General features: G+C 39.7%; 2 protein-coding genes and 1 long non-coding RNA gene across 5 annotated transcripts in view; 2 read left to right on the top strand and 1 right to left on the bottom strand.

Moving 5' to 3' along the window:
* Nucleotides 1–41,292: 41,292 nt before the first annotated feature.
* Nucleotides 41,293–75,700, top strand: ABCB5 (ATP binding cassette subfamily B member 5). Its single transcript, XM_064675453.1, has 29 exons — nucleotides 41,293–41,420; nucleotides 42,094–42,189; nucleotides 43,169–43,256; nucleotides 43,417–43,465; nucleotides 44,290–44,434; nucleotides 44,875–44,941; nucleotides 45,175–45,366; nucleotides 46,429–46,600; nucleotides 47,547–47,671; nucleotides 50,009–50,183; nucleotides 51,092–51,205; nucleotides 52,068–52,178; nucleotides 54,495–54,620; nucleotides 55,965–56,168; nucleotides 57,016–57,186; nucleotides 59,729–59,890; nucleotides 60,355–60,579; nucleotides 62,580–62,726; nucleotides 63,216–63,320; nucleotides 64,104–64,181; nucleotides 65,235–65,318; nucleotides 67,283–67,486; nucleotides 68,311–68,411; nucleotides 69,606–69,746; nucleotides 70,236–70,392; nucleotides 72,446–72,643; nucleotides 73,544–73,750; nucleotides 74,711–74,857; nucleotides 75,360–75,700. Exons 2-29 carry the CDS (start codon nucleotides 42,141–42,143, stop codon nucleotides 75,555–75,557), a joined length of 3,942 nt encoding a protein of 1,313 aa, XP_064531523.1. The 5' UTR covers nucleotides 41,293–41,420; nucleotides 42,094–42,140; the 3' UTR covers nucleotides 75,558–75,700.
* Nucleotides 75,701–91,004: 15,304 nt separating this feature from the next.
* LOC135424295 (uncharacterized) lies at nucleotides 91,005–107,305 on the top strand. Its single transcript, XR_010435144.1, has 3 exons — nucleotides 91,005–93,181; nucleotides 99,143–99,267; nucleotides 106,459–107,305. It is a non-coding gene; the product is annotated as an uncharacterized LOC135424295 (long non-coding RNA).
* A 28,547-nt stretch (nucleotides 107,306–135,852) lies between these two features.
* The window catches only part of SP8 (Sp8 transcription factor), a 9,422-nt gene continuing 2,622 nt past the window's right edge, over nucleotides 135,853–142,652 (bottom strand). For all 3 annotated transcript variants that reach the window (XM_064675431.1, XM_064675409.1, XM_064675420.1), the window contains exon 2: nucleotides 135,853–142,652. This exon is cut by the window's right edge and continues 1,004 nt beyond it. In XM_064675431.1, coding sequence (XP_064531501.1) covers nucleotides 142,178–142,652 — 475 coding nt within the window. In that variant the 3' untranslated portion in view covers nucleotides 135,853–142,177.

Genomic DNA, 142,652 nt, shown 5'->3' with positions numbered 1-142,652 from the left:
GCTTCTAACATGATCCAGCTTTTGCTCTAGGAATGCGAGACAGAGCTAGAATCAAGTGACAACTGATGTGTACTCAGTCATTACGTAACTTAGTGTCCATGACTTAGCAATAAAATAGAAAAACCAACGAAAAGGTGTACATCGAAATTAGAAAAAAATACGTAAATATCACAAGGATGTTAATCTTTGTTGCTTCTTTCATCAAAGCAAATAACATCATTCCAATAAATAACATCATTCCAATATACGCCTGATGAGGGTCAGTCTGAGAAATTTCCTTTCACAATGCAGTAGTCGTCAGCCTTCAGTGACACACAGAGCAAGCACATGCAACCACTCCTACAAAAAGAAATACCCATTTTCCTTGAAAGCTCTTCAGTAAACATAAACCTAGATATGAATTTCAGGCATATAATTCAAGCGTACAACTTGAGCCAGAGCCATAGACCATCATTTTGCCATTTGATAGTAATCTTGAAACTGAGGTTTTGTTGACAGTTAAGTCTCCTATAGACAGTGATTGTGGCCCTCAGTTGTGTTGCATATCCTGCATGTTGTGGAATGATAGTGATTTGTATAAAGTCTTTATTTCTTTCTTCCTATATCCTGAAATCCATCAATTAAGTCATGCCCATATATCATAAATATCCAGATAATGACAATTAGGGTTTTTGACATTAGTAGCATTTTATTTAGCCAATTTTTATCCATATCTACGAAGTTGTCAGCAAGGGCACAATAGTGCCCTAATTTGTTTCTAATGTAATGCAACTGCTACTTTGTTGCAGATGCCAATGACAAGGAAAAGACTTGCTGCTCAGACTCTTCAAAGGGGAAAGAAATCTAAGTTACAGCCTCTAAAGCCAGAGAAGGAAAGAGATCCTTATTTCAGCCACTTTTTTGACACCAGTCATGTAGGTGCATTTTATTACATAATTTCTCTGCCTACATGATTCCTTTTGTGGTAGGTGCAGAATTTGATCCACTACTCAGAGAGGATGACATTAGGGACAGTTGACTTGAGTGAAGATCTGAATATGCATGATGACAACCAAAAGATGATGATCAGAATTAAGAGTAAAAACTTTGTTTACAGACTGATTTTGATTAGTAAGAAGTTAATCTGAAAAGAGGGTGGTTTCTTTTGCTTTCAGGTCAACTACAAAGACAAGAACCTTGGAAATACATTCCTGATACCCTGGGTTTAAAACCAAACAGTTTAATGTATTGTATGAATTAAATAAATATCTAGTTTTACAACAGCCCAAATGGTGTGACCCTTTGATTAGACCACAGGTGTTGTCACTGTGGTGTAGGGGCTTCTGGCTCCTCATCTTCTGCTTGGGAGTCTTGGAGTGGTCCAGGTTGGATTGGACTGTACAGAATTCAGATTAACTAGACACAGGCTGACAGTCTGATTTATTAGCTCTAAAGAGGCCCCAGCATTATCATCTGGCTCTTCATTCCAGGGAAACTGTGATGGATGGCAGAAAGCAGTATTTTCCTTTTTTTGCAAACCATTCTATCTCCTCAGCACAGAGCGTGGTCTCTGATTATTTTCTTGGCCTTGAACTGCATGATTCATGAAGGATGGTTACTGTTTAATAAAGATGATGTGTATGCAAGCTGATAAAACTAAATGATTAACCACAAAAGCATAGTAATGCCAAGTTATGTCACATATACTTATTGAAATCAGTGCATGTGATGTATTTCTTTCAGTTCTGCAGCTTGCCAAGTCCCCCTTTGGGGGCTCTAAGCCTCATCCTAAGCCTCTTGTTTATGCCTGAGCAATCTGGAGAGCCCAGGACCTGTTTTTGAGTGGGGTTCCTTTGCTGTCAAAACTGCTCACAGGAGAAGCCTTTCCCACAAACCCCCTTCTGACTCTTTAGCCTTTGACCATAGCCTTAACACCTCCATTCTGAAAGCATCACTGAGGCTGTAAGACACATGGTTGAACTGCTGAGGAAACAGGGGATGTTACAGTGGATGGGTTTTTTACGGTATTTATAGACACACTTTTGCTTTACTCTGCTCTAGACAAATCAGGAATTTCAAAGACTTCTACAACTTAAACATGGTGCTCTGTAGGTTATCCTTGTCTTCAGGAATGTTTAAGGTTGGTTTCTGTCCTTGAATCATTGTGCAGCTGCACCCAGGCTCCCACAGAAAAAAAAAAAAACAACCAACAGCTAAAATAAATATTTCCTGTCTTTCTCAGCTTCTTGTACATCTTTCTGTATCTAAACTGAGCTTTAGCCATGCCTTCTTTGAAAATTGCAGACACTGAATCAGAGGGCTTCATCAGGAAACAGCTGGTGAGAAAAGGTTTTTTATTCTTGGACAGACAAGAGCAAATTAAAGTCTGTAGTGCAAAACTAGGCAGAGCATCTCTGAACTTGGTCAGATACAATCCCATTGCTCTGCTCCTTTCCAGTGTTAAAAAGTTATGGCTGTTTCTTGGTGAACTAGCTAGTCCTCAGATACCCACAGAAATTATCCTGCTTTAAGCTTTAAATCACAGCTTTTGCAAGGTGTATGCAACATACAAAACCCAGAGACACATTCCCCTTCCAGTATCCCCATTCTGATGATGATTTTATCATTTGGAAATATTTCTTTCTGTATAATTTCGTGTGTTTGTGTGTCTGCATATTCCATCCAAATTAACTTTCCCTCAACTTCAAGAAGTCCATCTCTGATTGCTAAACAGCCTGTCAGTCTATATATGGACATAGTCTCACATACCTTTTTTGTATATATTTAAAATGAGATTCCTTCCCTAATTTCATATGCATAGCAGGATCTTCCTTTTAAAATTCCTGTATATATCCCAGTTTCTGTTAATGCCTAGGCTGCTGTCATATTGAAACTGTGACTTGACATGTATCCTAGTCTTCTTCTCCTGGATTCTTTGTGCTTTTATCTTTTTTGGCTGCTGCCTAACACATTAAACCTAAAACATGGAAGACATACACGGCAGCTTACACAAGGATTTTTAATTCATAAATAAGTCCTAATCATGATGTTAAAAATAATAAATTAATGTTTCTTTAGTGAGTTTGTTCCTCATGCCTTTGAAAGTAAGATCTTGATTTTTTAAGAGAAAATCATTGGGCCCAAAGAAAGAAAAGATAATATGTCAGATCATTTTGCAAACCCAAATTTCTCAGAGGGAAGATTTATTACCATATGACAGATTGAAGGTCTTTCGTTCCGTATAAAATAAAAACCAAGTAGATTAATTTCCAGGCCAAAAAGCAAACAAACTGTTTTCAACAAGTTTGTCCCAGGTTCAATTCTGTGAAATTGCTGGACTCTTCTGGTTCAGCAGAAGACTATGTTAGGAGTGAACATACTGATCAACTTTGAATATCAAGTCCATAAGGTCCCTTTTATACCAGATATATAACAAATTAGGAACGTTAATGTAATATGGTACATGCCTTCTTTGAAAAAAACCATTCTTTTACAGAACCTGTTTGGCAAGCCAAAATATAAGGAGCTTCATTTATTGTCTTACTGATGTTTCCTCTTGGGTCGCAAAGAATTTATGCTAGCAAATATTGTGGAGTACTCTTACATTTTCTATTTCTCCCCTCTTCATTCACCAAAAAAAAATAGCTTGGATTTGAACTACCTGACCATAATGCAATGTATAATTTATTGTAAATTCCTGTACTAGCCAAGAATTTTGCTTGTCTAATTAGCTGGCTTTTTGTCAAGTGTGTTTATGTACTCAGTTACATTTTTTGTTTGCTTTTTTGTTTGTTTTGTTTGGGGGAGGTTGTTTTGTTTTAGTGGGGAATGAAAATTTAACGAATGGCTGTCAACATCACTTGAAGTGTCTCAAAGGAAAGTGTTCTACAGAGTCTAATTGCTATTATTTAAGCTATTTGATGCATTTGGTGACCTAGTTCCTATGGAATTCAAGTGGTTTTACCTTGCCAAATTTTACTCCCTCAGTCCTTGCCCAGTTCCTTCTGCTTCCCTTGGCCAATGCAGGTACTTGCCAACAAAGTGAAGTCTGCAATGTCCTTTGAGCCAGTGAGATAAGGGAATTATTCTTCAGCAAGCTCTGGCAAAGAAGACGGTATTAGAATTTTGATATGATTACAACACCTGGGTTATTGAAGTTTTATTGGATATAAGATTTACAGTCAATTTATACACAGCTACCTCTGAAGCCACCAGTACAGCATACTTGTAATCTTGCTGATTCTAAGGGACTTTCTTGAAGTACCTTTTTTTTTTATTCAAATATTTTTGAGATCTCCCTTGAAATGATATTTTTCAGATACTTTGCTTCCCACAATGGTGTCTCCCTAGAGGACACTAAAATAGGATGTAATTAAAGTATTCACAAGGAAGGTGAGTGACACTGTCCTCTCCTTACTTGAGGGATATGGAAATAATAGGTGCTCTCACAGGACCAGAACCACTTTCCAACAAGACTCCTTACTTTTTATATCAGTCCTTCGTGAGAATGGGGGAACTGTTGCATGAAGAAATGCTTCCTCTGGTTTTGAATGCAACACATTGAATGCAGGAGCTATGGACCACCAAGCAAACAAGGGGGACACTGAAACCCAGCCACTCTCTTCTGTAAAACTCGTCATGTGTCCCCACGTCACCTTTCCCAGACTGTGGAGTCCAAGCATATGTGCTCATTTATACCAAAGCCTGTCCTTAACCTTGATCACCTTTGTGGCCCTTTTCAGATTCTGTCCTACCACTGGCATCCTCATTTCCTTCATTAAGGATGAGGGAGTAAAGCTATTTTCAAAAATCAAAATGTACATGAACCACCTGTTTACATAGGCATACTGATGTGAGTCTTTTCCTATTCATTTTATAATACTTCTTAATATTTTTATGACATCATTTGATACAGAATTTTCATGTCTTTCTCCTCAACAGATGTCTTATACTGGATTACCATCCTATCCTGTTTACCTCTGAAACCACTAAATAAAGGAAAGATGATCACTCACACCTCCCTTGAATGCAAATGCTAGCAGTTGGGTTTCCCTTTGGTTCAAGCAGAATCTCTCTCTCTCACTTCTTCATAACTTCTGCTTAGTCTGCTTAGTAGCACCATTCCTATGAAGCAGAAATCTCTGCCAGATACCACCCTGATAGTGTTACAGCTCTGCCTTTCTACTTCTCTCTCCAGTTCTGCACAGGCTACAGGAAATGCTTCAGAGAAAGTTCCCACTAAAGCCTTGGTCTCCAGCTTTTTTTTCAGAGCATGAAAGTTCTTTCCTCCAGAATTTCCTACCTTCCCTCTTCTATATGTGAATGATGCTTACCTAAATAGTACCAGCTATAACCCACTGCCTCTGATGTTTACCAGCTTTGCACTTATTAGGGAAGTTGTATTTTTGTCTGTATATCTGAACTCTTTGCTGGATCAGAGCATCTTGCTCCTCTTCCCTTCCTGCTAGACATCCTAATTCCAGAAGGGCAATTGTATTAAGAGAGGGCACATACAATCCAGCTAAGAGACACCTGTTACTGCAGTCATGTTTCCTTTCATTTGCTAATATGACATTGCTGGATATCTCATCTGTAAGCCTAGATCTCAGCAGAAGTAAGTGGCTTTTTTTAAGACTAAATTTTCAGCAATTGAATGTCTCCATTAGCTCACTTCCCTCTGGGCCAGCTACCCTACCCTGATATCCATACACACATATGACAGCTTTCCCACAGAGGAAATATTTATATGTCTTCCTCTCTCCCTGCAGGAAAGGTGCTTCTATTGTTCTTCTTTTCTTTTGCCTTTCTGAACAGCCATAACATCAATTCCTAAAGCAGTCTCTTTGCCCAGCTGCTCCTTCTTTCATTAACCTCCCATAGTGCCACGGCAGCCAGGAGGGCCAACCCTGTCCTGGGGGGCATCAGGCAAAGCATCACCAGCCGGTCGAGGGAGGGGATTGCCCCGCTCTGCTCTGCACTGGGGCGGCCTCACTTTGAATATTGTGTGCAGTTTTGGGAGCCACAATATAAAAAAGGTATTAAGCTATTAGAGAGCATCCAAATGAGAGCAATGAAGATGGTGAAGGGCCTTGAGGGGAAGCTGTATGAGAAGCAGCTGAGGGCATTTGATCTGTTCAACCTGGAGAAGAGGAGACTGAGGGGAGATCTCATTGCAGTTACGACTTCCTCGTGAGGGGAAGAGGTGGGGCAGGCACTGATCTCTTCTCTGTGGTGACCAGTGACAGGACTTGAAGACATGGCATGAAGCTGAGTCAGAGGAGGTTTAGGTTGGGTATCAGAAAAAGGTTTTTCACTCAGAGGGTGGTTGAACACTGGAAAAGGGTCCCCAAGGAAGTGATCACAGCACAAAGTCTGTCTGAGCTCAAGAAGCATTTGGACAATGCTCTCAGGCATGTGGTGTGAATTCTTGGGGTGTCCCATGCAGGGACAGGAGTTGGACTTGATGATCCTGATGGGTCCCTTCTAACTCAGCATATTCTATGATTCTATGATAGCACAAAAACCAGAGAGCCATCAACCTCTTCTGCTCCTATCTGTCTTGGTCTAAAGACAAATACTGTGGCGGGAACTCCAATAAAATGAACCCTCTCCCCTTTTATTCCCCCCCTAATATAAAGAGACAAAAATGCAAAAAGGTGTAAGTGAAAAAATAAGAATTTACTGACAAGGAAATAGCAGCACCACAAAGATACAAAGGAAATGGCTTGAATCAACAATGCAGGAATCATTTTCTAGCTCCTTTTCCCTCCAACCTCCAGTCAAAAACAAGAAACAAAATAGCTGGGGCTCCAGTGCTGGACTATATGGCTCAGGAGAACAAAGGAGACAATATGGTAAACTAGTTTCCACAGTCCTATGCTCTTCCCCCAGCCAGAATACAACAGGGGAAAAAAAACCCAACAGAGCAAAGTGAAAGCCTGCAGAGTTAGTCATTCCAGTCAGGGGCTGTTCTGATGAGAAGCTGACTTGACACAGCTCAGCCTATTACTTGTTTTTAACTTTTTTAACTTCCAGGCAATCCACAACTTCCCACAACAGGGAAAATGCTTATAACATCACAACAATTACCCAGCAAATCTACTACCTCCTGCCTTAGTTTCTGTCCATTCACGATACTTCATAGCACAATCCCTTCAGTGTCTAAACTTGGTTTCCTGAGCATTGATTCTGCAACATTTGCGATCTATTCTTCATATCTTCAGAACTTCTGCAATGTACTTCTGAATGAAGCAAAAACTAAAACCAACTTTAATCTGTGGTTGGATAACTCAGATTCAAACTCGGTAGATCCTAGAGAAAGGGTCTAGAAATCTGAGAAGGTTCTAAGGTTTGGGGGCCAGAGTTAAGGGGTTATATCTGAGTCATATAGAAGATGAAAATTTTGTATATGGGCCATAAACTTTCCTGCTGTAAATGATATCATCTGATAACCAGATCATTTGGTAAGCAAGGCTCTCTGAATTTTTAATTAGATACAACTATGGCAATAGGAAGGATTGTTTCTTTGACAAAAGTTAAAATGACACAGAAAGAAGGGTGCATCTGAAAACGGTTAAAACAAGGATTTTCATGTCCTCTGCTATGGTGACTGTCACCTTAAAAATAGTCTCTTGGCAGGAGTGGTAAATCACTTTTTCAGTCCTAGGCTTTATTCAAAGACTAAAGTTTTAAACTTCAAAATTTTGGCAGAGATTCCTCTAGCTTTTGGCACAGCACAGTCCAAAATGCACTCCTACGTTTGTAGAATCCCAAGAAGTGGAAAAATCAAAAACAAGTAAAGACTACTGGGATAACTCTGAAAGTAAGAGTCAGCACAGAGGAACTCTATTATGATACTTTCCACAGTATGAATCTCTAAGGCTTTTCCACAGGTGGTGAATATTTTGATAAAGGTAGACATCTTGACAGGCTGAAAGAATGGACTGACAGGAGCCTTGTGAAATTCAGCAAGGACAGATGTCATGTCCTGCACTGGGACAGACTAACCCCTTGCACTAATTTAGACCAGGTTTTGCCTGATTGAGGAGCAACTCTGTTGGAAAGGATCTGTGAGACCTGGAGGGTACAAGCTGAATGTCAGACAGCAGGGGGTCCTGGCACCAAAGCATGCCAACAGCATCCTGGGTTCTATTTATAGCAAGTGAAATGATGGAAGGAAGAGATCCCATTTTACTTAACACTCATTAGAGCACATCTAGATACTACATCCACTTTGGGGTCTCAGTACAAGACAGGCATTGAGGACCTTGAACAAGTTCAGCAGAGGGACACAGGGATGGTTAGGGTTGCAGCACTTGTCTGGTGGGAAGAGTCCAAGGAACCTAGGCTTGTTCAGCCCCAAGAGGTGGCTCCAGGGCACCAAAGCCTGCCAGTGTGTATGGGGAGGTGTTTGAGAAGATGGAGTCAGGGTCTTCACCAAGATTTGTGGTGAGATAACAGACTTAAGTTGAAACAGGAGATTGAGACTGCATACAAGGAAAAATATTCACTTGGAGGGTAATTAAGCATTGTAAGAGGTTTCTCAAAGAAGCTGTGGGGTCTCTGTTCGTCAGTGCTTTTGAATCCAGCTGGACAATGTCCTGAGCAAACCGTTCTCATGCAGTGTTGCTCTCCTTTGAGCAGAGGTTGGACTAGAGACCTCTCAAGGTCCCTTCCAACCTGAATTGGTTTGTGAGTCTCTGAGATATGCAGAGCCTGATTAAATCCCAAACATACATTGTTGTTTCCCTCTGTATTATCTTTATAATAAATTACATTTATTTCAAAAGGCTTGCTGAATGCAAGTGATCAGTGGTACTGCTAGCAACAGTTTTCTAAGAGTCTGCTGGGAAGGAAAAGCTGTGACTGTCAAACTCCTTTACAAAGTGGGTAGATACTCTTCATTGAAGAAACAGCTATATAAAGAAACTCCGAACAGTGGCATTTATAGCATACATTGATTTTTGACTGTGAATTCCTTATCTGGCCATGGAAAATTTTGCCATCTGAAGTAAAAAACCATATTCAGCTCCAAGGCATATACAAATCCCTTTAGCTTCAGTGGGAATAGCCTGCACATAGCTGAGGGCATGGTTTGGCCCATGGTCAGTAGCCTTCTAAAAGCATTTTTCCAACTATTTTTTTTTTCCTTGCAATATTCATATGTTTCCTTTCCAAAAATTCTGATGACATTCCTGTTGCTGAAGCTATAGAGTTCAATTTAGTGGGAACATCTTTGAAGTTTAATTAGATTTCTTGAAAAAGACCAGTGGGTAATCTGAAATACAAATTCACAAGATCAGGCCAAAAGTGTCATACAATAATATTAGACCAAATATTATGCAATTGTTCTGCTATTCATGCTCTCTTCCCACTCATGAGTTGGGTTTGAAAAGCTTGTGGAATATATATGACATATCAGAGAAATGCCAAATGTTCCTCATATAGTCCATTCTCACATTTCCTATGGAAAATGTTCCTTCTCACAATCTACCCTTTCCCACATTAAGCTGAAGTTTGTCCATTACACCAGGGTAGTGTCATCCCTGTCCGTGAAATCGCAAGGAAAGCCTCACATGTACATGACATCTGTTCTGACTGCGGCGCCCAAGGTCAGGTACAGACTGCATGCATAGACCAAGCGAGATAAAAGATTATAAAATAGACACAACTGCCATCTATGCCCTTTTTCTAGAAATGCGTAAGTGATAATTATTCACATATGACTATAAAATCTTGAAAATGGAACCGTTCTGAACCAGTTCTGACCTTGTCTGTCTGCCACAGAGTTTGCAGTGGGTGTGATTTAGGTCTGATTTGCCTTTGGGGGCAGGGCACAAAGCCAGGAACGAGGAGGGGAGGGCATGCCCGTGCTTTACTCAGATGGCCCCTCACAAGTACTGGGGAGTGTGGAGAGATGCTATATCCCACCATCTAGCATCTCATCACTTTCCTCATGCCCAACAGGCAAGTGCCTCTGCTTTGCAACAGAGAAGTGAATGCAGCATGAGCTAAAATACAGCAACATCTTGTTCACAAATGCAACATTTTCAGCACAGAAGATCTTGAAATGTATTTAAAAACTCTACATTAAAATTTACCTCCAGTAACTTACTGTCCAACCATATTCTATCTTCAGTGGAATAATGACAGCAAAGCTTGTGTCAACTTGTCCAGACATGATTGTTTCCATGGGCAGACCCGAAACACCACAGTCACCAAATGCAGATGGGCACTGCTGTGTGTGAGGAGCAGGTGCTATAGAGAAAGGCTCTCCTGGCTGAATGGCTGCAAGAAGTTGATGAGGGAGATTATAATGCTTCAAGATGAAATGTTGGTGACATTTTCAGATTTAATAGTGAGGCAGATGAGGAGAGAGCAAGTCATGTCAGTGTTGGTAGCAAGTGCTTGGTTCATGTCTCTTCTTCACTGTCCCACCTGCTCTGCCAGGGACAGGGACCCCAGGGCCACCTCCTCCCAAACCCTCACTTTCCTTGGAGGTTTCTCACTGAGGCACCAACCAGGCATGACCCTGTTAAGATATTAGGAGGCTAGTGTTAATTTCCCTATGGCTTGTTAATTTTTCTATGGCTTGAATGGCCATAGGTCAGTACTAAGACACAGTGAACAGACCAGGAAAATACAGCTGAGTTTTCCATGTAAAAACCTTCGATAGATACAATAGAACCCATAAAATAGGTATGTGTGTTGGTCAAGGTCATATAGAAATGTGGGTTTTTTTCTTTTTTGGTTTGTTTTTCTTCCTCTGGGCATCACTAATATTGCCTAAGCTATTGGGATGCAGCAGTAATATTTTTCTTATTAAACTGTGATCGTAAGAGTAAAACTCTTATAAATTTTTGAGGTGAAAAAAACTGCAGGGATGGCTATAGCTGAGGAATAGACTTCAGGCCTTAACTACTGGATGAAAAAATGGCATTTGGCAGGGGAAAGTGTGATTATGAGAAAGATTAATCCACTGTCAAATATTTTATTTCATTTCAGAATCAAATTGCAGCCTCCGAGCTATTTTGAATATTAAACAGAGGAATATAAGAGAGATTCTATAAACAAGAAAAAATGTAATGCCACTCACAATAACTTTGGGAAGGCTCTCTAATAGTACAGCAGTGAAGGTAGATTGATTTCACAGGGGAAAAAAAAGACAGAAAGACATTTTATGTATGTATATTTTTGTTAATGGTTTTCTTTTTCTGTCAAAAAATGGAGTGATTGACAGTCTAAAGTGAAACTGCAGTAATTTTGATATTTCAAAGGGAAAAAAAAGGCAAACAGATTCCTCAATCTGGTGTTAATTTCCCATTTTACATCATAAAAATGTCAAGAATGAGGCTAAAGAAAAGTAGCACTGTGTTTAACTTAACTTTCACATTTGTGCCTTCTCTGATGTTTTGAGATTGCTTTTTAACTTTTTTAATTAACAAGAAGGGTAGAATTACTAGATTAAGACACAAACTGAATATTTTCTAAAAATATGCATTATTAATTTCATTTGAAAAGCATGCATTTTTATAGTTCCAATAAAATATTCTTTAAAATAAATTCTAAACCACTACATATTCATTTACTCTTCCTTGAAATTCAAGATATAATACAGTATTATATATATATATATTATATATATATATACAGGGATTGGAACTAATAAAACCAGAATTGCAATTAACTTTATAGCATTTAAAGATAAAGTAAACCAGACTTGCTTTCGGTTACTTTATGGGCTATATAGAAACACATCATCAACTTACACTCTTATATTTTTCCCACATTTTCAAGCATGAGCTCAACAGCTACATCTGACAAAGCTTGGTCTCTTTGCAAGTACTCCTGGTAATGGGTCAATATTCCTTGGGCGGGGTCTGCAAGGGCAAGACTTAGACGTGACCAATAAAACACATTTTTATCAGCAGATCATGATGATGGCAAACCACATGGTTGCAGTCCATAATAATTCCTTTCTTTAATGAATATGGGGAAGTTTAAGATCCCACAAGATAAGATTCCACCTCGAGGTAGGATGGCATTGCTTTAATGCCATTTTGAACAGGCTTTAAAGTATATATGTATGGAGTTATTTGGACCTACTGAATCCATAAGCAAAATCTTTTTTCTGTATATGTGTGTGTCTCTGAAATAAAAGCTTTGTGGATAAAAACATTCCATTCTGTATGTTCAGTGCTTATTTCTCATTAAAAAACTTAAAGCAATTGTCAAGAGAACAGAGCACATAGAAATTCATTGATGCCACAACCCCCAAACAGCACCAAATCCATTTGTGGATTAAAATTTATATCTGGTTACAACCATCAGTTTACAGCTCATAGCTTTGAGACCTGATTCATTATTGCACATAGTTTTATAAATGTCATTTAGAGTAACATTAGAATGATGCTTGGATGAATCTGGTTTATTAATGTTATAATAGTTTGTTTTCCTTGACAAAGTTATTATGTGTTGAAAAAGTAACAGTTGAATGTAACTGTCATGGCCATGTGTCCTCTAGAAGAAATGCACTGCAGAGACAAAGGCAGAGGTGTTTAATGCTTTCTTTGCCTCTGTCTTCGACATGATGACAGACCAAGGGAGGCTCAGTGCCCTGAGCTGGAGAACCATGACTATGAGAATGATCAGCTCCCAGTTGATCCTGAAATTGTGCAGGATCTGCTGCTCCAGCTGGATCCCTACGAATCTGTGGGGCCTGATGGGATTCATGCAGAATCCTCAAAGACCTGGCTGAAGGCATCGCAAAACCTCTCTGTCAATTTTTGAGCTGTCTTGGGAATCTGAAGACGTCCCAGCTGACTGGAAGCTGGCAAACGTTGTCCCAGTTTTCAAGAAGGGCAAGAAGGAGGACCCGGAAACTACAGGCCTGTCAGTCTCACTTGAGTGCCTGGTAAAGTTATAGAAAAGATTATTCTAGGAAGTATTGAAAAACACTTCTTCTCTGTAGTGACCAGTGATAGGACCTGAGGGAATGGCCTGAAGTTGTGTCAGGGGACGTTTAGGTTGGATATTAGAAAGAGGTTCTTCACACAAAGGATGGTTGGGTGCTGGAACAGGCTCCCTGGGGAAGTGGTCACAGGACCAAGACTGAGAGAGTTCAAGAAGTGTCAGGCACATGCTGTGACCCTTTGGGATGGTCCTGTCCAGGGCCAGGAGTTGGACTCAATGATTCTTATGGGTCCCTTCAAATTTGGCATATTCTGTGATTCTGTGATTCTACTGCTACCTAAGGAAAGCACTGTAACTATGGACTGAGAATTGGAATATGTTATAAAACAGAAGTGTTGGGCAATATGTTTGGGATACCTACTATTTTTCATGGTGTGTTAATCTTTCATGTGAAGGCTTAAACATGTGATAGCTTTCTGGGAGGTAAATACAGCAGTTCATCAGTGCATCTGTACTGGCACGTTGGTGTCTCTTGGTGTCTCTCCTGTTTTGGTCTGAAGCCATGTTCTCCTTGTTACCCAAATGAAACATGACCAAATGAAACAAACCAAGCAGGCCCACCCAGCCAACCCCCCCAGCAGCTCACTGACCTGTCATGCTTTTCTCGCCACTTTTTGTAGCAGCTGATTTATAAACCAGGAGGGGGATGAGAGCAGCATATCAGAGCTGGGGTGCTGTAGCCAGCAAAGGGCCAGCTCAGGAGGACCTCACAGAGGAATCCCAGCCCCAGCTCCGGATTTGGGCCCTGCAATCAGCATCCTATTCTCACAGCCCCCCTGGCTCAGTGCAGCAGTGTCCACACAAGTGCCTCGGCTGCACTCTCTGTTAGTGTATTACATTCGTCTTTGCCTCTCTTTCTGCATGTTAAACAGTCTGAGGGGAAAGGATTCGGATCCCTACCTCATATGCCTTCTATAGGAAAACAGACTTATGCAGTACAGACTGCTGGTGTGCCAGGACTTCTTGAAGAAAAGGGAGTTTTCCTCTCTGATTATGCTCTGGGTTTGTGTAGGAGTCTTTGGTAATATTAAGTACATGCTTTTTTCAGTTTTATCCAGTGGTTTTATGTCTCAGGGGTACTACTCCTTTCCCCTATCAAGGGGATCCCTCCTCCACACATGAACTGGTCAGCTATTCATACAAATACTGTTTATTCTTCTGGGATTGAATTATGCCTATTAAAGAATTTTCTTTGCTGCGAGAGAGGCGTCCCTGGGATTTGGAACTGGCCATGTGCCATGGTTTCCACATGCAAACCCTTGGAGTTACTCTCAGCCTTTCCACTGTGGCTTTGTGCTTCGACAGCCTTCATGGGTAATGTTACTTATTTATTTTCTCTTTTTTTTTTTTTATGTGTGTCTGAAACTAGGCATCTGATTGTGCCTTTCAGATGTTATAACAAGTAAAAAAAGTTGCGGAATATACAAAACGAGACATGGATCTGATGAGGTCTGAAGTTGCTCTCCATCTACCAGGAGTCTCCCCATCTTTCTGTGATAACCCCAGAACACTCCTCATGTCCGTTTATTCAGTTGGCAGATCAGAGATCAAACCAAGGCATATGCCCTTTGTCAGGCTGGTGTGCCAGCAGGCCAGCAATAGCCAACTTTTGGAAAGGGTAAGGGGACACTGCTGTTTCCAAGTCTTGTGTCCCCAGGTACCATTTTATTCAACCCTAAACTGGGAGAAATTTATGCATTTAAGAACTGTAGGCTGCTCTCATCTTTTAGAAGTTATTAATGGCAAGTGGCCAACTGAAAAATTATGCGATCATGCAAATCTCTCTTTCTCCTGCCTTTTTTTTTCTTAATTGTTGAAAACCACAATAAAAGTTAAATCAGCAGTTCTTAAATTTTTTTTTCTGTACTTGATTTGGGCAAACAATGGTGCCCACCCACTTTGCAGTTCTCACTGGGTTTATATCTCCCCATGAAAAAACAGCCAAAATTGCTGCTGAAAATGTATTTTAGGAGGAGAGGTCCCATATGGGCAGTAGGCTGCCAATAAGGTCTAACAAAAGAACTCTGCTGCTATTACAGTGTATTATTATTGTACTACCAATGTTGAATATCAGCCTTATACGCTTTTTTTTTTTTTAAATACTACCTGTGTAACTAGGAACATATCCCACAGGAGGCAAAAATCATATGTCGTAGCCTTCCATGCTATGAATTATACACGTCTTCCCTACTTTTCCTCAAGGGAGGAAAAAAAGGTGTGGATCCAAAGAATGTCAGCAAGAAAAAACATTAAGTAATTACAATACACCTGACACCATGAGACAGGCCTTTTAATAGAATAAACAATGATATTCTGAAAAAAATCAACTGGGAAATTAGGGATATTTCAATAATTTCAATGTGTAAACCCTTTAATTGCAATTTATTTTTAAAACAATACGTATTTGATCAGGAAGCCTAATTTCCTCTGCTAGGCCTTTATACTTGTACATTTTCAAGCGTTTTACTATGTTTTTCTTTTCGCAAATTTGAAGACACTGGAGCTGCATAAACAGCACACCAAGCAAAGTTCAGTGTTGTAACAATTGCTCATATAGTTGTTTTGGTTTGTTGATCCATTAAAGTAGTTGTGTTTGCAGAACATTGTAAATTGTGCAGTAACAAACTATATTTCCTAGTTGGTGTATGATGCTTTTCCAGCTTGGTTTATTACACTGTAAATAGCTACCTTGCATCTGGGTCAATTTGTTTATTCAATTATATCTGAAGAAAAAAACAACACAGTTTTGCTATAGTTAAATAGAGCAATTGTGCCATCCAGTGGCTAGGTTAACTCATTTCTTTTCCTTCCATATGATCATTTCGTGTGTCTTGTTTCTTACTCAAAATATATGTGATTCTTGTAATTTACAATGTTGGTTCCATTGCTGCATCTTGCTTATATATGTAATAAAAATTTTAATTCTATTCACATTTTTTTTCCTAATATGCTCAAAACCGAAGGCCCAAAAGAGTAAAAAAATGTGCCATATATCCTTCTGGATCAGTTAGAGATAAGTTACAGGTTATTACACATCCTATTGTCAAATATCATGGACTATTGACAACAATGAGTGAAGAAAAACATAGCACTTGACTCAGTTTGTCTACTGGGACCATGAACCATGGCAGAACCTTTAATGAAGTGTTCCCAAAATAACTTTTTGTAATAACAACTGTAACTGAGTTTATATATTGGTTCTTGAAATACCTCTCTGACTGTTGTAAAGACAGTGTCAGAGGGGGCAGACAAAATAATCCTATGGTATGATTACATTCTTAAATGTCTCACTCATTTCTTGACTATTATTTCTAAAGCAAACCTCTGGAGCATAATGTGAGATCTGGGCTTTGTTGCTTGAGTGTATACTGAATAGATTGGGAAATGTGGCCACAAGTCACAACTTGAAAATGTCTCCTCATTTCCAAATCAAAGTCTACTATGATCGCTTCTAAGGAAGAAGGACCTCCCTGATTGCAACATTTCGTTGGTGATCCAAAAGCCTGTTTTGGGGGAAAGCCTCATTGTGCAAATTAATTTACCGTCATCTGTGTGAAGCTTGTTGTTTGGACAAATGCAACACTTGGGTGTGGAGGACCAGGCATAAGCACGTAAGCATGTTTTGTCTCAAACATTGTGACTGCTGTGACAGGAAAATTGTGATTGGAAGAGAGGGTCCCACGGAGGTGTGCCAGCACTGCTCTGAGCCAGCTTCCTTTTTGGCCTTGAGGTTCATGCTCGATGTTCCTGCATCAACTCCTGCTCTCCCCCAACTCACTTCCTGGAGGGCTCCGAAGGCCCGAGTGCACATGTGTGAACAATGTGGCTGCCCATGTGCAATGAAATGGCACAAAAAATCTATTTTACATAAGGTGCGTGCACCAGGAAACCATAAAAGGAAGTGTATCAGTCCCACTCATGCTTTCTCTTTTTCCTCTCTTTCTCTTACTCTCTACCCTAGATCCAGATCATCCACATGGCAGGACTGATGCAGGGCCTAAGAACTGATCTTCTTGCTTCTCTTTCTTTTCCACCTTTATTTCTCTCCTCTCTCACTTTTCCTTGTCAAAGTACGGTTATCGTATTCTACCCCACACTTAATAATGAAGTTTGTTGTGGGAGTTGGGAGCTTGTTGAAGTGTGTTGTAAAAGTTAAGGGCTTGTTAGCCAACACTTTTGAGACTAAATAGTGGACTAGTTGCTGGAGCTAATACAATTACACAATAAAGCAGAAAGGAGTCCCCTGACAAGTGGACGGATGTGTTTGTTCAGCCTGACAAGAATTTATAATGAACATCATGCTCCCTACTGCATGGGTTGTGACAGTGGGAAAGAAAAAAGTAGGCAGAAAGTGCTCAGTGGAGGCAAAAGGCAAGGAAGAGGCTCTGACAGGTATAGTGCTACACAGGTACTACAGTGTAGAAGGGAAACATCCTGATGGACTGCTCTGACACCTTTTCCTGCTCAAGTGGTTTGCCATCACCTTAAAACACTAACCTTGAACAGAGGAGTTGCACATCCCAAAGGCTGTCACTAGAAGAAAAAGTGCATCATTAAAACAGAGTGAAGGCCTCATGCTGTGGGTATGGCTCAAAAAGGGACATCTCACAGTCCTAGCATACAGGGACAGCTTCCTTCTCATACAGGAGCCCTGCACTCTCCTGACCCTGGCAGCATACTCTTTTAACAAATAGACTGTCCATTTTTTTTCACTTGGGTTTAATTGCAGGTTTCCAGCTTTCTGGGCTCTGCATGCAGTCCAGCTATGGAGTCCTTCCGGCAGCAGCATAAAACCATGCTGTAATCCCATGCAAAGCTCTCTACTTCAGGCACAGCAGCCAATCCATCCCCCATTCTGGTGTGTCCTCCCCATCTCCCTTCTCTACAGTGCCAACACAGATGTGAATCCCTATAACTCAGTGTAATCCCCTGAGGATTATGTGTTTCCCAACATATTTTCTTGAACACAAGCAGCAATTGCCCTATGCTAAGGACTTCCAGGGAAATTGCCCTGCCTTTCGGGAACATGAATCACCACACACCAGTGCCATATGTACTCCACCATGATGTGGTATCAGAGACTAGTGAAGATGCTGATAATCCTGTTGCTAGAGACACAGGAAGGCTCTCCCACAAGGAAAACCTTTGATCTAAGCAAAATTGTATCTTGACCTGAAGTTTAGAAGGTGGCTACAGATTTAGAGAGTGTCTTGACTTCTAGAGGGCCAGTCTAAGAGGGATTTAACCGGCAAGAATCCAGCATTTTTGAGGCTTCTTAAACATGAGGCAGCAAAATCACTGGTCACTTTTGAAAATGTTGCTTGAAATACTTTGTTCCTGATGCATATAGCTCAGGTTTACACAACAGCATTTGTTCACACTGTGTCCACACATCTGGAAAGAAGATTCATACTGTTATTTTTATTCTAGATATCACTAGCTCTTCAGAAATGAGATTATATATAATATAATATTTATGCTATGCTTTACAATATAAATTCTATCATATTATATTATTTATAATACATACAAATCTATTCTCAGAAAAGACAGGAATAACAGCTAAATGCAGACCTTTTCTGCCAGTTGTTTGTTGTTGTTTTTTTTTTCTTTTCTAAAATGTTATATAAAGCTAATGTTTAATAAACAGACAAACTAAAAACCAACAACAAAGTCCATCATCAAGATGTCAGGAGGAATGAAGAACCAAGAGCTTCTCAAGCCACATTTTTCTTAGCTCCTCAGTTGCAAAACTCTAAGGAGGCCAAATGACAATTTTGAATCTTTGCGGTGGGGAAAAAAAAAAAGCCTCCTCAAGGGCAAGATCCAGCCTCCCAAGTCAGATAAATAATTCACTGCTCTAGAGCCCTTTGAAGAAGGAAATTGCTGACAGTTGTCACTATTTAACTCCCACTGCACGTGTGTCTGCTGGGCAGACCTCTGCCACCTCTCCTGCATGAATTCCGTTGATCCAATCCAGCTGAAATTAACACCAGGTGTGGGTACAGATTTGTGTAGGAGATCAGCATTGCTGCAATGACCATGGTTCAGATAGAAGGAGAAGAAAAATCCTCAGTTTGAGCCATCCTGAAGGAACACTATTGAATTTCTAGCAAAGAATTTTTACTGGGCAGAGGACCTAAGGTTGTGTGTAGACTGTAATCCTCATATTTGGCACCAAGAGGAAAAAACAATATTAGTGCTTTAACATGGCTAATAGCCTGTCCATGTAGTTAATAATGAGCCAAATGAAGGGAAGTTATGGTAGGGATATTTTTTTCCATTCTCACCACATGTCTAGAAGTTTTGGCACAGCTTTTTGAGTCATATCTCAGTAGCAAGGAGATAAGGCTGTGATTATTAGCTCTCTGACTCCTAACCCTGCCCTGCTGATGCAAAGTTAGAGCAGGGCTGGACCTGCAAACAAGGAGGCAATCACTGGTCTGAACTTTCACTCCACTGGTGTATGTGTGGCTTGAATTATCTCTCTGTATTCAGATTCCTGTGTGCTTGATTTTCATGATTCCCTAATTAAATCACTCCACTCTTTTCCCATTCATTTTTGCCTCCCTAAGCCTGGCTGCCTATGTTAGTTCTTCTCAAGGAGCTCTTGGCTCCGCAGGCATGAACTCATATTACGATAAAGCTAATCTCTGATAGTTTTGATATGCCTGGGCCACCTTCCAGAGCCTGCTTTGTTAATGCACAAAAACAATGCTGAGTTCGGCTCATCCTCTTTGGGACAGTGTATTTGCCTCATTTATGGCCTACAGAATATAACAGCCATGCCTCTGTGACCTCTTATGAGGACACTTTTATTGGCACAGTATTGGTCATTTCCGCTAATCATAAAAAGTAATTTCCATGTTATCAAGTTTGTAAGGAAACTTTGTCAAAGGCAATCATCAGACATGATTCTCTGTCTTCTTCCAGCTATGAGTTCTTCTGCAGCAGTAGTATTTGTGAGCTACTCTGACACAAATTGCTCTCGATAATTAATTTCTCTCATAGTGATCACCACCTGGGGGAGGATGTGAAACCTCTTTTTGTCCCATCTCATTAATCACAAGTAATGAGCATGTGTGCAAATTGCAACTCTGATGTCTAAAGCTTCAGGCCGGGAGTCAGCATCAGAAACAAACTACCAGAAAGCAGCAACAAGTTTACTTTTGGCTGTGCTGTTTTGTGTTCACATCCAGATCTACAGCTACTTGGTAATCTGTGTTTGCTCAGCTCTGGTTCAGATGTGTGCTAGCACATGGTGCTGTGTGGCACATGCAGCTGTGTGAGCTGGATTGCCAGCAGGGAGGAGAGACCCCACGCCCCACAAACTGTGTCACACCACATACAGAAAGTTAAGGCTGTGTCAGGGCAGTGGCAGAGCAACGTGAAAACTAGGCCTTTTTCTGCAGGTGTGCTTAAAGACATTAAAGTGCTTTAATTTGGGTTAGCAAAAAACACTGAGTGCACCAGCACTGAGAATATTCATCACCATGAATGATACAATGTGAAAATGAAGGGCAAAAAGATGAAGGTTTTCTGAGATGAGGTCAACAGAGTAGAAAGAGAGGCTTCTCTTTCTTGCACAAAGGAGCAAGGTTAATACTAATTTTAGCTTACCTTACTGTAGGAATTTCTAAGTCAATTAGTTTTTACCAAGAATCAAGTGAATTAAGATAAATGTAATTAAGCATTGAATGAAAGGCAGACATCTTCTGTCATCACACAGATATGCAGTCTTCTCTCTTGCAATTCCCTTGCAAATCATTGGGAGCTTCTATGCCCTGATAGACATTTCACCCTGATCCTGTAAATTGTAATTGGTCTCAGTACATTTGCTAGACCTGATCATCACACCAGCAGTGAGACGGCAGAGTAAACCTTAAGGGCAGAGCAGAATTAAGGGCTCAGTTTGTCCATGATCTCTTGGACCTGCTGTCATGTCACTAGCACAAATTATATGGGCAGGAACAGGCTGAACAAAATTTTGCTCCGTGCAAATTTTGACTGCAAGTTCTGAGGGAGTTTTTAATTCAAAACTCCTTTTGTAAAATAAAATTGGCACAGAACCACTGCCAGATTTTTCTGAGATAAAATCACTGACTTAGGAACTTGCGGTGACTTAATTGGTTATTCATTTACTTTTTTATTATATTTTAACATGCTCTGTTAATTTCTTTTTAAAAACTAGAACAAAGGCTTTTGCTGAGTGTTATCTGGCAGGATCTGGGAACTGGTGACACCAAATCAAACTCTGCTCCTTAGCAGTCCAGTTGTCTTTTGCTGGAACAATGGAACTGTGTTGCTAAATTGTCTTTACTTCTGTTAAAGTGGCACAAAAATGCTCTAACCTACATCCAGATTTTTCATGTCAGATGCAAAACACAGAGCTGTATAACTTAAATAAATCTGTTAACAGGGCAGAAAAAGAAAGTGCTTAATTTTAAGGAGAGAAAATAAGGAAATTAGGGCAAGACAGCAATGGAGTTTCAAGAGGCAAGATCCAAGAGGAAACACTTGTCTAAGATCAGCTGTAGGCACATGGCTTTGCTGGCAGTGAGTAGATATGTTCCTGCCTGCCTCAGTGTGGATTAAATGCTGAGAGCAAGCAGATGTGGAGTTTATTCTCACATCGTTGCTGCTTCTTATTGCAGATATTTCTACGGTTGAAGGAGGTTTGCTTTGCAGGTTTGGGAGACCTGCTGTACAAGAAGCCTTCCTCTCCTTCCCTGCTGACACTGAATTTATAAGCCCAAAAGAAAAATCCAACCATTCATACCAGACAGTACAGTCTGCTGTGCCTGCCAAAATGCACTTGCAGGTACCAGTGGCAGTGTTGAAAATGTGTCTGCTCCCAAGTATAAGGTGACATTTTCAAATGTTCACCACCCAGAAGCCATTAGTCAATGGTCACTTAAAAACAAACAAACAAACAAACAAAAAAACCAAAACAAAACAACAACAAAAAAAACACCCTCACCTGTTTTCATGAAAAGCTCTTCTTACTCACCAAGTGCTTTATTCAACAATGAATTGACTCTCAACCTTGCTCTCCACAATGAGTGAAAAGGTTTTTGCTAAGTTATTATGGAATGAATGCCAGCAATGGAATTCCTCTCCTTCTTTCCATTTTTTGGCCAGAAGTAGAATTTGCTAAAAGCTTACAAACTGGTTTAACAACCTCAGCCTCTTTCATTAATCACATAGAGAACAGTATCCTCTAATACCTCGACTGCTATCAGCTGGACCACTCTGCAGATACAAGTTCAACAATTTTTTTCTCCAGTACTGTAGGAGACATTAGTATGTGGCCAAAATGTATTATGCCATGGACTTTAGAGTCTTGGACCATTTAAATTATGAAGGAAGACCTTTTTTTTTTTAAAGAATATTCTATATTTTTCTGATCCACTACAATTAATGTCACCATAGGGATTAATCCCTCCTAAATAATATAATTACGGAATTTTACCATGAGCTGTGGTGGAAGCTGGAAAGCACTTGTAATGGGACATCATCAGGTTCCAAATGGAGGCAACGCTTTTCCAAGTCAGTCTTCCTTTACAGAGTTAACTGCACTCAGTGATTCAGAAATACTATAAGCATAATTTCTTCTGACAGTATTTTGGCTTTTCTACTTGCAGTCCCAGCTGGGTCCTTCAATTTTTAGATAAGCAGATACAAAAAATAAACTTTGCTAAGAACAGAGCCAACTTGAGCAAACCTCCAAAACTGCTGGATACTGAGTTTGGAATAAACCCAAATAGATTCTTTTATGTTAACCAGTTCCATTATCTAATATTTGAATAGTACATCACAAGGAAGCCAGCATTTCAGTGAAGGTAACAGCAGTAAATAGTTTACTTTCAGGAAAAGTACTATTTGCTTTAATGTTTCCTGGCCATTGGTTTTGATTTGTTTGGGGTTGGGGGTTTTTTTTCTCCTTTGGATATCAATGTTTTTAATTAGTTTCCTGAAAATGTGCATTATGTCTTCAAGTTCTCTGAATTGGCCATCTCCTCTTAACATGACTTATACAGTGGAGTCTCTTTTCCATGTTTTTTATCTTCTTTCAGGTATTGAATACATAATAAATACAAAGTTAGAAAGCCTCATGATTTTTGCAGTGCCAGTGCAGTCTCACGTGATTAACCTGCCGAGTAGGGCATGAAATAGTAAGAAACAAATGTTCCACGAGACAGGAACTTCACAGAGTAAATGGAGTAAACCATGTTTTAATGGCTTTATATGAATGGTTGGTTCTGCTTTGTTTCCCTGAGGGTAAATGAATATTTTATTTCTGGTTGATATCCTGAAACTGACGAATACACTAATGCTGATTAGTGATAGCAGCTTATGAACAAAAATTAAGTAAACTACATATTTGGGAGAGAAAAAGGCATACATTCCTGCTCTACTTGAAGTCAAATACATGAGTTTCAAGCTTAGCTAAAAAGCTAGACCTTTTTGTTTCATTTACATATCAAGACCACCTCCATTAATGAAGTAAACTGCATCAGGAGGTGATTGAATCTCTGAGTAGCACTGATGTTCATACCTGTCACAGAGCATTCAATAACTACATTACAAATTATAGCTGAAGTCATAGTCTTTCATAGGAAGTTTGGAGCATAAAGATTCACCTGGAAAAGGATCTTGAAGCATGAGAAAGTTTCTGACCAGCAGGGAAGTATTCACCCAAACTCTGCATGATGGAAAGTCAACCTTATATGAAGTCAATTTGTAATCCTGCCCTATTTAGGACAGAATAAGTTTTGGGGAACAGCCTCCTCCACAAAGCAAAACAGGTCTGGGAGATTCAATTCCCATTAGACTTTTTTCCTTCAGACAAAGCTTCATACTGATCCCCTTTGCTTGGCCAGTGTTTGCTTCACAATGTTTGTACAAATCTGCACTTGCTTCAGTTTGACTTGCATTTCTCCATGTATTATGCAAATAAATCAAGGAATGGCAGGTACACTGGAATGAATATATCTTCCTCCTGTAAGATATCAGTGGTCTAATCAAGAAAAGTAATTAATTTTAGAAAGATCTGTATTTTTTCCTGCTTTCCCTTTGCCAAAGTATTTACTGTATTCAAAATTCATGTAACCCTGGAGTAAAAACTGGTTCTAACTGTCTGTGAGACCCGTGCAAACCCTCTCACAGCCTTCAGTTGTCTTCCTCTTCTTTAGGCCTTTCATTATTACATGTTCTGTAAAAAACAAATAGTAAAGGATGCGCTCTTGAATGCCTCTGAAGAGAGATCTGAAATAAAAGTAATAGAATAATTGAAATATATATATATATATTTGAAACTGAATAAAGGAGATCTCAGTGGCTCATAGAAGCTTTTTGAAAACATCTAAATTCTATCAGGTAAAAATAATAAATTTACCTCTGTTGATATTTTATTTTTCAGGAAGCAGCATGCATTTCAGAAATCCTCTGTCTAGAAGCCCTGTAATTTTAAAATTGTTTTGACACAAAAGTAAACCTTACTGCCTTGGAGGTAAGATCCTGCCAACCCAGACATTGGAAATAACAAGGAAATTAGCCATGGGGATAATTGGAGAAAGGAATTAAAAGAATGTAAATGTCTTTTGGAAAACTCCGGCTGGAATGCCATTCTGATAGGAAAAATGTTTTGAGTGTTATACAGCAGATGTCAAATTTGGCTGGAATCTGGTTCAGAGAAGATAGGTCACAAGGACAACTGGGAACCAATCTTTTTTTTTAAGGAGTAGAAGACGTCATTGTGGATCTCTTCTAAGGAAACAAGAAAAAATTCCAACTTTCCTGGACATGGTTTTCTCAGGTCAGAATATGTTGAAGATATGATCATAAAGAAGTAAACAATAATCCTTATCTTTAGAGATAGTAAATTATATGACAATAACTTAACTTCCATGGCAGGTGATTTTATCAGAAATTAATTTACAATTTTCATTACATTTCTATCCAAAAAACACTCATACTCTATCACTAAGGCTGGAAATGTTCCATATTGTATGGAAAATTTTTTTTTTGTATGAAATGGGTGTCAACTTTCCAATATCATGTTTGACCTCCCTGAAAAAAACTTTACTTTGGTAAGAAAAAAAAAAAAACATTTTTCACTGGTAGCTTTGGAGGTTTTGTTTTATTTTTGAGAAAACATACCAATTTCCAAAATTTAAAACCAAAATCTTGATCTCCCCACCTTGCAAAGCATGCTGCTTTTCCTGTTGCTGGACAAGACTATACTTACGACAGCTAAAACTGTGGTCTCTGGTGGACACAAATTTAGAAAAGTGTCTAAAAATTCTTCTTGGAAAGGAAACACTTGAGTTACAGACAAACACCTGTAAGTTTTTTATATCCCTTTGTCACCTTTTGCATCCTTATATCACCTCGTTGTGATGTTAAAGACTCTGTTCTGCTCAGAGTGCTGTATATGTACTTCCCCTGGGCTGACTTACAATAAAGCAAACCCAATACAATGCGAAGATTGTTCTTTACTCTCTCTGTCTGCTGGTATACATTAACCTGGTACTATACAAGATCTACTGAGCTGTACCCAGCAAGGATTGTCTTGTCCACAAAGGCAACCTTACCTTCTCCATAGCAAAACATCTGTGCAGCTTGCCCTGCCCCTCTGCCAGTGATGTTTGTTTGGATTAGTAAGTTAACAGTAGAAAGGGATGTGTCCTACTCATTACAGTGTCTTGCTTTGAGTGATCATGTGCATGGCAAAAAGCAGCTTTTCTACACAGAAAGGTAACCTGAAATGAACCTCACTCCCTCTTTCTGTCACCTTGTGTGACTGTCAGGGCCAGGTTCCTGGTTCATAACCTTTTATCGCTTTGAAAATATTAAACATAAACCGCCCTCTGATAAGCAGTGATAGTGCATTTTGTAAGGCAGTTGTAAAACAGATCAGGCAGTTAAGAAAATTGACTTAAAGTTTCCCCTCTGGTTCAAGGGAATTTCCTGCTCCCAGCATACAAAATCAATCTACAGCGGAGAGAAAAACTAACCAACTGGAGGTGTGAGGTACTATGGCTCTTGAATAATTGCAAACCTAAGTGATGAGAAGTAACAGGAACTGTGTTTTTATTTCAGCATTTCCTGACTCCTCCAACAAACCAGTAGTGCTTCCCCTGTCTATTTATGGTCCCTTTGGTGGACGAAGGCATTTTATGTCTTTCTGATAGTGGTTATATCTGATAGTGGCAGATAACTAGTTATCTGCCTCCCACTGCATAAATTTGTGGTCTATTGCTAGTAACTTTTTACTAGGAATTTTAAGTGTAATTTGATTCTGATAACCATCACATTAAATGGAGATCAGATTTAGTAGCAAAGTTCAGACTGAAAATTGGTCAAACCGGTCACCAGTTATATCTCATCTATAATACCCTGAAGGGCCTTGTGATGAGAAGGACACCATATCCCAGCACTTCACTTGTCTGTTTCAAATTATGTTTTTTACCACAGTCTTCTGGATATTAATGCCTGTTTTTGTAGCAGGAGCTCAGTGCTAGCACTCCACATGTCTTGGCTAGGTTTACTTTACTATGACTAACTTAACTGATCGTCTACTTGGACACTGCTTCCCATTTGTTCGATAAAAAATAAGGGAGACAGAAGGTTTTTTTACTTCAGTAGTTTAAATCCAGTCAATATTGTAAAGCTTGCAAAACCTCTTTAGTCTTAGATGAGAGTCATTACCAAACTCAAAATATTACTAATTTAGGGATGTTAAGTAATAGCAGCTCCAAGAATAAAATTGTTCACACTCTGAGGGGGTCACAGGGGTCACTAAGCATGATCAGAGATGGGAAAGAAACATCTGGATTTTCCTTTGATGCCCAGGGATTTTTTGGTTTGTTCTTCAAGTTCTTATAGAGCCAAGACTGGGACTCTTGACTGCCTTTACTCGCTGGTGGCACACAGCGCAGCAGCAGGGCACCTGTCCTTGGTGACCTTTGAGAGGCACGTGGCAGGGATGAGCACAGCTGAGCCTTGCCAGTAGTGCCTAAGAGGGCTGGTGAGGTCAGTGGTGGAAGAAAGGAGGAGTTATTTGAGGTCAAGGACAGAGGGGAGAAAAAACAGCCCTGGGAATTAGAGGAGGAGGTACCCTGTTTGCCACAGTACCTTTCTATAGGGTTGTTTATTACCGTACAGCACAAAACCAAGGGCACGTCTTTTATAGTGGGAGATAAACAGGAATAGCCTTAGTGCAGCAAATCAAGTTTTTAATTAGATTGCCCTTCACATTTTTATCACGTGTTTCAGCTAGAGCCCAGCCTGCAAATGCTGGCTGCTGCAGTCAGGCTGAGTGCGCTCATACGTGTGCGTGACCCTGCATACTGATAATTCACCAACTTCTTCAGCTTTTTCTCACAGTGTTCCCAGCGGTGTATCCTCAAAGCTTGGGTTGTTACCAAGCTAAGAAACAGCTGCTGGGATATTTTCCTCCCTTTTAAGTAAATTATTCAACATGTGGGAGAGCAAATGAAGGATGGAAGGTGACTTTTTCCTAAAACGCAGTAGTAGCCCCTCCACAGTCTACAGCATACATGATGCTTTACAGAATGTCTGAGCTTTAAAGAAAAGGTGTGTTCTGCTGTAGCCTTCCAGATTTGCCAAGGTTTCTTGACCTGCCAGGTACAGTTCTGGGCTTCCTTAAGAAATGTCAGCAGTTTCTTTCATGCATCATAACATTCAGCAAAATCTGAACAAGTATGACTCACAGTAATAAGTTCTCCTGAAAAATGGGAAAGTTAACCTTGACTTTAACATGTTTGCTAATACAAAAGAAATGGTAGATCCTCTCTTGTGGGCAACTGCTATTCCCAATTAAAAATTTCTATTTCTGAGCTTTAACTCACACAGTTCATCCTCTCTGAAGAAAATAAAATTTTATTGGACTCTTTTTCTTTTGCTGCCTGATGTCTAGTATCAGGTACATATCTGACTTTTCTGTCTGTAGAACCTGGGCATTTCACCCTTTCTTTGTATTCTCACAGCACTTCTGTGGATCAGGAAAGGTTTATTTCATAAATTCCATTGCATAAATAGACAAATATTTAATAACTTCAGTAAAATCCTATTTCTTTTTTAATAAATGGGAGGAGAAAATTTTCTGTCCAAGATCACACAAGTTAGAGGTAGAAGAATTAAAATATCAAACAAATCACAACTTTCTAGACCACCTCATGTCTAACAATAATTTTCTAAAAGATTGAGAGCAAAGTTCCAATAGTTATAAGCCCAAGGCAGTGATATACTTACAGGAATGAGGGATATAACATAAGGAAAGTTTTGTGTGGATTTCAGTTTAGTTCCCCAATTAGCTTTCTTGAATCAAGGTTGAATCAACCACATCGGTGTCTGATTTGCCTCTCTTGTGAACCCTCTGGATTCTGGTGAAAGGACTTCTATTTAGTTTAATTCAGCATATGCACATAAAAGCAAATACTGGTAATGCAATAACACTCCTTAATTTCCATGTTCATGTCTCCTCTGTACCCAAAGTTTAAAATACTATCTTAAAGAAGGGACTTCGAACCTTTATTATGCAATATTTTGGAGAAAGCTTTTGGGGAATAGTATTTTGAAGAGTATAAAAATAATCTAGCCATTTGGAAAATATTTTTTTAAAAAAACATATATGTAAAGCCAATGCCTTTTTGTAGCTATATAAAAATTAATTTGCCCACCAAATAATTTTAAATACATTTTGAAAATTTCCTTGCATGCTGCATTTAGTGCCAGGTGTTTTTCCTGCTGAAGTCCAAAGGAAGAGATTCCTTCTTCACAAGGTGACAACCATCAGGAAATAACCTGAACTCTATTCAATGCCACAGAAATACTGAGGCTGTAATCAGCAGCATTTTAGATATCCTTCATGGTTTCTCCTTCCTACCATTCACCCGTGCAGAATTATAAAGTTACATCATGCTTTACACTGTCACTGTGATACTTAGAAATAAAGAAAAACATGATATATCTCTCTCCTTTGCTCTCTACTCAATTAGTAACTCTTTTTTGGAAGTTACAGTGGTTAATATCATGGTATATTGGTATATGGTATATATGAGGACATTTTATTGAAGACTTCAGTGGCAGCAAATTTTATTCAACACAGTAATATTCCTGGCTTTTTATAAAACAGACCATAAAAGCAGGAGAATTTAATTTTTTTTTTAATTGTGTATTTTAGCTACTCTCTTTTCATATCTCTGACCATTGACACAACAAATCACATGACTTTTCTGCATGTAAATACTCAAATTACTAAGTGCAAGTCCATAATACTTACCAAAGTTACAAGTTTTTTTTTCAATGTTGTTGGTTACCTTGAACTAATATTATTGTCAAAACACTTGTTGGCACATGAAATAAAAATCATCAGAAGGAAACACACACAAGCACAGCTTTTTATAACACCAAGTTTAATCAAGTCAGATGTTCTATTTTTGAAAGAGTGAGCCTTATGTACTGAGTCTCAGACAGCAAGAGGAACACTTATCTGAAGCTCAACCTAATTTTTTAGTCTCCATGGGAATGTCAACTAAAACTACTGTGATTCCTCCAGTGCAACATTTCAAGAGGATGCTAGAGCCAAATGGATTATAGATTTGGTTTATTTAAACAAAGAGCATGCGAACTGAAAGTTTTGACCATCCTTAACCATTTTCTTTACAGACTGTCCTCTAGGGAAAGATGGAATGACATTAACGGAAATGCTGTGATGTATGCTTATATTCAAAGTGGGACACAGTTCTCACATTCAGATACATCATTTTAGGTGTCTACTCTTAAGATATCCAAGTCTCATAACTGTCAATGAAGATCTAGTCTATAGAATGAGATAGAAAACTGGTCAGCTCACCGTGATATAGTTGTCTACATTATTGACTAGACCCCTGTTGGCTATAATGGGAATTTGGACATGCAGTTCATATGCAGACATCAACATATTGTCACATAAATGTAGGTGTCTGAGTCTATCCGCTGGATCCTGTTTCCAGTGTAGGTTGTAGAAGAGCCAAATGCAGACCTGTAATTTTCCCAAGATGATTTCAATCGTTCCTCATTAGCAAGGAGAATTTGCTAATCATCGGGTGTCTAATCTTGCCTGTAAAACTGCTCCATGCTGTTTACCTAACTAGACAGCATTAACTGGACCAAAAGCAGGACTCAAAGTGCCCCACCAGATAACTGGATGTCCCACCAGCATGATTGCATCTCCTCTCTCCTGTGACAGCAGGGCTTGTCTCCTGGCACTGGAGCACCTTTTTCCTCTGGGAGACTCAGAGCTGCACCCATGACCTACATGCAGCAAAGAAGCAATTTAAATGTTGTGCATCCCACTGTATGCTGAGCTGCTGGTGGAGAAGAGCTTTTTGCCCTCACTCTTGATTGTTTTTAGCCCTTCAGTAAATCTTGTCTTTGTTTTGTTCCATGGCTGAACTTTCACGTGCTTTTGGCGAGGGAGGGATTGTTCCCTGCTGGAGTCTGGTTAAGGCTGGATATGTTCATGCCGGGGTTTGGGGCTGGAAAAGGGACAATAATAGCTTTCTTGATTAAAACATACATAAATCTCTGAGTTCTCAGGAAAAAATAACTGAGCTTAGATTCATTTTTATCAGGTTTATAGGTAGGGCAACATTACAGAATGTTGTATTTCATGGTATCACAATACAAATAGCTTGGAGGTGTAAAAATGAATGATAAATGTTCAGATTGTCTTTTTATTGATATTGATAGCATACAACGTAAACAGAGAAAAATAATCCAATGCATTCACAGTGATACTATCTGAAAGTTCCTCCTGATTGCTCTCTTGGACATATGGTAAGAATTTACTTGCAATTCATTAAAAGCTTTTCTGAATGACATCAAAAAGGGAAACACACAGTGCATATTGACTTTAAGGATATTTAGTAATGGGTAGTGCAGCTGGGATCTTCTAATTATTTCCATAAGTATCAGATCATCAGATTGGTACAACTGGGACTTAGTGAATGACATAGACTGCTATGAGGAGGAACAGGAGGAAAAAGTCTTTTTATCCTGTTTCATTGACCTAAAAAAATTTGTATTGATTAATAAATCAAAGCAATATTTGAGTAGCAACTATTTTAAAACTGAATTTCTTCTTTTTCTTTGAGTTTACTTTTGGTGAAACTGATCTCAAATAGTTACTTTTTAGAATGTCTATTTTACTATCATTCTACAATGCAGCTACAGATCTCTTAAAATGAAGTATGGCTTCTCTGCATGTAAGTTATTTTATGAGCCAGTTAATTAACTGATGCACTACCTGAATTTATTCCTGTACTAAGTCATTCATTAGGCAATTATGAGACCATTCAGGAGCTTCAAATAGCTTTTGGTAGTATTGTAGAGATAATTTGACATCCTTTTGAAAAGAATAAAGAAGAATTACAAATACATGGCAGCAGTTACAATTATTTTTCAATGTTCCTACTCCTTCTCTTCTAATCACAGGCACATTAAGGAATATATTTCAAAACCTAGTCTCTGGTGGTCTAATCTTTTTTGGCAGGCTGTTGCTACCTTGAAAAGCCTAATAATTTCCTGAATCTTTAAGAGCTATCCACACATGTTCTTGTGCATACCTTGGAAGCACCAAATCCTCTTTAAAAGGAAATATCCTTCATCAGATCTTTTTGTTAGCCACGTTTATTTAGATCCAACCAGAAGTTCATGTCCTTGTAATACGTTTAGAAAGTAATACAACAGAAGGAAAGTTTGGTGAAAGGAATGACTGTGCAATGATGCATACAGAAATGTACACTTACATAACTAATTTAATATTGCAAACACAGAGCTAAAAGTTCAGCACTGCATGAAAACAGTACAGAGAGTCCTGTTGTAGAGTTTACACCAACATGACAAACCCCAGGATCTGTATTTCACTAGCCCCCTTAGTTAACTAAGCACTCCCCAGTCCACATGAAGGCCTTCCTTCACCTTTGGGAGTGTACATTCTTAAATTCTTAAACATTACACTGGGCAACTTGCTCCTAAACTCTGCTCACCTCTCAAAATGTTGAACGACTGGGTCGGGGACTTACAGGAAAAGGATGTAGTTTTAGCTCCCAGTCTGCAGAGTATGCAGATAACTAAGGTCAGTGAATACTATCACTTCGCAAAGTGGAAGGAGAAAAAAAGTAGAAAAAGGAGATTATAGTGATAACTGAGAGCCTACCTTCTCAAAAGGGAAGGAAATTTAGAAGATGCCAGTATCTTCCTCTTAAGCACTGGAGTTTGACTAAATCAGCTTTGAGACATGGAGTTCTCACCCTGCCTCTCATCACAAGTTATCTATGTGACAGATGGGTGTAGTACTGTGTTCCTCACCCCAGCCCTTTCAGACAGTCTTGTTCTCTCTAAACCAGAACTCAGTGCCATGGTAGCCAGCATCAGAACTAGCCACCAGACACTGCAGTCTGAAATGCAGGAGTCACCAGTTGGCAGAAATCCTACTGCTTTTGACTGAAGTGCCAAAATATTTTCCTCAACAGAGAATACAGCCAAGTACATGTGAATGGTCTGTCATGGAAAAAACCAAACTACTCCAAGGCAAAACAATATCGTGACCACATAATGCAACTTTATGAGCTGAAGCAACATCTTCTCCAACCCAAGAGATTTGAGCCAGGTTTATAATCAGGGTAGTTTATTCTGGTGATCAGTTGTTTGCACATAAGCAGTACAAGGCAGCTGCCTTCAAAAATTTTCCCTGTGTCCTCTGTTCCAAGACAATTTCTCATTAACTCTAGGATACCTTTTACCATTTGTGCACTCAGGGACCATATAACTTGGAGGTGACTATGAAATGTAATGGTAGGAGACAGCTAGGATTTTCAACGCTCAAGGCATGGAAAAAGTTTTGGAACTTCTAAACAAAGTAAAAATATGGGTTTGGAGTGAGGGAAGAGGTGATACCAGCTGCACAGGCAATGCTGCATCTCTCAGAAGAGAGGACAACCATGGTGTGGAGCTGGATGGGGGAGCAGGTAATTTAGGAGAAACTGCTCCAAACTGCATGGCATCAGCACCAGCCCAGTCCTGATATCCTCTCCATCAGGGAGGAAGTGTCCATATATTTTATTTAAATAGAAAGCCCATTTTTATTTGTCTTAAGTGTTTTATTTCAGTTAGGGTTAAATGCCTTATAGATATATTTTCAAACACTTTTCTTCCACCTCTGCTTTTCAACTTTCCTTTTTCTAGATTAAATAGGATCAGTGAAAGGTCACTGTTTGCACATACCTTTGGGAAGAAAAAAACAAATCAAATCTCCATTTTAACCATGCCTTGCCCTGGCAAGAGAAACACTCAACAATGTACTCATTAGAGTCATGAAGTGCATGCTCAGAGAGCAGAGATGTTTATGCTGGTTCCTTTAGATGAAAATGATTGCATTCCCTGACCCTTGAGAGCATATAAACAATTGATCAGAACATTGTTCAGTATTCATGCAACCTGTATGAATAACAACGATTTGAATCAGTCATGTTATTTACATTATATATATGTACAAAATGTTATAGTATTGGAGGGGGGAAGGCTAGAGCAGAAAAAGAAAGAGGTCCTTCCCCTCAAGATTTGGCACTGTGTTGAGGTATACCAATATTTAAAATCATAGAATCATAGAATCATAGAATCATAGAATCATAGAATCATAGTATCAGCTGGGTTGGAAGGGACCTCCAAGATCATCAAGTCCAACCCTTGATCCAACACCGCCACAGTTACTAGACCATGGCACTAAGGGCCACATCCAGCCTCATCTTAAAAACCTCCAGGGACAGAGAATCCACCACTTCCCTGGGCAGCCCATTCCAATGCCTCATTACCCTTTCTGTAAAGAATTTCTTCCTGATATCCAACCTAAACCTCCCCTGGCACAGCTTAAGACTGTGCCCTCTTGTCTTACTGATAGCTGCCTGGGAGAAGAGACCAACCCACACCTGGCTACAACCTCCTTTCAAGTAGTTGTAGAGAATTATGAGGTCTCCCCTGAGCATCCTCTTCTCCAGGCTGAACAACCCCAGTTCCCTCAGCCTCTCCTCACAGGACTTGTGTTCAAGTCCCTTCACCAGCTTTTTGCTCTTCTCTGGACTGCTCCAGCACATCAATTTCCTCAACAAAGTAGTTGTCATTTGATAATTCCTTCTGAAAGTCTGAGATTAAAAAATAAGTAAAATTAAATTCTCTGTGCTGCTCACACCCTGTCCAGCACTGTGCATCACATTCAAAATGTTATTCAGATCAAAGAAAGGAGCTTGGCTACTGCTACCCTTGTAATCAAAACATCTGATATTTTCTTCACATTTTTGTATGTGAACTGTTGGTAATTCACCATCACCTAATTTTTTGATGTGAGATAGGACTGTCTTTGTTCATTCCAGGGTTATATTTGTAAAACAATATGAAATCCTACCAGTGAACAAACCATATCAGTAGCTATGTCTACACTGCTAAAAATATCTAACTCCAGAAGAGGTCCATGGCCTTCATGGTTTCAAGAGCTTTTATCACTTTTGCTCAGAGATAGCCCCTCTGGATGGCCACATTTCTATGGACTACACTTCATCTGAGTTTTCTTGGCATCTCAAGGAGTTACACCCAAAACCCTAAAACATACTGTTTACTTCTTGTCTTTTAACTATCCGTAGTGCTGTGTATGAGTGCAGAGCTGTGTCATAGTGAAGTATTATGAAAAGCAAAAACACAGAGAAATATTTCTATAGACTAAAGTTCAGGATACGTATTGCATGCTCCAGGATATTTAATGACAGTGCAGAAATGAAGACACGAGGAAAATGTTCCAGGACAGAAGAAGGTGGAAAGAATCAAAACTGTTCTATAAAAATTAGTTCTTGGAAGAAAACTCAGAAATAAACCATTATCAAAACCAAATCCCATTTTCATCTGAAAGTGAACTCCAAAAAGAAGCCTGGAAATTAATATATATTCCATGTCAGTGACTCATCCCAGGATACAGAGTAGTTTGTAAAGTCATTCTTGCATTTGTCTATTTTCCCATCTTTCACCAGAAGAAACCTTCACCAAAACTGTTGCCAGCTTTTCCACAGACTCAGCTCATACCTAACCTCATGTCTTTAATCACAATACAAGACATACCACTTTTTATTCCATTTTGCACTTCATTATCTTTTTCACCACAACAGAGAAAATAGAGTTGATGAAGATCTCAGATGACAATTTCATCTTTCCCCAATCTTCAAGGCAAAATCATCTACACTAAATTTTACCTTGTAGGCAATTGCTTGACTTGAAAAGAAAAAAAAGGAAAAAAATTCAACAATTTAGATGCCAACAGTTTCATCAGTAATTTGGTGTAGTGTTTAAATATCCATAGAGTTAATACCATTTTCCTAATATCTGGGGGTTTTGTCTTTCTTAATGTAATTGAGTACCAGAGGAATAAGGAAGACACTGGATTATATTGGTTTTGCAGCAGTCTCTCAGACTTTTCTTAAATGATTTGAACATTTTCCACTACACCAAACCCAATTCCATCTGTCTTTCCTCAGAGGTCATGTCTTTTATAGGCCTTCAATTTTGCTTTCTTCTCTAATTCCTATCACCCACATCTTTCTTGAAACAACCAAAATTAGACACAGCACTTCAGCTGAGGACTTAACAGTGTTACATAGAGAAAACACTACTCCATGTGTTCTACATATGACTCTTCTGTGCTTTTGTGAAATATTATTTTTTTCACTGCAATTTGACACTGTTGGCTTCTGTTCAATTTTCCTTTCAGTATAGTTCCTAGATGCTATTCTGAAGAAAAACTGCCTACAAAGTCTTTCTCAACTTTTACTTATTGAAAGATTATTCCCACACAGGGATCTTGTGCTTCTGCATGAAAGAATGATGTCTTATTTGTGTTTCAAGTCCATAACAAATTTGTATTAATTGCCCTTAGACTGCCTTTCCATGACTAACAACAATCCTATACTTTTCTCTGTTCAGTTATCGATCCTCTCTTTTTTCTAAAGAATCATGAACTTCATAATGTCACTGACATTTTCATGTAGATCTTCTTCCTTGATCTCTCTGTACTTCTTAGGCTGAAATGTAGAAAAGCCCATCTCGAGTTACTTCTCTCACCTCTTGAAAGAAAATTCTGTTTCTGGCACTCTCCAAGAATTTAAGAGGCATTTTTTACCTCTTGTCCGTGTTGTCCACCTAATACTCCTGGTCTGATGGACCAAAACTGCTTGGCTGTCTTTCTACTGATACAGAGGAAAGGCCCCAGAATTAAGAACTTGCTTACATAAGGCAGTTCCTCCACCCTTTTCCCTTCTTTCTCAATGTCTCTCTGAAACAGGTGTATAATGGCATCCAGTCCTCTAAATTATCCCTATAGGGCTTTATCAGTTTTCCTGCTTAGGGTACACAAAGTGTTCAGCAGAATGACTGCCTTCTGTGCTTACTGTGATCTTACTACTTCTACCACTCTATTACTTAGAAGAGAAAAAAAAATGATATTAGCTCTCTTTCATAAAAAAATGAGCCTCATTGACTTGATCTTTTTTTTAAAGGCAAGGAGGATTATAGTAATTCTGCCAAATTCTTCACACTTATCACTTAAGTGTCTCCTAAAACAGACCCACAAACTTCATAGGACAGAATAAGATGCATTTCTCTGTTTTTGTACTTCGAGCAAACGTGTACTGCAGAGAACTTGCAAGAATTTATTGAGGCTAAAATAGTTTTACATGTTGTTCTGGTTAGAAACTGTTATAATTAAATAGCTATCTTTGATGTCACAGTTTAGTTAAAAGAATCATATGTGTTCCTGCTCCCTAATTTCTTGGAAACCACAAATAATGGTTTTGCAACAGCATTAGGACTTCTGGACAACATAGCTCAGTCTTTCTCAGAAAGTTCAAGTATTGGGACATATTTCTTTACCTTATTTTTAATTCTTCCAGCACTTACTTCTACCCAAACCTTCTTCATTCACTGCACCAAATTCCCAATAGCTCTGCAGTTGCCAATGTCATAGCAGCATACCTAAAACACTGGTTTGGTTTGGAGAATTACAACATTTTAGTTAGCTGCCCCCTTTAATGAGCTGTTCCTTTTGTGTCCACCAAAATATGACCCAATCTCCTAACTTCAAGTACTGTGCCATGACTACAGCTACTACTAGTGATTATTAATAACAGTACTGTTGAGCTTGAGTACAATGTGTATGTCCTTGAACTGTTATAGGTATATGGGATTTGGTAACAGCTAATGATGACTAGCCTCCCAAACCTACAACACCAGTTTTCTATTTTTGGGCTGATTTCTGACAAATAAATAAGAAAATGGGGCTTTCTTATATTAAAGTGATTGTGCCAAGTCATTTCAGGTTGAGTCACAGGTAGAACACATGTGCAAAAATCACAAAGCAACTAAGACTAAAGTGCAATACAGAAAGAAAAAGGTCCTTTATAGCAGCTCCACCCTGTGAATTACAACCCAGCTGCATAAAACATGTAGGTGATCAGCTGTAATTAAGGTAACAGGTCAAATACTAGCCCTGACTCCCCACGTGTGGCTTCCAGGTGCAGGCTAGGTGTCTTTCTGATGCTCTTCTGGTCTGTTGCAGAAGTCAAAAAACACCTGTGAAATACAAACTACACCTGCTTTGTATTTGACTCTTATTCTGAGGAAACATTCCAGTAAAGTTGGGTGTCTACTGGTTTTGCATACCATGTATTGCATTCTTTTCAGGGTTAATGCTTTTCTTGGGAAATGAGTTCTCATTTCTAGCTTGCATTACGGGATTTTTATGGTAGGGTGTTTTATTTGATTTTTTTTTTAATAATGTTGTGCTTATGGTTAATACATCTTTAAAGCAGATGTGTTTTTCAATACCGTCAGTTATGGTTTGTGTTAATTAATGATACATGACTGTGTTTAATTTTGCTCTTCCTGTCAGTGACCACTTTTGGACACAGGAACCAAACACATGGAGGCATGGGTGTACATTGGCTGTTTGGAATAGGATACTTTTCAGATGCAGCTAGTATTTTCCAAAGATACAGAAATATTTTTGATAAAAGAAAAAATAGTGTTTTCTCTCCAAATTGCATTATGATATTTTATTATAAGGTGTTCCTCCCAAAATTACAAGGGCATTATTGTAAACTACAATTTTTTATGTTGTTTCTCCAACTTCTTTTATTGATGGAAGTCTTCTCTGTTTAGCACATGTGTTTTAATCCAGAATTTTTGCTTCTGCAAAAATGTCAAAATATGCTAATTTATTTTGTACTGAAGCACAGAATAGTTAGCTGTAATGAGACTACAAGACCACGTTCCTCAGTAGTTTTGATGAAGAATCTTTTTCCAGGAGACAGTTTCTTACTCCTCCTTTTGTTTGTTTTCTATTTTAGTCTGTTCGTTTAGAGTTTGGGTGGGATTTTTTGCCCTTTGAAGATACTCATTAACTTGTATGGAGTACAGCATCACTTCCAAAGGAAGAAATGGAGAGAGGAGAGAAAGAAAAGACAACAAATTTCTTCTCAACATCCCACGATTCTCTTTTCTGTATGATCACTTAGCTGTGCTCATCTCACACACCTTTTTTGGGCAGACTTTTCTATGCAGGGGAACCCTGAGGCTCTTTTCTATCAGGCCTGTGGTGTGCAGAGCAATGGATCTGAATTGTAATTGACACTTCATAGTTACTGTGTGTGAGTAACTGATAATGAAGCTTTGAAAACTGAAAGTGTCTGTGTTTTGAAGGTACAAATCGCTCCCTAAGTGCCAGTGATGCCAACTGAGATGTGTATCTAGCAGTTCTGAAAAGTGGTCTAAGTGACTTTTTTGGTTCATGCTACCTATATTCCTCTACTTCACTATCTGTGTGCTCTCAACCCCACAACAGGCATTTGCTTTCTAGGTGAGATGTCCCTGTGTCTTACATATTTTAAATGCAAAGATAGTTTATTTTGAAAATAACAGTCTATTGCCTTTTTTAACAAAAAACTAAGATGCTATGAGGAGATATTCTCACTCTTCTTGAGATGAACAAGAAATAAAACTGTTGCCTTTGGGGAAAGAAACACTGCATACAGTTCTGAAATTTGGGGCTGGGACAATGAACTACTTTAGCTGTTCTGTCTCTTTTAGAAATCTGTAAATTCATATTCTTCTCAGCAGCAGAAGTCAAAGCCTTTCAGTAATTTTTTGGAACAGAGAACACAGATGTGTATGTGCATAATGTAGGCTTAACACTGAGTCACAGAATCATAGAACCATTTAGGTGTGAAAAAATCTAAGATCATTGAGTTCAACCCAGCACTCTCAAGTCCACCACTAAAGCACATCCCTAAGTGCCACAGCTTAATTCCTTTTAAACGCCTTCAGGGATGGTGACATAACAACTTCCCTGGGCAGCCCGTTCTGATGCTTGGCAATGCCTGTGGTGAAGAAATTTTTCATAACATCCAGACTAAACCTCTTCCAAAGCAACTTGAGGCCACTTCCTTCCATCCTGTCACTTGTTACTCAGGAGAAGAGACTGACCTTCACCTGGCTACAACCTCCTTTCACGTAGTTGTAAAGAGCAGTAAGAGCTCACTTAAGCCTCATTTTCTCCAGGCCAATAAAAATTACATATATATATGTAATATAAGTCAGTAATATAACCCCTGGTAATGCTAATGAGATAAGAAAGCACTAAAAAAGTCATAGGTCTGACATGTAGGAGTTTGACTCTAAGTGAACATGTAGGGTCCCGATGGGCAGGAGACAATGATATCTAATAATGCCTTTTCTTCTGAGGTTCTCCCAGGTCATCACAACCAATGTATAAAATATATTCTCAATCCTGTGCAGAAGGCAGAAAAGGGAAGCTTAAGTTAGGCTGAGGCCTGAACTTGTTACGTCAACTAGTTACTTCAACTGAGTAAATAGTTAAATTATTTGGGACTCGGCTCTGGGATAATGTGAGTGGATGGAAAAACAACCAGGAGTTTATTTTTCATAAACATTAAAGGCATTACTGGAAGCAAATTGTATACTGGAAGCAAATTATATAGACTATAACATGTGCCAGTGGGGAAGATGAAGAACTGTTATTTTTAGGATTGTGCAGAAAATCTAGTTTGGTTACCTGATTTCTTCAGAAGAAAGAAAAAAAAAAAAGCCAATCACCTTCTGAGCTAAACCTAAACAAGAAACAGACTTACTTTTGATAAAATAAAACCCCACACAAATTGCGGGGAAGAGGTGGGAACCAAATGAGCGAAATATGTTGCTTAGCTTCTCTGAAAACAATAATGAATTTGGCTGGCTTTGCTCTTCATGCCATTAAGATGTAGAAAAATGAAAACACTGCTTTTAATAACTTTTCTCAGTTCAAATTCATCGGCATATCTTTATTCTTAGTTGAAATTCACCAGACACAGTGATGCAATTCTGCAAATAAGGAATGACCTTGCAGATGGCTTTTACAAGCCTGAATGTTTCCTTGGACAAGAGACTCATTCAAATAATCCCTCACCTCTGCTTAGCGGCAGAGTTTTCTAAACTAAAATTCTTTCAGTTCAAGTAATGATGAGACTCTGTGTCTGGTTCTGTGCTTCTAAATACAAGAGAGACATGGAGCTCCTGGAGTGGGTCCAGCATAAGGCTATGAAGATGATGAGGGTATTGGAGCATCTCACTTATGAGGAAGGGCTAAGGAAGTTGAGCATGTTTAACCTGGAGAAGAGACGACCAAGAGTGGATCTTATCAATGTCTCTAAGTATCTGACAAGAGGGTGCAAGAGGATGGAGCCAGGCTCTTCTCAGTGGTGCCAACAAGAGGGTGCAAGAGGATGGAGCCAGGCTCTTCTCAGTGGTGCCAAGCAACGGGACATGAAGAAATGGGCAGAAACTGATGCACAGGAAATTCCACTTGAACATGAGGAAGAACTTTACTGTGTGGGTAACCAAGCACTGAAACAGGTTGCCCAGAGAGGTTGTGGAGTCTCCTTCCCTGGAGATATTCAAAATCCATCTGGTTGGATCAAAACTGCTCTAGGAGACTGCTTAAGCAGGGAGGTTGGACTGGCTGAATTCCAGTGGTCTCTTCTAACATTAACCATTCTGCAGGACTCAAGGTGGAAGCGATGCCCCAGTAAGGGGGCTAAGCTGCTCGCCGTGCGCGGTGTGCAGGGCCGGAGGCGGCGGCCGCTTTCCGAGGGACCTGCGGAGGGCGGGAGCCGCCGGGCGGCATCTTCTTAGGGGCTCAGCCCTGCTGCGGCGCCGACCTTCACCTGAAACCCGAGCCGGAGGAGGGAGGGCGGTGCCCGCCGCAATAACACGCGGGCGGGCGGCGGCTGACCCGCCCTGCAGGGACCGGCGCGGCCGTCGGTGGCCGCAGCCACCAGCCCACCCGTGTGTGCGCAGCGTGGGCTGTGAAGGTAAGCTGAAATAACGTGAGGGAGAAAGCACAGTTAGCAGTCGAACAAAAAGGGTGTGATTATTTACTTATTTATTTATTTTTAAAATCCGAAGTCGATTAGGCATTTTGTTATCATTATTACTTTAGCCTTCATCAAATTCATGTGTGGCTTTTCATTTGGGGTTTCGGAGGTTTTTGTTGTTGTTTGGTGCTTTTTAACCAGCATATTTGATAGACGAAGAAGAAAGGTCTAGAGAGACTTGCAGCACCAGTCATTTGCTGCCTCTAAATCTCTCCTAGTACCATATGGCATAATGAGTGCATGTCTTTATCATTGTAATAATGATCATATTATGACTACTCAATTAGTTCTAGTCAAACATAAAGTAACGAGGGAAATCCTCGATTCTGTAATAGATCATCCACAATAATTTCTGTATGACCTCAGGATTTAGCAAAAAAGACTACTAAAGCAGGCTACTGAGCTAGGTCCCCTTGTAAAAGTGTGCACTGTTCCTAATATCTCATTAATAGTAGTTATTTTGTCATGCTGTTACATATTTTATTTTCTTTTTAGTTGTTGTATTTAAATAGAATAAAGTTGAGACCAAGATGTAATGAGTCATGGAAAAATCCACAGAGGTGAACTCTTTAAATATTTACTAATTCTAAATGTTGATTTTTAAATGCAGGTTTTGATTCATGCAACTTCCTCATAAGGATACAACAAAGAAGAACAATGAAGGACCATTTTGTAAATTCCACAGAAAAGGACATCTCTGATGCTGGTAGGCATGAACACTGTATGCGTGTTTGAGGAATATATTCCACAGCTTTGAATCCAAAGATGTACTATAAAGCTTTCCTTAATGTTATAGTGGTTTTGTAGGAGATAACACAATGAGTTTCCACTGAACTAAAGCCACACCTGTAAAGCGTTTCTGCATGAATCATTCCATCAAGTTCAACAAAAGTCATTTATGTGAGTAAAACTATTTAGGAGGGTCCTAGCCTTGTCATGAAAATGCTGCTGAGGTAAGATAAGATGGAAGCACATTGTTGTTTTTAAATGGTTGTCTAAACCAGTCATTATAGACTGACTGACATTAAAAACACTGTGTAGAAAATTCTATTCATAGTGAATCAGCAGTTAAAGTTAAGGTAAATGTAAATTAAATAGGGAGTTGCTGCTGTGAGGAGCCCGTTTTCTCCCCATGTTTTACAGCTGGTTCCCTACTGTGGTTGCTCATCAGTTTCTTTAGATACTTATTACATCTCATTTTATATGAATTTATAATTTTAAGATTCTCAGGGTAGGACTCGTCTTTCGTGTTGGTTTCTGAAGCCTCTAGCACAAAGAAAGTGGAACATGTGGCAACTACTGCAATAGAAAGAAAAAATTATGATTATTACAGGCAAAGACATGTTTCTTTAGTTAACTTCCATCTCTTCTGTGCGGTTATAACCTTCACTCTAAGCAAATCCACTCATTTCATCAGGGCTTCTTCTCATTTGCATTCACTTCTGTAAGCGTTTGAAGAATTAATTAACTCTTTCTTTTGTTTCGCTCTTGGAAATGGAAGTGGAAGCTTTTTTCTGGAGTAAAGAAGAACTGAATAGAAGGGAAGTTTCAAGAAAAATTCACTGGGCTCTTTCAAGGACATGAGGAAAACTCTTTAAATGCAAAAGTCTCAGCAGTGAAAGATGCAGGAAATTGGTGCAATAGTTAGATTATTAAGTTAAAAAAGTCTGCTTTTTCTTTAACAGAATCTGCAAGCAAGGGATATGACAATCCCTCTTTCCAACATGAAGAACATCTTGAACAAAGTGACAAATTAAAGCTCAAGAGAAAAAAGTAGGTATTATTTGAACTCAAGACTTTGGCTACTGGTAAACTTGTTTTATAGGGGCAGGGGAAGGAAGAGTTTATTACAGCTTTACAAAAACAAACAAACAAACAAAAAAAACCCAAAATCAAACCCTTACCTTAATTAGTCTTTTGTCTTTTCCTCTAGGAAAGAAAATGCGAAGTCAGAAAAACGAATGGTTGGCATTTTTGAATTGGTTAGTGTCCAGTTTAATGGCCTGTTTTATTTCTTCTTTTCTTTATTTGTCATTATGAGTTGCTTATGAAGTGCAATTAATAGGCAATGAAAAACCTGAGAAAAAGCCTGAGACCTACTGATTCTAAATCTCTTTAAGTTTTGCACTGTTATGTCAGATTCCCCTCTTGGTGGATTGGTGGCACTGACAGCAGTTCAACCTTAGTGCTATTGGAAGATGAAGCTCACCCCTGCTGAGGCTGTTCTAGGACTGCACAGGCCCTTGCCTTACCTCTAGTTACAAATGGTTTATCCTGTGTCTGAACATCTGATGGATCTGCTCTCTGAGAACCAGGAATATAGTTTTGTACCAGTTTTCTATACAGCAGCTATTCCCAAATAGCTCTTATATGTGGACTTGCTTATTCTGGAACAGAGAAGTTTTATTCTTCTCTGTTTTATTCCATGTCCATTTAAACCTTAATTCTGGTCAATAACTCACTCTTGTTTACATTGTAAAGGCATTATCTTAGTAAATATGTAACCTAATGGAACATGAAATGGTATTGTACAAAGGTCATCATCACTTACAAATATGTAGTTTTTTCTAAATGGAGAATCCATGTTCTGCCAATATTCGCTTAGCAGTCTTACTCAGTACTGGTTTAAAGATGTGTTCAACTACTACAAGATTTTTATATTCTGAGTTTACTTTCAGTTAGAACGTTGTTACTTTGGAACATGTTGGTAGAAACAAAGCTGTTCTGTAGGTGTGCTGTACTGTAGCAAATACAGTCAGGTGCAATGTCACTCTTTTTTTTTCTCTTTTTTTTAATACTCACGTAGTTTTGCTATGCCGACTGGATGGATGTCCTTTTGATGATAGTTGGTTTGATCGCAGCTGCTGCAAATGGTACTGGAATGCCGCTTATGATCATTGTCTTTGGAGAGATGACGAACAGCTTTGTGCTAAGTGGTGTGGAATCAAACGGTAAAAAGTTAAAATTAGAATTCTCTGCATATTGCTTATGTTTTGCTACAGGGGCTAAATGCTTTTTGTCCCCCAGACTATGCACTTGTACATATCTAACAAATAAATAAGATACATTCATCCTCCTGGAAATAATCCAGTCATTTTAATCAATCTTTAATGACAAGGCCCGGACAGAACCAAAGCATTGGATGTGCTCTTCATTAATGAACTTCGACTTCGGTGAGATAGTAAGGACCATGACCAACTTCTGTATCATCAGTTATCAGACATTAATTGTTTAAAAGTAAATGTGTATTTGCCAAATCATTTTGTATTTTGCAAGATCCCACTTGCAAAATACAAAACGTTCCCAAACTGATGACCCCATATTGCCATGAATTTATCTTCTACATATAGCACTTTCACAAACATTACTACTTTTTATTTCCCCTTAACAGATACTTCAGTAAACAGTTCCAGCTGCCCATCAGTTCCAGGTGTGGATATAGAAGGTGACATGACAAAGTAAGAGTCTTTGTAGTCTTCCTGTTAGTAGAGTATCAGAGAATTTTCTTTTACTGTGTTATCTCTTTGAGCAGAACCCAAATGTTTGCCTTCTCAAAAAGATTTCCCAATAATGCATCACAGGCTTCAGTATTTAATTTAGTATGATAAATCAAGACTAGTTGTTGCTTTGTGTTCTAACTTGTCTCGCAAGATACAGTGGGGTCACATGGGCTTTTGTTCCCTTATTCCAGGTTTGCTTACTATTACGTGGGAATTGGCTTTGCTGTGTTGATCCTGAGCACCATCCAAGTATGGACATTTTTGGTTGCTGCTACAAGGCAAACAGCAAGGATCCGGCAGAAGTTCTTTTTTGCAGTGCTCCATCAGGAGATGGCTTGGTTTGATACTACCCAGATCGGAATGCTGAACACCAGACTGACAGAGTGAGGGCTCTGCTCTTTTTTTACACGCACACACACACACCCAAGTATGACATTTAAAAGAAAACTGCCATTTTTCTCTGTGGAATAGCGTACACAGAGTTAAGAAAAAAAAATATCCTTTTCAGCTTCATTTGTGAAGTATCTGTGATACATGCATTGGAAGGGTTTCTGCTGTGAAATGCCTGACACTGGCTTTCTAATGTCCATGAAGTATGTGGCAGTCAGTGCTAGATAAACACCTCTGCTGCCTCCACCTAGTTTACAAACACTGAAAGCTCTGACATTTTACTGAATGAAAATGAGCTTGTACTTGCATCCAGTCAGATCTCAGGCCAGATCTCTGTCCAATCAGTTAGTCTTTGGAGCTTTTCCATAAACTTAAATAGACTTAGGGATAAGTACTGTAAACCTCGAGATGCTATGGGACTGTATGTGTGAGCAGAATTTTTTAAATTTTTTTTTCTGGATTTTAAAGTAGCTTTGGACAGAGCTGTGTCCTGAAAGGTGTAAGAGAAGCTTAAATGAAACCACTCTCAACTCTAGTATTTCTATGTTCTGGAAAGAGAAAATGGAAATTATGAAAAATTGAGGTTATTCCAAATAATTTTCTGATGGAATGGAGGTAACCCTTCATCTGAGTCTGTAGCTAAAACTCAGAACATGAAATGCATCAGAGCTGAACAGAAGAAATCGTTTGGAGATGGTCCTGTTGGATGAGGAGGCTCCTTGACTGTTTACTTGTACTGTTCCATTTGGATGCCTGATAAGGGAACTAGGTCATTTGTGACCCGGTGACAGGGCATAGAAACAGCACAGAATGATGAAAAGTACAGTAAATGAAAATACAGTAAATGAACCCTTTAAAATAGGAGGTTTCTGCTGTGTTTTGGCTACAGAAGAGCCTGATGGTACAGTCCAGTAGCTGTGGTTAGAAATTTGACTGTGCCAGGTAGGAAATGGCAAAGCTACTGACATTAGGCCCCACAGCATGAAAAGGAGGGGGAGGGAGTCGCAATGAAAGGCATTCCAAGCTAACAGATCTTTTTTTATTATTATTTAAAGGGACATCAACACCATCCACGAAGGCATCGGAGACAAGATCTGTATATTTTTACAGTTTTTTAGCACATTTGTGGCAGGGATTATTATAGGATTCATCTATGGGTGGAAGCTCACACTGGTGATTTTGGCAGTCAGCCCTCTTCTTGCTGCATCAGCAGGAATTTGGTCAACCGTAAGTGTGTGTGGATTAATAAACAAATACTAGAAAAACATTACAACTCTTATGCACAGGAAAGGGGGAGAGAATGGAAGAAAAGTAGTATGGTTTCTAAGTTGTGAGGTTGGCCCCACATTTACTTTATGATTTCTGTTCTTTTCGTAGCCTTTCTCTGCGTTCCCAAGCACATACTTGTAAGTCGTGTTCCTTCTGCCTGCATATTCTGTCCTTATGCCATGTTACAGGAGGGTAATGTGCATCAGAGAATCTTCCTTGCGCAGGGATTTCCTCATGCAGAGCATTGGGGAAGCTCAAGCACGTGCCTGTGACCCTCACTTTTCCCTCCCAACACATACTTTTCAAGTTCTTTTAATCTGCACTTACATGTACCATGTCTCTTGCAAATGATTTACCAAGTTGCATGCTGCGTACAGAGTAGATCCTAGGACATATATACAGCTGCTGTAGACTGTAGTGATATAAATCAGCAAAATATCTGGAGAGGGTTTCCTTCCAGATAGGAAAACATTTTCTCATTTTGTGCTGTTGTAGCCACATTAATGGGTATGGCTCATATTCTTAAGTGGCTTATATATGATTCTGTGGGGTTTTATTTTCCTCATTAAAGCATTTCAAATAAGCTAGGAAGAAGAATGTTAGAGGCTGTAAAGCAATTGACTTGCTTACTTCAATGTCTGCTGGCATGCTCCAGAGCAGCTATGGCACACCTCTCTGCTCCTACACACATCCTAGTGGAGCTCATAGGCTGTCTGTCCTCAGCTTGGGAGAAAAGCGGATCAGTCATGAAGCTCATCTGATGCTTGTGTAGCATGCGACTGTAATGAGGATACAATGAAACATTGAGCTGGATTTGGGGGGAACTCAGAGGAGATGACCTCCACTTTCCTAAAATCTCATCCTTTCAGTAGGCTGCAATAACATCTGGTTTTCAACTTTCCAGCTCCTGGCGTCCCTTACTGCTAAAGAGCTGTCTGCTTACGCCAGAGCAGGAGCTGTGGCAGAAGAAATTTTGACAGCTATCAGGACTGTTGTGGCTTTCAATGGACAGCAGAAGGCATTAGAAAAGTAAGATTTTAACTAATAATTATATTTAAAATATGGAAAAGGAATTTGGGTTGTGAGGATTTGGTTTATTTGGGTGGGTATTTTTATTTTTTTGGGAGAGGCAAAGGAATAACATTCTCCTTAGAATAATTTTGTCTTTGTCAATGGACAAATGACCTGAAAACAAAGATGTGTAAGTAGACCTAGTCAGTGAATACAGGCTACTTTGTGCTATCATTTCAGCATAGATAAGAATTTCTCCTCTGATTGAGATCTGGAGTTCAACTTAATGTGGAAGTGGTGGAAGGGCTGTCTTCACCTAGTAGTCTGACATAGCAGAGCGATGATCAGTTGCTTATCTTATAGTGCACGGGTGCTCTCTTCTGATATTTGAACTTATATTTAAGCTACACTGGATAACAACCTTAAGTAAAATCACATTATTGATTTTTACTACTTTCATGATTTGCAAATACCACTTGTAGTTGATCAGTGTTGGCCCTAGTCATATGTAAAAGGTGAGGTGGTTGTGGCTGCCCATGAACTTGTTCACATATATATCAGATAACTCAACAAGCATAAACAATAACAATCAGTATACAAATAAAGGGCATCATTGATTCCATGCAGCTGGGAGAGGCAACCCAGAAGACCTGATTCGTGAAACTCTTGTATCTTTTTAAACTCTTAAGTTTACCTTGGTCTTGTGCAAAATTTCTAAAGTGATGTCAGCCCTAGCTCAGTGTCCTACAGCCTTTATTTGTCTGCTTCTAAGGACTGAGGTCTGTATCCTGCTTACTGGGAATTGTCCTTAAGATGCCACACTTTCTGCTTACACAGTAAAGGCAAAAAAACCCCTTAAGATGATCTAGATCAGTTGTCCCCCCTCCTCTCCATCTTCTGCAATTACCAGTGTCTGAAAATCTAATGGTAGGAGCTGCTCCAGACTACTTCGTCTAAAGACAAAATAGCTGATACCTGAGTAACTCCATGACAGTAAGGCCTTTCCTTTATGTGGTTGACTGGTCAGCCTGTTCCAAAACTCTACCTCCATTTAATGTAAAAACAAACAAACAAAAAAGCAAACAGAAAACCCCCACCAAATCGAAAAACCCCATGGTGGCTCTACTAGGAACAGACAAACTCCTATCAGGGACTGACTAGGGCATTTTGCAGATATGGGTTTGTGACTCCTATGCTACTCTTGAATGCTGGTCTCAGAGATGGAAAAGCATCCTTTTGCTGCACAGTGCCTCTACTGACCACAAATGCTTACTCTTGCAAGGGACCTTCAGTCATCTTCTCTTTGTGGCAGTGACTTGGCTTTTCCTCTGTAGCTGAGTGATCACATGTATTTGTCACACTGCTTAAACCCAGTACCCACTTCCCTGGAAGACCTATGATGCTGCTGACTCAAAAGTAGGGCTTGGTTTGAAGAGCACAACCAAGTCAGAACATTTAAATGTATTTGGCTAAGAAATGCAGCATTGATGACGTGAGAAATTTACATGAACAAAATTAATGCAGTTTTTAAAGATTGCTTCTCAGCTGACTGAATTGCATGTCTTCCTAGTACAGGAATATATTGTATAGAAAATACATATTGGGGGAAAAAAGTGCAAGCTGCTGAGCATGTCACTGGAAGTAAAAAAATACACAATTCCTAGGTTACACTTTCCATAATGAGCTTGAGTAAATGAAAACTACTAACTGTAAACTATAGATTAACGAATTTGAAGTATCCTTAGAAGAAATCATTCTCACATTGAACTTGTCAGTCTTTATACTGATCTTCTGTGTCCTCTTGTTTCCTGTTTTGCCGTATTAATCAGTAAATTAACCTAAGGGAAAGATACTTGACTTCCCAGAATGGCTAGTAAGAGAACAACTCTGGTATCAGAGGGAGCTCTCTCTCATTTACCTCCTTCCCTAGTGCCTGGGGTTGTTGGGGGGGTTTATTTTTATTTTGCCTTTTTAAAACATGGAAGACTAAACCTTACCTCTGGTAGATAACACTGATAAAACTTTGTCAAGGTTTTCTTTCAGAATTAATGGAAACAAGTGGTTCAAGACAGGTATTGTGTTTTCCGTCATGATAACAAAGTCATGATGCTCAATTGTTTTCTTAATCTGTCTTCCATAACACATAAGTATGCCAATGTTGCCAGCATGCGTCAGAGTAGATTTATTCAGATGAATTATATCCCTAATAGTCCTCTGTCAAAAAAAAAATAATCTGTATTCTCTTTGAGATTTTAGTTTTATTACATAAATCTTTTTAATTAAGAAAAGGGCACTGGGAAATAGCAATCAGAATGGCATGTAGTACCTGTCAAATTTTTCCTTATCCACTTTCAGATACAATGCTAACTTAGAGACGGCTAAACGTGTTGGAGTGAAAAAATCCATTACCACCAACACATGTCTAGGTGTTTCACAGTTTGTTATCTTTGGGTCCTATGCACTTGCATTTTGGTATGGAACCAAGCTCATTGCTGAGGATGAACATTATGACATTGGCCGTCTCTTAATTGTAAGTACATCAATGCAGCTTTGAAAAATGTTTTGTAACTTCAGGAAAATAGTTATACAAGTGGTGTATCTATTTTCCACCTCGTGCTTGCTAAATTAGCTGTTACAGACTAACTTGGTATAAAAGAACTGGAAGGTATTCATCTTGCCTAGCTTTTGATATAACAAGCTTGAACAGGACACCTTGTATTCCCACTCTAATCAATGCAGAGGCAAAAGTATCTGCACTTTTCTCACTTGTCTTGGACTCCATTTGTAGAGTAGGATGAACATCCAAGAGCTGGTGGTTAAGAAGTGAAGACAAGTAATCTGGATTGCCAACAAATTTCTACCTAAACAGAGATGAAGTGGATCTCACTGGTGTGCTAAATGCGTACGGAGAAGTTCTGAAGATCTCATTTAGCCACAATGTCTTCTGTGCATTTTGTTGTTGTTTACTTACGTGTTTTTAACAGTACCTTACCAATATGTCTTATGTCTGTAATGGTTTGGGGATATTTAGCTATCTTATCATCATCACAAGTTTGGCTACATGCTTAACTTTCACACTCTCCTCAGTATGCTTCCTCACAGCATGTTAAGTGAATTGTGTGTTAAGAAAATCTGGATTAAATTTTGTGAACCTCTTAACTTTGGGAACATCTGAAAAACAACAGAGAAAGATATTTGTACATAATAGAAAATGCAATAACATTAAAAAGAAAAGTGATTCATGCCACAAAGGCATGTGTCAGTAGTTATAATTTACTCCAGGAGAATGGAGTGTACATACAAGCAACTGTGAAATACACCTTTCACTTTTGTATTTAATTTTTCTGAAAAGGGTTAAATGCCAAAGTCTTTTGAGTGCACATGTGGGCACTGGTGACTTTGTAAGCATTAAGTGTGATGCTCACTCTATCTCCACAGGTGTTCTTCTCTGTGCTTGTTGGAGCTTTCTCCCTGGGCCAGGCAGCTCCCAACCTGGAGAGTGTGGCTAAGGCACGTGGAGCTGCCTATGAAGTATATAAGATTATCAATAAGGTAAATATCTAAGTAAGTAGAATACAAGGCTTTCAACCACACTTAATTTCCCCTTCCTCTCTTTTTTTTATCTCTTGAGATATAACAAAAGCACTCTAAAGCCCCCAAACCATAAATTCGATAGATGCCTACCACAGAAACCCATAATAGTTCATATGAAGGACACAACCTCTTTATTTGTTGTAATGAATGCTGGGAAACCTAGCGTGTTTATCTGAGATATATGGTTGAGGTCTTTCTCTAGTGTTAGACTTTCAGATCCAGAGGGAAAATGGTAAGGCACTGTACTAATTTTTAAAAAATGCATATGTGCAGAATTGCAGCTGAGCTGTGGTTTATTGTGGAAGGAGTTGGTGAGGAGGGGATTAGTATTGCTATTGAAAGTTACAATATTAATAATCTGTGATGCTGATGTTGGTATGAAAAAGTTTTCCACATTATCTTGGTCTTGCTGTGCTATGCAGCAATTGCATGTCTGTATATGTAAAATATTTTAAGCAAGTAGGACTAAAAAGTTCATGGAGAAATGGCTACACCGTTCTTCTTGATGTGAGTATAAAATCTTCCTGTACAGATTACTGAGGGCCATTTTTTGGCTGCAAGATAATGCAGTTAAGTTCTGCAATTACAGATTTTCTCCTGTGGACTTGGTTGCATTTGAAAATCTTCTATATTTGTCAAAGTAGAATTCACAGTTACATGTTCCCCTGTAATCAGCGTCTACCGAGTAAAATGCAGCAACTCTGCAATGATATACTGCAGTGTAAACCAGCAGCTGAGAGAGTAAACAACAATGTAGCTAGCAGAAATAAAAGTTCCAAAAGTGACATAACAGTAATAGATTTTAAAAACCTCTTTCCAGAAACGGCTCATAGACAGCAGTTCTAAGGAGGGCTACAAACCAGACAAACTCATAGGAGAAATTGAATTCAGAAACATCCATTTCAGTTACCCAGCGAGACCTGATGTTAAAGTAAGTGTTTGGTTTAGATTGCTGTACTGAAATTCTTCAACTTGTATCCATATTTTTGTCTAATCTTGTTGTTCTAGAATGCCAAATGCGTTCCTGTTTGGGGGGTGGACATTATTTTTCCCTCAATAGTGCACAAAGCTCTAGATCTACTGTCACTGTCTATCTGTTCACAATTCTCTTCTGGAGGAAAAATTTAAGAATATGTATTGCTCCTAGTCTGAATTTCTGTGAACAAGCACTCTGATAAATCAAAAAAGATTTTTCAAAATTAAAACTTCCAGACTTTAAACAGTTAAGTCAGGAAGTGGCTTTTTCCAGTTCCTTGGTCATTCAGAGTTGCTATGATATCCCATGTGAAAAATTATCTGTGAGGTAGACTTTACAACAATATGTTATCAAATGGATTGAAACGTATCATCCTAAATATACATTTGGAAGTCAAAAGTTATATTGGGCAGATGTTAAAATTGCTGTTCGATAAACTGTTGTCCCTGTTCTTTGCCAGTTCAATTTCCTTTAGTGACCTATGTACATCATCTCATGGTGATCAATTACTTTTTTGGTGACACAATTAGTATGACCTCTTTGCCATATTCAACAGTTTATAATCTTTTGAACACCTTGATAAAGATAAAAGAAAAAGGAATTTGCTGCTGTTGTTGCTTGATGAAGAAAGAGATTGGAATAGAGCTTTCAAATGCCAACAATTAAAAGCTCGATGTGCTGATTTAGTGGTGAGAATGGGGAGCTTCATATCACTGTGGGTATTTCTTTAGATGGCTCTTCCTACCTCAGTCATCTGAGGTCTGTCCCACTGAGTATCAAGTGTGTTTCCAGGACACTGGGGTAGCTGAAGGGCAGACTCAGAGCTGGCCTTCCTTTCCTAACTGTGAGTTGGTGCAATGCATCTTCTGTCCCTCTTAGGTTTGGGAAGAATTCTTACTTCCCTCCCATTTGGCATGCAGACCCATAACGTAGCTTATCAGCCTGAACAGCATTTTTAGGAAGAATATGAAGACTCTGCTCTGTCACTTCATATTTCTGATCTAAGTCAGCCACTCTCCATACTAAGAGCATCAATGTTATTTAATATATCCAAAAGGAATCAGCAAAGGTGTGCAGAAGTTATCCACAATCTCTCAAGGAATTGATGCAATACAGTATAATCTCCCCTGTCCACATTAAACTAAATCAAAGAGATCTAAGGAGTCTAGATATTGCTAGTTTTAATCTTGGCAACACCTTGTCTGATGAGTTAGAAATAGTCTATTATGTGGTTGTGACTATTTGCATCTGGAGATACTATGGTATCCAGAATATGGTTCTTCCTTGATAATGCAGGCACCAGGATATCAGCTTCTTGGAGATACAAACCCTGCTGGATGTAAGACAGGGAAAGGAGAGGAATATTGCAACTGTTTTAATCTCTCATTGCAAAAACATTTGTAGGCAAAATTATAAATCAGCCTGGTATAAACAAGAGGAGTTCCCATAGCAGCCAAATATTTTGGCAGCTACACAGCATTACTCGTATATGACATGGACATCTTTTGAGGTAAAATGTTCTTTAATGTGAAAATAGCAACAAAGATACCGTTAATCTGTAACTACTCCCCAGGTTGCTGAGTCTGTTAACAATAAGGAATGAGATTTACTAAGGGCTTTCCAGCAGTTACCTGGTCAAAACAGCCATTTATATTCTAAAAATAGAAGAAGGCAAGTTTGTTTCTCAGCCATCATGTTTAGCACCTGAAAAATATTTTTCTGTGATATTCATAATTGAGTGTTATGCCATTGGCTAAGCACTGGAAAATGAAGGACAGCAGGAAAATGGAAGATCCCAAGCCTGCTATCAGATCACACAAACTGAAGAAAATGAGCTATCAAGTTTAGAGTATTGTGGCTAACTCTGTATTTGTTGATTTCAGTGTGCTGGGGAATTTTCCCAGGAACTGGAATGCAAGGCAACTCTTAAAATGTTTCTTGGCATGAACTTGACCTGTTCCAGTTATCAATCTTCTCAAATAATTCACAGGCTTGGTTTGGTAGCCAGAAGGATGCAGGGTTCCCAAAAGACAGATTGCATTTAGCCATCCTGTTTCAAAGGCTAATACACTTCACAAGCATAGATGCAGCCTTTTTCCTATCAGTGCTTCAAAATATTCTCAGGGGCAATTAACTTATTAATATTGCCATACCTTTAGACTGTGGCCCTTACTACTGCCTTGATTATTACTGAAGTTATCTTGACAAATTATTCTTTAACCAAACTTGTCAAACTAAGATGTGTTTGTTTGTTTGTTTGTTTATTCCTAGATCCTCAAAGGTCTAAACTTGAAAGTTCAAACTGGGAAGACCATTGCTTTAGTTGGTTCCAGTGGCTGTGGAAAAAGCACTACTGTTCAGTTGCTGCAGAGATTCTATGATCCTGACCAGGGAGAAGTGAGTGTCTGTTTGTGAACTGTGAAAACTGAGAGCTATTAGGACAAGCATGAGTTTCCCATATTGACTGAACCTCGTTTTCTGTTTGTGCTGAATTTGAGCATATGTCTGCATCATCTGTATTTCCACAATTTAAATTTCAAATGAAATATCTTCTCCGGTTGGCTTAACTTTGTTATACTGCTCATTCTTACAGTACTATGCCACAAAACAGCAAATACCACAAGTCTTTTAATATATGCAAGATCTGAATTTAAAATAATTTTTATCAACAGTTGACTTCTAAAATTCTGTACGCTTTTTTAAGCAAAGCATAATCTAACAACGTTCTGCTGTATTTTGCTTCCTTTTCATTGCATGTTAACTAAAACCTGGAGAGAATTTTCCTATTTTAAATGGTTGTTTGCTTGGCTAGTTTTTTTTCCTCTATCTGCTAACCCACAGCAAAAGTTTCCATCGTTACGCTTTGTATGTATATTTTATCACTGAACACTAAATCCAGTCAGTAAATGGTAAATACTTGTCATAAGAAATTTCCAAAGAAAAAAGAAAAAGGGGAAAATAAATCATATATTTTTAAGGAAAATGTAGGTTTTATTCTAGATATTTGAGGAATGCTACTTAGTTGCTACTGCTAGTTAAAAGTAGGTAAACATTTTAAATATTAAACATTGAACTATCAGTGCATAATGTACCAGGGCGACTGTTATCGACATGTTTCTTAGTGTTTCTGTGGCTGTTCATTCCTGCCCCCATGCCTGATTTTGCTGTGCCAATGTTCATATGACCACATTGCAAATTATCTAGGTTAAAAATAGCTTTCCCTTTCTTTTTAGTCAGCTTGGATTATTTCTTTGGTCTGATGTAAAGCACAGCCACAGAGGCGATTCTGTAGCCACAACTGTGAGGACAACAAACTGACACAGGGGCATGAGAACCGGGTAAAAAGTATGCAAAGAAGCTGGAAAAGTCTTAAGCCAGCTCAGATAGGATGGTTATTGGGGGAAAACAAACAGACCAAAAAACAAACAAAAAAACCCCAAAAAACCCAAACAAACAAAAAACCCCAAACAAACAAACAAACCCACCACAACAACCAAAAAAAACCACCAAAAACCCCAATATCTTCTCTGTTTATGCTGCTACTCACCATTTCCCGGCTTGTACAGTGGATAGAAAAACTGCAGTTGTAGCTTCTCCCCCAACATAGGTTTCTACTAAAGAAAACATTTTTTTCTTTCTTGACCTTGTAGCTGATACTCAAGTCAAGTAATGGTAATTAGTTGCTTAATTAGGAACACAATGCATTTCCTCAACTTCTTTAACATACTCTTTTCCTCTTAGATTACCTTAGATGGTCAGGATATTCGGTCACTTAATGTAAAGTGGCTACGAGAAAATATTGGAATTGTGAGTCAGGAGCCTGTTTTGTTTGCAACCACAATAGCTGAGAACATTCGCTACGGCCGAGAAGACATTTCTGATGCTGAAATTGAGCGAGCAGCCAAGGAAGCCAATGCTTTTGACTTTATATCTAGACTACCTGATGTAAGTTCATTAACTTATTTTGAGTGTAAGAATGGAAGGTCCATTTAGGCTGGTGTCCTGTTTCTGAGAAGGACAGCATGGAAATTTATGATACACTACAACTTCTCAAAATACTCTTATAGCCTCCAGCAGCTTTCAGTTTAGGGAGTTTTTCAACTAGATATTGTACCTTTGGTTGCTCTCAAAGGACTTCTGCTGAAGTCTGGGAAAAAATGTCGATGCCTTAACTGAGGAGAAAGAGAGCTTCTCAGCTATATTGCCATCCTTAATCATCTCATGAGGCATGGGAAGAGTTGGGCTTTTAAAGAGAAGATCCAGAAATCCAAAATCCTTTGTCAGAAGCCTGTCTGTACATTGAATAGCAAATTGGTGGAGTGACTGGACTTTGAGACTTACCACTTTAGAGTAAGTGACACAGTCAGTAAGAACCAAGCAATGGCTCCAAGTGGGATGTCTCAGGTTCAGGAGGCAACTTTATAGGTCCTGGTTTGTCCCTATCATTCCAACCCTTTTGGAAAGGTAGGCAGTTCTCAGTAAATACAGAGATGTCTTTTCCAGGCTCACCTGGAGAAAGCCCAGGGTTTGGACCACTCTCTGAGTGAGCAAGAAAGATCATGTTTTTAAAGAACCATAAGTTCAAAATTAAGCACCTAAGTGTGCAGTGGGGGTAGGAGGGTTTGGCTAAGGGCTAGCTGGATGGATAGAGTTCTGTGTTTGCTCTGCTGATGCTCAAGTCACATGGATCAAGCTGCCTCCTGTCTAGAAGCTGAGTATTTACATTGCACAGAGGAGTGAGAATTTCATTTGAGATGTCCCACAACTTCTGTTTTGTTCTCTCCTTTCTCAGAAATTTAACACCATGGTAGGGGAAAGAGGGGCTCAGCTGAGTGGAGGACAGAAGCAGCGAATAGCTATTGCTCGTGCCCTAGCAAGAAATCCCAAGATTCTTCTTCTGGATGAAGCTACGTCTGCGTTAGATACTCAGAGTGAATCCATAGTACAAGCAGCTCTTGATAAGGTAGGACTCTTGTTACTGAAACTACCAGCTGCCTTGAAAAGGTGCAAGAGCACTTAAGAAAAATCAATGTTTGATTTTCAGTGCAGGTTTCCACTGGAACTGAGGACACTGGAAAATAAAATTTGGATGGACAATCAATTTCAGTGTTTTAACAGGGAGTTTGAACTATCAAAAATTTACATGGGAATCATGTTTGCTTTTTAGGATTTTTGGCTTTGCATTATTACTAATTACAAAGACGCTTAGACATGTGGAACTGTCTGTGGACCTCCCCTCTCTTTCTCAAATAATAGTTGTTCATTTACTGGTCAAATATTGATGGCATCTTATCAAGGCAAGGTATGAGGACTGAATAGCCTTTTTCAGGTAGATATATAGAAATTTATATATGATATTCCTAGTATTTGTTCTTCATTGAATAGTTGCTTCATAATTTTCACACAGCACTTGGGATTTAGCCATTTTCTTTCTTTTCAGAGACAGTGCAAACCACAGGACAAAAGCAGAGCCAGTTACAAATACTTGAGTCTCTGCCCCACACCTCTTTTTTATCAGCCCCATAGCTCTAGGGTGGGTGCTGCTGAGAGACAGAGAGAGCTGTCAGAGCTTGTACCCATGTCTCTGATAAGCACACAATACCTTCTGCACAGCCTTCTTTCATCAGCAGTTTCCAACAACATGTAGTGCAACCTACTGACTGAAAAAGAACTTCACGATTGGGCTCTAGTGTTTTTTCTTTTGTTAATATTTATTTTAATGTACTTTTAAAAACTCAGTGAAAAATCCTGCTTTTCATTACAGTAGTTATGCAGAGAGATACAAATTACTAGTATGGCTCAAGGGAAATACAGAATTTGCCATCTTCATTGCCAGTCAGTTTAAATCTCAAGTAAAATGCAGCTGTTTGTTATATTCGCATGATTCTACTGATATTAATATTGAGGTAACATATAGATGCAAAAATTATATATAATTTTTATATTCATGATATAATTGCTGCAGAATTTAACACTAAACTGATTGATGCTTCAGACATAATTTAGCTTTCTTCTGCATGTTTTTTAATTTCATGATCAAATACTTACTTTTTCTAGAAGCTCATTGCTTCATTTAGTGCATAACAAAGAGGGAGGTCATTTAATTAAGTGGACTGTTCTGTACAGAATTCCTCATCCTTCAGCATGTTCCCAGAATACACCAAAATGAGCCTTGAATTATAACTTAATTATCTTTTCACAGCTTTTTGATATCCATCAGTGTAGTCCCCAAATGGAATTTCCAGATTTCAACATCCCCGAGTGGAAAAAATGATGCTAATATTGTTCATTATTTTTACAGCTGAAGAGCAGAGATATTAACCTCATGAGTGCTCACACTTTCTGGGCGGTCATGTACACCTGTTTGTAGTCTGCTCTTTTTCAGATAACTCTGAATCTTTTAAAGCATTTTGCTTGTTCTGATCACAGCTCCCGGCTGCAGTGGTGAAGGCTCTAGGCTTTAGGGCACAGGCATGAAAACTGCACTGCAGACCTCTTGTGACAGGCTTTCAGTGACTTGCATCAAATCCATGACAACTTGATGGCAGGCATAGGGGAAGAATTCAAATATCTGTGGAAGCATTCATCCACTACAGCTGCCTTCATCTTCTTCATGCCTCTGTTCCTGTGCCCATATGATGTAGCAAGTAACTTCCAGCAGGCCCCTGGACCACAGAGCATGCTTGTTGCATGAGGTCCCCTTGGATTTCTCCTCCTGCCTCCATGCCACCATCTGCTCCAGGCATCAGGGACGAGGGAAGCTGACCTCTACAGCAGTTGCAACCTGGCACGTGCTACTTTGCTGCATGAGGACTGTGTGTGCCACTGGTCTGCTGGAGAGGGGTGGAACATGTAACCTCCTGACTGGGATTCAGCAGCTCTTTCTACCAAATCCCAACAGGATTATTGTCAAACTATCTTATTTCAAAAGACTGGGAAAGTGCTTTATGGAGTAGCTCAAACCCATTTCTGACCCCAGTTGTGCTCCACTCCTCTGCACTTTGCTGCTAAGCCTTGTCAGAAATCATGCTGTTGTTGTACTTCCAAAAATATGCATGGGCAGTATATAAAGAAAATATCCATTCTTTATATACTTGCTATCCTAGCTTTATTTTCAGAAAGATCTAACTATTCTTACTGCATTTCCCCCTCATCCTTACATACACATGGAAACACTTTATGAGCACTTTAGCTCAAACAGTTCAAGTTTCATAAAAAGTCAAATAACCTTAGAGTCTTTAATACCTGTATTGCCTGTCTAAAAAGATTAATGTGGCTTTCTCTACCTAAATTAGTCAAATGAAGGTGTCCTTAGACTGTTAAACAAGGGACATGAAACCAGGAAGAAAAATTCTTCGCTTTTAGAAAAGAAAATTATTATTGAAACTTTGATTTTTATTTTATATTACAAATCACGAAAATAACTTTGTTTTATTTCTGTGCTGTTTTCTTGCGCATTTGTACATTGATTTTTTTTTTTTAATTTTTTTTTGTATTTCTGTAAGGCTCGGGCTGGACGTACCACCATTGTGATCGCTCACAGACTGTCTACCATCAGGACTGCTGACACTATTGCTGGTTTTGAGAAAGGCGTCGTGGTTGAACAAGGAACACACAGTGAACTCATGTTGCAAAAGGGAGTCTACTATTCTCTTGTAATGCAGCAGGTAAGGGCAAATTTATTTATTTTCTTCCTCCATTTCACAAAGCTGTCAAATGATGGTAGGTGGAGCCATTTCCTCTCTCTACTTCCTGCACGTTGTCCAGCTGGCGGCTGCTCAGTCACTCCAGTCTGGGCACAGACAGAGAATTGCAATTCTTGGGGGTTTTACCAATGAGTGTTTCACACTTACATAACCCAATATGTCAAAAACATAAGTGAGTTGAAGGCACAGACTACGTAATTATGTACTTAACCACAGAGGTGTTAGATTCCAGGTGGATTCCATAGATTGTTAAAGGAAAAGAGGAACAAAAAAATGAGGATCGAATAGTCTACTCTTGCAGACTGAAATAATGTATCCTATAGGCAACACACAATTAAAACAGCAGTATTCATGAGCAAAAAAATTTACTTTTCCTTTTTTCTGCTCAAAATGCCTTATAATTGCACATCCTGAATTCTCACTAGGGTTATAGCAATGATGTTCAAGATGATGGCACATCAGAAGATAGTGAAGGCACAGAGGCTGTAGAATATGAGGAAAACATAAATCTTGTGGAAGACCTGACTCTTCAAGATCACTTTGAAGAATCTGTGATCTCTGGCAGAGGCAGCATTCGAAGAAGATCCAGCAGATATAAGAGCACATCTAAGAAGTCCTTTGAAAAAAGGAAGGAAAAAAAGGAGCTGGAGGTTGGTATTAGAATTTCAGTTTAGAATTTTAATGATAACATAAACAAAAAACTAAAACACAACAAAACCAAAAAGCACATAACTTTGACTACTTTTAAATAGCTGGCTGCCATGTAACCTTCACTCTGGTGCTATTACAGTCAGTACACACCAGACTTGAGTATTTGTCCTAGGAATCTGGGGACAAGCACTTGTGTCTTACCAAAAATCTTCCTTTTAACACTACTGAGTTAGTGTGGAACTGGAAAAAACTTGTGCTATTGATTTGTCACGCTTCATACAATTAACTGTGTTATTTCACTATTATTGATGTTTCAGTTCTATCTAATTAAAACTAGTTGTGAGATTTCATTTGCAGGATTCTTTGCTTCCTGGTACACGCAGTTGCAAATATTGGTGAATAATGCTATCCCTGGGGTGTGCATACCAAAATTCAAGGGACTTTGGAGTATCATACTACATTTATGTCAAACTTTAAAAAAGAATCAAAACTCTAATATTTTGAGCAACATTTTAAATAAAAGATCCGTTATTCTCTCTTAGTATATGCTCCAGTTCTAGAGGGTTTTTTCCAGATAAACAGTTTAGTTGACAAATGCCATATATAAATAAAAGACATACAGGAAATTCAGGTTTTAGAAACAGAACTTTGTTTTGTCAAAGTTGAGTAAAACTTGCTCATGGCATCGATAAGAGCTGATTTCTAATAGATTCTGGATCAGACTTATGGTAAGCAGCTCAATAAACTTGATTTTAATTTTTTTCTATTTTGTATTACTCGAACTACAGCTTTTTTTTTTCATGAAATGCATTGGAAGAGTTGTTTGCTGTATTTTGGTGGGTTTGGAGTTTTTTTAGTTTTTTACCTGATTTCAGGACTCTTGAAGTGAAGAAATAAAATCTAAATTCCAAAGTAAAACCATGAATCCTTTTAAACCTATGGAAGTTAAGATCTCATCTGTAATATATCATCTGATTATTTAAAATATTTATGGAAGCTTTAGTATGATCTTTATCTATACATATTCCTTCTCACTAAAATATAGCTTCCAGCTAATACATATTTCAAGTAGAAGGAAGGAGCTGGATCCATTCCTATTATCACATAAAAAGTTATGCAACCTCAAAAGATACTTTTTGGCTCTGTATTAATACTGCTTAAGACCTCAGAGGAAGTAGTGGGTGTCTATGCTCAAGACTTCAATATTTATCACATTCAGAAAAAATTAAGAAGTCAAGCATCCAGCCATTGTAATTATTTCAAAAAGATCAGCCCACTTTTATAGTTGAGGGTTAGCCACCCTCATTCAGCATCTGAAACACGAGATAAAATAACCAGGAAGCAAGAGCAACTTGCTTGTAATCCTGACTAATATTTTGTCTCCTTTCTGATGCTTTCACTTTTTGCTTTTCCAGAATTCCCCCTGTGGAGGCATAGGCACTTGAATAAATTTGTAAAGCAGGACAGGACATTTTTTGCACTTTCAAAGCAAATACAGGCTGACTCTTACATATGCCTCTTTCATGCTTTTGGTAATGATGCATAGGCAATAGTTTGCAAAAAAGAAAAATGACCTCTCTACCCAATTGTACCACTGCCAGCCCACTAACATTTAGCTGAACTGGAGAGATCTCTTCTGTGCTCTGAACAGTGAGACTTTTAGTTCTTTATAATGATTGCAGTGCTAGTTGCCATTCGTGATGACCAGTCCTATTTGACTTTCAATTAACTGTCCTGGCCCTTCTCCCCTCACGACTTAGCCTTCTGTTTTTTGCCTCCAAATTTTTACAGTGCAGTTGACATTCTAGGATATGAAACAGCAAAGCAGCAGATCTCCAGCATGTTTGCTTGGTCTGAGTGCACAAAGAGGGCTTTCAGCTGCTTCCCAAGACAGTTCACTGCTCAAAACCTAATGAGCACCCACTTTCTGGGGAATTTTATGTTCTGCAACTTTCCAAGGAAAACCTGAAGTTTTTTACTGATTCTTTTCTTCTTTTAGGAAGAAAATCTCCCTGATGTGCCTTACTTAAGAATCCTGGCTCTGAACAAACCTGAGTGGCTCTATGTACTGCTGGGAGTGATTGCTGCTGCTGTCATAGGTGGGGTCCATCCTGCATTTGCTGTTATATTTGGAAAAATCATTGGGGTAAGTTTTTTGGCTGTTGTTTTTTCAGGTTTTTTTGGGGGTTTTAGGGTGTTTCAGGTTTGGGGTTTTTTTGTTTTTCTTTGGTTTTTGTTTTTTTTGGCAAATGGACATTGCAATCCTGAGCTTCCCTCATGCTCAACCACTCAGCCAGTTCTTCCTCTGTAAGTCTCTGGATGGGCTTAACTTGTATAAATGAATCCATTGCAAAATGTTAAAGGGTTCCTCTAGAGGCACAGCGTGGTGGAACTGCATCTGAGGAGAGGAGGAACGTTGATGGAGCTGAGGTAACAAATTAGTGCGATGTAGGTTAAATGGAAATCTGGACTTTGTCCTGGTCCTTAAACAGAAAGTTGACTGCAAACTGATTTCGAGATCCAGAATACTTGCTAAGAGGAATGAAAGTAGACAAGCTTCTTGAGATGACGTTTATGTAACTGACACTCGTCTATGTACTCATTTTTGTGGTTTGTTTTTATTTTTCTTGCATAGGCTTTTCAAGAAAGAGATCCAGTAAAGAGGAATAAAAATACTTTGGTCCTTTCTTTGATGTTTCTTTTACTTGGAGTGATTATTTTAGCGGCATACATAATCCAAGTAAGTGTCACTACACCGAAATGTTAAAAGTTCTTAATTCCCCATGAGGCTGCAGATATAACTCATGTCAATGCAGTCTGAGAAGCAAAAAAGCAATCAGAGCTTAAAAAATATACAGAAGTGCCAGTTCTCTCTGAGATATGTCGGGTTTATGGTTATGTTTACTTAAAGATATATGTCTGTATTTGCTGTTGGTTTAAATAAGCCACTGAAGGCAATGTGAATTCAGCATGATTGAAATCAAAGTTGAGGATCTGCCCTTAAAAGTCAAAGTTAATACTGACATTTCTCACTGCCAGTCTATAGGTTCTTGCCAAAGTAAGTATAAAATAGACTCCTTCCATACCAGGCAGTGCTTTCCATACCATCAAGTAAACTCCATTTGCTGTCCTCTTACGACTCCTTTACAGATTTCAGGAAATACTTTGTGCCCATTGATGTCCATATCATAAAATCCATGGTATGACTTCTGTGAGAGAATGTCTCTGGTTGCAGTCAAGAGTAGGGAGGTCAGTGACTGGATTGGGTTGATTTATCTTGTATTGCTGGTGGGGCATAGGAATAAGGTATTACAATGAAGCTCCTGCCTTCCTTGACATGTTGCTCTCTTTCTGTGGGAAAACAGAGTTTTATGTTCCAGGAATGTGAAGGATGCTTTTCCTAGGACAAATGTATATTCACAGGAGGTTGTAGGAGACTTTTTGGTGTAATTGCTTTTGTTGTGCAGATTTATTAACAGAGTTACTGCACCAGATGAGAAAATATTACTCTTTGCTCCCCCAGGGATTCATGTTTGGGAAGTCTGGAGAAATGCTAACAATGAGACTGCGCTCTTTGTCCTTCAAAGCATTACTTCAGCAGGTATGAATTACGCAGCTAGGGTTTAAAGAGAACTAGGTGTCCTTTGAAGACTGTTATAAGGTCCACGTGTAGTCTGGAGAAAAGAAAACAAAAGCCTGTCTCTTCTACCACTAGCTTGGGAAAAAGTACGACTCTCCTGGAAATGTCCTAATCCATGTGCAATTCAGTTGAATGCTGCTACTGCAAGTAGTTTAATTTTGAAGGAGTGTCATTGCAAACATGCATATTTCTGGCATGCTAATATGCACACAGTATGCAGCTGTCTGTGTGTGCAAGGATGACCAAAAAAGTTTAACTTCCCTTTGCTTGGGTGGTCGTGATACAAGTATATAATATATAGATGTAAGTCTAATCCATTTAATTATTTATATTTAGATCTACATAATGCAATCTATAGCAAATAAAAAATCTATTAATTTTTACTGGAAAAAAAATCAAATTTCCCTATTACCCATGAGAAGAATGAAGTTATTTATGTTAAACCCTTCCTGTTAGATTGTGCAGTTTTGCTATTTGAGAATCACAGAATTCTCATTCTGTAATAATCATGTGAATATGTAACCTGGCACTCCACACACCCACTGGGGACAAGAACCTGTGTGTTCGTAGAAAAATCTGAAAGGGACTAGAAGACAATAAATTGGTGAGGAAAAAACCACCTGCTGTAGCCTTTGGAGGTAAAAGGGTCTCATTTTCTTTCAGTATGTACAAATCCTTTTGGGTCCCTTCCAACTCAGGATATTCTATGAATCTATAGTTGATGGAATAGATAATTCATAAGAAGAGAATATTTAACGTCTTCAGGCCCAAGGAACGTCTGAGTAAAAGGGATTTATAATAAAAGTTTCTAAATGGGCACACTGGAAAAAAACATCACAGCCAATAACACTTCGATTGTGAACAATTAGATGTTCTCAAAAGAATGCTGCTTTTTAAGCTTTTTCTTTTAGTTCACTTGGAAATGCTGACTACAGAGAAAGAATATTCAGTTAGTCATCATGACTTGTACTTTCATGTAATTTTTGAAACAAAACTAAGTGTCTTTTCTTACAGGATATTGGATGGTATGATGATCAGAAAAATGCTGTTGGTGTTCTGCTAACTCGCCTTGCTACAGATGCTTCCCAGGTCAAAGGGGTATGTTGATTCTTTTTTTAAGGTATTTTTTTCCTTAGAAATATTAATTGTGATTGGCAAGGGACACAGGATTATTTCAGAACACAAGGTAGTAAATCTACCCTACAGACTGGCAGATGGATTTACACTGTGTGCTGCAAACATATGGGAAGGGATTTCCCAGCTGATAATTTATGAGAACTATCAAAAATCCAGCAGATGTTCATGTACCTTTCATGTCCCCCCCCACAAGTCTTTAAGCTAAGTATGTAATAACTGTAGACCATTTCACCATGCAAAGTGAAATCTGCATATGTGCTTGGGCCACAGTCATTGGACCCCAGGTTTTTACACTTTATGATGGGTGTCACCTGAATGCCATAAAGAGGTTTGCACCTGCAGACGATGCAAACCCTTACTGACCTCAATGAAGAGAATTCTTCTTCCCATCCCCACAAAATGTGCTTCACAAAAAACAGACCAAACAGTAAGAAATACCCTGGCATGAATGAAGAACACGAGGGAAGGGCAATGGTCAAGGAAGCGAATGACTAAAGGCACTGATATGGGAGAGCTGGACACTGGGAGGAGAATATGGCAAATTCTGTACAATTCCTCCAGCTGCTCACCTCATCAGCAGAGCCTGACAATCTGCCAAACATCTCTGTGTATCCCCTTCTCTTTTGGGGTTGGGGACAGGATAGTGGAAATCACTGCAGGACTTGAGGGGTAAAGTTTACTAGTTTATTTTAAGATGTCTTTTTTTATTTTCTTTCCCTTACAATTTGTACCTTAAAAAAATCCTTTAATCCCTACATTTTTCAGTCTCCAGAGACTTTTGTTTCTCTCTTGTCATCCTTCATTATGGGCTTGCAGTGAGAAAAGAGTCTTTGACAAAATTTAGTAATTTTTATCTTTTAAAAGTTTGGTTTTTTTCAGTGGCACTGAACTATATCACTCTGTCAGGGCAGTTGAAAGGAGGGGGGTGCACATGGTCCCCTACTACAGAAAGCACCAAAGGGCATGTACAGCTGTTGTTTTCTCTGGAGTGCTATATGGTGTCACTAAGTCAGTACCATGCCTCATGCTGCACTGGCTGAAGTTTCCAAATCCATCTTTATGTGCAACTCCTAGAACATATGGCAACAATTCACCCTGGCATTAGTTTAGTTATTACTATTTTAAATTTTATTGAACAAGAAAAACCTTTTCAGGGCAGGAAAGTCTTTGGCAAAAGCAAGGATTCCTTTCTCTTCCCACCCAAGGATTTTTGGTTTTTTTCCATCATGCCAAATTTTGGAAGATGAACTATTTCCACAGGGCTGTTTGCAGAACTTTTTTCTGCAAATCAGAGCCCACCCAGATGCTGGATGCTAATCATCTCTCATCTTAAAAAGTTTTTGATGAAAAGGTTACATGGGCTGGGAGGAGATGGGAGTTCTTCAGTAGTAGTTAATCTTTCCTACTCATTATCCCACAGAGATAAAGCATTTCTGCAGTGGCCAAATTCAGATCTATTTCTTTTTCTCTGAGAACCGAAAGTGCAGCAGTTGAGAACTTGGGGATGAGTATTTTCCACCACCATTAGTGTGGTGGGTCAATGGATGGCTGTTGTTAAAATCAAACCCCTGTTGCCTAATGCTGGAGACCCAGCCACCAACTTGTCTTACTGTGTCAGTGGTCACAGTGTCCCATGCCTTGCATAGTACATGAAGTCCCAGATACATAATTCATTAAACTGCTGTCATGACCAACTCTCTAAACTACTTTAACATCCCTTGAAGGCCTGAATGCTGGCAGGTATGAAGAATGTCTAGGAATGCTTACATAAGTAGGTGCATAATGTCCATGCACGCTACCACACACAGTTTCATTTTCCAGTGGAACCTTTGGCCTTGGCTATAAACCAATTTGAAGTGATGGTATAAGTAACAAAAGGAAAAATCTAATGACAAATATTTGGGGGGTTTCTGGGGTTTTCTTAGGCAACCGGAAGCCGACTTGCACTGATGACTATGGCTGTTTTTACCCTTGTGACTGCCATCATTATTGCGTTTGTTTATGGCTGGCAGCTAACTTTGCTTATCCTGGCCTGCATTCCTTACATTATTGTTACAAATGCTGTGAGTGCTAAGTCCATGTCTGGTCATGCCGCAAAAGATCAAAAAGCTTTGGAAGAGGCCGGAAGAGTAAGTTCCTCAATTTTAACTACAGGGTTATGGTGTGAGATCACTTTTAAGGACAATATTGTAGTTATATTATAGCTGACTCAATTGTCCAAGATAAATGAAGGGGAAAGAGGGGACAGGGCAGGGTGGGGGTCGAGGGGAATGTTTATACATCCTCAAGAAAAGCAAAACATAGATAACACTAACCATCTGTAAATTAGGCAATAGAAATGCATTTTAAAGCCTCCACAGTGGATTTCTGGGTAGTGACAGCTGTAGCAGTAGAATCCTCAGCACTGGTGTGCCTTGTGCCTGGGGTGAGCAGTGTAGCTCTGCACTGCTCTGCTGCAACCAGAAGCATTGCAAATTTGGTACCTTTTTATTCTATCATAGAGGCAAACCATTAATGCACTCAAGAGTTTCAGAGTACTGTCTTCATTCACCTGATAGAGCTTTTCCAGAAGACAGAAGTAGTCCATGCAAAAGAGCAAGCTGTAGCCAGATGATGTTGGTTCTTATTTTATTAAATTTGGTTTAATTCATCAGGGCTACAATCCATGAGTTAGAGCAGATGCTGCTGAATGCTTCCTGCATGCTGGTCCAAGGTTCTGAACTCAAATATATTGTTGGCTTCAGCCCCCACCATGTCTCACAGCTATGGGGGGGAATAATTTCATTGCTTGGGGCTTTCCTTCACCTGGGAATAGACATCAACCTCCTCCCTTAAGCAAGCACATTCTGATCTAAAATAATAAATGCTAGAGAAGAGATCAAGTGTTTAGGAGATATGTTGTAAATTGCAGTTGTAAGGGATTACGTCATATTTGTTTTATCTCCCCATTTAGATTTCAACAGAATCGGTTGAAAACATAAGAACTGTAGCTTCACTGACCAGGGAAGAAGCATTTTATGAAAAATATGTTACTAGTTTGAATGGTCCATATAGGTGAGGCTCTTTTTTGTTTAATGATTCTTTCTTAGTACACTTTACACTGAATATATGTTCCAGAATATTGTGTTTGCATGTGTATGCCTACAATATAGGACATGTGGTCACTCCATTTCAGTATATTGAAATGGATACATTGATACTACTTAAGTCAGGAACTGACATTTCCACCACACACTTTATAATATAAATCAGTTTTATTTCCCTCATATGACTTTGAAATCTTGAAATGAACTTCATATGTTTCCCTAGTTCGACCTGCTACATCCCACTGACTTGTCTTCACTGAAATGAATTGAATCACCAGGGATGTAAGATTTTTCTAGCTCCATTTTACTTAAACAAAATAGCCCAAAATCCACTTGTTTCTTTACTCCTCCAAATAACTAATGTAATGAAAGGTATTGAAAAAAATGTATTTCTATCTGTTCTGAGCCAAAATGGTGTTAAAATTCAATGTCTGGTGAACTGGTAATAGCCCAGATTTGGCCAGGATGCTAGGCTGAGCTGTCACAGGTCTCTGATTTACAGCTCAGACTAGAAAGATTTCCTCTTCCTCAGAGAGCATCCTAAACAATGAGGGCAGAGAGTGCTCCAGACTCCGATTCAGTGCGTGTTCAACTAGTAACACAAAATGAATCTTCTCCAGAAGGATGGATTGAAAAAGAGTGGCTTAGTCTGAATCCCTGTGGAGACACCCAGCAATATGACCCCTCTCTGAATCAGGATGAGAGGTCTTTCTGCTCAGATGGGATGACCTGGCAGAAGTCTGCAGGTGGCTCTTAGGCTGAGCTGGAGCCTGCTTGTTTCCTTAATAAAATGGATCATATGGGGTAGTTATTAATTTATTTTAACTGTTTTAGTGACCTGCCCTGCTATAAAAACAAAGGGAGGGGATTCAAATTAACAAAGCTGAGGATCAAGGATCTCATTGCTTTCTATCCTAAGGGCAGTTCTGTGTCATGAAGAGGGGAGCACTTAGGGTCTGGCAGAGGTTGTTGTGTTTGAGCACAAAGCTAAAATGTTTGAACACATGCGTGTGAACACATATATGTGTTCTGGGCTGATTTGTTGTGTTTTCAGGGGGTGAGCTGTATTGCTTGAAAACTTTAATCCAGAAGTCTGGGTATCCCCCAGTGTCTGCTGTTTCTCTTTTATGAGTTATTTATGGAAAGTGTCTTTCTTTATCAGATACTCTCTGAAAAAAGCCCCTTTCTATGGATTTAGCTATGGAATAGCTCAAAGCGCAGAGTACTTTATTAATGCTGCAGTCTTCAGATTTGGAGCATGGCTCATTGCTAATTGTCTGACCAACTTTGAAAATGTATTTATGTGAGTATACTTTATAAAATGTAAAAAACCCAAAATCAGTACATGGGATAGTGATTTCAATGCATGCAAATTATTTTATCAAATTACAGAGGTAAGAGGGCATAGAGATTCAGAAATTCAGTCTGGCTGAGAGTGTTCTTTGTGCATAAAGGCTGTTTTGGGGAAAGGTGAATATTTGGGCAGTGAAACAGCAAGAGTGAGCAGCAAGCTCAGCATACCTACTCTGGTGAAGCCTTTGGCCTTCGATGTTCCTTTGAGGCAGGGGGCATTACACAGAGCAGTGACGTGATACCACTGTTCGTCTATAAAGTAGCTGTGGGAACAAATAGAACTACCTAATACTGGATGACATTCTAAGGGGTGAGGAACTCCAGAAATGTCATAACCTAAAGATGCTAAAAACTTTATCCTGAACATTTGTTTTACACATGAGGAAATGAATACATTGTTCTCCCTGAAATTAATTGCGCTTTTTCTTTTGCCTTTTAGAGTCTTTTCTTCTGTCCTGTTTGCAGCTATGAATGTTGGTCAGTCTGCTTCTCTGGCACCAGACTATGGCAAAGCTAAAATGTCAGCCAAAAAAATCTTTCAACTTTTGGACAGAAAACCTGTAATTGACAGTTACAGTGAAGAAGGTGAAAAATTGGTAAGCATTGGGGGTATTTTGGCTTGGGGTTTTGGGGGATTTGGAGATTTTTTTGGATTTGGTGGGGGAGGTGTTTCGGGGGAGTCTTTTTTTCAGAAAAGATGTAACAAACTTAATTAATGTTTTATTTTCTACAACTGTATTCATAGCTTCATAGTTTTTAGGGTGTCACAAAGGGTGACAAAGTTAGGGTGACCTAATAGTGGCCTTCTAGTACCTGAAAGGAGCCTACAAGAAAGATGGGAAGAGATTTTTTTACAAGAATGAAAGGACAAGGGATAATGGCTTCAAACTGAGAGAGAGGAGGTTTAAATTAGATACTAGGAAAAAATTCTTACTGTGAGCGTGGTGAGGCACTGGAACAGGTTGCCCAGAGAAGTTGTAGATGCCCTATCCTTGGAGATGTTCGAGGCCAGGCTGAGCAAGCTGTTCTTGTGAAAGGTGTCCATGTCCATGGCAGGGGGATTGGAAGTAGGTGATTTTTAAGGTCCTTTCCAACCCAATCTGTTTTGTGATTCTATGAAAAGACAGATGTTATATAAGATAGTGGTATTTACTCATTATTTCTGAGTTTCAGTAAAAAAGTGTGTAGCCTATAAGGTAGTTTTTCTCTAAATAAGCAAAAAAATACTTTTCATTCTACCGACATCTTAAATGGTTTCAGGAAAACACTGATAAATGTCAATTCCAATAAAAGTTGTGTTGTCTTTGTAAGAGTTTATAGGAGAAATAAAATACAAATGCATTATTCTACTTTGTAAATGAGAGACTAGTTCCTTTAGAGACAGAACAGTTTTGCCAGAATCCATCCTATTCAAATGGTGAAAACTCCTACAAGTAAAAATGTGCTCTTGTGAAGTCAAAGTGAACTTAATGAATAATTTGTTTTGCTATAAAGTTGGGTAGGGAATGACACAACAAGGAAAAACCAACAATAATGACAAGTAAAAAAACCAAAGCATACTCAAAAAGTTCCCAAAAAGCCTCACCTTCAAACCAAAATTGTCATTAGGGAGGCTGACCTCAGCACTTGTCAAATTTCTGCATGAAATGCTTTCAATTTACATGTTCTGGAAGATTTATATTTGCACATCCAGGTTCATCTAAGTTTAAAATTAACTTCCCAGGTAGGTTTTAGATGGTAGCCTCTACTTAGGAAGCCATAATCCAGTTTCTGTAACTTTAAGCTTATATACAGGATTTTCAGCCTTTAAAATTCTCAGCACATTCACATACCTTCTTGAAACAAGGTTCTCTGGCACAAACACTGAAAGACTTGGCAGAAGGTCTCCAATAAAATGAAGCTTAAGTGAAAGCATTTCTAGTATAGACCGGACTTGAATAGCAGTGATGCCTGTGACGTCAGCAAAGCAAAGCTTTGAGCCTGTTAAATTAGGTCATCACTTGCTGTGAGAGCATTGTACCAGTGATGCTGCAAGTATGTACATAGGACTGGCTCATACCTCAAAGAACAGAAGCAATAGCCTTAGCTTGTGCCCCCTTTCTTTCACTTGTCCTTAAATATCAGCCTGAGATAGTTAACAACTATCACATCTTTTTAAAGCACAACTTGTCCTTCATGCCCATGAATTACCTACCAGAGAATTTAGCTCTGCTGTCTTAATCTCTGATTTTGACCTTGTGTTACATTCACTCAAATTGTGCTACCTTTGCAGTGTGATATCAGAAAAGCAAATGATATAGTTTATATAACAAATGGAAGAGCCTCAACTATATGTGTTAGAAATGAAAAATACAAATGTTGTTTATTTGTCTATCGATACTCTTTTCAAAGGTGAAGTGAAAAATAGGTACAAGACATGCAGAAAACTCTTTCTTCATAAGGATCTAGTGACTTAGGTCTGCAGATCATCGTATAACTAGTACTATGTTCAGTTCAATATGCAATTTTAAAAGAACTTCAAAAGCTCTTTTGAAAAAACTCTCCCAAACTTTCTCAGTTCTCTCACTTTAATAATCAAGTCTTACCAAGTGTTATAGTTAAAGCTAGTAAACACTAATATGAGCATGTGAACTCTCTCCTGCTTTTCAGAGCCATTTTGAAGGCAACATTGAATTCAGAAACATCCATTTTGTATATCCAACAAGGCCAGAAGTTCAAGTTTTGCAAGGACTCAGTGTGAAGGTTAACAAAGGACAGACTCTCGCATTAGTAGGAAGCAGCGGCTGTGGAAAAAGCACATCCATTCAGCTCTTGGAGAGATTTTATGACCCTGTGGAAGGACAAGTGGTAAAAATAGACTTGTGTGGCTATTAATAACAATTAAATCTACAGGAGTCTTTATCTTCCAAGGTTTCATAGGCATTCAACAATCCTGGCAGTATCTCTGTTAGGATGCCTTTTTAGAGGTGTACATTACTGAGTCTGTGGCTCCAGTGCAGCTGTAGGCAAACCCAGAACCCCTGTCATTGCCTGCCTTGTGTATTTGCCCACATGTAGCAGCTCCAGCACCCATATTGGCACAGTGTGCAGGCTCAGGGCACAGATCTTATCAGGGAAAGCAATGACGATGATCATGTGAGACTCCATTACCTCCCCAAAGCTGCTCACACCCTGGTCACACAGAGGCATAACATTTATGTCTCTTGCTTGTCAGTGTTTGAATTTTCTTGCTGATATGAATTCACAAATTAGGGGCATAGATACATGCTTCAGATAACACAAATGTAATCTCATATAGATGTTACTATGTCACCATCAGAAAGTGACAATGGGCATTTTGATGCAATCCCTGTTAATGGGCATAGAAAGTCTAAAGAAGCCTCCTTGGAGGTTGTAAGATTAAGGTAAAGGCCTTCAGCTGAGAATATTATTGTTGTGTTCAGCTTCTTAAGGGGCAGGCTTTCCTGTGAGCTTCCTGGTGGTCAGTAGGGCTGGAAGGACTGCAATAACAGCCTGTGATCTGCATGTTGTTTCCGTCTGCTGCAAAATTAAAAACTAATGAAAGGAAATATTTCATCTATTCTGCTGGTTCTTTTCCTCTTTGCATGCAAAAAACTGACTTGATTTCATCTGGGAATCCAACATGTAATGGGCTTCCTCTTACCATTCATGTTTCCTGTTTACAGTGTGTATCTGTAGATGAGCTCTGTAGCCAGCTTGGCATCATGTTTCTGTTGCTTTTTCTAGCTAGCAGATGGATTTGATACCAGATCACTGCATTTACAATGGCTGAGGTCCAGACTGGGCCTGGTGTCACAGGAGCCCGTTTTGTTTGACTGCAGCATTGCCGAAAACATTAGTTATGGAGACAACAGTAGGGTGGTTAGTCAGGAGGAAATTGAAGAAGCAGCTAAGGCAGCAAATATTCATGCCTTCATTGAAAAACTGCCAGAGGTAAGAGACAGTGATCTTCTCTTCACGGTGTGATAACCAGATTTTTTGAATGATATGGAGAAATATATGTAGTGCTCACTTACATAGATAAATTAACAATGCACACTTTGTTTCCCTTAATAAGAAAAAGTATATAATTTATGTTTTAAAATGTCAGTGTCTTTCAAGCTTAAAACCCTTTTTAGTTTGTTCAAAAAAAAAAAAGCCTATATTTCCAGAATGTAGTGGTAGACAAAGCAGAATATTTGGGGGGGGACCATAATTTTTTTTTATATATTTTTCCTTTGACAGCAGAAACTTCTCAAGTTACTCTGAGAAAGAAATCTTATTTTTCTAAAATAATTTAGTAAAATGAAGTGGTCTATTTCTAATTGAAGGGACATGCACAGGAGCATTTCTTGATAAATTCAAAGGGGCAATAAATCAGAAGTGAATGACATGACATTTGACCTTCATGCCTGCCAAGAATTTGGCTCTAACAAGGAAAAATGCTTTGATAGTTTGTTTTTACTGTAGCTCTGTGTATCTGAAAATGATGTAATCATGCTGAAAAAATATTTTGTCTTCATTGTGACTAATGATGTTTAGGATTCTTTATTCACAAGCAATGCAAGATCAAGTTCTTCATGTATATAGTAAGCATTAAATCTCCAGTTACTCTTATTATAATATGCTCTGTGGACACCTCAGTACTGTATCACTGCTAGTACCATTCAAGATATATGCCACTTTTTGGAGGAATAAATTTTCAGACTGTGTATAAATGTGTGTGGCTGTATATATAACTGCTCATACTAGAGATGTTTATAAAGTCCTAGCTTTATTAAAACCACTTGCACTAACCCTTTCTTTCAAGATGGAAATAACTAATAACTTATAGCCAAGCATAAAATTTTACTTTTCTAATCTTCCTTCTGTAAGAGTATTCACAGGTGATCTTTTCTATTTTTCAACATGCAGAAATATAATACCCGGGTGGGTGATAAAGGAACACAGCTTTCTGGAGGTCAGAAACAAAGAATAGCAATTGCTCGTGCTCTGGTTCGTAATCCTGCTGTTCTACTTCTGGATGAAGCTACCTCTGCTCTTGACACAGAAAGTGAAAAGGTGAGTAATGATTATTTTGTAAAATATTTGTCTATGCACATGGCTAGCTGATTTCTGTGGAATGAAATTAATGCAAACACGTTACAAATGCTCAATTGTGAAACAACAGGGCAGATGTGCCATGGTAGCTTTTCCACCTGAAAGTTGTGAACTACACTGGGAAGTTGTGCACATCTACTAAATAAAGTAGAAAAAACACCACGTGGAGCTGATTCTCCTCAGTTATCTTTCTATTAGCTGTATTTGATGGTAAATATTGAATTTGTGTTCTAAGTGATGCTAGATGACCGAGAACCCACTTCTCTGTGTCTCATGCTTGTTTGATCAGGCTCACTGGCCCTAGTGAGAAACCCCGTTGAGTTAGGGTCTCCTGTGTGCGCTGACTTGTGTATCTGTGGGAGATATGTTCAAGTGATAACACAGAGTGAGAATCAAATGTAGTTCCCATGACAAGTTAAGACTTTCCAGATGCTAACAGCATTCTCATGATATCTGTATGCAGATTGTCCAGAAAGCTCTGGATAATGCCCGGCAAGGTCGAACCTGCATCGTCATTGCTCATCGCCTGTCAACCGTGCAGACAGCAGACATCATTGTGGTGATCCAGAACGGCAGGGTGGTTGAGCAGGGCACCCACAGCCAGTTACTAGCAAAGGAAGGACACTACTATGCCCTTGTAAATGCACAAGTCTCTAATTAGTGCTACTTACAGAGGTTTTTAATTTATTTTTTTTTTTATGGGAAGACATGTAAAGCTGTGCAGAGGATTAACATTGGCTGTGCCTGTGCTGATGGAGCAGGGACTGTGTGTTGCAGCCTGGTTGTTGCATCCAGTGCAGACCTTGATCCACGCACCCAGGGGGATGAGCAGTGCGTGCTCACAGAAGGTTCACAGGGCAGTCCTAGGGGCTGAATGTGCTGAGCAGCTTGGGGTGTCATGAGATTTGGAAGGAGCCAGATCTGAATTAGTCTCACCCACACCACAGCTGAGGTGGGCACCCTGCTCTCGCTGTCCCCCCAAACCCTGGCCCATGCCAGCTGCCATGGACCAAGGCAATATCAGTGTGATACTGATTAAACAGCAAGCTGATGCTTGTGCTTGCCCTTTTCTTCACCAGCCACATACAGTTATGAAGTCATCTGAAGTTAAAGGTGACTGTCAATTCTTACTGACAATTGAGATTCCAAATAAAAGCATTTGTATTAAATTTAAAGAGAGGGTAGTGGATATGTGGGTTGGTGGGTTTTTTTCTTGCTTTAGGCCACATTTCTGGTATTACTGTACTTCACACATTTCTCAGAGATTCAATATTGTATTTCAGACAATAATTGTAATAGTTACAAGCTTTCCATATCAAGATAAACTGATATAAAAGATACCATTGTTTTGCTGAGTATTTTTCAAATGCTGACTCAACAAAGTTTAACTGTTCTTTGCATCCATTAGGATAATTTCAGAAGTCTGAAAAAGCTAAGATAGCTTCTTTCGGAGTGGACTCATGTCAGCCATACAAATAACTTTTCTTAAAAAAAAAAAAAGTGGTTTTCAATCTGCGATCTTTTATTTTGAATACACATGGTACTTAGGGACATGATTTAGGGGTTTTTACACTGTCAGGTTAAGAGTTGGACTTGGCAATGTAAAGGGTCTCTGACAATCTAAATGATTCTATGAATAAAGATTGTTTGAGGTGTTGGCAAAACCTGTTTACTCATGTGCTTTAATAATTGGTTATTCCTCAGGGTACTGCAATACATCCTTTAACAGTTGAAGAATATATACTGTGTTGTCAGAGTGACTCAGCAGCTGGGATTTTTTGGCTGGTTAAACCCAATTGCAGCATTTTAATTTTCCAAGGCTTTGCACGTGGCTTTGGGTTAGGATTTATGGCCTGGAGCAACCTGCAGTACTTTATAATTTCCAGATTGCAGCAAACAAAACTTACAGTAATTGCTATCTCCTTTCTTCATTTCTATTATTTTCCAGCATCGGGGTCTGTGAGGGGAATAAAACACTCAAAAGAAAAAAAAATTCTGATCTCAGGTCTGCCAAAATAAATATAGTTGCTCTCCCTCACAGTTTTTCTCAGGGACTGTTTCAAGAGGAGTTTTCATTCATTCAGGCACCCCTCTCATGTGATTTCTTCAATTTCTTGTGATAGGCAGATACTACAGAACTGCTGCCCTTATAACATTCCCAATTACCTAACGTGGGCTCCAATTAAATCCCTTTTCCCTGTTTTGTTTCTGCACTGGAGTTGAAATTACAAGCAGTAGATTTTGATTCTCAGTTTTGAAAATAAAAAAGGGAAGTAACTTCAGCATACGCTGTATCCACTGCTTTCCTTAGCAGTGGGTGATTTTTGCCCAGTTCCCTCTCTCAGGCCACCTGCTGCAGCAGTGCCAAGTGGACAGGTGTCTGTGGTGGTCCTGCACCAGGGAGATGGTTCCCTTTCATGGTACCAAAATTGCTCCCTGGTCATGGTGACCTCCAGGCAGAGTAAGAACTATCAAACCAGTTTAGAGCTCTTAGGCACCTTGAGGATCTGTGGATTGTTCTAGGATCCCTATGGATCAGGCTGGATGTTACTCATGGAGGTTGAGGCCCAGTAAGATCCTCAGAGTGGGGAGCTGTTTCCATTGTGTATTACTGGGAAGCGCCAAAAGAATGGAAAGTGGTAATGAGAAGGAGAATTGAGCGAAAATCACCCAGGAACACACTTGTCATGTGATGGTCATGTGTTGTCCACGTGCTGGGCCCACCTGTGGCAGCAGGGGCAAGGAGATGGGCATCTGCCCTGGCCCCACACCAGGGAGAGAGTTCTCTCTCATGGTGCCAAAGATATTACCTGCTCATGGTGACCCTGAGGCAGAATGAGAACTTTTAGAGAAATAAAGTAATTTTGTACTTTTTTGGGTAGATGTATATATGAATAACAAATCTTTGTAATATTGCAATTCATTATGGTCTGTCACGGTAACAAGTAAGATGAAGTAAAAAAGAAATAAATTTAAATATATAAATAGGGGAGATAAAAGTCAGTAGGCTCTGTAACACAATGAGTCCTCTAATGTCAGGGGCTAGTTAATAGAGCATCTCTGTGGAAAATACTGTGTTCACATCCATGCAGATAATGGAGACAAATCCAAAACATGCTTCCTTCCCCCCTGGTTGGAATTATTTGCTGGCTCTGGGGCAAGAGGAGTGAGGAAATATGCACTATTTGACCTGGAATGCTGGAAGAGCTGCAGTATGGTCAGCCTAGAAAAATAAGTTCTGTGAACTGTGTTTCCCCCTGTTTGCCATTTCAGAGGTCAGCATTACCTACCATGGGAAAAAAAAGTGACTACACTTGCATCCCTTTTGGCACGTTCATCTCACTTGCTTAAACAGAGCATTCTCATGCTGCAATAGCAGGACAACCTCAGTGTCTGGACAGCTCTGTTATGTTAAAGATTGTTCCTCATGGAAGGGCAGGTATGGGTTTTGGCTGGAGCCAGAAGGAGCATGATGGAAGGAGTGTGTGTGCACTGCTGTGGGCTGCAGCAGTCATGTGGGGAGAGAGCTGTGCTGCAGAAATGTCCTGTGCTCGGATGTGATTAAGAAGCGGAAATAGAAAACACAACTGAAGTAAATGGTGTTGATTTACCAAAGTTCACAAGTGAGGTGTTATGTAACATACAAACGTATTTTACTGATTTATCTCAATACAAACAATACTAAAAGCCATTCATATCACAGTCCTGTTTAAAAGACCAGCTGCCAACCTGAGAAAAATACCAGACAGAAACAAGTCCTGCCCAACACAACAGTGTGAACAAGGAAACAGCAAAATCCCCAATACCTGCCCTGACAGAAAAGCTTATGAGGACACATTTTAAAAGCAGAGGATTTGTTGGCCCCACCAAGTAAACACTCAGTTGTTTTCTTCCAAATGCCTCATGAATGCCTTTTCTGAAGTCTTCACTCTCTTTTCTGGGATGTCATATTTTAATAATTCCATAGGAGTCTTAGATCAGTGCTGAAATTAAGCAAATGTCTGAGCTAAGTGCTTCTTGTCTGATCACGAACAAGGTTTTTGGTGTTCCTTGGCAAGGACGGGCTAATGTGTTCTCTTCACCCCTATCCTTGTGGTAGGCATTTTAGAGGTAAGGTCCACAGCGACACCAGCAGTGACCCACCATATTGTGGGCACACTTGGAGAACTCCAGCCCCGGCTCGTGCAGGATTAGGGGAGGCTTTTAACTCTGACGCCTGGGGTATATGGCAGCACAGAACAAATATTTTGGCAAAAGCATGTGATTATAAACATGTCCTGGTTCCAGTCAGGACAGGGGGAATTTTCGCAGTAGCCAGGAAGGGGCATGGCCAGAATCCAGAGGTTATCCTATACCACTTCATGTCATTGATGGGGGTGGGGGACGGGAGTCTCTTCTGAAGAGAAGGGGTTCCTACCAGTCAAGTAAACATTAAAGGGGGAATGCACCACCACATCCTGGTTCCGAGCCAGAGGGAGTGGTTGGGTGGCACTGATTCAGAACCAGAGGGAGTGGTCATGGTGGTGTGACTGCAGGGAGTCAGGTCGGGCTCTTCAGTGAGCATTTTGCACATGAATCCCTCTCTCTTTTGTACACCTTTGTTATTACTATTGCTGCTGTTGCTGTTTGTTTTCTTATCTCATTGCTGTTTTCAGTAAATTGTTCTCATCTCAATCCATGATCTTCATCTTTTGTGCCTCTAATTCTGCCCTCCAGCTGGCCACAGGGGGAGGGGAAAGAGGAGGGAGAGCAAGCGAGCAGCAGCGTGGTTTGGAGAGTCTCAGTGGGAGCACTAAATTGGAAAGTACCGTTTCTAAACCATGACAAAACATTTTATCAATTTACTGTTTTCCAAACAACATTATTCCTAATTTGCCAATAAGTATTTTGAACTAGAGAAGGGCTGTTTAGTTTTAATTTGAATTTGTATAGTATTAATAACAAAGCATTTAAAAAATCTTTGATAAAAAAGAAGTATTCTGGATTAAGAAAGCATCTATTATTGACCAAATCTAGCCTCTCTCAACAGGAGAAGAATTTCACTGATTCTTCCACTAAAAATGCTACCTAATGTGCACTTATTATTGTGAAGGAAACACATCAGCCCATACTTGTCAAGGAACACCAAAGGCCTTGTTCATGACTAGACAAGAAGAACTTAGCCCAGACACTTGCTTTAAATTTACCAAAGTAAATAGTTGCCCTCCTTCAGAGTCTTAACTACTTCAATTTCTTAACCACTGAAATTAATCACTTCACTCTATTGTAGCTGGAACATAGCTGTTAAATTTGATTGAAACTGCCATTGTTACACTAGTTACAATGTTAGTTATGAATACAGACTGAAGCCCTGGAGATCGGGTAAGTAGTTGAACTGGAGTGCAGAGGACCCAATTGTCTTTATGGCCTTAAAGAGTTAATTGTCTGTTTTTATGTGCAATGAAGTGCACCAGTCCCCATGGGTGTCGATGTTTCCCACATCGTGGAAAACATATGCTATTTCAGTTTGAAATACCTATCGGCAATTCATGAATAATGCTGTAAACTAAGATAATGCTTATCATCCCATTTTTTTCCAAAATATCTATTTAGCTCTGCAATCTATAAAATTTCAATTTATGGTAATCTAAAGCCTGCAAAGTACGCATCCTAATAAAGAGGGTATTTAATAATGCTGTCTCTATGGCAAGTAGGAAAACTTTCATTAAAATTGCAATTCACAATCCTTGTACTTTTAGTAATTATCTTCTTCTTTTGAAAAGAGGGGAGAAAAGAACAATTGGAGTTTTTTTGGGTCATCTGAAATGCCAGTACATCAATGTGTACCTGGATTAGATTTATGAGTTTCATTAAAATTTAAAGAGTTTGCAAAATTCCACGAAACAATCTACGGCAGACAATACCTACTCAGTCCTCTTTTGGCTACCATCACCGCACATTGTACTGCTGAATTTTCACTTATGAGTTTGCAAGTGGCAATTTTAATGGTTGGTGATTTCACCTAATTCGTAAGGGAAGTGTTCAGAAAATATGTGGGATTGTTCAGGTCTGCTCACCTGACATTGCTGGAGGGTTGGGAGTGAAACTGTTCTGCTGGACTGTGGCTGTTCTAGGAAAATGGCTGCACTGTAACACCAATTAAAAAATCTAGCCAGGTCTTGTTCTGCTAGATCCTACCATATGAATATCAGTAGGACAGATGATAATCACTAGCTGGAGTGGAGTTTGAATTTCAAAGGTTTAAATGTATTCTCTGGATGAGGCTTATGTCTCCCTTTCCATGAAGAAGCATTTTGTCATAGCAATGCTCCAGCTCTGCCTGCATTTAGGGCTCACCTACTGCCTGCTACCATGGGCACTCTGCCCAGGGAACTTGTCTTTTTTAAGGAGAAACAAACAGCCTACCTAAAGGGGACCTACAAGAAAGCAGAGAGGGACTTTTTACAAGGACTGCAGTGATAGGACAAAGGTTGATGACTTTGAGCTGAAAGAGAATAGATTCAGACGAGATACTAGGGAGAAAATTACTGTGAGGGTGGTGAGGCACTGGCATGGATTGCCCAGAGAAGTTGTGATGCCCCATCCCTGGAAGTGTTCAAGGCCAGGTTGGATGGGGCTTTGGGCAACCTGGTCTGTGGAAGGTGTCTCTGCCCATGGTAGGGAGATTGAGACTAGGTGATCTTTCAGGTCCCTTCCAACCCTAACTATTCTGTGATTCCATGAAGAGCAGAAGAGTTCATACAGTTTACCTGGAGATGTGGTTGTGTCTTTCTGAAGCAGAAAATATAGTGGCAGCTTTTCCAAGGTATTTCCAAGCTCTTCTGTTTGAAAATGGACTTGTATAATACTGGAGAAATGTGGCTTGGCAGTCACTACAACTGTATCCAAACTGTAAATGAACTGGACAAGACAGTGGATGAAAGTCAGTACATTACTTGACCTCTTTCTGTGTATCCATGCTGCTGTATGTAGGACAAACTAAACTTCAGTAACACACATCTTCTCCATGTCTGACACATTAAGGTGTTTCTAAGATAATCAACACAGTAAAGAAGAGAAACAGTTAGGCAACAAGGTCACAAACAGCATATATGTAGTTTCTTCTTGTAAAATGTGCTTGAGGAGCTTATTTTGTTAAGTCCTGATCCCTAGCTACTTGTAAAGGACTTGTAGTTTTCCATGCAAAGGTAGAATAATCCAGTTGCCTTGCTATTCTTTATCACCATCCAGCTGCCCTATAACAAGCCTCACTGCAGATTGTCCATTGCCCTGACATTTTCCAGGGTTATAGCTCTCCCTGACTGTTCTCTTCCAGTTGCCTGGACTGCTTTTCCTCCTCAAACACCTTCCCTAGCACACACAGCAGATGCGGCACCACGTGATCTGATGCAAAACGGCTGACAGAGATGAGAAGGAAAGTGCCAAAAGCAATAGCAATGCAAAAGGATTACTTCCTAAAATTATCAAAAATTTCTCAGCAGAAGACTGGTCATTGCACTCAGTAAATTAATCATTTACACTGGATTGCTTCCATCTGCCTCTGTGCTGTGCTTTGTCATCCAGACTGCAGGCAGCTCCTATCTACCCAAGACCCTAACAGTTATCTCACTTCAGCATTTATTTCCTACCTGGCTCATCAACAGTTATGTCCAGAAACTGTTTTCTGAAGCATGTCTTTCCATCTGGAAATAATAATTTGCTGTGCCCTTAGGGAAGCGCACACATCCTCTGGAATTATCCCCAGCCTTCCCAGTGACATCAGTATCACATGCTCCAAAGCAAACTCACTAACCCTTCCTGTAATTCTCCTGAAGATGCCAATCTTTGCTGAATGCGTTCACAGAAAGATGTTTTAAAGTCATGTTAGCTCAACAAACAGATTTTGTGGACTTCTCTGAGTTGACCAATATATTTTTCCTTGCACTGCTGTTTCCATAGGAGTAACATTCTCGTTTCTTTCTAATCCTTATGAACGTCATCTGTTACTACCGCCCTCTCTCTCCTACCTTGTCCAAAGCAAAACCACCTTGCAGTCAATCACCCTTTTGTTGTGGTCCTTGAGGTTTGAAAGAATGACCTGAATACGGCTATTTTTGTGGAAATTATTGTTCAAGTTCACCCAGGATTACAAAAATATATCCTCAGTTGGTCCACCACAGACAGCATTCCTGGAAAATGCACATGGTATTCTACCAAGAGAGAAACAAGGGGGAAAGAAGAACTGCTGTGGGACACTTACCACTTAACTGCAGACATTTGGGTCTAAAGCAATCAATCAGATTGCCTTTAAAATGCTCTAGGACACAACTCATCTGTTTCCAAATGTCTGTCAGAGCAGAAAGTGGACTACACCAGGGAAGAGCTTATTTCTTTACCATAAATTTAAATAAGAAGTCTCAGTTTCCAGTCGGATTATACATTTACATTAGGTGAAAGGAGTTCCACTCTGAATATTTGATCTTTTTTTATAGAGATTGCTAGGTTAATTTATCAGTCCTGCAAACGATTTTTGGAGATCCTGACTGGAAAGGCACTGGGGAGCCCACCCTTGCAGGCAAGGAGTTCTCAAGAAAGAAGAAGAGCCTATGAAGCAAAGGAGGGTGAAGTTTCTTCGTCTAGGTATTAGCAGTGCAAGTTATGGAGTGAAGGAAAAACATTAAGGAAACAGGAAATATTTATCCTGAATGTGCAAAAGAGAAAAGAAAGGTACAGATTGCATCCAAAATGGCTTACAATAATGAGTGAATTAGGAGAATCCGGTGGTTTTTTTCACTCTTGGATGGTCATGAGGGGAATTTTAAACTAAGAGTTAATATCTTCAGGAATCAAAATAAATTATATCTCTGACATTCCCATACAATGCCTGTTTTTTGTGACATCACACTAAAAATGGTAAGTAGAGTTCCCATTTTCACATCTGTTATTCATATGAACATACACCTGGCAATGCAGTGTGTGTGTTGCTTCAGAGGAAACTCAACCAAACAACTATCACTTTATGTAACACTAATATTCTTGGTTATAAAACCACTACATGTGTTTTATTTACTGTAAATGAAGTGTATATCAGCAACACTGACTATGAAAACAAAATTTTAATGGGTTACTTTTATGATGCTAGAGCAATGTGAAGAGATATCTGTAATGTGACTTACTTCTTAATATTCAGTAACATAGTTTTAGTTGGAATAAATAGGATTCCCAATAAAGACTTAAATGTAAGACTTAAATGTCTATTTTCTTCAATTTCTTATTTCACATGTACTTTGAGATCTGGAACAACTTTTTCCATGTATTTATGCCAATTCTTCTGGGACTCCTCCAGTGTTATGTTTTAATGCATTCTTTCTTTTTTTTTTTTTTTTTTTTAATTTAGGGTATATCTTAGTGCCTTGCTGTAATTATTTTACACTCATAAACTTAGATGTACTGTGTGACAGTGTATTTTGATTCTGATAAATTTTTCTGCATCCACCACCAATATTTAATCTTTGCATCACTTCTTAACTGTTTCTCACAAATTAACACAGTTACAGATGTGCTTTTTCTCAGAGGAAAATGTCTAATCTGCCTCATTTATAGAACAGAGGAGAGCATAAATGTTGAATATATAAATGAGGGCATACTTAAATGGATATATACTTATATATTTATAAAATATATATTAGTGTATGTTTAGATACATTAGAGATTGCTTCATTATAAGAAGCTTAGAAAGAATCTAAACAAAAAATTGGATGAATCGTGAGAAAATTCCATTTGCTTTCAGCATTTTAGTTCCATTTTGCAAAAGTAGCTTTTTCTTCTGACATTCATCATGATGCAATTTCTCTTTTCAGCTTAGTCGGACACTTAAGCCCTCACTTGACTCACAGACTGCACATGTCCACATGATGTCAGTTACTCATACATATTTATTCTGTTTGTCAGTAGATAAACCTTTGTTCGGTTTTATGTCTAGGCCTTCTAGCCATACCTCCAGCGAAATCCATTAAACTCCTTGCACTTGAAAAGCTCAGAGAGCTCAGGCTATGAAAGCAGCAGCAGGTCTGTCTGGACCCCACAAGCTGCCCCCCGGCTTCCGTAAGAGATGATGTTACGAAAAGCTACACAACTCAAACCAGCTTCTCTGAAAATGCTTACAGCAAAGTTAAACCTTTCCTCATCTCACTGCTTTACCAGAGGCTTCCTTTCTTCCACAAAGTATAGTTTCTCTTTGAAGGCTTCAGATCTTCATTCTGCCCCAGCCATCCCACAGTTGCACATCATTCTCAGAAAAACAGAGGCAGTAGTGCCCCAATGCTGCTCAGGACTCCAGTCAGTATTAGGAAGTGCTCAGCACTGAAGGAGCCCAGAAGTGCCACCCACCACAGGCCAACACCCCCACAATGAGTGTCCTTGAAAACTATCTCAAGCCAGCAGCAGCATGGCTTATCCCACCCTAGACGTTATCACATATTTACTGCCAAGCATCAGTCAAGAGCTGTGTTATGTGGTGACATTTAAATGCATTTCACTGAAGTTCGTCTTTTGCCACGACATTTTTTAGCTTCTTTTCATCTTTATGGGGAGTATAGTACATCTAAAACTGCATTTTATCCTCTTTCCTGTTAAATACACTCAAAAATAATACCACCAGCAGTGACATATTCACGTAAACATTCACACGTGTTTATATTAAACTTTGCTAACATGTCATATTTAAGCTGAGTCTCATATTTTTAATTAAAAAACCCAAAAGGAAAAGAAAACAAGCTGTTATGATCAGTTTCTTTAACACTAGAGAGATGCTTCTGCCTGAATTACGGTGCAAAGAGACCATATACCAAAATAAATAGTACATATTTTATTTAACAGTAAATGTAAGGTAGAGAGAGATAGAAAAAATAGGAAAAAGAGAGAAAGGGGGAGAGAAAAAGAGTGACAGAAAGACAGATTAAGTAGAAAAAGTATTACCACTTCATGGATTCTGACAGCGTCCCATGGATCCTCTTCATGTGGTCTTCTCAGTGATGAGAGTCCCACTCTTGTCAAAGTGATGGTTGAAGTCTGGATCTGTTGAAGGAAGCCCAGGGTAGTGAGGAAAAAAGCCAGTGGTGGTGAAGGAAGTCCCATGTGGTGAAGGAAGAAGTCTGTTTTGTGAGAGAAGTCTGCATGATGAAGGAAGAAGCTCGTGTGTGTGTGAAAAGAAGAACATGTGACGAGTGAAGTCTGTGCCGTGAGGGAAGAAGCCCAAGTGTGGCTTTCATTGGGTTTGGGCTAGGTGAGAACACCCCTGGTACCACCCCGTGGGGTGGGGAGTCTTACAGTAGGTGATGTAATACTGGATTATGGGATATTTCATGAGTCTTTGACACCTTCTGTAGGAAATAAATAAGATGCTTTTATTACAAGCAGGAGTTTTCATGGCTGCCTCGTGCTGGGGCACTTGGGAGCCATTTTATTTAAAGGATTGGAGAACTAATTTGTGGTCAAGGACTAGTGGACTACTTGTGGTTCTACTTGAAGTTGCTTATTGCCGCTGCCTACTTGCTGCTACATACAGTTCTGCTTGGGGTTGCCTGTTGCTCTGCTTATAGTTCTGCCTGCTTACTGCTATTTATTGTTACTTACTGTTCTGTTTGCTTACTGTTACAGTGCCAAGGTAAACCGGGAAGAATGTAAGGTGGTGAGACCAGCCTGGGCTCACTGCCAGGGAACCATGCGGCCAGGGGCAGGGAAACAACCTGACAGATGGATGAGGACAACCAATGGACTGCACCAGAAAGCAAAGATTGCCTTTTAAGGAAGAAAAGAGCGAGGCCTGGCATAGGAGGAATGAGGAAGTGGTTATGCTAATCAAAGGGTCTTAAAAGGGCTCATCCCTCCCATCCAGATGTGCTCTCGAACCAGTTCGTGCATCCAGCACACTGTTAATCAAGTTCTTCTTTTCACTGTATTTGGTCATCTTCTAAATTTTAACTAGAGATATTTCTCACACTTCTAAGATGTTACAGATACACACAGTGTCCACTATGACCCATGAGGGGAGATGAATATCTTCAGGCTATGCGTGAATTGTCCTCGATGGGTCCCTGCAGGGGAGTTATCACAGGTGAGTCATTTGTGTAAGGACAAAGAAACACTACCCCGCCTCGAAGGATTTGCCTCTTTCCTTATCTTGTTCAACACCCAGCTTGTAGCCTGAGCTGTCTGGTGTGCACACCCTCAGCACCTGGGCAACTACTTTACACATTGTCAGCTTGCACTTTTATTGTCTGAGCCATTAGCGTTCCAGTCTTTCACACTTGTGGATACATTCTTCTCCTGGGATATCTGAACAATAGTACCACCTTTATCTTGCCTCAAGTTCCCCTCACAGTCCAATTTAGTAGGGGCAGGCTTCTGTAAGACCCAAGCTACAAGCCCACCAAAGGGTTTTACTTTAAAAATAAACAAGGTTCCAGCAATATCCACCCTCTGGATTATTAGAAGAGCCTTCAGTTCTTTTAACATCTAAAGAGAGAGTGCAAGAAGAAAAGCTGCACACATTTTCTCAGGGGGTACTTTTACTGGTAAACTTCAGAAAATAAGGGAACTTGGCAAAAGTTTAAAGGGCAACATACAACCAAAATAAAGCATTCCACAAAGCATTGACTTAGCACATGCTAACACATAGAATTTAGCAAAATCCAGTCCATCCGGTCCTAAATTACTCAAAATATTAAGAGATTAGGAGAAGAAGTAAAGAAAGAGAGAGAAAATAAAAAAAATTATAGCTGCCACCAGAGTTCTGTGAGAGTTCAGCTTCCATGTGTCCAGGTGGCAGGGTTTGAACAAAGACTGAAAGCACATGTTGCTGCTTTTATTTGCTTTGGCCCCCCTATGGTCACACCCCCTGCACCCAGGCAGGACTTCAGGTGTGCTAGCCAATCTGAGGCTGGATTAGGGGCTCTGAGGTGTGGTTGGGCAGTGCTCTGGGTGTCCAGTGACTGACAGCTGTCCTGGGGATGCCCCAGGACACTTGAAGGGTCTGGGGTTTGGGATAGGGCATTACCTAACCTCTGCGAAATTCGACCTGTCCCTCCTCCTCCCCCATTCCCCACCTTGAGTTGGTCCGAGCCAATAATTCATAGAATAATCCAGTGTCTCACAGCTTTGGTGAGCAGTTGCTTCTTTACACAGTTTGCTGCAGTGGACAAAAGTCCTTCAGTGATTTTAACAATATTTAAGCCATATATCATTTCAGTGTCTCACACAGGCTTTGATAATTTTTTTTAATGTTGTTAATACAACAGGTTCTGTTATTTGATTTATAAGTGATTTATAAATACCAGTACACTGTTAAAAACTATCTATTGCATTATATATATATATATATATTTTAGCCCAGTAATTCTGTTTTCCCCAAAATTTGATGAAATTTCCTTCACCTCCACTATTTCTTCTCATATTGCCCCAGATTTTAGCCAATGTCTCAGTTGCAGATGCTGCAATGGAGAAAGAAACTAGGGTACCCTGGTGTTTCCATCCTTCACTAAAACTAGCAAGACCTCACTTAGTGAGACCATATTACTTGAAATAATGTTTCCCTGGAAAGAGAGGCATACAAAAAGTGGCTTGCTGTCTTTCATTTATTGAGGGGGAGAGATAAAAATGTTTGGATCAACTGTTAGAACTAGAAAGGTTTGGGAACTTTCAATATTGAGATGCAGTTACTGCATGTAACCCTAGTTTGATGGCAAGTCAAAGTCAGATGGGGCTTTACTCTAATTGTTACCATATTTATTATTTGGACAATTGCCTCTAAAACATGCCAGCCTCTTTCTGGTGAGACAAGGAGAATCCCATTCCCAAATGAGATCAGTCTAGCAAAAAATAAAACAGGAAAAACCCCCAAACCTTTAAACACTTGAAGTACATGGTTAGCTGAATATACACAAGCAAAAATGTCTCCAAATCTTTATTCAGGACTCTGCACTATTTTAACCTTCAAAAAACTTGGCAACCATTAAAGGTTGAACTGAGTGATAGTCAGATGTGGGTGTTTTCTGGAAATATTTCATGAGGCTCAAGGCGTAAATTCTGTTCTACAAGGACATTAGCCATCTGTCTTTCATGTGGCCTTCCTTCTTTAAGCTCATCACATTCTCTTGTCCTATCTTGCTCCAGAATAAATGGCAAACCTGTCAAGAGAGGGGGAGGTATTTCCCAAAGTTGTTTATGAAATGACTAGCACCTCCAGCTTCAGTCCTGCCTGAACACTTTCAAGCCCATGAAATACAATAATGTCTCAAACACATGAAAAGGGTAAGCAAACTCCAGAATTGGTGAGTAATGCTACAAAAAACTACCGAAAAGCAGAGAAGTTCTGTTTGGTATGGCTGCTTTCTAGGTGATTAGTAGTAGAGATTTAAAAAGGTCCTACTTTTCTAAGAAGCCTCATTGCACTCAGTTAACAAGATGGGATTTTCTTCATCCAGCAGCAGCCAGGATAAGCAATCTACCCATCCAGTTCCAAGTTTTGAAGTAAGAGGGTCTGCCATACCACACCAAAGCTTTGAGGAGACTACAGTCTGTGTCTGCAGGAGCAGTTACTTTGTTAGATACACTGGGATCAGTGCCAGGATGTGGATCAGAAGGTTTACAAAACTCACTCAGTGTCTTACCTGACATCATTAATTCTCCCATGGTAATTTCTTCACTAACAAATTGCAATTGCAAAGACATTGCAAAGACCTTCTCTCCCAAACTGTTTTGGGGGAAGCCAGAGTGAAAATGCAACTACTAAAAAATCATTGCATCTAAGACAAATATTTTGAATATTTTGTTCAAGTGAAAACGGAAAGATTTATTTCTGGTTTTAAAATTCTTGATTTAAAAAAATTTATGCAAGTAAAATGTGCTGGTTATTCTCTGCAGCACATTACATAGAGCCATCTCACCCCCTGAGTGAGACTGCTCTGTCCCCAGGTGTGCCTGTCTCATCGAGGGAATAGGGCTTGGCTTAATAACGTGGACTGGGGCCACAACATCTAAAACTGGCAGCGGGAAGAGCTTGTGCAATTTGCAGAGCCCTTCTTGTCAGGCAGAGCCACAGAGCACCTCGCACCCTGATGATCACCCTACCTACACTTACCAAGTTGCTCAGGCAGGATGGGAAAGAAAGTTTTATGGAAAGTGGATGGACATAGATGTGTGGAAGAGGAAAGGGAGGACAATGACAGGAAGCCACAGCTTCTGGTCCCCTGTGCTTTGTCTGGTGCTGCCCTGACCTCTGGCCGTGACAGCTCACAGCCACTGCCCATCCTCAACATGCCTCTCCCAGTGCTTGCCGATTTTGTCATGATGAGGATGTGTGTGCCACTCTGCACCTGCCCAGCACAGCCAGCACCTGCACCCTCCCACGGAATCCTTTGCAGTGCTCTCTCAAATGGGACACCCCTTCCAGTCCCTTCTCCCACAGGAGACCACTGCGGTCCAGGGCTACTGGCAGTACCCTGTGTGGGCCTTCTAAGCAAGCCTTGCCCTTCTGATGCTCTCTCTTATGGGACAAATTGGGTCTGGAGGAGGAAAAGTGTCACCTATGTTTCCATCCCTATTTGATTTGATTACCTATCTTAACATTTTTACTATTAAAAAAAAAATACAAAAGAACCACCCAACTTCCAAGTATTAAAAAAAAGCCACCTTTCCTCTTTCTTTAATATAGGCTTATATTAAAGAAACTCTCAGTGTTTTTTAATGCTTCAATAAAAAGTCATATATTTTTAAGTCGCCATAAATTAATATGCTTTTAGCCAAAATAGGTCTTGAGTAATGTTTTCATGAGAAATTCTCTGGATCCCCAATGCAGGAAATGTCTGAGATTCCTAAAGAAGATCAGTATTAGCAGAGCAAGGTGATGATAGTCTGCATCTCCAACTTTTGTTATTGGGATGACAAAGGTTTCAAGGCAGCTTAAGTCTGAGGTATTCTGGCTTTTGATGTAAGTTTAGTAGCTCACATGCTCCAAGAATTAAATTCTAATAATTTGCCAGAAGGGTTTTTTATTTAGGGCAGAGAAAAGAGGAATTGGAAATAACAGCCCTGACTTAATTCCTCATATATTTTTCCTTTTTTTTTTTTTTTTATTTTTAAGTTTATACCTTACAAGTTGCATATATGATATGATATGATATGATGATATGACATGATAGGGGGAGGAGAGAAAATTACAATAAAAAAAGTACAGGAGAACAAAACCTTCTCTCCCCTTGGACATTTCCGTATAATTTACAAAGCAAATTCCTCAGGTCAGAGTCTCATCCATGGGGATTTTCCACTTTCCCACTCCTGAGGAGCACAGAGGCAATTGCACATCAGTACACACTGACCCCCACAGAGAACAGAACTGTCAGATAAGATTGCTTTCATTCCCCTCAAGCTCCCACAAAGGTACTCAGCGCACAGACCAGTGTTTGTATTACACTGTGAAGGGAAAGATTCCAGCCAAAAGAAGCTGGCAGCCATGGCTTTTTAATGAACCGTGTGCTGACAGGCCTGGTTGTGAGCTGTTACAGATGTGCACTGGATAGTCTAATGAGATGCAGGAAATTCAAGAGGCAAAAAAACCTCTTCAGATTTTCTGGTGATGGTGGTAGGATCAAAACCTCTTATCTTTTATCTGGCATCGCCAAGCAAGGGGTTATGCTTACTGTCCTTAATAAAAACATTACCATTTGGGGTAGAGGCACTGGTGCATGTTGATTGCCATAACAGGGAATAAAAGAGGGGATGAGTCACTAGCCAAGAATGAAAACACAGGCAGGGCAGGATCCTGCAGTGGCACATTAATTATAGTAACATTTTCTGTGATTCCCCTGCTACGTAACCACAGATGCCAGAGCACGAGTGGGGGCTGCAGTGAAAGGAGATGGCCAGGAAGAATGATCTGGCAAGGAAGGGAAAACAAACCCTTAATGAGGAAACAAAAACTCCAGAAAAATTCTCCTTGCTGCAGAGTGGAGTTTCCAGCTGATGCATCTGGTGTGGAAGAGGCACCTTTTCTCAGTGCTTTAGCAGAGGAGTGCTCTGGTATTTCTCTTAGAGCATGAGTCAGATGCAGGGGTTGCCAAAAAGCCATGCCAAGTCCTGTTCTCAGTTACATATGCCCACAACAATATGGCACATGAGCAGATAGTATCTCAGCACCAACTTGACATTGAAGCAGCTGTGGGCTGCTCTGTGCAGTTCTGCGGCTTCTCCATTTCACCTCTGTGCTCTCTCTGAAGTCTGATTAGCAACTGGATTGCAGATGGTATTACAAATTGTCAAGCCTGCAAATTCAACCAGATCAATGGTAAAGGTCTGTTTTTAGTGTTATTTGACAGACAAAACTTATTTATAACTATGTAACTGATGAAGCACTAGACAGCAGATGCCCCAGTTTACTTGCTCTTTTTTCATATGAACAGGCTTAGATATAAAAAAAAGCATAGACAAGAATCCATGAAATGAAACAGGACACATATACAGACCTTCTCCGTTTGCCAGAACTGTAAAGCTACATAAGATATGCAACACTGACATCTATTGGTACGCAAACTGTGTACTGATCCCTGTTTGTTTATTCTGTGGCAATATTTTTAGCTGTGTTCGCAATGCCTGAGGGTGTGTGCCGTGCTGTTGCGATAGCACACTGCCATCCTGGGGCACAGCTTTGTAAGCTGGCAGGGCTGCCCAGTAAAGAGCTTCTGGGATAACTTGCCATTAGGACACAGAAATTTAGTCTCAACTATGAATGGCCTATTCTCTTTGCACAATATGAACTGTGGCGACTCCATGCTTCTGCAATCCCTGCTCACAGTGTACCCCCTCTTTTTGGTGTGTATTTTTCAGACACACCTGTGTAAACATTTGTAGCAAAAATATTTTCCTGTGACGTTGCATTGTGGGGGGAAACAGACTTTAAGAATTTCTTCTCTCTTGAAAACCCAGTGGATCCAAGGATCAGAAAGTTAGAAGCAAACTGCTAGTAAAACTACTCCCTCTCTTTGGCTGTAAAGTCCTTGAGGCTCTGTGTAAGTCCAGCCCTAGGGAACTATAGTGATCTTCAACCTCCAGATTTCCCAGCCCATGAAGCAATTGCCAATTTAAGAAAGTTCTGGGTTAGTGTTTTTAGATTACCTGATTTGCCACACCCATACGTTTAAATGTGACAAAATTTACACCACAGGAGTAACTTTTCTGAGGAAGAGTCACAGGGACTTTTGCAGTCAGCTCCTGTGCTCCATCTATTTGTCAATAAGCCTATGTGCTGAGAGGGTAAGTGAGATTTTTGTCAAGGTAATAGTTAACATGTGGGCATTAGAGACTTACTGTTTCTCCTTGCCTGACTGTGGACAATAAGCAGGCAGTTTTATTCCCTTCCTTACTTACTATTACATTGTTCTCTCAGCTTTTCTGTTTTAGAGTGGCGTGTTTTAAGTGTTTGGAGGTTTGTTTCTAACTGAAGCTGCCTGCTTACTGAGGAGCCAAAATCATGATTCTAGTTGAGTATGTGGTTTAATAACTACTATTAACTCCTGATGATTTATTATTTTTTCCATAATTATACCTAAACTGCATAGTTCAATGCAAGAGGATAAACCGAGTTCCTGGAATTAGTGTGCTTGAGTATTTCAGGAGCATTGTTAAGTTAAATCTCCTATTTTTTTTAGGTTTATTGTGATTTTTTAAGACTTCTTAAATTATTTTCTGATTATTTCAGTTCCAAGTAATTTACCTAGCACCATGTGTCTTTGAAGAGATGGAGGGAGAAGCTTAAAGAATTATGTACTTTAACCAAGAGACATTGGTTTGCTTTCCTTTTGCCAGCAGAGAAGCCTAGGAAAAACAAGAAGAGATCCTGTATAATTGATTTCAAAATGGATATTAATTTCTATTTTACATGTTTCTTGAAATAAAGTGTTGCCAAATTTTATTAAATGAATGAGTTCTAGGTTTCTCACATCTAAGTGAGCTGTCTGTAAAGAAACCTAAGCTGAGTAAGATTGCACATCATGAACTTCATGAAATCTTGTGTAACAAAAGCTGAGAAGGAAGGAACTGTGAGAAGACTGGATTTCCATTGTAGACTTAGTCATTGCTGTTGCCCAAGAAGTGGTAACTGATGCATTTACTGCTAATGACTAATAAAATAGAGCACAAGCAGAGACAAATGCTGCCTTTAGAAGAGAGTAGCTTTCCCATGTAGCAATGCAAGAAACCCCCACTGAGCAGTCAGGTCAGGAAACCTGTAGCATCAGAGCTATCCTGGATGAACAGTTTTATGCATACAGGACACAATAATGCCCCCGGGTGAAAATTTTTTCCCTCTTACCATGAGTAATCATCCTGCTAGGTGTCATCTCACTAAGGAGTCCCTAGAACCAGAGCTGAAGGCAAAGGATAGCAAATTCCAGACATTTTCACAAAGCTTCATTCCCTTCTTCCTTTTCTTATTGAAATTAAAATATTGCTTTTATTCGAGTGTTTTCAACAGATCTCGTAACTGGTTGTATTTGTGAATCCAGACATGTGGGTTTAAAAAATACCTCCAAGCTAGAGGCCCTTGATTCTAATTGTAAACTGAATCACTGTTTTAGGAGCTACAATGACACATATGTATTAGATGATCCACCATCATAAAGAAAACAGAAGAAACCAGAGTCAGCAGCATACCTTGTCAATGACCTACACTTCTTTATAAAATGTCCATTAAACAGCAATGCTTTCTTCATCAGTTACACAGATAATCTTGTCCTTCAAAAGTCTCTGCAACTGTCTGGCTGCAAAGACAATATACTGGGGTTCAGAAAAACGCTTCTCGTTTCCTCCTTGCCCTCTTTCTCACACATATCCTTACTTGATAAAGCTGTCCAGCACAGTGCTGCTTGCAAAACCATCAACAAAACCATCCAGTCACCAGCATAAGGATTAGGGAGACCAGGCAGTGAAATATGAACATATAGACAAATGTGAGAAGGAAAAAAACGCACAGAATAAAAGGGTAGTCCAACAGCTTTTCTACTTTGCTCTAAATTTAATTTTATTTTTTTTTCTGGGGGTATCAAAACTACTGCTCATAGAAAGACAGAATTTTTTGAGTTGGAAGGGACCCACGAGGATCATCAAGTTCAACTCTGAATGGCCCATCCAGAGATCAAACCCCCAAGCTTGTTTTTACTAGTTTGAGCTTGGACATGGGAAGAAGTCCTTATCTGTGGTTTTGTCCCTAAAATGAAGTTCTGGCAGATATTGACACGTGACACTGGTTGCTTGAAGATGGACATTATTGCAAAGAGAGATGAACATGCAGCTTTTTGTAATTTTTTGATTCTTTAGTTTTTTCCAATATGTTCGCAAATAATGTTGTTTTATAGGATTGAGACAGAGGGTCCCCCTCTAGCAATGTTTACCCATGTGTCTTGATGAGATCGAAGCAAATTACAGGAGAAATATTCTAAATGAAAAATCTGTTCCAAAATGTATCATGTCTTTCCTTAATCCAAGTACAGCAACTTTTGTAATTCTGTAGAGAAAAACCTTGTAATTTAAAAATAAACTGTTACATTGTTACAGAAAACATCTTCCTGCTCCAAGCTCCATACTGTCCTCCAGCACATTTTCCCCATAATCTTGAATTTTATTGTAAATTCACCAAGGCATAGGCAAAAAAAAAAAAAAAAAAAGGTGTGAATCCAGAAAAGCTTCTATATAAAACTAAGATATCCCACTGAACTTATGTTTGGCAAACTATTGATTATATGCTCAGGTTCAAACATCTCACCAAGAAACACAAATAAGATGCTAATAGGAAAATCCTTTCAACACATCGATTAGAGAGTTGGCAGAATTTTGAAATGCTGTAGGAGTCAAGATTATTAATATTGGAGAAAGGAAAGGTCTGTGTTGAATCTGATCAGAAAATAAATATAATTTGCTGGTATTTTAAAGGAAAAGTGTAAAAAGACAACAGCGCTCATACCATATTCTGACCCAAATCTCTGCACTCTTTCTGCAGAAACACACACATACGTATATCTCCAACCATAAGAAAATAGTAATTTTATAACACATACATGAGTATAAATATAACACATGCTCCTCACAGTGTCATCTACAAACTTGCTTAGTATCCCTTGCAGTCCTTTGTCCAAGTCATTCATGAAGATGTTGAAGAGCACAGGGCCTAAGATGGAGCCCTGTGGACCCCCCCTAGTGACAGGTCGCCAGTCTGATGTTACTCCATTCACTGTTACCCTCTGTGCTTGACTCATGAGCCAATTGATCACCCAGTCCATGATGTGTTTATCCAGCTCTGTGCTGGACAGTTTGTCCAGAAGGATCCTGTGAGAGACAGTATTGAAAGCTTTACTGAAATCCAAAAAGATTACATCAGCTAGCTTCCCCTGACCAACTAAGTGGGTTACCTTGTCATAGAAGGAAATCACATTTGATAAGCAGGACTTCCCTCTCATGAAGCCCTGCTGACTGTGATCGATGACAGTGTTGTCTTTCAGGTGTTTTACAATACCCCTGAGAATAATCTTCTCCATAAGTTTACCAGGCACTGAAGTGAGACTCATGGACCTGTAGCTTCTGGGGTCCTCCTTCTTGCCCTTCTTGAAAATCAGGACAACGTTCACCAGCTTCCAGTCATCTAGGACCTCTCTGGATTCCCAAGACAACTCAAAAATTATCAAGAGAGGTTTTGCAATGACATCAGCCAACTCTTTGAGGATTCTTGGATGAACCCCATCAGACCCCATAGATTTGTAGGGAGCCAGCAGGAGCAGCAGATCCCACACAATTTCAGGGTCAGTTTGGAGCTGATCATTCTCACAGTCATGGTCCTCCAGCTCGGAGCACTGAGACCCCCTTGGTCCATCATCTGTGTTGAAGACAGAGTCAAAGAATGTGTAAAACACTTCTGCTTTTGTCTGTCCTTGTTTGTGAGGTGACCATCCTCATCCTGTAATGGGCTGATGATATTTCTATACTGCCTATTGCCATTAATGTATTTGAAAAAACTCTTTCTATTGTCCCTCACATTTCTGACAGCTTCAACTCCAGTTGAATTTTGGCTGCAAGAATTTTCTCCCTATAGCAACAAGCAGCATCTCTGAATTCTTTCCATGTGACTTGACCTTGCTTCCACTGGGCATACACCTTCCTTTTTGCCTTGTTTCCAGTAGAAGATTCCTCTTAGCCAAGCTGGCCTTCTGCCTCACTTGCTTGACTTCCAACATTTGGGAATTGCCTGCTCCCATGCCCTTAGGAGGTGATATGTAAAAAGTGACCATCACTGATGGACCCCAGCATCTGCAAAAACATTTTCCCACAAGACCTTACTTACTAATTCCCTGAGCAGCCTGAAGCCTGCTCTCCTCATGTCCAGAGCTGATGTTTTGCTGGCACTTTTTCCCTTGTCAAAAGAGATTTTAAACTCATTTGGTCCATGGTTACTGTAACCAAGATGGGTGCCAATCTCCACTTTGCTCACGAGATCCACTCTGTTGACAAGCAGTAGATCAAGGAGGACATCTTTCCCTTGGGACCTGTTCCATAACAATGTCATCCACATTTTTTAGGAATCTTCTGGCTCAGTTTGTACCAGCTGTGTGATGCTCCATTAATTTCTGGCAAGTAGAAGTCCCCCATAAGGACAAGGGCAGTTGACCTGGAAGTTTCCCTTAATTCCTCAAATTCATTGGCATCATCATCCTGGCTGGGAGGTCTAAAGTAGACTTCCACAATGATATTTACATTATTTCTTTGCCCCTAGATTCTTACCAGAGACATTGCCAACTGTGAGATCTATACATTCTAACCCTTCTATTACACACAGTGCCACCCCTCCGCCTCTTCTGCCCTGCTTATCCATCCTGAAGAGCCTGTAACCTTCCAAGAGGGCACTTCCACCAGGACTCATCCCACCAGTCACAGGACTCATCCTACCAGGTTTCACTTATGGCAGTGAGGTCAAATCTCTGGGACTAGACCAAAACTTCAAGCTCCTCTTCTTTGTTCTTCATGCTGCGTGCATTGGTGTTGAAATATTTCAGGTCATATTCATCCTTGGGCTAACACAAAAAATTTCCTCCAGAAACTTTGAGCAAATACTCAGCTACATATTTAAAGGTTGTTGTTATCTAATCTGGTGATTTAAAATTCATTTTTTTCTGATGTGGGAAGAGTTCATTAAATTAAGTTACTGATTACAAATTACACTTTCCCTTGATTCCTCTCATACATATTTACTCAGTAAATTCCTCTTGCAATTTACTCAGTAAAATAAATTTAGGATTGTCTAAGCTATTCACACAATACTAAAAGATGATTGAGTCATTTTTAATCAGTTTCTTCATATAAAAACAAATTCATAATATCTGTTTTCTGCCAAGTAAAGCATTTCTCTGATGCACCCAGAACATCTCAGATTTGCTCCCTCTGAGCAGAATCACAGATGCCATTTCCTTTCCAGAACAGAGATTATCCAAGCTGAGCCCACAAGTTCCCTGACCATGGTCATTTCCATTTCTCTGCTGTCTGACCCCTTTGTAATTCTGCCTTTCCCACATACATGACATCATCAGCTTCCTGGAAAGCTGAGATAAGATAATACCTTAGTAGTTATGTAATGCCTACATTATGCAGTCATGGTGGAGGCAATTGCTGCTCCTTTCATTTTCTATCTCTTTGTCTTTTTAGAGGAATATTTGCCCTAAGACTGTTCAAATCTTGATAGCTTTTGCTCCTTCTAAACAGAAATTCAAAGAGAATTCAAATTCAATCCCTGAGCTCTATAGCCCAGTTGAATTCACTGGATATTCAATCCAGATGAATAAAAATTTATAATAAACTGTTTCAGTTAACAGTTAACATACTTATAATCCTATTGACAGGTGAACTCAATGGAGGAATGGACTATGAGGGTTGGTAAAGGATTCCATTTGTCTCTCAGTTTTAAAAGGTTATCCTATCTATTGCTAACTTCATGTTGTCAATCATCCTACAAATTAGTTCAAGCAAATTTTTTCAAGACTATAGTCTCTACTCTCGTTATGGTTCTGAAGCATCTTCAACCGCTTTTTAATCTCTGTCTTGGAGATTTCATTCCATTCCCATTTCCTACAGTATAATTGAAAGTAAAGAGGTGTAGGTTTTTCTCACTCTGCAGTGCTTGCCATTTTTTATACTGACACCCTTTCCTTCCACCATACCTCTGGCTGTTCTTTTCAGTTCACAGGTATGTCAGCTGGGGATATCACTTGGCGTCCTAGCACAGTTTGCATAAACATACTCTGTAAAACAACAATGTAGAGTGCTGTTGTGGTTTTATTTGCTTCTAGAGGCAAAATACAGAGGTAAGAAAATGCAGATCTGAAGGTGGAAAAGGTATCAAGAAGTTGATTTCAAGGGATCCTTCAACCCTCCAATTCACAGTGTCACAGGACAGCCTCATTGATGTTTGTGGGATCCCCAACTACTATCAGCAGCAAAGGTTCAGGGCCAAAGGGAGCAATTATTTCAATGTCCCTTTGTCCACCATGCACAAAGTCAGCAACTTGGCTGTAGGACTTTGATTTAAACTGGGATTTCCTGACGTAGATAGCACAGCAGGTTACGTCTGCCAGAGGAGGTGGCAGGTAGATGGTCTTTCTCTGTGATTTACTTATCAATCCCTAAGACTTTACTCTCACAATGTTTTGCACCAGTTCGTTCTATACACCTTTTTCTATGAGTTTTCTTGTAAAATAAAGGACAACAGTATTATTTCTACCTTTAGGTACAGTCTGAATAAGTCCATTTTTCCAAGTTAACATTTGCTTTAATAAACTGAAGACAGTATTCCTGCAGCTATCACAACACAGTAAAGAAAGAATACCCAAGTTAAAAATAGATTCATAGTCTCCCATGGCAAAAGGCGGGAAATTGGTTGCAGTTGAACTAATATTTCTCTTGAAATGATATGTAGCTGCCGTTTGCTACCCAGCTTATGTTCATCCCCAGACAATTCCAGATGCCTTTGGAAAACCACCTGAAACTTTGTGCTGCACTGCCTATATATGGTATAATTCCTCATGCTTGTAGCTCTTTGGTATGGAAGAAATGTGTGTCTTTATAGAAGTGACATAGAAAGTGCCTATCGTTTAAGATGATTCATTTGTAGTATTTCCCCTTTTTGAGTGAAGAGTAAAGGAAGTGAATCCCAAAACGGGGAACTTGCATCCAGGCTTGTAAATTCTTCTCTCTTGGATCTTGTAAATAGGTAAACAGAAACAAAATCACAAAAAAAACCCCAAAAACATGCATCATCCAGTACAATGTAGGCTACCATACAGACATAAGGCTTTAAACAATTTTTGGAAGTAGGTATCATATATCATTTTCAGCTATAACCAAAGCTTGATTTGCCAGTCAATGCAAGATTATAGATGAAATAATGATTTTTTACAATGTAGCCAATATAAAACTTTTGATAATAACATATACTTATGTTAAGCTGATAAATATTAGATAATTACCTTCTTGTTGTCTGTTTCTCTACAGGAGATGAGTGATATTGAAACAATCTATTTATCAGTTTCTAACATTTTTGCCCAGAAACATTCTTAGTTTAAGCTTCATCATTTTTACCTCTCATGTGGGCATTATTTTACCTGGCTTTAGCCATCCAGAATTTTGATGTCTAGCCTAAACCTGTCATCTACACTCCTTTTGTAATGAATGCAGGGAAAATAAAGATGCCTAATGAAAGATGGAAAATTACTGTCATTTGGGGTAACACTTATATAGGTGGATTACGTATAAGAAAATTAACAAATTTTAAGTCATTTGATAGGCATGTGTATTCTTCTGCAGATCAATCTGTTAGGCGGCAAAATACACTCAAGCCTAAGCTCTGGTGGTGGGTGCTCTTCCATGAAAATGCACAAGGGAGTTGTTCGCCCTCTGACCACTTGATACATACGAACATGTATGTGTATGTATATGTATATAATCACTTTCTAGTTGTTACCTGCAGGCATATTTGTGCACCCACCTAAAGCAGACAAACCATTACCTAAAGACTTGATTAGTCTGATATCAGGTTTCTATATCATATATATCAGTGTGATTCAGAGATGAAAGACCATAAAATGGATGAACAAGTTGTAACTGAAACAAGACAAGAAAATGTTTATGTTAACCTAATGGATCTCCTGTTATGATATTCAAATATCTTTCTTCCTTGGAAATGAATTTACACAAAGATTGATATTGAAAATTGAGGGTTTTCTCATGTATGTGGTGGAGTTTTGTGTGATTATCCATAAATCAGTTTATTTCTAAAATTTAGCTTCTCTGTAAACTCAATGAAATGAAAACCAAGGGATGCGGATGCACACTGAATATAGAGAAATTAAGATCAACAGGGTAATAAGAACAAAGTCCAAAGCTACAGAGTGGCTGAGTGAATGTAAATGAAGCAGAAAAGTTAAACGGACATCAGAGATGTGAAGGGGGATATATGCCATTCCCAAGTGGGTGACATCTGCCTCCCTGCAAGTCCAATGAAATACAGGGGGGAGGAGTGTGCGCGCGCGTGTGAACTTGAACCAAAAACTGATTTTCTGCAGCCACCTTGTGTCGAAAATGGATATTGCAGCTCTCAAAATCTGGTTTTGTAAATCCAGTGCCCTGCTTCAGCGAGGTGCTGCACCAAAGTGCATTGAGGCTCATAATTGTCGCTGCTGTTGCTAGGGAACCTGCTAACGTGTGGAGAGTTATGTCGTTGGGAAAACACTCTGAATTAGGGTGAATTTTACTGATACTCAGTTTTTAGGAGAAAATGTCACATAGCAAGAAAACATTACATTTAGATCCTATTTCTTTGCAGCTTGAACTTTGCAGAATCAAAGGGGATCTTGCCATTTGTCTTAACACTCAGTTAGGTCCTATTAAATATTATTTTTTCAGAATGCAAAAAGTGCAAGGTCTTATAGTCTTCTTTTCAAAATGGGCTAGCATTTTGGCCGAAAAAAGAAATCCACAGAAATCAGGGCTCAGAAACCAGAAATGGCTATTGATTGAGCTTTAGTGTGCAGTCCCAAAATTCTTTTACTAGATAACACTGCATCTGCTCCAGACACAGGCAACAAGATACTAGCTTACATTGGACTAGGAAAAGTAAGTGTTTTGTCATTGATATGACCCTCATTTCTCTTTTCTCCAATCATGCATTTAATTTAAATTCAGAGACAAGACACAAGTGACAGTTATCATTTTCCACGACAGGTTTGTAACAAGAGCAAGAATTATTTCCCATTTAGGGCAAAAAGCTGTCTACTGTTCTTCTGTGACAATATTCTCATCTCTTCCACTTCACTACCGCCGAAACAACTATTTCCCCTTGGCTCATCTAGCTGGGGGCTAGGCTGGCACCATGTGATAGCCATCAAGGTGGAGAAGCCCTCGATGCAACAATCTGACAGTTTAACTGCTCTGAGTGTTTAACTCCCAGCAGTTCACTAGGAGGAAAACTGAGCCAGGCGCATCTTAGAACAAGTTTTTTGTCTCTCCTCTTTGCTCATAGAGGCAGGCTGCAGGTACTAACCTCTATGTTTGTTTATTCCTGGAAATTTGGGACCTACTCTTATGTGAGGTGAATAGCTTTTCTCCATAAACTACCAAATTATAGACTCTATATTTTTTCTGTGGCTGTGGAAGCCCAAAGCTACCTGTTTAAGGCAAACACATTGCCTTCAGCCAGATAATGCTGAGGAACATTTACCAGTGGCAAATAACTAGTGTCATGCTGCTGGAATTGGTGAGACACTGGGAGCAGACATGTGTCCTTCACTAGTAAGCCAGTCTCTATAGAGATGCTCCCAACTTTGTACCTCGTGTCTGGGCTTTTCAACAACATTTTAAAAAGACATAATCCAAGAAAAGAAGAACCAGCAAAATAAGCCAAAAGAGAAAGCAGGCTCCAACCTGCCCGGGAAAGAAGAAGGTTGTATTTTAAGTCAGTTGTGAGACAATCACAGATCATAAGGATATTCAGTAAATGAGATCAATGGGATGAAACAGCTGTATCAATATGACAAATTGGAGGAATTACTCCAAACCACCAAGCAACAGGGGACATGAATTACAGTTTGGTGTTTCATTTACAGGCCAGGCGAGGTCAAACTACTATTATTATTGCTCATTGGCTTTCCACTGCTCAGACTGCAGATGTAATAGTGGGCACAGTGGTTGAAATGGGAACACACACAGAGCTGATGGAGAAAAAGGAGCCATGTTATTCACTTGCAACCTCACAGGTACATTTATTTTCATTGCTATTATTACTTACACAAACATAGTATGCAGGATGGATGCATCATGGATCAAATCCCCACTGATCCATATTTTTTATATGGGAGCTGGAAATATGACCCTGCATAGATGCATTTGTTACTCAGCAATTTTACAAATGCTGGTTTCTTTTATGCACCACGGTGAATTTGTTTATTTCTGAATGACTCAGATGACCTTTAAAAGACAAGTTGGCTCATGATTCATGCATAATCTGGGATGTGCTTTAAAGTGACACTTAAGCACAGATGCAGACCCACCAAGCGACCTAGCAGCTAGATCACGGCTGTCAGCAGAAAAACCCTTTGGTGCTCTGCTGTCAGTGCTGCCAGATACCGAGATACATCCAAAATCAACTCACTCTCAAGTAAGGTTGCAATGTCCTGGCAACACCTGTAATCTCAATTAGAAGTGTGGGTGAAGGTTTCCACAGTTCAGAGTGGGCTGTAAAGACAAGAGCAGCAGCTGAGGCGGTAACTCTGAGCCCTACCTGTGCTGTAGGAGCCAAACTGAAAACAAAAGCAAGAGAAGGACACAAAAATCATGCCAGCCAGCACCTTTTTTTTGTGCAGATATATTAACAGCTTGGACCTTTTTCCCATGCTGCTCTGCCTCCGACAGCAAAATGAAAAATACAAACGAAAGCATAGGAAAGGCAGAGAGAGGCCAAGTATGGGCAGGTTCTCCACCACTCCATTTAATGAGGTTTGAGCAATTGCTACTTTTACAGGCAGAAAAATGCTGGCAACAGGATAGGGGGTAGAGAGACAATGTCTTGACCCAGTACACTGTCAGTTCACATACTATTTGTAGGAGCACAACTTGAGACAATTCTGTTTAACACAAGCAAGTTAAAATGGACAATAAAAGCAGGGGACTGTATTTCCAGGGGTTACTTAAGCACAGTTTAAAAGCTGTGTTTTGGAAAATTACTTTAAAACATATACTTATCTGGCCCTGCCCAGGAATGCCATGTAAGCCATTTAATAGGTTCTGCCACGGCTGACAGTGTGCTGTGGCAAGGACATCTTTCAGGCACACTGTCAAGAATTAGCTAACTTAGATATTTGGGGGAGGAGGGGGGAAAGGCTGATAGAACTAGAAGTATTCACAAAGGAAATGATTGCAAAATTTTAAGGGTAAAATCTTGCTCTACTTGACCTTGATCATAGGTTTGGTAACCTGTAGACACTGACAAAGATGCACTTGCAAATTGCAGCAGCCACCAAACACATTTCCTCACGAATTTGCGAAAATATTAAAAAAATGAAATGAAAAGTTCCCAATGAATGAAAGAATCTATTGTTTGCTTGCAAACTTTGTCATTTGAAGAGGTACTAAGTAATTACATCATTGTAGTCAATGGATACCTGCAGGAACCTTTCAAAATCACACAGAATTAATCTATCTGAGGAAAAAGAAGTACAGTTTTCCTAGGGCTTGAAAAAACATGTTTGTCTTGTTTTTATACTGTAGACTTGTATGTGGATTTTCTGATAACTAAGGAAAATGTTTCTAATGTTACATAGAATCATAGAATCGTTAAGGTTAGAAAAGACATCTAAGATCACTGAGTGGCATAAGCAGTAGCTTTTAGAAATAGAGCTCATTCAGTGAGATGAATAAATGTAGAACTGAATACCAGAGTACTTATGTGAAACTACAAAGAGAAACAAGTCAAATTTTGGCAGCCACAGTGACCAACACAATACATTTCTGATTGATTGAATTTTTGCATGTCTTATGACATAAATTAGTTTGAATGGATGTTACTTCTTAGAGGAACTAATGATCACAGAAGATCCTAAGGGTGGACCAAGCATCAACAGATTGAAACCCAGTGGAGCAAATGTGAAATTGTGCTCCATAATACGAACATGAAGAAGAATCAGCCCCTCAGAAAGTAGTGATCCACACTGGCTAAAAGGTCCAGGGGTCTCACTGAACACTAAAATGAAGAGGATAAATATTTGTCAAACAGTGTAACTGTGGACTCTCCATCCTTGGAGCTGGTGAAGACTTAAGCAGTGAGGCCCCAGGCAGCTGACTCTGAGCTGACTCCACAGGGTGGACTGGATGACCTCTGGAGATTCCTTCTGATCAACAAGGTTCTGTGAATTTATGACTGCCAGTGATAGCTCCTGCATAGCACTTCCCCTTTCATACTGACATCACTTCTTCAGAAAAACACATCAACAACTATTTCCGTAGTGATCAGGAGGACTGTTTCCTTTTACTAAAATTAGTGTCATTGTTACTCATGGTCCTTAGGTAGCACTATGGATTTAATCAGGCCTGTATCCTCACCCTTGTTCTCTGCTACTTCAGGATTCTTTTGTTTGATTACTGCTGCGTGTACTGAAGACAACATTCAGATCAGTTTATCTTAAAAAGTAGAAATAACTGCGATTTCAAAGTATTTTTTAGTTTTTTATTTCTGAAGATTAATTAAACGAGTATGAATGATCACTTATTGGTCTGTGAGGACCAACCACAGTTTGAAAGGTGACTGGACTATTGTTTCTTAGATTGATTCTTTATTAAATGTTATTGCCATACAAGGCTCCAACAATATCCACCCTCTGGACATATTAGAAGAGCCTTTGGTTCTTTGAACACCTTAAGAGAAAGTGCATAGGAGAAAGACTGCACACATTTTCTCAGGGGGTACTTTACTGGTAAACTTTAGGAAATAAGAGAACTTGGCAAAAGTTTAAAGGGTAACATACAACCAAAACAAAGAATTCCACAAAGCACTGACTTAGCACATGCTAACCCATACAACTTGGCAAAATCCAACCCATTCAGTCCCAAGTTACCCAAAATATTAAGACAGGAGATTAAAAGAAGAAGAAGGAAGAGAGAGAGAGAAAGCACCAGAGAGTCCTGTGCAAGTCCAGAACCCAAGAGTCTTGCAGGGGCTGGAGTATGGGATAGGGTATCACCTCATCTCCATGAAATTCAATTTGTCCCTACTCTGAGAAGGGAAAACCTCTGAGAAGAATCTGGCTCCAACTTCTCTGTATCATCCTATTACTTAGTTGTACACAGCAATCACTGTACTTCTTTTCTCCAAACTGAACAAACTGATTTCTCTCAGCATCTCAGTAACTTCTCATGCACAGTGTTCCAGAGCTCTCTTTATCTTTATAGCCTTCTGCAGAGCTCACTTCAGTATGCCAATCCCTTTTCATTCTTTTTTTTTTTTGCAGTGGGAAGCCCAGGGTTTGACACAGTGCTCCTGACATGCTCCCAGTTTCTGAATAGAAAATAATCATGTCCCTTCACCTGCTGACTGTACTCCTTCACCTTGTGCTGTTGCCTCTCTTTCCTGGAAGGGCACACTGCTCCTCATGTCCACCATGTTGTCCAGCAGGATCCTCAGATATTATAAAATAAGGAAGACTGCTGACTCACTAGCGACAAGCTGAAAACTGGCAGTTAGACAGTCTCACTTAGGACAGTCAAAGCTCAAAGCCATGGCCAAGAAACCTTACAAGTATAATAAAAAATTATATGCATAAAAAATTTTTTTCTATATGACTGAAATATGTGCCTATATGTGTGTCTAAGCGTATTTAAATACATATACTCAGTGTAGATAAGCCCAAAATGTTTATGTGAGTTCTTAAGCAAAACTATAATGACTGCTTCTTTTGAACGAAGCTACATATAGTCATTATTTCTATTGCTGTTTTTCCTATGCAAATACTCTGTGCAAACGTTTCCAAAATCAGTATCCTAACTTCACCAGAACATCTTACTTTAATTCTCCTATCAGCAAGAGTGAACGAGTTTTATTGATCAGTCTGTTAGAAAAAAAAGCCAAGTTAAGATTAGTATAAACCTAAAAAAAATTTCCCCAATACATGTTGTACATGATCTGAAAAAGTCCTTTTCATTTCCATACTCATTTCATTTGGACTTCCTTTTTAATATGTCATCTAAATATTGATCTGTGGAAAACAATTTCCATAAAAGTACTATATATAAATGTCTAATTTAAATTGCAAGTTTCTCCATTTTTTCTAAAGCAGCAAACAGCCAAATCCTATTACCCTGAACAGTTTGATATCATAAATACTTATCCAAGCCCAGTGGTTATTTATTATAGTGAGGTTAGACTATGTCTTCAACCCAAATTTATTTCCACAGTTGCAGTTGGAGCTAATGAAGTCCACATCGTCGCACTGATGATATTCTTTCAAAACGTGCATTAAAACCCAATGTCTTTTACAGAGTTTGCAACACAACTGCTTTGGAAACTTTCACACTAAGTGTTAACTCTCAGTCTGGAAATAATCACTTACATAATGTTTTTCTCCCTTCCCTATTCCATTGTCAAGACTGTGACTGAGAATTTTATAAAATTCATGAACTACAGCACTCTTTAGTGAGCTATTAAATCAATATTATTTTTACTTGTCTTTTTACTTTTTGTTTACAAAAAAGAATGATAATTAGGGAACTCAAAATGAACCCTTTGTCTTTTCCATTACATTGGTAATATTTTGTTAATCCATTGAATCTTGCAGGTAATTCTTAGGTTTGACAGAATAAGGTGTCAAAGAAGCAGTTTCTATTCTGCTTGGGTTTTGGATAAATCTAGTTCCAACAGCCAAGGGATCATATTATGAGAGATAAGTGTTTGACTATGCAACTGTCTTTATCCAATCTCTTTAGTATTTTCCTGTAATATTCTATTATTAAAGGCTATTGCAATAACTGCAAAAGCAGCTGAGTGCCTGTAACTGTAAAAGTGAAATATAGTACACACATAGTTGTTTTCTTGCAAGGATTTCATTATAGAAAAGTAGGAGAAATTCTAAGAACTTTGTTCACATTTAAAATCTTAAATGTGTTGTTATCAGGCACACTAATGAACACAGAGCTTCTTTATCTTATTACAAAAATTAATAGGAAATAGCTCTAGTCACATTTAACTCTTGTCCAGGTCAATGTTATTGTATCAACTTCTACAGAAAAAAAATAAAAGATAATTAATACTTGAAGCATTTGCCAATTACCTATCTTTTGATGTACCTATCAGTCTCAGAGGAGATCTTTGCTAAGTACACTCACAACTAAATATTGTTTTCTCACACAATTTCCCTGACCAATCATGGCACCATAATCTAGTGGGAACAGAACTCAGCTTCCTTTTAATAATTGGCTCAACTAACCAAACACGATGCAGTTCGTAGGTTTATCTACAACACACACCATACACAAATGTGCAAAGAAAGTTTGCAAGAATCTCCACTGCTTGGCCACCATCCCCATTTTGCTGATTAAGACACAAGACATTGTTTCTTATTTTTAGCAGTCGTAACTCTGCCTGCCAAGAGCAAATGATTAATAAGGTCCTTAAAATGACTTAACAGCTGTAAATCAAGTAGTAATTTTAAGAAGCAGAGCTCATGGACAAAATAGCTGTTTAGTTTGCCAGGGAGCAGAAAGATATATTTAGTCACGTCTGGATGCTAAAATTGCCTCCCATCAGATCCTTTAGAAGGTCAAGTTGATTATTCCTCAGGCCTTGTCTGCATGTTACTCCTGAAAACGTCTCACTACAGCATGCATAGATTCCCATTTTTTTTCAGGATTTCCAAGTATCACAGACACAAGTCTCTTTGAATCTGGACGTTGTTTGAGAAAATAGGTGTTTCTACATATTGCTGTCTCTGTGTCCTGGATTTTGTTTTCCATGTCTCTCTGAGGCTCTTGTCACTGCCCGCTTTTCATGCTGCTCCTTGCATCCTTACTTCTGCCAAATATATTAGCTATGATCAAGTAAGCAAATCCAGCTGAAAGTAATAAGTTTTTCCAGAATCACCTCTATCACCTACATGTCTCTCCATTTTGAATTCCTTCACTCATGATTATTCTGGAAGCAAATTTCTGGCCATTCTCAGTGCCAAGTTCAGCAGGCTTTTTCAGGGACACTTTACTTAAAACCATTTAGAAGGTATTCATGGTACACCAGTGGCATGCACTTCCCTGGGTGTGAATGACCGTGCTTACAAATGTGGCCAGGGCAGCAATGTAGGCTGCTTGCTCGGAATGGTGAATGGTTGAAGCTGGAGAAACATTCCTGTGTATCCACTGCCCAGCAGTATCTGCCATAACCAAATTATCTGCTACAGCTGATTCTCAAATGAGAGCTTAAATCATATTCTGGTTATTTTACAACCAACTTTTGTTTAAAAGGTCTGTTTCTTCACCCAATGTAGCATCTCTGCAGTCAGACCAATCCTATCTCATGTAAAGAAAATTGACATTCTGTAGTTCTTGAGCTCTGCAATACATCCATGCAAAGCTTTTAGTAATGATTTTGAAACTCTTTCTTTAAACACCCAGAAGACTAGAAATTTAAAAAAAAAAACAAAAAAAAAAAACCAACAAACAAAACAAAACAAAACAAAAAACAAAAAAAAACCAACCAAACAAACAAACAAAAAAAACCAAAACAAAACAAAAAACTAAAAGCCTATTTTTCTAAAAACTTATTTTTCAGACCAATTTGATGTCATTTGGACCACAACATTCCCTTAACAAGTGTAGCATGGACTGTGACACAGTGGAAGTAATCTCAGTTGAAATCAACACCTGCATCAAAATAGTTTGTTCATTATTTAGCAAATTTTATGCTGAGGAAATATTTGAAAAATTAAGCCTTTTCCAGATCTCCATTTTTCAGCTACCTTCACTCCAGCCTTGGAATCAGACTTATCTTAATGCTAATGGACCAGAAGACTATCTAGTTTCTCGTTTTATCCCATAACTGATTTTGAATTGATTGGTAACTAAAAGTCAATCTGATATATTGGACCACCCAAAGCCCTTCCATGAACATGCCATCATTTTGAAAAGGCTAATTGCTGACCTCCTTTCCTTTCAGACTGTAGGTTATAGGGCACAGTAAGATTTATAGAAGGAGCAGAGCTCATAGGAGGAAAGACGAGGTTCAGCATATAGAACTTTTAGACAATGCAAAATCCAGGCCATCATTAGAGTCAGTTACTGCCTCTACTAAGAATGCAAAAGGTCAACTTTTTTAAGCAAGTCTGTAACTGCATCTATAATTCCGCCGAGAATGAAAATTGGCAGAAAAAGTACCATGGAATAATTCTGTAGCAAATATAAATCAGCATGGTTTGACTCAAGTCAGTGGAGCTATTCCAGTTTACAATAGGTTAAGATCTGGCCTCAGATGGACATTTGCATGCATAAATCAAGTAATTGCATGCACAAACTGAGAGTTATTGTGATTTGCATGTGTAAGCGTTCACATCAATTAGCAAGAGCACTATTGAAGTAATGCATGGGGTGGCTTTTTCATGTGCAAACAGATGCACTTGCAGACACTGAAGATTTTGTTAATAATAATGTGGGAAGGAGAGAAGAGGCCTCTTACACACTGAATAACCTCTTTTCTTCTTTCTCTTCCTCTGCTTCTTAAGTCTGTTCTTATATGAAAACCCTACTTTAATAAAGAAAAAAATGATACTGAAGCTCTGGGGATAAGGTTAGTCAGAGAAAGAGGAAAAAAGAATCTAACACTCTTTCTGTTTCTGGTATTTCTGTGTCAGTTTTACATTGACATTAAATATGGGTCGGTTTTAAAGGATATTAATTACATCAGACTTACTACAGTGTGCATATTTCTATAGTGAAGCATTGCAAAGCAAGCAATGAGTCACACTAAGGAGAGAAAATGGCAGGTTTTAGACCTGGGAAAGTAATCAAGTGAACCCAAAGAGTACTTTGCGAGAAATTAATGGAAAATGCATGTATATCAACCCAAACAAATTCTAATTAAGCTCAAAGGATGAAGAGGCAATTGGCATTGAGATGTGAAGTTAAGAAGTTTGTACCACAACTTTCCAAAAGGTTGAGTTTTCTCAGATCTTGGATTAAGAGGTCGGGCAAGTACAGTGAGGGATGTCAAATCCAAAGGTTCTCCAAAGTTTAAGGGTACCTGGGGGTGAGATTTCAGACTAACCCAGCTCCAATGAGAGCAAGGAATCAGTGAGAAGGAAGGAGACAGAATGCATGAATTAACGTATTTCAACTGAACCATTAGAGAAACTCATCACAGATAGATAACAGATTGAACAAAAAAAAAAAAAATGCAAATAGTAAATCTGCCCATACAATCACATTTCTCAAGAATCTAAGCAACTTCTTAAATTCAGCAAATAACAAGGGATAGAAAAGGGAAAAGAAGAATTTGCATAAGGCAAAACATTTTGTTTTGACATTTTCAAGATGAAACTTTTTGTTTTAAAACAGTATTTTCATTTCAAGCTGAACTTCAACTTTTCAGATATCAGTCAAGGAAGTCTGAGTATTTCAAAAAAGGGAAAGAAAGAACTTTGGGTAGCATTAAACAACTTTTATAGCCATTAATTTTTTTAATCACTGAAAAATACACTGATTTTCTATTTTGGACTGATTTTGAGCTATATTTAAATTGCTTATTTTGTGGTTAAGCTGACAGAAAAAAAAATGCCATTATTTTCAATGTTTTTAATTCTGCATTCCAGTCTGAACTGAAGCCAGTTAATATTAAATCCTGCGATGTGTTACTTTTCACAGGCTGATGTTAAAAAGCAAAGTGGAATAGGAGAAGAGAAATTGTGTAATCTCATTGTGTCCTAACAAGGGTAGTGTGATTCTGTCTTCCAAACACACCACTTCCAGCTCTGTGGGACCAGCAATTCTGTGCACACAGCCTGGGAGGGTGTTTAAAAAAAGATGGTCACTGCCTGGTTGACAGATTGCAATACACATTTCTGTCAAGGGAGGTGAGGCCATGGAGAATGACTTCTCTGACATGTTCATGGCCTCTTATTTTTTTCCTCTTCATTTCACCACTCTCATAGTTCTTTCCATGAGCCAGATGATGAGATATTGAATTAATTTAACACTTAATGAAAAACTATTTTTTTAATTACCTGCTTATAGCTTACTGGCACAAGACTTGGAGCTGCAATATAAAACATCTCTATCTTTGGTATTTCTGTCTTTGTCTCATATATGGATAACTGCTGGTCTTTTTCGTAGCATCTATGCTTCCTGTCAAAGGAATGCTATAATTGATGGAAGTGCCATGGACAACCAGGATGAAAAGGGACTTGCAGGCATTAGGAAAGGCAACTCACTATCACTCCAGATCTTCAGAATTTAAAGGCTCTGTGCTTATGATATGGCCTTGTTAAGATGTGTTTTCTGTACAGCTTTTTATCTGTACAAGACTTATCACAGTGGGGTCCTATAAATGAGGCTCTTGGAGCTACCACAATGATGCATGCACAATATCACCACAATAATAAAAATTACTCAATAACTATCATATTTTGTGTACATATTTTATGCAAACTTGATAATATTGTCACCCATTTGGATGGGGCGCACTTTATTTTCTATAAAGAGCACATTAAAACTCACAAAAATCACAAGATAATTAAGAGACAAGCCAAAGGTAACTTGTGTAACTCTTGGTGAATGCAGAGGCACGTTCCCTTCCTTCCCAGTCATATAACCTAAAAGAAGGCATTTCTTTTTCTGTACCTGATACAGCAGCTACCAAAATACTCCAAATTGTCGCTAAGAAAAAGCCAATGCAAAATGTCATTGGAAAGAATGACTGACAATCTTATTTTATTGTGTAGTTTTTGCTGTTTCACTAAAGGTAGCAACCAGAGATATGAAGTGCATTTCATTAACAAAAGAATACTTCTGAAAAAAGGAATAAAGAAAATCCACAGAGGCAATATGTGTCAGAAATTATTCAAGCAATCAAGTCTTATCAATCTGAGTGATCTCAGTAATTCTTGGAAGCACTGAAGTTGTATGCATTGTCTTTTCCATCCTTTTGTCAATCATCCCTTTAATCTTTTTCAATTTTGTTGACAAAATTAAATATTAAATCAATTCATAAACTACACAGAAACAAAAAGCAGAAGGGAAAGGCTAGCAAAAAGCTGTATTAGTATAGATGAGCACAGAGGTTTCTTGGGGAGGAAGCAGCCTTCAATACAAACTTGAGAGTGAAAATAAAATAATACAGAAGAAATACAGAGAGTATGCCATGACATACTGTTGTTTTCTAGCCCTTTTCAGCTAGTTATAATATCTCCCATGACCATGATTTCTCATATTAGATATTTCTTATGTGGGAAAGCTGGTACATTTGGCTGACCAGAGTTAAATTTTGGCCCGTTAAAAACAGTTGAAAACATTATGTTTGTAGTTCTGTGACCATCCTGCAAATACTTCTGCTCTTGTATATGAGAGAGAGGAGTATCTTTTCCTTTGGATGCCCAAAGAAGACTGAGATCAAGTCCCTGTTGATTTCTTAGAAGCAAAAAGAGAAGTGTTCAGAGTACCAGACCTCTCACTAAAACTACTAGAATTGTACTGATAGACAGGCTTCCAAGGAGTATTGATGTTGTTAGCAATCATTGCCTAGACACCTTGCTTGAAGGATACTGTTTTCACTAATTCCAGAAAGCTTTCCTCCTCTTTGTTCTAGTGATGGGTGGCTTTGGTGATACAAGGTCTGGACACAACCAGGGGATTACAGAATTATAGAATCATAGAATACTTTGGGTTAGAAGGGACTTTTAATGGTCATCTAGTCCAATTCCCATGCAACGAGCAGGGGTATCTCCAAGTAGACCATATTGCTCAGAGCCCCTTCCAACCTGACCTTGAATGTTTCCAGGAACTGGGCACCCATCACCTCTCTGGCAACCTGTTCCAGTGTTTTACCCCCTTCATCATAAAATGCTTCTTCCTCACATCTTGTCTGAATCTACCCTCTTTTAGTTAAAAAATATTCTCCGTTGTCCTATTGCTACAGACTCTTAAAACTTTGTCTCCATCTTTCTTGTAAGCCCCCTTTAAGTACTGAAAGGCTGCTATAAAGTCTCCCCAGAGCTTTCTACTCTCCAGGCTGACCACCCCCAACTCTCTCAGCCTGTCCTCATAGGAAATATGTTCCGGCCTTCTGATCATTTTGGTGGCCCTCCTCTGGATCTGCTCCAATGTGTCCATGCCTTTCCTGACTGAGGCCTCCAGAGCTGGATGCAGTACTCCAGGTGGGGTTTCACAAGAGCAGAACTGTAGTGGTGGATGCTCTGTATTAAAAAAAAAATGTATTTTCAGGTTTTCACCAACCAGTCATTCGTACCTGAATGATAATCTATCACTTCTTATACAAGTGGCCTGATAAAAACAGTGAAAATATTAGACAATATTATGAGTTTCCACTTGTGCGTGCAGTCTGTGTACGGTGCACCTTACTGTTCACAGGATCTTCCTGCATATATGAACCACATCTACAGAACTCCCTGTCTCTTCAAATGAAGATGATGTTGAGTTTTCACAATTGATTAATGTTTCTAAATAGTGAGTATTATAGAAACACTTAGAATAGAGCTGAGATAGGTGAGTCCTGAGAAGGATTCAGTCTGGATTTTCTGAATTCCCCCACACTGAAGGACTCAGATTGAGGGTGTATCTAATTATTCATGTGAGACTGACTGTGAAGGGTGTTTTCATGCAAGTCATATAAATTAATAAACATAAATGTGTTTATTAAGAGTGTGCAGATTTACACCTCCCTTCATATCTTGGAAAATATTTCACTGTCACAAAGATAAATCACCTTCTGAGTGGAAGGAAATAAATTCTAGTTTACATCTGTATTCTTTGAAACACCAAAGACTCTCTCAAAACACTTCAGTCCATATTTCAGCAACAGCCTTTTGCAATAAAATTGGAACTTAATTTGGCCACTGAGGTTAAAGAAAAAAATTTCTATAAATACATTAGTAGTAAAAGGAGGGCTGAGGTGTGTGCCCATCCCTTAATGGAGGCAGAGGGTAGCATAGCATCAGGGGATGAGGGAAAGGCCTTCTTTGTCTCAATCTTTACTACCAAAATCAGTTGTCCTCAGGATACTCAGCTCCCAGAGCTGGAAGTTAGTAACTGGGTGAAACCCCCATAATCCAGGAGGAAATGGTTAGTGACCTGCTATGCCAAATAAACACCTACAAGTCTATGAGTCCAGATGGGATGCACCCAAGAGTAATAAGGGAGCTGTCAAAAAAGCTTGCCATGCCACTTTCATTCATTTCCCAGCAGCCCTGGTTATTTGGAGAAGTCCTAATTGACTGGAAATTAGCAAATGTAGTGCCTATCTATAAGAAGGGTAAGAAGGATGATCCAGGGAACTACAGGCTTGTCAGCCTGACCTTGGTACCAAGGAAGGTCGTGGAAGAGATTATCCTGAGTGCCATCACACAGCATTAGCAGGACAACTAGGGAATGAGGCCCAGTCAATATGGGCTTATGAAAGGCAGGGCCTGCTTTACCAACCTGATCTCCTCCTATGACAGGGTGACCCATCTAGTAGATGAGGGAAAGACTGTGGATGTGGCCTATCTAGACTTTGGTAAACCATTTGACACCGCTTCCCACAGCATTCTCCTGGAGAATCTGGCTGTTCATGGCTTGGACAGGTGTAGTCTTTGCTGGGTGAAAAACTGGCTGTCTGGTTGGGCCCAGTGAATGGAAATAAACACAGTTGGTAGCCAGTCACTAGCGGCGCTCCCCAGGGCTCAGTGTTGGGGCCAGTCATGTTTAATACCTTTATTGATGATTTAGCTGAGGAGATCAAGTGCATCCTCAGTAAGCTCACCTAACTCAAGTTAGGTGAGAGTATTGATCTCTCACCTAAGGCAGGAAGGCTCCCTAAAGGAGTCTTTGGCAGCCTGCATTGATGGACTGAGGGCAACTGCATGATATTCAATAAGGCAAAATTCAGGGTCCTGCACTTGGATCACAACAACCTCCCCTGCAATGTTACAGGCTTGGGGAAGAGTGGCTTGAGAGCTGCTCAACAGGAAGAGATTTCCCAGTGCTGGTTACCAGCTGGTTGGATATGAGCCAGCAGTGTGTCCGGGTGGCCAAGAAGGCCACAATGGCATCCCGACCTGTGACAGCAATAGTGTGGCCAACAGGACATGGGCAATGATTGTCCTCCTGTACTTGGCACTAGTGAGGCCACACCTCACATCCTGTATTCAGTTTTGGGCCCTTCACTACAAGAAAGACATTGAGGTGCTGGAGCATGTCCAGAGAAGGGCAGTGGAGCTGGTGAAGTCAGGAGCACAAGCCTTATAAGGAGCAGCTGAGAACTGGGGTTGTTTAATATGGAGGAGGCTCAGGGGGACCTCATTGCTCTCTACAATTATCTGAAAAGAGGTTGTAGCCAGGCAGGGCTACATGTCTCTTCTGCCATGTCTCAAGTGACAGAAAAAGAGGAAATGGCTTTAGATTGCACCAGTGGAAGTTCAGATTACATATTAGAAAAAAAATTTCACTGAAAGAGTGGTTTGGTATTGGAACAAGTTGCCCAGGGAGGTAGTGACATCACCATCTCTGGAAGTATTCAAGAGGTGTTTGGATGTGGCACTTGGGGTTAAGTTTTAGGGGTGATTATGGTGGTGCTGAGTTAACAGTTGGACTTGATGATCTTGAAGGTCTCTTCCAGCCTTGGTGATTCTGTGATTCTGTGACACATGCCAAGATTTGCCATAGTGAATTTGCAAAGTAAAGAACTGTTCCTAGGAATTCTCTTCTCATTTTTAATTGGAACCAGGTGTTTGTTTGTTTTTTCAAAATCTGTGAGGCTTTTCCCAGGACCTATCACAAAATTGTATTACAAGATTGAAAACCTGGAAAATGACCCTGTCTCTGATACCAAACTTCTGCCTCCAAGATCATGCACATCATGATACCCATGACAGAGATGGCAGATAGACAAGCAGTGTCAAGGCCTGATAGATCTTTGCAGAGTCAAACTGGCTATAACGTTTAAACTCACTACAGTCATGATCCCTGTATATTTGCACAACCAAACCACGCGTGGAAGTGCTCTAAGAGCACATAGTGTGTCAAGCACACAAGTAAATTGGGGGCTGGAGGAAAGGATTTGAACCTTTTTCAGGAAAATATGAAGTGTGCATTGCTAAGAACTCTACCGTTAAATGGAAACTACCTAAAAAAGTATTCTCAGCTTGTCAGTGTTTATTTATCCCCTCTTCAGGCACCTGTTACCGCTTTGCATTTTGTAGTAATTAGTAAAATATGTAGAAAGATAGTTATTTTAAACTGAGAAATTAAAACTCCAGACACATTCTGCATTTTTATCCAAGGCTTTTCAGTGGATGGCATATTTCTGGATCCAGTCTGATTCTGGTGTCATACTGCTGGCAATAAAATGTATTCACTCTTTTTGTGCCTAATCATACATGCTAGTAATATCTGGGAAGATACTGACAATGTAGGTGAGACAGATCTTAAGGGCAGATGATCAAAAACTTTAAATAGTTTCCCAAGAGGGGGAGTGTCTGGCAGAGAAGTTTGCTGTATGAAAAGGGTTTAAATGCTAAACACAAACATATCTTGTTCCAGACAGAGATGTCTGGAATATGACCACCCAGAGCAAGGGAAGAGAATTACATCAGTAGACAGAGAACAGCAGATCAGCTCAACACAAGAGAGAGGCCACTGGTGAGCAGGAATGTGTTTGTAGTAGCTGGTTATTAAAATGAAAGCTTTTTGTCCTCATTTGAAAGTCAGTCCACTGGTGTTTGATATGTTGTTTTAAAAGGAGAATTTGGCTAAGAAATAATTTTGTTTCTCCTTTTTTCAATCAAAGGATGAGGCAGCATTACTAAGCCCCATGCCAGCACCAGTAACCCTGACTCTCAAGCACTCCAGTCATCTGCCACGCTGGGCCGTTGTCATGGGGGACCTCTCATCAGCACTAACCAAATCAACCCTGAGGCTTCTTGCCCATCCCCACCCCATGCCCCCTACAGATTCATGTGGCTTTCCAGGTCTCACCATCCCAGGCCCTTTCCCTGCCAGCCTGCCCACCAGCAGCGCTGATGCAGGTACAGCATCACCAAGGTAAAATTCAGGTTGTAAACTAGTTCAGGGGAAGTTTCAGCAGCTCTCTGCCACCATGGCCATAGTCTGAAACACCTCCTGGTGCTCCCAGGCACCATGTCTTTCCCAGTTCCAGAGGCAAGGCTGCCCTTGGCGGTCTGGGGCAATAACAGGCTCTGAGCTCCCTGGCTGCTTCACTGGGGCCTCAACCTCATGCTACTCAGCCCTTCAACACAGCAGACACAAAGAGGCCCTCACTTGACAAGAAAAATACTGTTCAGAGTGGAATCTAGTGTTGAATGCATGTCCCTGTACCTTTCCAAATTTTTATTGAAAGAGATGGATAATTGTAAAGATAGCTTTATGTTTTTTTCTTTTCTCTCTGAGAGATAATGGGGATGCTGAGAAATAGCAGTTTACCAAATGCCAGTGATGTCTACAATACAGCACTTCAGTCCAGTAACTATTGTCCCTTGTACCAGTGGCAAAAATATTTTAATCTGGACTATTCTTCGGAAACCAAAATTCTGGAAAATGTTGTTTCATCTGTCACTTGAATCTGTTTGCACTTTACCAACATTTTTTACTATCTTTCCACTTATATATTCAGCTTTAAAATGTCACCATAACAACTAACAGGGTTTTCAGACGATGTAAAACTGGAAGAAGGATCGATATGTCAGACAATAGGGCTGCCATTCAGAGGGATCTTAACAGGCTGAAGAAATGGGCTGACAGAAACCTCATGAGGACCCCATACCTGGGACAAAGTAATGCCATGTAGCAGGACAGTTTGGCAGCTGACTGGCTGGGGACCAGCTTTGCAGAGAAGGACCTTGGAGATCCTGGCTGATGGTATGTTGGGTGGTATGACCTTTTGGTGACAAAGAGTAACCACACGCTGGGGATCATTTACAATACTGCACCAGTTGAAGAAAATCTATACAGTACTTGTAAGGCCACTCCTACAAGTGCAGTGTTTGGTTTTGGGGTCCCCATCAGCAGTTTAACATAATCATTGAATCATAGAATTATAGAATGGTTTGGGTTTGAAGGAACCTTAAGGATCATCCATTTCCAATGCCCTGCTATGGGCAGGGACACCTTCCACTAGACCAGGTTGCTCCAAGACCCATCTAATCTGGCCTTGAACACTTCCAGGGTTGGGGCAGCCACACTTCTCTAGGCAATCTGTTCCAGTGTCTCACTACCCTCACACTAAAGAATTTCTTCCTAACATCTAATCTAAACCTACTCTCAGTTTGAAGCCATTACCCCTTATCCTACCACTACAGTTCCTGATAAAGAGTCCCTCTCCAGGTTCCTTGTAAGCCTCCTTCAGATACTGGAAGGTTGCTATGAGGGGTCCACACAATCTTCTCTTCTCCAGACAGAACAGCCGCAACTTTCTGATCCTGTCTTCATAGGGAAGGTGCTCTAGTCCGCTTGTTAACTTTGGGGCCCTGCTCTGGACTTGCTCCAGCAGGTCCATGTCCTTCTTATGTTGGGGGTACCAGAACTGTATGCAGCATGTTACATTAAGTGTGTTCCTGGAAAATGGGAAAATATGCAAAAACAAGGTTCAAAAGCATAAATCTGACCACTGTAGAGTGGTTTCTAAGTCAGACATTCAAATAGACTCTGAATAGAGTTCACAAACAGCATGGCACCAAGTGGTTTCTGGGGAAATGAGTAAAGGCAACAGGTTGATTTGGTAGGTATCTTGAATGGACTTCACAAAACAGAAGGCGTGGAGGGAGAAGGGCTGCAGAGTACTGTTGTTTTTCTCTTTAGGAGGACAGCTTGGTATGCAATCTTTCTGATATCTTTAGTCTATTTAAACCTACACACTGCCAACTTCCATACAAATCAGAAGCAAATCTATATATTTGATGAACTTACCTCTCTGTATGTTGTTTGAAAAAGCAAAAAGCAAAATAATCCCTTTGCCAGCTATGCCTTCATAAACAGAAGCAAAACAAAGGAAAAAAGACATTTTAAAAATTTCTGTTTGCTGAATTCTCTTTAAAGGCAAGTTTTAGCAATATCATTTCATGCTTCTTTTTTAAAAAGACAGAAGTGTTTTTCACCGAAATATACTATTATGTCAAAATGTGTCAGTTTCATTAAATTTTTATCAGGATACAAAAGAAATAAGTGGCACTTTAACTGGAAAATAAGGAAACTACTTGGACTGTGGAAGACTCTCTTCCCTGCTTTGCCTCATTCGAAGAGTTTAGAAAGTAAAAATAAGTATTAAGGATTATTGTTTATTTCTGATCATATCTGCTTGGCTATATTTTTGGTAGAAAGGCTTGATTTTATACATCATGCAGTCTAAAAATTCTGTTTGTTCTGAAACTTTGGTCATCATCCCAAAACTGTTTTTCTGCTGGTCTTCTTTAGAACTCAGTGTCTCAGAGACCGAACTTAATACTTTCTTCCATTGCATCAGGTTAGTGCAGAAACAGGTCATCACTGTTGTTTCAGTCAAGAGGCAGAATTTACAGAGAAGTTGTCTGAGAGAAAAAAAATACTTGATACAAAGTCATAAACCATGCAGGACAGCTCCTTTTATTTATTATTCTTGCATTACTGTGAGATGCCCTGCTTATTTCTCTATCTGCCTTTCTATCTAATTTCCCCAAGTAACTGCATTACACCTGATAATCCTTTTAAAGTAATATTGTGTTTTCCTCACATTACTGAAAGCTTTTATTTTTCTCATTGATTCTTTAACTGTAGAAAATCAGATTAAATAAAGACTGTTCCAAGATCTGCTATCAGGCAAGACAAAAAAACCCGAACACAAACAGTTTGCTAGAGATGTCATGAACTTTTCTATGAAGCGTCCAGTGATGAAAAATGGTGATTTTCAAGATTTTTTTTTTTGTGATGTAAAAAGTGTAGCAATCAGCAACATAAAGCAGAAACAGCTTAGTCAAAAAAGACTACCCCATTGTGCCATTTGATAACCAGAAAATGTGATCTTTTTCACAGTAAATTCATAATCTATAAAAATTAGCTTGGATCAAAGTTGACAACTCAAGTGGGTGTTACTATAGTTTTAATGGTGACAAGAAGACCTGATAATCCTACAATATATCAAAAGATAACACAATCGCCATGTCTTGGTATGATTTTCAAGGGATCATAGAGGACAGGCACTCAGACTGTAAGTAAGCACTGTGGTATTTAAACAATAAGAGCTTCAGAGACCAGAGGCTGGTGTAGTTTTATAATTGCAGTGTTTCTGAGTGTTACAACATTTTTTAGTTTGGAAAGGATATCACACGTTCCCCTGCATGGAGGTGTATGTGGTCAAGTTTGCCATTATTTTCCATGCAAACGCTTAACAAATTTTTTTCCTGTAAATGTTAAGAATACAGGTTCAGACCTAAAATTAAAGACTGATTATGGTAGAATAAAACTGAAGAACAGCTAATAAGGGTTATTCAGAATAGTTAGTCACCATTACACCCACACCAGCATTTCAAGGATATTGCAGAAATCTTTTGGTGCTTGCAATACCTCAGGGCATCTGAGTATGACAGAACTACCTAAAAACATTATGCTACAATAGATTCTTAATCCAACATGAGCATTTTAAGGCAAGTATCTAAATGCGATTATTGGTTTTCAGAACATAAGTAGAATGTAAGCATTGTTGACCACATCTCAAAGGACACATTTGATGGAAGTTTAGAGCTCTATAACATTACTTTTGTGCATATATCTCACCCAGATGTACCCATTCTAGAAGGCTTGTCCCTTCAAGTTGAAGTGGGACATACTAGCAGTTGTTGACACCTGTGGATGAGGGAAAAGCCCTTCTCCTCTGTTAACTGGTAGAAGAGCACATGCTAAAACTGCAATTTGCTGTACTGATTATTTCATTATGATTTATCTAACTAGTGCCACAGCTTTCAAGAAAGAACTACTGTCCAGTCTTGAGAGGTTTACAGGGATGATGATTGCCACTGTTACTTAATTACTAACATAATGAAGTTTAATGTTGCTAATCTGTAAGAAAACAGGATGTGTTTTTCCTTATCAATCTTAAAAATTAGTATCAGCAAACTGCAGATTAAGAAGAGGAAACCTGTTATTTTGTTCTGCTTCACCATGACTCCACAGATGCCAGTTGAGCTATCCCAGTTTGCATCAGATTAGACAGATAAACTGCCATCATGTCAGTGTGAGTCCGCTTTTAATGAGGAATAATTCCAGTTGATATAAGTGGAAGTGAAATGCTACTTTCAGGCTCTGTATCAGGGAGGATGATGAAGATTTAGTAAAGAGTGGTTCAATTTCAGCAACTGACATACCTTTGGATTTTGGTAACTCCTTCGCCCCCTTGAGTTGGTCACATCCTCTTGTTCTGTGAATCCTCCTGTCCTTGCCCATGTTCCACTTCACTGGGGAATGTACCAGGACTGTTTTGTGTTTCCTATTGCTGTTATCCAACATTGAAAATCATTTATCACACCACATTTGCTTGGCAGGCACATGTACAGCTGTTGTTCAACTTCCATTCTTTCCTGCCTTCTCCAAGGAAAAGCACAAAAAACCCGTGATTTTTCATTGCAAATCCCTCAGAAAAGATAAATCTTGTTGTCTTGCATAAAAATGTACAGAGTTCCCTAATAATACACAAGGAAAGGAAGAAGACAAAGACCAGAGGGGTGATTTGATCCAATGTAGATACTCTAGATGGAAACTCTAGCTTGTGCCCTTGCTACAATGCAAGTACAGAATGGGTAACAACTGGTTCTCAAGTTTCCTATGTTACCCCACTGTACACAGCTATGTTAGGTTATTACCTTGGCTGCTTGTTTAGAAATTTGTTTGTCTAATATTCTGTAGTGCAAATGCAAAGTCTTTCTGCAAGTTCCATGCTTACTTCAGTTTGAAAATAGCTTTCCTGAGTTTGTTTTTCCTTTTGGTTTTTAAATGTTCCTATTTTAAAATTCTGAGCTTTCTTTTAATCCTTAGTTTCTACTTTATTGTAATTTTGTGTGTTTAAGGTTGCCGATGTATAATTTGTCTTACACAACCAGGAAATGTTTCCCAAAATGGCAATTCTTTACTGTCTTTCCAGCCCTCTACCAATGTCCTTGAATGGAGAGACATTACAGCCATCCTCATAAAAGCAAACCAAAGCCTGAGATATCGTTATGAACTGATGAAACTAAGTGCTCAGGAATTTTTTTAAACCACCATAGACCTTGTTGGAGCCTGTTAACTGCCATTTTAATACAAGTAGGTATTTCACTACCTTCTTTTGCAGTAGTATTCTTTGATGTTTCAGAATTTATCTGAACACATCCACTATCCTGTGACAGTACAATAGTTCAAATAAGTCTTGGGTATAAATCATATTGTACAAACTCTTAACTCTTTTTTTTTTTTCCCTGAATACTTAGGGAGGATTTCTGAGCATTTGGGGATTTTTATTTGAACTAAGACAGGTATTTAAATCTTAAAAATACAGTTGAACCAATACATGTCAAAAGCCTTTAAGATTCAGCAAAAGCTGGTAAAACCAATACAGAGGAACAGACAGTCATCCATCTCTTTTGCATCAAGAAGCTCTAGTTAACACCCTGAGAGCCAGATTTTTGGCCCAAGGATTTCTGACCATCATATGAGCAGGTGTTACAGAGAGCAAGGTGTGCATTATCATGTGTCCCAACTATGATACTTGAAAGACTGCTCCTGGGTGGACAGCCCAGTTCTAGTCAAGATACTTAAGCCCTAAATTCCCACAGAGTAGCACTTTATTCATAGTTTCTGATGACACACGGGCCTATGTGTACTTCTTATATTTTACAAGAGAGTCTAAATAAAAAAAAATTACTGTGGCTTTCAGTGAGATAGATTGTTACCCCTAAGAATATTTTTAGAACTAAATGGGTAATAAAACACCATTTTAATACATCTTCTGCTGTTGGTCCAAAGTTTCTCTTTCAGCACATACATAGTGTGAAAAAACACAACTCTTTCTCCAACACGCATCTAAGCTGAAAAACGGGAGTATGGGATTAGCACCAGATTCTAGTCCTCCTGCAGAAAAGGTAGAATAATTCTCAGTAGATAACTACCTGTATTTTATCCTGCACTCCTAGCAATTTTACTACACAGTATAGACTTAGATTTTCTGGAAGGAAAAAGATTTGCGGATGTTCCTCTAAGAGGTTTTTGTTTCACAAAATTGGGCCCAAGGAGAGTCATGCTGCTCAAAGCTAAACTGAGGTTTGCAGGATGAATGAATCCTGTCACAATATTGCAGGAAAAAATACCCTCGTAACATAACTGCAGGTAGTGGTCTCTTTGACTTGTTTGTTGTCTGTGTAGGTGTGGCCAAAACCCGATGAAAGTATGTATATATACTACTCCCCCAGGAGAAATATTTAATTCAGTAGTGTTTCTTGAGATGTCTGGACCTGTCTAAATAGGAAAATTTACCCTCTTAACTATACCGCTGTAATTCCCCATGGGGATGGAAGGAATAAGTGTATCCATGAAGGCAGTTATACTTCTGGTAGTAAATTTCTCTGGGTAGACAAACCCTTCAGGTTTTGCCTGTAACAGGAAATTTCAGACCTGATATTCATAAGATATAATTGATGAAGTGGCAGCACTGAGACAACACAGCTGCTTAACCTTAGGGGAAAGAGCAAGGGGGCCTGTTTGTTACTTCACAGTATGTTCCATCATATAAAGGACTAATAGCGCCTTGTTTGGTATTGCTTTGTGCCCTCTCAGTGCTCTGTAGACCTCAATTTTATATGGATCAGACAATGACTATTTGAATCAAACTCAACTGATTTGGCTTGTTAGACTCTACTTCATGAAGTAGCCTGTGTTCTTCCCATCCATGTGGTAGAAGGGTGCTGTCAATTAAATACCAGACGTTGCCAGTAGAGAGTTATCAGGTGAGAGAGGCATTATACTAAGATACTGAATATGTGCAACCTACTTAGTAAAGCAGACTCACAAAAGCACGCTGTTTCCTTAGTCAGTGACAGACATGCTACACAGAGATGCTTTGCAGACTCGCAGAAATAGATCCTATCAGTCTTAATTTGCCTAAATTTGTATATCCAAAGCTGCCTTTCAGAGGCTTCCAAACTCATTTCACTTATTGCCTGACCATGTAGACACATTATAACTTCTCTTATTTTTCTTCAGATGGAGAAACAGCCTCTCATCTTTGCCCAGAAGTTGATCACTTACCAACCATCACCAGCAATGAGCACAGTTGTTCTTGTTGTTGTTACCAATGAAAAAATAATAAGAATTCACCAGCAGCAATGGCAAGACATGAAGCATATTTTAATTTAGTAAATGCACAAACACTGCCATAAAACATCAGTAGCTTGAGGTCTTCTTTGGAAATGAGCTGTCAGAAGGGGAATCAAAAAAAAAAAAAGAGCAGTTAGTATCAAAAGGGCGTTGTCTGACCTGGTGGTTTCACAATTTTTTTTCATGGTACATAAGTCCTATTTAGGACCAGGAGTCTTTTAACCTGGTGAGTATTTTTGCTCACATGTGGTGGTGTGAGGGGGCAGCCAAATTAATTTCTTTTTTTTCCTAATATGCTTCAAGTGCTTAAGAAATGTCATCAGGTCCTCTATCCATCCTACATGTCATCCCTTAAATTAAAAAAAAAAGAAAGAGCCAAAATGTGCCCCAAAGACTTCCACATGTCAAAATGCCCTCACTCTGTCAGAGACAAAGTAAGAGAAATGTCCAGGATTTCAGTTTTTCCCATGATGCCAATATTCAGCTCCACATAAAGTGGAGAATAAATACATATTTATTCTCAGAGAATAAATACATATTTTTTACATTGAGTTGAATATGAATGTGGCTGTGGACAATTTTTCAGCTTTTCACTCAAGAGCTTACTCCCTCTTTTCCTCCTCTGTAAAACATGCAACTGAGCAGACTCTGTTAGAACAAACAGTGACAGATATGATTAATTAGCTGCATAATCTTAAATTGTTGTTCTAGTTTTTATGTTAATTTTTGTAAGAGGAGGCTTAAATCATTAAACTTTACTCTTGGGGCTAAGGTCTGTAGTGATGGACCTGATTTGGAAGCTCAAATTAACAAATTAAAATCTGTAAAATAGTTTGTTCCAGTTTCACACTGCAGATTGGCTTAATTAAAATTTAAGTTAATATTTAGTCCTTTAACCATTTTCAGTCCCTATTGAAACTGCTACAAGTCATCGTTAGAGATTTGTGTTCTGCTCCTGAATTGTCTATCCCTGGATACCCTAAATGTTTGCATTCCGTACTTCAGTTTCTCTTTGTGTAAATCTGTATTACCGCTAACTACTTCTAACTTTAAAGTACCTTCAGACCAAGTGCGAAGACTTCCAGAAAGTGTAGCACTAAAAGCAAGACCTAACAGCTGGCAACAGCAGTGGTCTCTGGCTGACAGTAACAGTGGGGCTGAAACAACAAGCCACCATTTACATCAGGAAAAGAACAGGCCAAGAAGACTTTCTGCATAAAAGAAGATCCATGGATTCAAGTTTTGAAATCCTCCTTTTTCAGATGAGCTTGGACAAATCTAAAATTATTCACTAACTCATAGGTGTGAGCGAGGTGACTCTTGACTTCTGCTGGAGACAGTCACCAAGCATAAGCCTTCCTGAACCAAAGGGCTGGAAGAGACCCAAGAAGATCACCCTGTACATCCTCAGGGCATGATCACCTACACCAGTGTCATTCATGAAAAATGCTTGTTCAAATAGCTCTTTAAGATTTCCAGTGCTGACCATTTCTAACTATCAGCAATTTCTGCTTCACTCTTCTTGTTGAAAGGACTGTTTTGTGCCCTGATATCTAACCTAAATCACCTTTGCTGTTCATTGTCATTGTTTTCTGCTGGACATTTTCCAGTTGGCACACGCCCTTCATGAAGTCTTTTGCCCAAAGCCAAGTAGCATACTCCAGCTGAGGCATTCACAGTGCTGAGCAGAGCAGAAGGATTATTTGCCATGTTTTGTAATCTGTGTTCCTGACTAGTGTATGTCAGGAGGGTGTTTCGTAACAGCATGAATCTCTTGACTTGTATCAAGATTTAATTTAACCATAAACTCATACCTTCTTTTCCATAAAAATACCACCAAGTCAGTCATTGTGGTTAGCCCACAGCCTGTACTTGTGCAACTGGTCACACCCCGCTGAGTTTAGTTCCTAGAACATGTCCTTATTGAATATCACCCTATTTTTTCAGACAATTTATCCAGTTAGTCAAGGTAATTTTGAATTCTAATCCTGTCCTCCAGCATCCAGTCTTTCTCAACTTGACAGTTTCTGGAAATTTAATAGGCATGCTCTTCTCCCCATCTAGGTCATTAATGAAAATATTGAATATAACACAACCAGGGCAAACTCTTGCAGAATTCCTTTTATGCATCTGTTAGCATAAAGGATTTGTGGCAAAGCAATCAGTAAAAGTTAGTAGGCAGATGCATTTAACTGTTAAATTATCTCTTCTTCTAAGTCAGCACACTTGGACTTGAATGCAAACAATTCAAGTTCAAACTGTATGGTTTAAAAATCCGAATATGATTGCATCTGTTCTTATGTGAGCGGTCTGTTTCAGGAGAGACCCATTTTAAAGCTCATTATAGCTAATGAATGACTCCTATAAATTTCAATGGGCTTGAAAAAAAGGCTAAACGTGATCCTTCACTGACATGAAAATAAAGTTCTGCAGAAGTCAGCATTTGATTTTAAAAATATTTTGATTAATTAAATTAATGAGTCAGCAAAACTGGCTAAAAATTGATTTTTCTCAAACTTTGTATTTTCACCAAATGATCAAGGAATAAATCAAACATATTTCAAATTTATTACATCTAAGAGTAAATGAATAACCCACTCAAATTTAATTACCAAAAAAATATCTCAGCGTGGGATGATGGTGGGCCTCACTGGCACAGATCCACGAGTTCAGAGTCAGCCTCTTCTAGCTCTCACAGGGTTTGAAATGTTAAATACAGATTACAGTGTCCTACAGCCTCCATCAGTCAAATAATTTTGCAATTGTAGCTTGATGGCTCATCTACGTAGATTCAGAGACAGTAAACTCACTGTAGGAGACTGCTGTGATTACCTCCAAAATATGCACGAGGGAGTACCTTAAATTAATTTGTGCCTAGACTGCATTTTATGTCCTTTATAAAATAAAAGTGGTTAAAGAGTTAACACTAGCAAGAGTTTTACTGTAGCTTTTTTGATGAGTCCAGAATTTGATTGTTTTAATTCCAATGGCTAGTTATCCTCTCAATTAAAATTTTGCAGCCTGGAGTCTAAACCTGGCTCGTTTCAGCCAAGCTTGCACACAGTGAAACTCAAAGGATCACAAAAGCCTTTCCCTTTTATATTTCTGTTTTCCATACAATTACTTCAGGTGTAACCCTTTATCTCCTCTTTCACAAGGTAGAAGTCTCCTTACAGTCTTTTTTATCCAGCTCCCAGTTGTGGATCTTCACTAAATATCCCTTATTTTTTCCTGCATCATCATTCAATCTTATTTCGCCAGAGTCCTCTTCTAGTGCTATTGCTAGATTGCAAGCTGAGTAAAACATGCAATCTGTGTATCTTGAACAAGGCAGGGATTTTTAAAATAGGTTCGTTTCAAATGAAGGTGATGAAACCCTGGAAGAGGTTGCCCAGACAAGTTGTGGATGCCCCATCCCTGGAAGTGTTCAAGGCCAGGTTGGATGGGTCTTTGAACAACGTGGTCTAGTGAAGGTCCTGTCCTACCAATGACAGGAAGGTTGGAACTGGATGATCTTTGAGGTTCCTTCCAACCGAAATTCTATGATTCTATGACTTACCTAGTGTCTGCAACATTCAAATTGAAGTTCTCTGCCCTTACACATTGGAGACAGGCATCACTACAGTTTCTTAAGACTTAATTTCTACTGCTTGGACCACCTTTACAGATTCTTTCAAGTCAGCTGCCCTTTTCTTTCTTGCCAAATTCCGGCATCTATTTATGCACCTAACCTTCCACAGTGTCCTAAGTGTGCACTGCTCTTTGCATTTAGTGACAAAGACCTGTTGCTTTCTATTTTTGTGATCTTGTTCACACCAGGATATCAGCAAGAGAGCAGTCACTGCTGAGTGTAGGGCAGCCCAGTAGAGATACTGGGGAGGAGACTGTCCCATAAAAACTTGGAGTTGTTGCAAAACACAAATTGCAAACCAGACTGTTCTTTCAAGAGGGAAATGGAAGGGAGGATGGAAGAGAGGAAAAGGAAGACTATTGATAGACAGGCTCAAATCACATCTCTGAAAAGACAGATTGTGTTTGTTAAAGATAAGCTTATTTCATCTTTGTATTTTTTACATCTAAACTTATAAATTTCATTATAATGTATTTTACTTGACAGTAAGATTTATCTTTCTCTGAATTTCGGTTACCTTGATTGTCCTCTTCAGAGTGCCTTACGTGTCAGGTCTTCTGTTCATCCATCATTTTGCTATGGGAATTGTTCCTTTTCTGTGGGTGCAGGCTGAGAATGTCAGATGATTTTGGCTGCTTCTTAGCAGAGTGCTGAATACTTTTTCTTGCGTAACACAGTTTAGTAATTTGGTGGTCTAGCTGGAAATATCTGATTTGTAGTTTGAAATCTGGAAAAGCTCAAACCATGTAACAGTTGGGAACCTTCAGCTGGGACAGTCACTTACTTACCCTGGAAGTAGATATTGATGTTCACTTGGGCCTTCCACCCTCTTGTCTTGCTCTTGTTTTGACTTGTTCCAGGTGCTTTAGGAAGCAAACTGTGAATATGCCCAGAGAAAAGGTGCTTGGATTTTTTGCAAGAAACAGACACTTGCTGCAATAGTGTTACTTCCACATGAGCTTTGCCAGAGAAGGGTAGTCTAGCCTATCATCCTATAAAAGTTTACTACTTATCTTTCAGTAGACAGGACCTGACCACCCAGCAGAAGACCTGCAATGCTGGCTGAAATTTTATACACTTTTCCCATGCTAATAATAAACCTAATTAGCATTACTGGAAAGACCTTTTTTTTTTGGTCAAAAACATAGGAAAAAAAAAATCAAAATATTGTTGTAGACTTCACTTGTGATTTTTAGCTAGATGCTTCAGCACCTCTTTTTTAGATTTACTTTCAGGAAGTAAACATTGACACTTTTAGCTAGAAAGAACTATGAAAATGTAAAAACCTGAAAACAGTTTTGCAAATACAGCAAAATAAGGCTTGTCTTCTTATAAAAATTATCAGGCTATTTAGTAAGTTCATAAGTTAGTAAAGACAGTTTGCTTAATTTATATTCATTTTCATTACAACAGAGTGGGAAACAACCCATTTCAATGAAAAGGCAACATTTCATGATATTTTTTGAGGCAAATCAACTGAGATTTGATAGTTGCCATTCAGTCTAGGAGAAGAAGGCTTCCCAAGGCAACCATGCTACAGTGATAATTGCCTCTGTCAGAATTGTATTACAGGCATATTTAACAATTATACAACGAGTATTTGTGACTGAGACTTCTCTCCCTCCCTCAGCATGTCACATAGTTGGCTAAGGAGAGACACTTTGTGCCTGGAGGCATGACTGCAGTGCCTTTCTGGCCTCCAGTGCCACCCTGGTGCCTGCTCTCACGTGCTGCATAGTCTCATTCACCATCACCCCACTCTCCCGTTCTAACCAACCCTCTGTTCAGATTTATTGTGAAGGTCTTAACTCCCTGTTTCAGTAGCGTTCCATAGATATGAGATTTTATATGTTTAGATATATAACTTTCCTGTTAAACTTTGAAAGTACCCTGGGTATTCTTGTAGTTTATTTGAACTGCAGTATAACTTATGCACATTTCCACTTCTCTTCCACATAAATGCGTACTTCATGCTGCTGCATTAAGTCTTTCAATCTTGGAAGAGAGATCAGAGCTGCTCTTTACACAGTGGGAAAGAGTTTCTTTTAAACAGTCCTAAATCCATCCTAAATATACTGCTTTCCACTACTGCTATAGTCCAGTGATACAGAATATCTTCACAATGGAGGTTTTATACTCCCAACTTCATACAGGGAGGAGTGCAACTGGTCCTTGTGGCAGGTTTTGCACTATGTGAGATGCTTTCCCATCAGTTAAAAGTGAAATCTAAGGTCCTGTCTGCTCAGGGAAAATCACTGACTTAACTTCATCAAACAGAAAGTATTCCAAAATTATTCCACATGCAGAAAACTAGGTTGTAAGGCAGTACATTTTAAGAAAAGTAATCTGAAATTCAGTAACTTCAGTTTCCAAGGCTTTTTGTACCAGTTTCTGACTTAAACAGTTTTTTGCTAATTAATTAGTTTATAAGTCTGAGATAAGTGTTCTCAATTCCCTTCTGAATTTCACTTATTAGAGTAATCCATCCTACAACCTCAGTTACAGAGATCAGCTTTATGTAACAGGAAACATACTCACCAAATGTAAATGCAACATTGCATCATATCACTAGAGATTGCCTCAAGAAAACAGGCAACCGCTAGTGATATCAGGAACATATTCTTCTATTAGTCAAAAAAAGGAAAAAATTATTCTGAGTTCATTATATAATGCTTACAAGTGTGCACATATGAAGTTAAATTTGTTTGTAGTTTGAAGTGATTTCTTATGGAACCAATTCTCATATGATCAAACCACTAGTCTGCCTCTGTACCTCTCCTCACAAGATCTCTTGTATCTGTTGGCTGGTTTGAGGGGCAATTATCTTCCTAAAAATTAAGAAAATAGGTAGTTAGGTAGTGGAATTTATTACTATATTCCAATTAAAGAGAAGGCCAATCTCAAGTCATGTTACTCATTAGAGTATCTATCCAGCCCAGCAGGTTTTGTTACGGTTCCCATTGCAGAAGAAGCTTTCATCAACATTTGTATCTCAGTTAAGATACAGATCTCTTTGTTGTTTGGCATGAATCCAGGAGAAACCACATATCATTTGATCTCTGGAGCAAATGCTTAGGATTGTCAGTGTGCATTTAGCAATTAGACAGCACTCGGGGACAATATGACTGAAATTCTTCTCTCTTCTTGGCTTGGGCATCTCTGCTCTGACTACTTGGAAGTCCTACCTTGTTGGATCCCAGGCAAGTGATGAGTCACAAGAAAGGGACATATGCTGTGTCCTTCCTCTCATCATTCATTAGAAGCAGTTTCTTGTACGTTCTGTGGGGAGTTAAATCCCGATTGTGTATGTGGGGAATCATCAAAGCACCTCAACAAGGTCAAGCTCACAGGGGACCTGGCAGGTTAAAACACCAAAGTGGTCATACAGATCCTGAGAGGATGTATGGAAATCCACACATAGGCAATACCTGTAAAGTAAGGTATTTACTGGTTTCGGCAGCAGCCAAGTGTCTATGTTCTATTTCCTATTGCTATTGTCTTCATTAGGTTTTATTTTGCTTTTGTTTGTTTGTTTGTTTGTTTGTTTTCAAAAAAGAGGGAATAGGCAAAGTACTTTCCCTCCTGTATTATCTCTCTGGAAACGTAGGTTATGCCTCAGAAATCAGAAAATGCCAAACTAGAGAAACCCATGCTGGCAGTGGAAGGATGACAGCAAGATCAGCCTTGAGATCTGCCCATAATCAAGATCCTTGTTTCTCTTGTGTGCTTATGTCCTCAAGCACATTATTATGTGCATAAATATTATGAAGGCATAGCCTTCATAATAATTGACTTTTCAGCTCAGTCTTCACCCAGGCAAAGCCCCAATAAAATCAGTGTTTGATGAGAATGAAAATTTGTCCAACACAGACTAAACAGAGATTTTATCAGAGGAGTTATTGCAGTCAGGCTAGAGATGACAGCTTACAAAAAGAGTAAGGGAGGGACACCAGGTTTAGTGAGATCATGATGACTACTACTAACAGGGGAGGTGTGGCTAAATTATGTGCCAAAAATGTATTTAGTAGATGCAGCTATTCCCTTCTCATATCTTCTGTGCCTGTAGACACAAAATAAATTATATGGAAGTATTTGTAGCAGAACTTTCTTGAGTTAAGCCTGACTTCACAAGTGCATTTTCCTCTTCTACCAAATGACAAAATCCACACATGTAATTTTAAATATATGGCAGCAGGTAAAATGTGTGCTCAGCCAACAATCAGTAAATACAATTCATCAATCATTTTACAAAAGGCTGAATTTTTTTTTCTTTCATATTTAGCTATTGGACCTCTCACTCCTTTACATGAAGAGAAGCCCTGACGTGCATGTCTTCTTGAGGTTTTGGGGATTTTTTAAACTCCCGTTAGGTCTCCCATGAGCATTTTGATAACAAATCAGCAATTATGGTATGAAACAAAGATGTCCTTGTACCACCAAATTAAAAAACCGAAACAAAACAGAAAAATACTACCAGATGAAAAGAAGACTTATTAATTAAGACCATCAACCATGGGGGTTTTTCCTGCATTTCATCTTTTATTAAGGTTCAGTTGGAAGATATTAAAAGGAAGTAGTCTGTCCTGTATAATGTATATTATCTCTATCAGGCAACATGGCCTCTCCTTTTGTCTGCAACAATGTTATATATTATTACTGACAACAGGAAATCATTGCCTACTGTATATTTAAGAACAAACAATCCTGAGGCAAGAGAAGGAAGATTTTTTGTTTTGCTTATCTGTATTTCAACTTGGCTGTATAAGTAAAAAAGTTTTTACAACCCACTCTCTGATATGCCATGATGCTGAACAGACTGTGCCATGGAATATTTCCCTCACATTAGACAAAAGGGTAGAGACGTGGAAGCTTAGCACCTTGGCTAATAATTAGAAGTCCATCATCTTTCTTACCTGACTCAGTCAGACAAAACTTCATATCTGTCACAGCAAGTGAAGATTAGCAGAGCCTGACATGAATGCTAACCAGGTTGTTATTTAACGTCTGTAAAACATTATGAACTCCTACATACCATGTTTTATGTAACTGAACTCATGTTTGGGTACACAGTAGCTCTCCAGAACAGAAACAAGATCCACAGCATGATTTTGACATCAAATGAGCCTTTTTCATTTATGAGCAGAAACAGGTCGAACTGAATTTTTGGGTCTCTGTGTCACGAAGGGAGAAGAATTAGGCAGAACTACAAACAAATATATTGCACATACTTTTTCAAGAATGTCCTCTTTGAGAGCAATTTTTTTTAAATAAAGATATGCTGCTTGCATATGTTTTCAATTCATTCATTCTTCTAAAAATTCTGTGCTTGGTAAAATGGGAAGTAAATTTAGCCTGCAGCTGTTCCCACAGGCTGTTGAGTTTAATTGAAAGTAGATGTGAGCCAGTGTCAAAATGGGCATTCAAACAGAAGCCTGCTGGAAATCTTGGGCTTGGTGCATGAGACTGATAAACTCCCTAGCTGTTGGGCAAGGGCTGTGTTACTTTGTGTGTGACTGACACCAGTGCTCTGGAGGGAAGAAGTTCTGCTCTGGACCCCTCTACGAAATGAGACCTGTGTTTGTCCTAACACAGAAGGTGGCTGTACAGAATTAGCAGTGTGCTGCTGCATTCAGCATAGTAACCAATTGAAAAATGTATTTGGCAAATGTTTTTCCCATTTGGCTTTGTCTTTTCATGTGTGTATGGATAAGCAAATTAAGCCCCATTCTTAGTGTAGTAATGATTGGACTATGCAAAGCAAAGCAAACACTCGCAGCAGACAGCAAGTGATATTGGCTCTTCCTGACATTTCAGGTAACAACTTCCTACCAGTTAGGGATTTCCTCCATGAGACGGCCTGTTTGCATGGCCTACTTAAAATCCACACCAGATCTATCATTCTTTGCTGTTCAGCAATTCCACTTTACAGGTTATTTATCTATTTGGAGAAAGCAGATATTGCCACAGACAAAAAATTATGACTTGGCTGCTTTACCCTGATGGAAGCCAGGAGCACAGGACTCACCTGGCAACTCTGAGAAGGCAATTGAGGGTGGTGGTGGTGGTAATGTTTTTGCAATAGGTAAGATTTGCAAGGATAGGCAGCATCCTCACAGCAGGCCGATTAGTTTAATGGAGAAGAATGGATTCACGTCTGATCTTCAGGTATGAGCATGAAAAAAAAAACCCAAAATAAACAAAAAAAAAGATCCCCTGTGAAGACTGGAGGAGACAATTGAGGGGTTAAAAAATGCGAGAGCTGTGTAAGGAGGAATATCCGTGAAGAGGGGAAAGCCCCTGCAGTTCTGCGCATTAAAACTTCCTCCTAGTAGTTCCAAATCGGACGGCCTGCTCCTTGCAATCGGAGACAGGGAAGCAGCCCAAGATAGTACTTTGACACTTCATTTGCAGACTGAAGGGGTTTGCCTTGCCGGCCACCTTTCCTTTGAGAGGACACCTTTGGTAGATGTGCCCATTCCGCTGCATTGTCCTCACGTCGTTCCGACCCCCAAGCCCCGCAGCCCCAAACCCCGATAGCCGCCGCCGATGCTTCCCGCAGGGCCGCAGCTTGCCCGGCTCCCTCGTTAGCCCTTTCCAAATTGGGTGCCAACGGGGTTGTAAGAATTTAATAACATGCTATAACTTTGGATTAAAAAAAAAATAAAAGCTTTCTAAGAAAACTCAGGAGCAGCGTTAATTAAATGTGAAGAAACTTTAATTGTCAGGAACACACTTTCTGCCTTTTGCAAGCACAAGTCAGTGAACGGAACACCTGAACTACCTGAGAAGCTAAGTTCAGAAAATATAGGAAAGTACTTCCAAACGTTTTCTCGGGATTGAATTTTCTCCAATATAACTAGGGGAGAGGGGGAAAAAGCAACTTGGCGTTAAACATGAATGAGTTTAGCAACTCAGCCAAAAGCCCTCGTCACCCTGTCACCTCCCCCTCCCAGCAGCTTTCAAAGAAGTCGGGGATGAAACACTTAAAATAAATCCCAAATCCTGCCCTAGTGGCTGCTTTCGCATTTCCAGCGTCTCTTCATCTGCGACGACGACATCGGTCTGTCCCGGCGGGAATCTCCGGCCTCCCCATCGCCCAGCCGCCGGGTCGATGCTCGGCAGAGCCTAAGGGGCTGCAGGCACCTTCTCCATCTCAGTTATTTCCAGGCGATTTCACGGATTTTTTTTTTTTTCCCGTAAAGGCGGGACGCTGCATCTCTGACCGCAGAAGGGACTTCCGGACCGTTTGCTCTGTAAATAAATAAGCCCACCCTCCTAAAGAGCATCGCGGAGTGTCGCTTGGGGGGAAGAAGAGCAAGGAGAGAGGAGAGGATAGGAGAGTTCTTCTTTAGGGAGAGAGAATTGGCTGTGATTTGAAGTGAAACACCCTGCGTTTGAAGGACACACTGGAACTCGGTGCGACCACCTGTGTGATGACGACAGAGGCGGCCGGGACCCTCCGGGTCAACCCTCACGCGGGTCAACCACGAAGCTCTGCGTAGCCTGAGAGAGTTCCCACTCTGCTCATCGCCCAGGCAGTCCCGGCTGTGCAGTTCAGTCCCCCTGCGGGGGACCAGCCGCCGACGGGGCACACACACCGGGTGGCGCTGCGAGCCCGCGGCAGGACCGGCCGCGCCGCCCCCGCACTCCAGTGTGCGTGTGTGTGTGTCTGTGTCCGAGTCGGGGCAGAAGAAGGGAACAGGAGGGATGGAAAGGCAGCTCCCCTCTCCTGAAAGAAGCACCAGTGCAGGAACGTGAAGCAACTCCAGCAGAGGTGCAGAGCCTCCTGCCCGGCAGCAACTGGGATGTGCGACTGGCCGGCTTTACTGACAGCGGGAGCCTCGCTTGTAAGGTGTGGGGCAGCTGAAAGGTGCGCCGAGGGTATAGGCACACACTTACGCATCCTCCTATCTCAAGGGATGAGGACAGGCGTAAAGAGAAGGCAATAATAATAATAATTTTTTTTTAGAAATATTCTTTTCCTTGTCCCCGCAAAAGATATTTGCACAGCTTGACATCTCCCTAGAAGAAAAAACTGTTCAAAAGAAGCCCCCCGCCCCACCATCTCTCTCTCCGTAACCAGAGACGAACGCCCAAAAACCTCCGTTCTCCATCCCCGACCCACAGGGCACTCCCGGGGCCCCGGCCGGGAGAGAGGGCCATCCCCCAGCACTGCCGCCCTGGGGCCGCCGACACTTCATCTGAGAAAGCGTTGGAGTTCCGTGTCTGCTTTTTGCACTTTGCAGAGCAATATCACTCAGCCTGAAGCAGAAATCTCCAATTGCCAAGACCGAGATCGCTCCCCAGGAGGTGGGTCCATTATCCAGCCCCTTACCGGACCTTGAAGGTGGTTATAAATACGCTTCTTGGAAAATTGTGCACTGTTGAAGGAGTAATATGGGATCCCAGTTTGTGTCGAAATCCACAAGTGTAAAAGGAAACTACTCTGTATTTAGAGTGCCCCACTAAAGCTCCTATGTACTGTTGCTTGCCATTATTCCTTATTTCCCTAATCCCTTTTTTTAAAAAAAAAAAGTGAATAACTCCAAGAGGCAGTTAAAAAACCACGGAATTGGAAACACAGTAACTGTCCTAAATGGCTCAGTTTTTCTCAATGTACATCTTCCTTATGTGCAATAATTTCTTCACACACTTAAGCACAAGATGGCCAGTTTGCTTAAAATGATGCTACACACGCAATAGTTGAAAAATTGGTGTTCTAATTTTTAAAACGAATATTGCAAAATGTGCATGGAACTGATAAGGAATTTATAAAATATCTGTAAGATAAAGCAATATGTAATAGAGTGAGCTGAGAAAGCAGACCACAACTTATCCTAAGAAGCACAAGGTTATTCTGATACAGCAAAAGAGTTTTGTCCTTTAATCATAAATCTGGTGAAAGCACGAGCAACAACACACCTAATTTGTTCCACCTTTCCCCAGCTCTTTCTTCCTGAAACTAAAGATCGCTTCACAGAATGTAACTGAAGTGTGGCAGATTTTGGCAAGTGCATACTTACTTACTACCATTTGTACTGAAGGATTTGTTGGACTGCATCGAGTATACTTACTCTGCTGATTTTACAGCTGTGAAGGTGTTGACGGCTGGATTAGCCATCACATCCACAAATAAAGCACTTGAGATTTCATTTCTTGTTTTCTGCTTTCATATTCCTAGACTGGAATTGAGGAGAAGTTAACAGCCTTTGATCACTGTTTAGTTTCCTCCGGCACAGGCTGAAGGTAGCGGGTAAGGCACTACAGCAGTCAGAAATGGTGTTTTAAATCACTTCAGCTCCACACATCTTCTATCACTGCTCTTTTGAAAATTTAAACTGGAAAATGACACTGAAAAGCCGAATAATGGGTAAAGCAGGACACGAAATTCGATAGACATTGCTACGAGCTTGAAGGGAAGCGACTTAAAAGGTCAGAGAGCAAACGGGAATGGCCACAATCATCTGAAGGCAGTTGGAAGGTAAGCTGATGGACACTGGTTTGACCTGTAGGTCAGCGAACTAGTTTAACTCTACCTTGATCTGCACAACGCAGAGACAAGTTCCCGGCTCCTATCAAACAACTCAATGCCCTTATCTGGAAGGGTTTAGTAAGAGTAAATCCACTACAAAGAGGAGCTATTCAGACTTCAAGTGCTGGGTTTTGCTGTTTAAAGAAAGGAAAAAGATGTGTGTTCACACAGCCCGGATCCAAACTGGCAGCTTCCAAACGGCAGAAGCACATGTTCATTCCTAAGAGAAGGCTGCATTTTGTCTCTGGTTCTATCCCACTGCCAGACTGACCCGAGACAGAGTAACCAGTGCCCTAAACAAACCATAAAGTTCCCGGATAGCAGCATTTTGACAGCGCTCTCTTTTCAGCGGGATATCAGAGAAGCAGTATAAAAAGTTATCCACTGCTCCATTATCCTTTTTATTAGGTGTTCAGCCCATTCGATCAAGACTAAAACCTCCAGGTAACATAACCACTGCCTCTGACTCCCACTGGGGAAATCAGGTGCTGTTAGCCACTTCATTTACGTGGCATTAAAAAAAAAAAAAAAAATCAGAGCAAACTGTTGCTTTGATTCAGTAGGAGACTTTGCAGACTTCTGATGGTTGTACTTGTAATGAAAAAAAATCAAAACGCAGCTCAGAAAAAGTCAACCAGAACAGCTCTCGTTTCCAGTGGATGTTAACAGCCCCTTGTAACTCCCACACCATGCAGAGGACCAAAATCTTGACTGCATCTGGAGTTGATTTGTCTGTGCTTTTTGCTCTGCAGTTTAATACCTGCTGTTTAAGTTACTACTAACAACATGTTCTACATATATGATCTACAAAGATCTTTCTGCCATGCAAATTCCATGCTCTATCCCTGATTTTTCAGTATATTGACAGTGAACATCGCCTGTCTGTGTAACCCAAGAGGCCAAATTTCCAAATAAGAACTATGCATTCTCCACATGCCTCTTCCCTCTCAAAAAAAAAAAAAAAAAAAAAAAAAAAAAAAAAAAGTTGAGAGAAAGTGTTAGCAGATTGAGGGTTTGGTGAGGGTTTGGGGTTTGTTGGGGGTTTTTTTGGTGGTGGTTTTTGGTTGGTTTGGGATTTTGGTTTTGTTTTGGGTTTTTTGTTTTTCCTCCAAAACGCTAAGCAAATGCTACCAGTACAAAAGACACTCGCAATAGTGTTTTTATTTTTGTTCAGGGACAGCTTGTGGAAAGGATTTAAAGGACACAGCAAGGCCAGCGGTGCTAGACCGGCTGACTGGCAACATCCTCCAGCTCCTGAAATTGCCCAGATTCCCAGTTCGGCAGAAAAAACACTCCCAAAGGAGAAGGGAGTTTTCACACACAGCCGCGAAGTTTCTCACCCCTGAGACCTGCAGAAGTTAGCGCTACCTACAGCAATTAGCATTGTTCCTAGCCACAGCCACCTGACGTAAAAACAAAAGCGGAGGACCACTTTTTATTTTGTCTTTTAAAGAAATAATGACCCTCAGTATTTCAATATTAAATCCTTTCACAATGACTCTGACGCGACGTGAAAAATAATTCCAAGGAGGAGACATATGCAAAGCAGCTCTTCAAATACACTGGGCTTTGTGAGAGGCACTGTACTATTAGTCTGATAAAAATAATTAAAAAAAAAAAAGTCTTTCATTTAGTTTCCTCTACCAGTGCTTCGTAAAAGGCATGAAAGAGAACACCAACTTATTCATTTTAATGTCTCAAAGTTGATCTCATTGGTGCTACAATTTACATTCGTTGTATTTTCACTTTTCTCTGGAGCTCTAGGGAACGACTCATGCCCTATGAGTTCAAAGTAAATCGTTGATTGTCATGATGGACTTACAAAGAAGAAAAACAATTGTCTGACCTAAGGTAGAATGTTCTTCTGGAGTTTATTAATACCATTTAAAATATTACAGATAAAAATCAATTACATTTCATGCATTTAAAATGCAAATCTAAAATGTTCCAGCGAAGGGCTTTTCATTTCAATGTGAAATATCCAAATTATTTCAACATTACAATGAGACAATTAGTTTGCAGCATTGCAAACTGCTAATGTAGTATCAGGAGTGTTTATTAACATTTATCAATATTATTTTCAGGAAATACACATAGGCCAACGTTAGTTCAGTTTCACTTGGACAGTTTATTTAATACATGGGTCGTGGCAAACCCAGTTTATGAAATATAGGAGAACTCTCACCATAACTATACCTGAACTGCCAGCAAATGCAAATAAGTACATGCTCCATTAAATTAAATGTCATTCAACATTTATCAAATATTGTTTGCTTAATTACAGTTGTATGCCTACCTAAATTAATATTCAAGCAAAACCTATATCCTGAAGTGTGATTTGATATACGCTTCAAGGAACGAGTCCAGTAAAAGAATGCAGTGAACCAGGACTGCAAAAAGAATGTTTTTTTGTGACAGGAAAAGAAATAAAATTTAAAAAAAAAAAAATAAAAAAAGCTCAAGTGTACTTCAATATATTTTCAAATATTTACTGGAAGTAATTTACAAGAAAAATACTATACAAAATCGTCTCCTGGACAACTGCACCTCACACCGATACATTGGTGGAGTTTTATTTAATTGTTAGCTAATCTAGAACGATTCCCCAGTGGTACAAACCTATAGGTTCAGACATATTTTACAAATATTTTATTTTCCTATTCCCCCCCAGCCTCCCTTTTTGGCATTGGAAATACATCTTTGCTTGAAACCCACGATGCTTCTTCATTCGTCTGGAGTTTAAAAAAAAATATACGACTTTCAACCTAATTATTTTCAACGTATTTCGCGATTCCTGCTCAAACGAGAATTATACAAATGCGCTGGCAAACGCAGTGAAATTTGGACTCGGGGAGATAAACGATTCTCTAAAACTGAAAAAAATAAGGGGGAACGGGAAATATTAGCACGCTGCCGCTCCGGTCCCGAGAAGCAGACGGGCTTCGAGCAGTTAACGAGGCGAGGGCAGGTCTGAGTCTCAGCTCGGGGTAAGGACCGCGGCTGACTGCGCTGCCGTCGGAGGCCCCGCCGCGGGGCAGCCCCGGCCCGCACGCCCGCCCCGCCGGGGCGCCGCGGCTGTACCGGCTCTAATGGCTGAGGGAGAGGGGACGGGCCGGTTTCCAGCGGGAAAGCGAGAGGGAACGAGAAGGAGGGGGGGTCCTCTCTAAAAGCAACAAGAGGCGGGGGCGTCTCAAGGCGAAGGGGAAGGGAGGCGGTGGCTCGGCTGCCCCACAGCGGGTCGCGGCTCCCTCCCCTTGCCCAAACGCTCCCCTGCCCCCGTCGCGGGGGTTGCGCGGCCCGGCCGCACCGCCCGGCCCGGGCGGGGCTCTGGACGGGCAGCGGAGCGGCCGCGAGGCTGAGAGCGGTTCTTGCGGAGCCGCGGCGGCTACTTACGTGTCCGCGTCCCCGCCGCAGGGCTGCGCGCCCGGGGGCGCTGCGCGGCCGGGAGGACGGCGGGCCGAGGGGCGCGACGGCCCCGCGCCTCCGCCCGTCACTCCAGGCCGTTGCGGTGGCCGGGCTCGGGGGGCGGCAGCAGCTCCGGGGAGTGACAGGGCGGGCTGCCGGCCGCGCTGTGCTCGCTGTCGGTGTCGCTGCCCTTCTTACCGCCGGGGCCGGGACCACCGCCGGGGCCGCCGCCGCCGGGGCCCCCGGCGCCTCCAGGGCCGCTATGGGTCTTGACGTGTTTGCTGAGGTGGTCGCTGCGCATGAAGCGCTTGTTGCAGACGGGGCAGGCGAAGCGCTTCTCGCCCGTGTGGGTCCGCAGGTGCCGCTGCAGCTCGTCGGAGCGGGTGAAGCGCTTGCCGCAGAAGAGCCAGTTGCAGACGAAGGGCCGCTCGCCCGTGTGCCAGCGCAGGTGCGCCTTCAGGTGCGAGGTTTTGCCATAGACCTTTCCGCAGCCGGGGATGTGGCAGCTGTGCAGCCCCTTGCGGCGCAGGCTGGCCCCCGCCGGCCCCAGCCGCTCGGCC

This window comes from Pseudopipra pipra, chromosome 1 (assembly GCF_036250125.1).
Source record: "Pseudopipra pipra isolate bDixPip1 chromosome 1, bDixPip1.hap1, whole genome shotgun sequence".
NCBI lineage: Eukaryota > Metazoa > Chordata > Aves > Passeriformes > Pipridae > Pseudopipra > Pseudopipra pipra.
Note: the sequence above shows the minus strand (reverse complement) of the source record. Positions and strands in the feature narration are given on the sequence as shown.

What these genes read in the sequence shown, in the direction of transcription:
- ABCB5 (XM_064675453.1), top strand. Translation starts at nt 42,141, where the DNA reads ATGAAGGACCATTTTGTAAATTCCACAGAAAAGGACATCTCTGATGCT. An exon ending in AAAGGACATCTCTGATGCTG is followed by an intron (nt 42,190 to 43,168) that starts GTAGGCATGAAC and finishes TTTCTTTAACAG; the next exon opens with AATCTGCAAGCAAGGGATAT. An exon ending in CTGAACACCAGACTGACAGA is followed by an intron (nt 45,367 to 46,428) that starts GTGAGGGCTCTG and finishes TATTATTTAAAG; the next exon opens with GGACATCAACACCATCCACG.